General features: G+C 34.3%; 14 protein-coding genes, 2 long non-coding RNA genes and 3 pseudogenes across 19 annotated transcripts in view; 9 read left to right on the forward strand and 10 right to left on the reverse strand.

The window, feature by feature from the left end:
- Positions 1–7,627: 7,627 nt before the first annotated feature.
- Positions 7,628–9,657, reverse strand: LOC110686614. The gene is made up of 2 exons (XM_021863213.1): positions 8,211–9,657; positions 7,628–7,923 (listed from the first exon to the last, which is right to left on the reverse strand). The coding sequence occupies exons 1-2, from the start codon at positions 9,067–9,069 to the stop codon at positions 7,880–7,882; spliced, it is 903 nt and encodes a 300-aa protein (XP_021718905.1). The 5' UTR covers positions 9,070–9,657; the 3' UTR covers positions 7,628–7,879.
- An 11,412-nt stretch (positions 9,658–21,069) lies between these two features.
- Positions 21,070–28,015, forward strand: LOC110686667 (probable alpha,alpha-trehalose-phosphate synthase [UDP-forming] 9). Of its 2 annotated transcripts, none has more exons than XM_021863277.1 (4): positions 21,070–21,408; positions 24,248–26,237; positions 26,583–26,856; positions 27,488–28,015. In XM_021863277.1, exons 2-4 carry the CDS (start codon positions 24,250–24,252, stop codon positions 27,812–27,814), a joined length of 2,589 nt encoding a protein of 862 aa, XP_021718969.1. In that variant the 5' UTR covers positions 21,070–21,408; positions 24,248–24,249; the 3' UTR covers positions 27,815–28,015. The 2 variants fall into 2 exon arrangements, with proteins under 2 accessions (XP_021718969.1, XP_021718967.1); XM_021863275.1 differs by lacking the exon at positions 21,070–21,408 and adding an exon at positions 21,613–22,219.
- A 1,267-nt stretch (positions 28,016–29,282) lies between these two features.
- LOC110686668 (protein NUCLEAR FUSION DEFECTIVE 2-like) lies at positions 29,283–32,026 on the forward strand. The gene is made up of 3 exons (XM_021863278.1): positions 29,283–29,621; positions 29,709–29,794; positions 31,385–32,026. The coding sequence occupies exons 1-3, from the start codon at positions 29,547–29,549 to the stop codon at positions 31,788–31,790; spliced, it is 567 nt and encodes a 188-aa protein (XP_021718970.1). The 5' UTR covers positions 29,283–29,546; the 3' UTR covers positions 31,791–32,026.
- A 3,827-nt stretch (positions 32,027–35,853) lies between these two features.
- LOC110686754 lies at positions 35,854–36,441 on the forward strand. The gene has a single exon (XM_021863359.1). It carries the CDS (start codon positions 35,854–35,856, stop codon positions 36,439–36,441), a length of 588 nt encoding a protein of 195 aa, XP_021719051.1.
- Positions 36,442–38,599: 2,158 nt separating this feature from the next.
- Positions 38,600–39,157, forward strand: LOC110686755. Its single transcript, XM_021863360.1, has one exon. The coding sequence runs from the start codon at positions 38,600–38,602 to the stop codon at positions 39,155–39,157; it is 558 nt and encodes a 185-aa protein (XP_021719052.1).
- An 8,033-nt stretch (positions 39,158–47,190) lies between these two features.
- Positions 47,191–52,942, reverse strand: LOC110686669 (ribosomal RNA-processing protein 15-like). Its single transcript, XM_021863279.1, has 9 exons — positions 52,797–52,942; positions 51,867–52,301; positions 51,684–51,785; positions 51,493–51,574; positions 51,324–51,343; positions 51,155–51,215; positions 49,524–49,603; positions 48,007–48,114; positions 47,191–47,831 (listed from the first exon to the last, which is right to left on the reverse strand). The coding sequence occupies exons 2-9, from the start codon at positions 52,269–52,271 to the stop codon at positions 47,805–47,807; spliced, it is 885 nt and encodes a 294-aa protein (XP_021718971.1). The 5' UTR covers positions 52,272–52,301; positions 52,797–52,942; the 3' UTR covers positions 47,191–47,804.
- A 9,348-nt stretch (positions 52,943–62,290) lies between these two features.
- Positions 62,291–68,858, reverse strand: LOC110686670 (annotated as a pseudogene).
- Positions 68,859–68,965: 107 nt separating this feature from the next.
- Positions 68,966–71,987, reverse strand: LOC110686671 (annotated as a pseudogene).
- A 13,804-nt stretch (positions 71,988–85,791) lies between these two features.
- LOC110686672 (RING-H2 finger protein ATL47-like) lies at positions 85,792–87,846 on the reverse strand. Its single transcript, XM_021863280.1, has one exon. It carries the CDS (start codon positions 87,082–87,084, stop codon positions 85,912–85,914), a length of 1,173 nt encoding a protein of 390 aa, XP_021718972.1. The 5' UTR covers positions 87,085–87,846; the 3' UTR covers positions 85,792–85,911.
- A 9,928-nt stretch (positions 87,847–97,774) lies between these two features.
- On the reverse strand, positions 97,775–104,732 carry LOC110686674 (ubiquitin-conjugating enzyme E2-23 kDa-like). Of its 3 annotated transcripts, none has more exons than XM_021863284.1 (8): positions 104,498–104,732; positions 101,983–102,044; positions 101,768–101,849; positions 101,192–101,271; positions 100,854–100,968; positions 100,692–100,744; positions 100,430–100,558; positions 97,775–98,568 (listed from the first exon to the last, which is right to left on the reverse strand). In XM_021863284.1, exons 3-8 carry the CDS (start codon positions 101,809–101,811, stop codon positions 98,435–98,437), a joined length of 555 nt encoding a protein of 184 aa, XP_021718976.1. In that variant the 5' UTR covers positions 101,812–101,849; positions 101,983–102,044; positions 104,498–104,732; the 3' UTR covers positions 97,775–98,434. The 3 variants fall into 3 exon arrangements, with proteins under 3 accessions (XP_021718976.1, XP_021718975.1, XP_021718974.1); XM_021863283.1 differs by lacking the exon at positions 101,983–102,044 and adding an exon at positions 104,149–104,204; XM_021863282.1 differs by lacking the exon at positions 101,983–102,044 and having other exon boundaries at positions 104,498–104,731.
- A 954-nt stretch (positions 104,733–105,686) lies between these two features.
- LOC110686673 (ubiquitin-conjugating enzyme E2-23 kDa-like) lies at positions 105,687–115,991 on the reverse strand. The gene is made up of 8 exons (XM_021863281.1): positions 115,845–115,991; positions 114,095–114,165; positions 113,605–113,684; positions 113,274–113,388; positions 107,453–107,505; positions 107,127–107,255; positions 106,115–106,303; positions 105,687–106,004 (listed from the first exon to the last, which is right to left on the reverse strand). Exons 2-7 carry the CDS (start codon positions 114,136–114,138, stop codon positions 106,158–106,160), a joined length of 567 nt encoding a protein of 188 aa, XP_021718973.1. The 5' UTR covers positions 114,139–114,165; positions 115,845–115,991; the 3' UTR covers positions 105,687–106,004; positions 106,115–106,157.
- Positions 115,992–116,116: 125 nt separating this feature from the next.
- Positions 116,117–117,871, forward strand: LOC110686676. Its single transcript, XR_002504271.1, has 2 exons — positions 116,117–116,746; positions 117,200–117,871. It is a non-coding gene; the product is annotated as an uncharacterized LOC110686676 (long non-coding RNA).
- Positions 117,872–118,117: 246 nt separating this feature from the next.
- On the reverse strand, positions 118,118–121,105 carry LOC110686675 (RING-H2 finger protein ATL48-like). The gene is made up of 2 exons (XM_021863285.1): positions 120,839–121,105; positions 118,118–118,718 (listed from the first exon to the last, which is right to left on the reverse strand). The coding sequence occupies exons 1-2, from the start codon at positions 120,912–120,914 to the stop codon at positions 118,531–118,533; spliced, it is 264 nt and encodes an 87-aa protein (XP_021718977.1). The 5' UTR covers positions 120,915–121,105; the 3' UTR covers positions 118,118–118,530.
- A 795-nt stretch (positions 121,106–121,900) lies between these two features.
- Positions 121,901–123,103, forward strand: LOC110686757 (putative F-box protein At3g16210). Its single transcript, XM_021863361.1, has one exon. The coding sequence runs from the start codon at positions 121,901–121,903 to the stop codon at positions 123,101–123,103; it is 1,203 nt and encodes a 400-aa protein (XP_021719053.1).
- Positions 123,104–123,687: 584 nt separating this feature from the next.
- LOC110686758 lies at positions 123,688–124,698 on the reverse strand. Its single transcript, XM_021863362.1, has one exon. It carries the CDS (start codon positions 124,696–124,698, stop codon positions 123,688–123,690), a length of 1,011 nt encoding a protein of 336 aa, XP_021719054.1.
- Positions 124,699–131,026: 6,328 nt separating this feature from the next.
- On the forward strand, positions 131,027–133,870 carry LOC110686677 (cytochrome P450 CYP72A219-like). The gene is made up of 5 exons (XM_021863286.1): positions 131,027–131,439; positions 131,876–132,093; positions 132,317–132,561; positions 132,643–133,039; positions 133,142–133,870. The coding sequence occupies exons 1-5, from the start codon at positions 131,157–131,159 to the stop codon at positions 133,565–133,567; spliced, it is 1,569 nt and encodes a 522-aa protein (XP_021718978.1). The 5' UTR covers positions 131,027–131,156; the 3' UTR covers positions 133,568–133,870.
- Positions 133,871–133,966: 96 nt separating this feature from the next.
- Positions 133,967–137,447, forward strand: LOC110686678 (annotated as a pseudogene).
- A 738-nt stretch (positions 137,448–138,185) lies between these two features.
- The window catches only part of LOC110686681, a 16,182-nt gene continuing 10,188 nt past the window's right edge, over positions 138,186–144,179 (reverse strand). The window contains exons 4-5 of the long non-coding RNA XR_002504272.1: positions 144,088–144,179; positions 138,186–139,937 (exon numbers count right to left, since the gene is read on the reverse strand). The exon at positions 144,088–144,179 is cut by the window's right edge and continues 8 nt beyond it. This is a non-coding gene — a long non-coding RNA (uncharacterized LOC110686681). The remainder of the gene's footprint in view (positions 139,938–144,087) is intronic.
- LOC110686679 (cytochrome P450 CYP72A219-like) lies at positions 140,502–143,538 on the forward strand. The gene is made up of 5 exons (XM_021863287.1): positions 140,502–140,943; positions 141,744–141,961; positions 142,054–142,298; positions 142,371–142,764; positions 142,854–143,538. The coding sequence occupies exons 1-5, from the start codon at positions 140,616–140,618 to the stop codon at positions 143,277–143,279; spliced, it is 1,611 nt and encodes a 536-aa protein (XP_021718979.1). The 5' UTR covers positions 140,502–140,615; the 3' UTR covers positions 143,280–143,538.

Genomic DNA, 144,179 nt, shown 5'->3' on the forward strand with positions numbered 1-144,179 from the left:
CGTAGTTATTAAAGATGATTAATCACTTTAGAGAAAATCATTTTATTAATCTTGATGACATATTGGTAAATAAAGTTATATTGTTCCTTATTTTAATAATATAATTGATTAGTTGGACAACCATTTTTCATCAGCTTACATGAAAAGTTGAAAGTGATAGCTATGGTTTACTTGACGGTCGTTTGACGGCAAATTTTGGGAAAAAGTTTAGAGAGAGAAAAGATCCAAATTTTCGAGGCTTTGCATATGCCCAATTCAATCAGGAACTTTTGTTTAAGCATTATTTTGTCCATTTGCATATGCCCAACCCAATCAAGAACTATCCCACTTAGTAGATTATTTAGTAAATTCAATTCACCTGTGGAGTTATGTTCATCGATTCATATTTGTTTTTCAGAGATGCTGTGGCAGCTTCAATGGAGGATTTTGATTGAGGACGACGCCAACCCTGCCCTTAGGGGTTCACCATGCCCTTAATTACACCCTTTTTCATAGGATTTTTGTTTTATTTGGCGGCAAAGCCACTACAGATGGTGGTGTTGGAGGAAGGTGGAGATCGCGAAATGAAAAAGAAGATGCGGGAAGAAGAAGAAATCAGTTTCAATTGAGGAAGAAGAAGCTCTTAGTTTCAATATATGAAGAAGAAGAATAATGCAGCAAACGGCAGTTAACTTGCCAACAATTGAAGTTTGATTTAAAATATATATGTACCCCTAACTTTTAATGTGAAATGGCAAAAATACCCCCAAATAAACCACCTAAGTGTATCAAGGAGATCAACTGGGTGCAGCTCATCATTTTAACCTTAAGTTTGAGAAACTAATGATAATCATTCCAAAGTAGTAGTGCAACCTAAGATTATTTATGTAATTGCGTAATGATATTGTTTATCTACTCGTATATATATGAGTGTAAGTACTCCCTAATTGGATAGAGCCTCCTTCCATAATTCATGCAAAGTAATCAAGAATTAATGGTTCTGATCAACTTTGTCGTTAAGTGCTTATTTGATATTTTGTGTCATGAAGGAGTAAAGAATAGACATCAAATCAAATTTTACAATGCTGATAATTTTATAAGACTTTTAACATAGACTTTTATTAATTGAAATGAAATCTGAATTTTGATTTTCAAATTCACAATAAATGCGAAACTTTTAACTTCTTATATAACTTTGTAATTTGAATGTGCATACTCATGTATTTATAAATGATGCAAATATACAACATAGAGCAACATGCCAACATCAAATTCTCATGAAAACAATTAGTTTTAAACCCGTGCAATGCACGACTGTTTATAACATTGTAATTTTTGTTTATTTAAAATAAATATTAATAAAATAATATTTATTAATTATGGAGTTGTATAAATTGTTTAAAAAGATGCTACACAACATAATTTCAAATGATTTTTTTTATAAAACTTTGAGAGTTTATCTAGAGTTATCCTTTGCTCTATATTGGTGTTTCAAGCATTGACGTAAAGAAATAACAATTGACGGAACATAGAGTAGAAGTGGTCCAGTTTCAACTAACCTTAATAGAATTTGCAGCCCAATTCAATCTCACTTTCACCAATGCTCCAATTTTTTTCCTTCCTGCAAATTTAGGAAAGGTAGAAATATCTAAATTGGGATTTTGATTTTCCAGTACATAATTAATGATTTAAAAAGATTCAAACTGTTTGATCCTATTTAACATATATATCAATTTAAGTTGTGATGTAGTGAACATTTTCTTTTGCCTCAATAAATGTTACCATTACATCTTAAATACCCTAAAGTTTGAACTGAGATAATTACATTAAAGATTACATTTTACCAATTTTCTTGAATACTATACCAATCTTCCACCATATATGCCATTTTAACCATGCAAATAAATTTTAGCTTGTACTCCACGGTAAATATAAGGGCTACAATTTTTTTTTCTTAATTATTGTTCTGCGATATACATTAATTAGAAGAAACGGGCTTACCAAAAAGAATTTGTAGCCTAATTTGAACTTCACTTACTAATGATCCACAATGACCTTTCTGCAAACTAAACATATCAATTCTATTAGATGTGAAAAACACATTTTGATCATACAGAAGCGACACTTTAAATATGAATGCATAGTGAAATAGAAATGGAAAGGAATTTACTATTTTCAATGGTGGGTTTCTGAACAATTAACTTCCCTTGAGAAAAAAATATTGATCTTGGTTTATCATTTCTCTATTTATATTTTTGAAAGAAAATGAACTAACACTATTGTAAATTTGTTAAGGCTATTTTCTATTGACAGAGGAATTATAAAAACCTTTTTAAAATCTATACTTAGCTAATATATTAAAAAAATTATTTTGTTGAATAGGCATGATTAGGGGATTGGGATGAAGAGATGTATGATTTTTTTTTATAATTTTTTTTTATACTTAATAAAAAAATAATTAAAACAGGAAGAGGACAAGTGTTCTTCCAACTTGCTGTTTTAAAATAATAGTATTGATTTTAAATATAAAACTTTTTAGATGAATACTCAATAGTCTATACTCATAATCTAGAAACTTAAGTTGATCTATTTGATCTTTGATTATGAGATTTGAGAGGAGAATAGGAGATAAAGGAAATTTTGTAACCGAGTATTCAACCTGTTACCCGTAAGGGCCGTGAAAATTTTATTGGTATTTTGACAAATGGGCCACACAAGTGTTTCAGGCCCAAGAAGGCCCAAGTAAATAAGCAATATACATAATTCAGGTATTGCTCGGCAATGGTATAATCTTCATATCTTCAATCTTCCAGTGAATTGTTGTTAAACATCCATTCGACCATTCGGTTACAACCTACGGACTACTATATCAGCTATTGGCTTTCACCATTTCTTTTTTTCAAACTTTTTACCAATTTGTAATTCGAGCTAAGATATCTATTTGACATATGCCTCTATTTGATTCAACGTATTTTATTTAGAATTATAATATTTGCACTTATATTGAGTATTATAAATCTTTTAACTAATATGATCTTATTTTGTCTAAATTAATCAAGTCTTATTTTGTTTGAGGCTCTTAGCTCATTCAAGTTTAACCTAAGAGGGAGTCACAAAGGAAAGATAGTATAGATGAAATTTGATCCCAAGGGCACCATCTTGCAATGGTTAGTAGTCCAACAATACTCAAATTTCATATTAACAAAACTCTCTTCATTCCAAAATAAATTGAAATAATTTGACCTTTTCACTATTTATAAAACTTACTTTGACTATAGTGTTTTGCTACCTTCTATTTTTGTTGAAATAATAGTGTTTTACTACCTTATTAAAAACAAGTGTTAGCACGTAAGATGTTAAATAATAGGTATTAATACAAAGTTATATAATACAGAAAAATATAAAATTACTAGTTTTTAATAATGTATATTAATGTTAATATTAATGGTCAAAATATATCTAATTTAATTGTGGAAGTTATTCTAAAATGAATGTGTATTTATGATTTTTACTCAAGTAGAGTAGATGATTATCTCAATTCTCAAGATCTCACATGCAGTTTGTTTTTTAAGTCTGAAAACAAACAGGTTGAACAGAGGCCCATATGAGAAGCATACAAGGCCCATTTCTAAGAAAAAGAAAAAGGACTGGAAACAATTTCAATATCAATATCTGTGTGTACTGTTGTCACATGGTTATGTCACGGTGTTAGTCAGCAATGTTTATGGTTAGGAAAAGTGGATAAGCTTAAAAAGCAGTTCAAACCCTGGAACATTCTATTACCATCACCCTCTTTGTGGTCCCTCAACCTATTCAACCCCACTTTTTTTTTTTTTTTTAACCCTTCTCCAAGGAAAACAATAGTTTTAGGAGTGAGAATTGAAAACCTCCCTGTATCTTACTGTATAAAAAAAAAAAAAAAAAGTTTTAGGAGTAGTAAACACAACTTTGTTTAATTATTGCCACTTTTTTTTTAAAATATAACACCCTTTCAAAGATAAGATTGATGATTTTAATTTTTGATACTTTTATGCACAAGTATAGAATATTACTATAAGATCAATATAATCCTCACTTCATAATTAATAGCTTTTCAAAATGTATAATATAATGTTTTCGTACTCATTTTATAAATTTACTCTAAATTGTCGAGTATAAGTGTATAACATAAAATTTTTGTGAGATAATGTTGTTTTATGTTACTCCGTATTAATTTTGAACGTAGGTCCTACATTCTACATTTATTTTTTTCTAAAGATTAATATTTAAGTGAATATCAACTTCAGTTTTACTATTTAAAATTAAATATAGTCAACATGTAATTCACATACGGTATACCATAATGAAACCCCAATCCCATTTACTAATTTAATGCATGGTACATTAGTACTCCTACTGTACATTATTTTGAAAATATATAGAATGCTTTATTTTAATGGGCTCAAGAAACTTTAGTTATACAAGTGTCAAACATCAACTTAAATATTACATTGTCAAATCAAAATTGGTCCATACACCCTACCCCATTTTTATATTTTGTGAATTCATAAATAAGAATGTAGTTGTATTATTAGTATGAGGCTATGAGCTAATCAAGGATATCAATTTCTAGATGAAAACACGTCACGTTTCACATATGTATGAATGAATACAGCTTTGTACTCCATCATTTTACAATGATCTAAACAATTGTTAAACTTCAATAAAACAATTCGGAGAAAACAGCTTAATGAGCCTTTACTATTAAACACATATATATAGGCTTACAACAGTAACCTAACATGCCAAAAACTCCTAACAAGATATATACAAATATATTCACAAAATATATCTCATAGCATAATTATATCCTAACACTCCCCCTCAAGTCGGAGCATGTAAATCACGAATGCCCAACTTGTTAAGAAGAAAACCAAACTGTCGTTTTCCAAGTGCCTTCGTCAAAATATCTGCTAACTGATGATCGGTAGGAACATACGCAGTAGCTAGATTACCATTCACCAACTCATCACGAACAAAGTGACAATCTGCCTATATATGCTTAGTACGATCATGAAAAACAGGATTTTTAGCAATATGGAGAGCAGATTGACTGTCACAATACAACTTCATAGGCTTAGGATGCAAAATACCAAGAGAGGACAACAAAGATTTCAACCACTTTAATTCGCAAGTTGTAACTGCCATAGCACGATACTCAGCTTCGGCAGAAGAACGAGATACTTTCGGTTGTTTCTTAGTCTTCCACGAGACAGGGGAACGACCAAGAAAAACCATATAACCAGACAAAGAACGACGAGTCAAAGGACACGCTGCCCAATCACTGTCACAGAAAGCCGTCAAACACATGTCCTTCATAGGACGTAACAATATACCCTGACCAGGACTACCTTTGATATAGCGAAGTACCCTGATTGTTGCATCCCAATGTTGCACCTGCGGGTTACTCAAAAACTGTGCAAGAGTATGAACAGAGTAACTCAACTCTGGACGAGTTACAGATAAATAAACAAGTCGCCCAACTAAGCGACGATACTGATCAGGTTGAGAGAATGGCTCCCCTTCGGCATATGCCAAACGATGGTTCTGCTCCATAGGTGTATCAATAGGCTTACAACCTAACATACCTGCCTCAGATAATACATCTAAAGCGTATTTACGCTGAGATAAAAATATACCTTCCGGGCCACGAGCAACTTCAATGCCCAAAAAATACTTCAACACACCAAGATCTTTCATATGAAAGCATGTACTCAAATACGATTTAAAACGAATAATCGCATCATGAGAGGAACCCGCAATAATAAGATCATCAACATAGACAAGTACATGCAGAGAGACTGATCCCTGAATATAACTGAATAATGAATAATCTGCATACGATTGCTTGAAACCATACGATTTCAAATCATTAGAAAATTTAGAAAACCACTGTCGAGGAGCTTGTTTCAGACCATATAGAGACTTACGCAACCTACAAACCTTCCCTGGAGTAGGACAGTTATAACCTGGAGGTAACTGCATATACACCTCCTCCTCCAAATCACCATGAAGAAAATCATTATGAACATCCATTTGATGCAACTCCCAATTTAAAGAAGCAGCAACAGAAAGAAAGAGTCTAACAGTCCCCATTTTTGCCACAGGGGCAAAAGTCTCGTGATAATCAACACCTGCAACCTGTCGATTGCCATACACAACAAGACGACCTTTAAGTCGCTCTACTTCACCTATAGATGTATATTTAATTTTATACACCCAACCACTACCAATAGCCTTCTTACCTGGAGGTAAGTCCACCAATGTCCACGTGCCATTTCGTTCAAGAGCATCAATTTCTTCTTTCATCGCCTTACGCCACCCTACATGTTTCACAGCTTCACTAAACGAGGAAGGTTCTCTACCCTTTGAAACTGATGTCAGAAAACACTTGTGTCTCACAGAAAAATTGTTATAATCAACATAACAAGCTATATCAAATTGTTTACCTGAAGAACTTGATTGAGAGACGGGAGCAGTAGTTGTTGATGGAGTGGGGTCTATTGCCTGTCGAACAACCGTATTAGTCACATAACCACGGAGCTTCGAGGATGGAATTTTTGTACGATGACCACGACCCAAAACCTCAACATTGTTAGGAGTATTACCCCCTGCCACGTCATTGTGAGCACTCGTTCTCCCCCTCAACTCAAGAGAGGCATTAGCAACACCATTTCCAATTGAATCATTATCAAGCACATGCATATTGTTAACATCACCATGCAAAGAATCACTATTACCATGCATATTATTAACCTCCACAGTAGCATGCATATCTTGCAAAGAGGCCACATCAGAAGCACTAACAGTCTCACGAACAGGTGTAGGCGCATGCAAATCATTATCAAAGTCTTCATCATCCCACAATCTAACTTGATTAAAATAATTTTCCCATTGCACTTTCTCCGACTCATTAAATATATCAATAAAAGGAAAAGTATCTTCAACAAATTGCACATCTCGGCTTATTAAAAACTCATTAGTCTCTAAATCATAAAACCTCCATCCTTTTTTTCCATAAGGATAACCAACAAAAATACACCGTCGAGACTTTGAGTCAAATTTGTCCTTAGCACGCGAATTATTCACAACATAACTCAAACAACCAAAAACACGCACTTCATCATAAGAAGGAGGTTTACCAAATAAACATTCATGAGGGGATTTTCCTTGTAAGATGGGAGTCGGAGTCAAATTGATAAGATGAACCGCAGCTAAAACACATTCCCCCCAAAAATACTTAGGTAATTTAGCTTGAAAACGTAAAGCCCGTGCAACATTTAAGATGTGCTTATGTTTTCTCTCAACGCGACCATTTTGTTGTGCAGTATCAACACACGATGTTTGATGCAATATTCCTTTTTTACCGAAAAAGGACCTTAAACTCAAGAACTCTTGCCCATTATCACTTCTCAAAATTTTAATCTTTTTATTAAATTGAGTTTTAACCAAAGAATAAAAATTACGAACCAAAGTTCCCACTTCATGTTTTCCAATCATCAAATATACCCATGTTGTACGAGAATAATCATCCACAATAGTAAGAAAATATCTAGCATTACAACTAGACGATACTCTATTCGGACCCCAAATATCACAATGTATCAAATCAAACAAACCAGATGCTTTATTCATACTCAAAGGAAAAGAGTTTCGGGGTTGTTTACCCATAAAACAAATATGACAATCAAACACACCACACTTTTTATTCATACTACTACTAGCTACTCCAAGTAAAGAAGAAACTACTTTCATAGAAGGATGACCTAAACGCCTATGCCATAACATACTTGCATCTGGAACCACCACAGAATTGACTTGAAAACTACGAGCACGGACCGGCCGGAAGAGATAGACCCCATTATACTGCACCCCCGCTCCAATCAGGTTCTCCAAAGTGCGGTCCTGAATAGTACATAGCTTGTTAGTGAAAAGAACAATATAGTTTTGCTTTTCTAATAATTGAGACACTGACAATAAATTACAATTTAATTTGGGAACAAATAAAACATTGTCTAATATTAAACCATCACTAAATTTTATTTTCCCTTCTTTAGTGGCCGTAGTACTTTTCCCATTAGGCAAACCAACGGGAGATAAAATATCACGTAAATTATAAAACAATTTTAAGTCACCCGACATGTGATTTGATGCTCCAGTATCAATTATCCACTCATCCGAATTATACATACCATGAGAATTATTGTCAGTTGAAGGAGGGGTTTTTACACCCTTAATAGCACTCATAAATTGAACCCACTGTTCATTACTCAAAGTTGGAGCACTTGTACGGTCAACATCATTAATATCATCACCATTATATTGCTTTGAGCTACTGCTCACACTGCCAGCAAACCCACGACCACTAGAACCTTGCGCACGACCACCACGGCCACCTCTACTTGACCCACGACCACCACGCTGACCACCACGCCCACTAGAATTAAAAGATTCGGGCCAGCCATGTAGATCAAAACACTTCTCCTTCACATGACCCTTTTTGCCACAATGATCACATACACGAGATTCACCACTACTCGACCAAGTAGTCCGACCCTGAGCCGTACCAGACGCAGCAAACCCAACAGCACCATCTGGACGATTACCGTGAGCATCCGAGACAGTTTGCTTGCGTTCATCCGACACAACCTTTGCATACGCCACATTGAGAGAAGGAATAGGGTCCATCATGAGGAGAGTAGACACCACACTGCCAAATTTCTTTGGGTCTAAACCAATACAAAATTGATGGAGTAATTCACTCTCAACAATTTTAGCATATTCAGGAGCAGCTGTACACGTACACTTGGAAATTTTGACATAACTAGCCAACTCATCTTGTAATTTACGTAACTCACCAAAATACACCGCCACCGGCCTACCACGTTGCTTGCAATCTACAATTTGAGCCTTTAACTCTAGAATACGAGGGCCATTGCCAAGGGAATATCTATCACGTAGATCATCCCACAAAGACTTGACATGGTCTGAAAATCGAACAGTGGATCGCACAGAAACATCCAATGTATTAACAATCCAAGCAACAAGCATGAATTAACAATGCCCCATTGATCAAAATCAGGAGACTTAGCATCCGGCACCTTAATAGTACCATCAATAAAACCAAGTTTGTTCTTCGCACGGAGGTTATTGCGTAGAGAACGAGACCACTCCTCATAGTTGTCTCCTTTCAACATAATAGGGCTTATCACAGCCCCTGTACCTTCACTCGGATGGAGATAGTAGGCTGAAAACGGTTCGTAGCGAGGGCCCTTAGGAGACAGAACATCATCACCACCAGTCATCACAACTCAAGAAGAACAACAAAGAACACACAAAGCGGAAGCACAAACCAGAAACACATGCAAACAATCTGGAAAAGAAAAACAAAGCTAGGGTTTGTGTTTGGGAAAAAAAAAAAACTGGGAAAAGAACGTAAAAAAATCTCTAATTTAGAGGGCTCTTGATACCATGTTAAACTTCAATAAAACAATTCGGAGAAAACAGCTTAATGAGCCTTTACTATTAAACACATATATATAGGCTTACAACATTAACCTAACATGCCAAAAACTCCTAACAAGATATATACAAATATATTCACAAAATATATCTCATAGCATAATTATATCCTAACACTCCCCCTCAAGTCAGAGCATGTAAATCAACAATTAATGTATCCCTTTGATCCGTTTTATACTTGGGTAATATATAAAATATATTTATTATTTTATCCATTTTTTTTCTGTTCATTGACCATTTTACACATTATTTTTATTTTTGTCAAGATGAAGGATTTTATTTGGCCAAACCCTTTACAAGTCAATTCAGTCCGGGTTAGCAGACTAGACAATTTGAGAGAGATTGAAGAGAAGGTAAGGAAATCTTACTCCCCAAATTATCACCCGTGAAGATTAAACCTTCTCCATCTTATAATTAAAAGGTACTCTCCTTTCCACTTGACTAAAGACCAAGCTTACTGTAAATAATGTGAAATGGAGTTCGTACTTAATGTTGGGATCATTATGAAATGGAATTTGTATAAAGATTAGCAGTGCGATTAAAGTGGATAAGGATGGAATTTGATGGGCCATGGGTCATTGGGTCAATACCTGACAGTGGACCAATTACCCACGCGGCTATCACACGCCAAACTTCACCAGCCATTTGCCACCTCATTCTTCTTTCACATTTTCGTTACAAACCTATTTTTTTTTTTTAAAAAAAAAAAATCAAATTTACCCCACAAAAATAAGGAGAGCCCACAAAATATAGTGTCGGTCCCACATGAATAATAAAATAAAATAAATTTGTAGGACCAAAATCTCCATATAAGTTGGCAAGCAATTGAAATCCCTAGTCCCAATTTTCTGTTGATCCTGTGATTGCTGCTGTTTACATGCAATGCAGCATGAGGGGTGTTACGAGTGTTAGCCTAATTCTGGTCAATTTCATATTGTTTTTTATATTTCTAAAGTATTTATGTGACAATGGATATGCCTGAATGTATATATCACCACCGTTTTGACTATTATTGTTTGTACCTTCTTATCTTTATCTCTTTGATGCGAATCTATTTCAGATTTCTTTGGGGTACCACTTTCATCATGTTATTCATCTATGTTTTGGTCGTTCTACTACTATATATAAATATATGTATGTCAAACTAAATTACTATGAATAATTCTTCTACTTGATAGCTATATCTTAGACAACTAAAATGCATTATATGAAATCAAATTGGAATGAACATATGGTGGATTCCACTTGTTGATTTACAAGTTTGAATCCCTTAGCTATCCCTTTTGCTCAAGGATTTGGAGGATTTGGAATTACCTCAACATTAATAATCTTTGTTCGTCACAATTCACTAGTTAGGCACGCACATTAATGTGTTTGATTAAATACCTAAGCCATGTGAATTGATAAGACCAACGAACCTAACTAAAATCCGTATGTATCTAACAAGTTAAAAAGCACAAGGTTAATCAAATTCTTAAAAATCTACATATTATTATATATAATACCTAACTAATTACATCCATGTACAAGAATAAGATTGGATTGGAAAAAATAAGTTGTGATCATACTTTTTTATTTAACATGCAGTTTTTTACCGCTAAATTCTTTAATTCCGTAATAAAAAAAATAAAAATATGAGAATTACATATTAAATAAAACATTATTAAGAAACAAGACGCTGACTTGCTATAACCTTTTTTTTTTTTTTTTTAAAAAAAAAAATTATAGATTAGCTTACACTATAAGGTCAAAGTTTAGTCAAATTCGAAAAAATAAGTTCATATTAGATAAGATTAGAGAATATAAATTCAAAAAAGATAAAATTAGCAAAAATAAGGTGAATCAAATATAGCCTAAAAAACTACTCTTTCAATAAAAAAATTACAGATTATATCAATGGATGTAAATCATGTTGTTCTTTCTACTTTAAATGTATGTACTCCATGGTTTATATAAAATTTCCATCATAAAATTAATAGTGAATATTCCTTATTAATCTATAATTAATTATGATGCTATATTGCTCGCTAGCTTATAGAAATATTTTCCAAAGAGTCAAAATAGACGATGATTGTAAGATCGTGGGAATATATCACAGTCGTACCCACGCGAACCACAATTTATGCGACAAAGATTAGATTTAGGTGATAACTGATAAGGTAAGGTAAATCAACTACAACATTTTCAACTACAATTTGATGAGGAATATAAATAAGAGAATCAAAGTGCGTAAAATCAACAACACCCAACTTTCAAACACATTCTAATTAACACAATTGAATCATGCTGCTAACAGTGCTATTTTTCTTCCCACTTTGAATTTCTTAATTATTTCTTCAATGCCGTCTTTTATTTTTGTATATTATCTTAGCTTGCTTGCTTAAGTTTCTTGTCTTTGTCAATATGTCTTGAATCATTATGTCAATTCGAGGGATTTAAAGCATGAATAAAACTTACCGACTTCGTGTTTTAGGTTGTGATACAATTTTTTGTTCAAAATAAATAGCTCATTTAATTTATCAAGTCTATTTTGTTTTTGGGAGTAATATATAAACATTTTAATGCTTGATTTTTTTTATTTTTTTTTAGTATTTAGAGAGCCACAAAGGCGGGGGTGAGAATCATCCCAAAATCTCCTGAAATCGGGGGAAGCTCTAACCACTTGAGCCACTCTCTTTTTTATGCTTGATTGTAATAGTCCATTTTCGTGGTCTAAACTACTCAAGATTAATGCTCGCAAAATATTTGCTCTTGTCTACTTAGATGTGAATGTTTTTTTTTTTTTTTGGGTGAAACACATATGTATATATGTGAATTAATTGTTTTATTTTTTTCTTATATATCACCACTTATTATTAACAGATGCAAGAAAGATAAATAAAATCAACAAATTAAATAACACACATAGAATTGCATGGTTCACCAATAACAATGTATTGACTACGTCCATAGGCAAGCAAGATCGAGAAAAAGTTTTGTTGCACTTGAGGAATACAAATTACAGGTGATCAAAATAGATTTAGAACGATCAACAGATTAAATTGAACAATCAATATATTCATAATAATCGCTAGAGACTAGACTCAAATATTACCTTAGATAGTGGATTGTTTCTTCATAACGAACACTAATTGTCTCGGATTGTCAAATGTTATTTATGGGATACGAGAGATACAACATGACGATTAAGAATAAACCAGAGGAAGATATACAGTACGGAGTACTCCCTAAGTAAAACACAAAACATGCTAAGGCCCAAACTAAAAATCATAGCCCGAATTGATTAGTAGTGAGCGCGTGGTCGAGGTGTCACTCATTTTTTCGTGCGCGATAGCGCGTCTTATTCAACTAACCATTGTGCTATAGTGCACTCACCTGCGAGCTATAGTTCCACCTCAGCAATTCTCTAGCAGCCTTCGAACGATAGCTCACTCTTTAGCAAGGCGTATTTCAACAATCATGCTCAATTGTTTCCACGTGTTTCATGACGGGTTTTTTGAATTAAAACAAGATATAATTAAATGGTCTTCCCACAGAAGTAGAGAAGAGCTTGACTTTTATATTAACCAAAGTTATAATTAGACCACTCTCAATGGTGAGAAAAAAAAAATGCCCACCTATTATCTCTGTACCTACTTTCTCTCTCCACAAATCTGTTTTGTCCATGAACAATTTTTTTTCACAATTTCTCTCCCAATGGTGAGCAAAAAAATAGCTTGCCCACTACTCTCTCTCTCTCTCTCTTACTTTTTCAATACCCCACCATTACTTTCTCTCTCCTACACAACACTTCTTTATTTATTAATTTCATTTATATTTTAACAATATTACTCCAAATAAATAAAAACTAGCCTAAATTTGTGTAACTTATTTTTTTTTATTTGTGTCGTTTTTATCGTTAAAATAAAGAATATGGAGGATTTATGGTATTCATGAAATTATACCAAAATGCATGTCTATTTATAGAAAGATTTAATTTTATGACCGTTGGTAATTTTAATTTTTTTTAAAAATAAATATTTATTTAAGAATTTGCATTATAAAATATATAACCATTGCAATTGTGGGGCCCACTAGAGCACTATTCATCTTCAAAAATGCTCAAGTCTTGGGTATTTTTAGAAATACTCATGAGCATTTTTTGGCTTTTTCTCATTTGCTCACCATTGTAATGCATGAGCAAATTTTATGCCCACCCAAAATGCCCATGAGCAAATTTTTAGCTCACCATTGGTATTGCTCTTTAAGAGTATTTTTTAAAAAATAAATAAATAATGCGGATTTGCTTTTATATATTTGCATGAGTGTAACCTACTTTATTTTAAACCAATTTGTTCGCATGGACCCATCTTAAAAATTTGAATTTAGTTTAATTATAGTGTTATAATACGTTGAATATAAAAATATCTAAAATCTACAAAGATATAAATAAATTAATAAAACATCAAAAGTAATTTTATGTCGACTAGAAAATCTCTATTGTAGATTTGTAGTGTAGCACCATAATATTGATTCATACTAGAGAAACCTAAAACCATGGCAACGACGTGATGGCAAACCAAAAACCAAACTAAAATAAATGATATGGAGAAACATGATCCAACGTGGCGAATGGAGAGATAGCTTTAATGACATGACATTTTATTTTAATTTTATTTTATTTTATTTTTGGCTGCCGTACGATGATAAAATAGGGATTTGGATATATGGAAAAAGTAAGTTGATAGGGATATGTGGAGAATAGACCAAGACAAACTCATGAATTCCAGTAAAATTATTTCATTTTACAGATTGGAAAGGTTTTTCCACTTCAATATTTAAAATTCCAATTCTACCCATGAATAATTTACATAATTACAAAATTGCCATGGCGCGTGATGGTAAAGAGAGTGAGAAAATGAAGAAAAGTAAAGAGAAACGTGAAGGGCAATTAGTGAAAAAAAAGGGGAAAGACATAAATGCACCTTATCCGTTTCTTTTATTGGTTGTTTCATTTTTTTTTTTTACAGGTTTTCTAATTGCGTGGTCGAGCAGCCGCATGCTAACTAGTGTCGGTTATTTTTATTTTCTCTCTCCTTAATTTTCCTTTTTTTTCTTTTCTTTTTTACTTTTGAAAAATTGGCTCAAGTATTTCTGGTCTGTCTCTCGAAACGAGGGTTTGAATTGGGGGAAATAAACAGCTATCATTTGTTAGATTACAGCAAAAACAGTGGGTTTTTGTTATCAACTGATTGACTATACGTGTGCTCGTTGCCGCATAATGCTCAGATCAACTATAGTATAGTATTTGTATTGTTATTTTAGTTGCAACAAAGAAATATTTTATGTCTTATAAATAACATATTTTTGTCATAACTACTCCCACCATCTCAAAATATTTGAAATGTTAAACTTTTTTTTTTCCACTATTTATGTAATAGTTTTGATCATAATTTTTAAAAAACATAATAAAAATATATGTTATATGTTATTATAAAATATGTTATTAGATACGGAGTAGGTATTAATATAAAGTTTCATAATATAATTTTAAAAATAATTTTTATTAATATTTATTATATAAAAAATAAAATCAAACTAGTGCATTGACATGTATGCAAAGTTGAATGTGTCAGTTATTTTGGGAGAGAATGAGTAAAAGTTAACGGAGGCAGTACTAATATTAATCGATATGTGGTTTTATTACAAATTTTAATTCAATACAGACCTAATATTGATAATGTACTTCTGCCCTAACTTACTGCATATGCTTTGTGAAGCCTAATATGCATACTCGATCAGGATAGGCACGAGTCGCACGACAGTATCAATAACTTCTCTAATGCTTTTATGGTACCATCGGATGTTAAGTTTACAACAACTCTAATTTGACGCTTCAACTCAATAGTGCATTAGAGCTTATCACTTATCCATAACTTCATTTATATGTATGGAAGTATGGTCTATAACTTCATTTATGTTGGTACATCCGTTTGAATTACTTCATATTACACCATAATTCGATACTCGTATATATCAACTTGTTATGGCATGGCGTATTGCATGCATAAATCTAGCCTTAGGAGTGGTGTATAATTGTAAACTCTTTGTGATTAGCACTAAAATTCTGACATGGTCGTGCAGTTGGTTTGACAAAATCTGATTGATCAAATTTTGTTTGATAATTTTTACGCATTCTTTTCTTTTGTGCTTGACGAATGTTTCAACCAATGATTTTTGTTTTTATCCCATTGTTTTCATATCCCTTGTTGACGTCGTCTCTTCTTCTAGTAATACCCTAATACGTCAAAAAAGTCAATTTAACAACAACCTAATTTATGTTTACAAGAGATTGACATCGAAAACATTTTGTTTCATAATGAAGTACTACTACTAATGTATTTACATTCACTACTTAGCTTATCATTTAGGTCATAGAATAATAAAGATATCACATAACATCATTTTGTTCATAGAGTCATTTTGTTGATGTGATTACACACTGTGAATCTCATATACAAAGTTGGATTGTGAGGTTTAGACAACGGGTTTCATATACAAGACTACGAATGAATCTCAAATAATAGACAATAAATCTCAATTTTGGTGCTAATTAAGTCTCAATGTATGTGTTATCAATGCAAATTGTTTTTACTGTCATGCTAAATCTGTATTGTATCACTTAAATCAGACACACGGTAAATCTATATTGTATCACTTAAAAGTTTTTTTTTTTTTTTTTTTCAAAAAAAAAAAAGGTCCTAACTTCTTAAAAGTCTAGACATTATTAAGCATTTTTTGCTTTTCCAAATGTAAAATCACTGCACACTACAACATATCACTTGTAAAAAGAATATATAATTGGTGAAGATAGAAGATCAACAAGATATTTCTCCACAAAACTACGACATCAGCAACAGTAGTTTCTATCCACAGGATAATATTGAAATTAGATAAGACAAGTAGGAAATCAACTCTAAAAATCTCAATTAATTAAATTATCAAGATCATTAGAACAACATGCTACATGCACCTTAGAGATTGGTACAGAAGTACTAGATTGTATTAGGTTTAAGCTCCACTAGGAATTTGATAATACTTCTTACATGGTAAAATTAAAATACATGGACAACCAATTATTCAAAGACAACAAAAACTACCAAATAAATAAACCACTACATTTGGAGGATGCTACGCATAGCAGTATGTATGTAGCATCAAGTACATACTGTTGTAGGTCAACCAATAATCCAATATGCATTGAGAATGGAACATATATGCCAACCATACTTAGATGTTTGTATTCAATCAAAGAACTAATACCCCTAGTTATCACAAAGTCATTCTTCACCATTTACCACACACGCTGAAAGATGCATGTAGCCATAGCTATGAATCTATGATAATGTTAGGCTAAGTACAACCAGTCATAGATAGATATGTACTCCGTAGTCTTTAATTTATGGACTAATTTGCTCATGTCGTGATGTCGTTAAACAAAATACGATACGGAGTATTATACTACGTATATACATTAAAATTGGATATAAATGTAATTCCTTCGTTTTTTTTTTATAGTTGCAAGTCTTGTAACCGTTTAACTTTTACATTATTCATGTGTTTAACTTTGACTAGCTTCGATAGTTTGTATTTAAGCAAAAATATAGTCATGTGGGATCTTGTTAGATTCGTTTCGATTTTATAAACTATTTTAATATCAAATGTTTATAATTTTTACATATTGGTAATTAAAAATATTACCGATTGAAATCATCTATTGACAATGGTGAAGAAAAGTGTTGCACCTATAAGAAAATAGAGAAAGTATAATATTATTATAAATGTACATTAAACTTGACGTATACTATATTATATTAATAATATTAATGATTAAAGTAATACATTAGAATGTGTAAAAAGTAGAAATGTATAATGAGGAAAAAGTATGTTTATTGACAATGCATTTGCTAGACAATATCGAGTTAATTTTCTTTCAAATTAATTTCCTTTGAAGTATTTTACATTTGCTTTTGTCAAAAAAAAAAAAAAAGACAATGCATTTGTATTTGTATATACTCCGATAGCTTTGATTTATATATCAAATTATATAAGAATATCTGTGGTCATTAAATGACATTATTACACGTCTCAATATAGTGGTAATATAACACACTAAGAAGCAATTATATAGTTACTACTATAGACATTTACTTCAAGTATCATATATATATCACATAGTCACATACTACCCTTCATATGCATGTGATTTTTCTATATCTATAGTAGTACTATAATTGCGGGTAAGGATCATTTCTCTTCCCCCACACACCCAAAAAATGCCTTACTTGTTGAATTGAGTCAAATTGACATGTATACAATATATGATCTATATATAAGACTATTTTTCTTTACTATTTATTAGGTGGATACGTATCTACTTTTTATTACATTTAGCTAATATGTGTTCGTTAATTGTTAATTATCAATTGTAATAATATAACAATTGAAAAAATTAATTAAATTGGATTGAATCATCCCATTATATACACTAGCTTGCATTATCTGATTAGCCAAACAAACATGCTAAATTGTGGTCCATGCATGCAAATACAAGATATAAAACTACTCTTTCCGTCCCATAATACTTAGGACATTAGGGTGGGCACGTAGTTTAAGAAAACTACAAGTAGGTTCATTTAAAATATTTGTTTATTGTATAAACTACTAGCTAAAACAATAAAGTGAGGTGTGAGTGGGGTAGGTGAGGAGAGAGAAAATGTGGTAAAATATTTTTATATTAGTAGTCTCATTCCATTTTTAATAACGTATCAAAATTGTAGAAAAGACGAAAATGAAAACTATGTCAAATATTATGGGCAGAGGGAATATCTAATAAGCACCAAAATCATAAGTCATTTTTGTTAATACATCGATCTATTGATTTAGAATCTTTTAAAGATTGGGACAACCCCCCAAAAAAAAGCTGCATAATCTTGAAAAAGAACAAGAAATGTACGTACCTTTTATAGCAAATTTTTTTAATCCTATTATCTTCTCGTACATATTTATCCATCTAACTATTTGAATTAGTGCATGAAATATATAGTATAATATTGTTACATTATGTATTAATGCATAAATTTAATATTCTAATGGCTAGTAACGACAATTACCTTGTGCATTACAGCAAGGATATCCAAGACATGGTTCAAACTACTTTATACAATAGTGACAACTACTTTAATGTTAAGATATATGGTTCAAAACGACAACCTATTGTATATTAAATGACATCCGTATTCGATATTGCTGCATATATATATAGCTAATTACTTGTCATTGGGGGCATGTAATATATTTATTGGCCAAGAGGTAGTTTATTAAACTTCGTCAAAAAGAAAACTTGAGCTGGTTGATTTAGTATTAATCTTGGGCCTCTTGGCTATTATATTTATTGAATGGACACGACACCCGTTTGAAGCTAAAGTTATACACCAACGGTAGTACGGTACGACTTCTTTGTATAGTGATAATGAAAATGAATTTACTTAATCTGTTCACAATAAAGTAATACGTAGTCTTAATGATGAGTTACGTATATAATTATGGTTAATAAGGAAATCTTATGAAAAAATGCTGTGTAATACCAGTATTTGATAATTTACGTTCATATCCATTCTTATCTATCTTATCGTTGTTTTATGTAAACAGTTGTCATCATATCATTGAATTAGTATTTTAACAATTTGGGCTTTTAAAAAAGACTAGCTAGTTAATTAGTACGAGTAGTTAGAATTCTTAGAAAATTAAGGTGGTTTGGTAAACAAGTAAACCTTATTTTAGCTAGTTTTACGTTGTCGTATTCGTATAAGGCCAACAAATAGAAAATGGACAAATAGGTCAAAAGATTAAAGAAATAAAACGTGGTCAAGTTAAAGTAGTAAGTTTTCAAACAACAAGAATAAAGACAAAACTAGAGTATAACAAGGGCTATGATATAGAATAGCTAAATAGGATAGAATAGGGTTAAGTGGATTGTTAGATGGATAATCTTCTTTATTAGACCAAGACTCATCAAATTATAGTGAATTCGTGTTAAACATACCATTCTCATACTCTTTCAAATGTAAAACTATTGGGTCGTATGAATTTTCAAAGTTCAAATATGATATGACGCTTTCTCATGAATTTGAGCACTTTTCATGCTACTATTTTCGTGTTCTCAATTTATCCTTTCTAAAAATAAAAATAAAAGAAGGAAGTAATAAATTACAGAGTAATAGCCAAAGTACAACAACAATAATAATAAAATATTATTGTAGTAACAAAAGCAACTGAGTAAATGATTCAATTGGAAGTTGACATGAGAATTAAATCCCATAGAAAATTTCATTTTATGGAAAGTTATTTCCCTAATGAAATTCCCAGGAATTTCCTAAATTTGTTTGGTTGACAATGTGGGAATTTAGAAATCCCATGAATTTTGATTGACCTAGAGGGTGCTAGGTAATTTACTTCCCTTATTTTGTGGGAAGTTGAAATTCCCATGAATTTCCACTTCCCTCATTTTTACTTTTTTGTGTCAACCAAACAACTCCTCAATTAATCAAATTTCATGAATTTCCACTTTCCCAATTTTATGTTGTAACCAAATAAGGCCTAAGATAATGTTTGCCAAACTTGTTAAATAATTATGTAAGACTCGAATATCGAAACCAGTTTAAAAAATTATAACTTTTCACAGCAATTTTCTAAATACATGTGAGATTTGAGAGTAGCCAACGTGTCGTCTTATGCAAACTTGCAACTTGTTGAGAACAATCACTTAACATCACCATTCCTCTTCTAAGTTAAAGCTATTTCAATCCTAAATCAAAATGCCATTTTAGGAAAACAAACTAGGACTCTAGGATCATTATCTTTAAAGGGCATTTTCGTAATAAAAGTACAAAGACGAGGACAAATTTTTTTGAAAATCAAAGCATACATTGTAAAAACGAGTAATGGTGGGTACAAGTAGTAGAAGTATTAACTACACATAAAAACGTAAGGGACACAATCTAACTAAAGTGGGACCCATTTAGACCATATAACGCTCTTCCATCTTCTATCCAATCCAATATTCCTTCCAAATAAGACGATTCAACCACATTATTTTCTTTTAAATTAAAATTTTCTGAAAATATGTTTGATTTTATCCTTTTTGACTTTCTCCCTCTCATCCATATCCCATTTTAGCCTTCATTCAATTGAATTTTGTAATTCCAAACGCAACCTTCCCTCTCCTCTATTTCTATTTTTCCAAAAAAAAAAAAAAATCCGTCAATCGCCGAAAACAAGACACGTTATGATCCGAGATATCATCCGAACCAAATTAGAATTTCTAACTTGAAATTTATTTATTATTATTCTAATAGTGTTATACTTCTACTTAAAGAGAACCACAAAACAATAATTTTATTTATTTTTAATTAAAAAATAAAATACCCATTTTCAACCTAACACACTTTCATTATATATACACACACTTATCTCATTACTCTGTTTCTTTTTCTTCAATCTTTATCCATTAAGTTGTTTTTTTTTTCCTTTATTTTATTTTATTTTCTTTATTAGACTAATCCCTAATTATTTTTCTCAGTGGATTTCTGTTCTTCTTATCAAAAAGTAACCAAACCCCATTTAAATTTAAATTTGATCTTTGGTATTCCATTTTTATTTTATATACGGAGTATAAATTGACAAAGATCTTCACTTTCTCTCACCTCCTTTCTCTCTGTCTTCAGCAATCTTCTTAATTTTTAAAATTTTGTGTAGAAATTGATGAAAGGTAATCGCTTGTTTATATTGCTTCAGCTAATTCAAGCTCCATTTTCGGATCATTTTCAGGTAACCCCATTTTTTTAAACTTCTGTTTTTCTTGAAATACCCAGTTATATCATGTCCTTGAATCATTTCTGTTTGCTAAGTTTTTATTTGTTTGCATGATTTTTTGTTTCTTGATTTTTTCTGGGGTAATTTTCTTATGTAAACTGAAAATTAATAAAAATTGTTTGATGTGTTTTCAAGTATATTAGAACTCTTAAATGCACAATGTCATTTTGTTTCTTTATTTGCTGTTGTTTTTTCATATCTAGCTCTTGTCCGTGGTTTCGAAGACCTAAGATCAAATCCCGTCTATGTCTATCTAATGATCCTTTGTGCTCCTGTACAAAAAAGTAAAAAGAAATATCTAGTCCTTAGTAGTCCTTTTTATTTATTTATTTATTTTTTTTTAAAAAATTTATTTAGGGGTGGGGTAGAATTAGGAACTTGAACAAGGTTTGTACTTCTGTATTAGTTTTTTGCAGCAAAAAAGGAAAAAAAAAAAAAAGGAAAAGTTAATTTTATAATGTTTATAACTTTTGGGATTTTTTAGGTAGGAAGAAGATAGAGCTTGACTAAGATCCAACTTTTGGATAATGTACATTATGATAGTAATGCCGACTTTTTTTTAATTTCCTATTGTTATTATTTTCTGTATACTTTTGGTAGAAGTAATAATAAAGATCACCCCTTTATATATGTATCCTGTTTCTATAATTAATAGTAGTAGGTAAGGGTTAGAAAAAGCTAGAATCAGCTTAGTATATCCACAAAATCTTTGTTATTAGATATTTGGATATGGTTGCCAAGAGATCTGTTACTAGTGAGAGAACAGGTAAATAATCTAATGATAATGAAGCTGCCCTTTTGGGTTTTCGAAACCGGTTTCGTTTCATCTGTTGGATTTGTTAAACTAATTCATTTGTTTGAATGCTATGAAAGAGACTAATGTCTTTTATTTATAAGAAATTTAGAAACAATTTTTATTTTTCTATTTAATTATATCATTTTGTTGTGGTGGAAATGGATGGTTTGTCTGGTTGTATGCTGTGTATAGAAATGATTTGTCTATTTGTTAGGAAAAAATGCGGACTTGCTAACAAGTTCTAAGGTGATGCAAGACAAAATCAATGCTATAAGTTGTGCATCGCAGACAGGTGTCTGCCGTGTCTCTATTTATTATAAGTTTCATGTGCACAACTAGTTTACTGACTGCATTTTTGTATGAATATTCCTCAAAGTAGGATAAGGATGAAAGATAGGAGGCCTTCATTATAGTCATTTAACGAAAATGTGTTGTGCAACCTATGCGAGTATAGGTTGACAGCGAGTGAGGATAAGGATGAAAGGAAGATGCTTTAATGATTTTTGATTGGAAAAAATGGCTTTTGTGGCCTGTCTTTGGAGTTAACTAATGAGCTTGGATTGTCAGTTGTGAAGGATAAGAGTTGCACTTATAATACATGTTTTGGGTAGATCAATTGTTGTTTTGGTGATTTTGAGGTATCCCTTTCTGAAATAGGATAATCTTTGTAACCTGAGTTTTCAAGTATCTTCATTTGCAAGTCTGCTACTGTAGTTTGCTTGTTTCCTGTCTGAATTTTAGTAAAGTGCAAAGTACTTTTGTTTGGATAGCCCATGTTCCCCTTGTTCATTTTCTGGTTCTTTTCTGATTGTGATGCTTGAATGGAATAACTTGAAAGGATTCTCTTTTTGTGATATTTGAGTTAGCCCTCAAATCTTCTTCTTCTTCTTCTTCTTTTTTTTATTTTTTTTTATTTTTTTATTTTTTTATTTTTTAATTATTTTTTAATTTTTTAAAATTGTAATTCTTGCTGTTTATCTGATCCTAGTTCAAAAACATTATACCAAATATATAATAAAAATCCATTTGCGGTGCAATTGTGCATTAATTTCTCTTTACTAATTACTTCTTTGATGTTCAACTTGTGATGCTGAAGTTGATGCCGTAGATTTTCTTTATATGTGAAGTAAAGAAAATATAAGCATGTATTGTACTGTGTAAAATTGTTTCAGCCCCGTAATACTTTTCAAAATTACTCTATTTTCATTTATGTTCCTTAGATACATCAGTTCAGTTTTGGTGTATTGATCTGATTGTGCTACTTCACATTTCACTAATAATGTTGGTGCCAATTGCAAGAATCTGTTTTTGATTGGCTCCTCTTAAAAGGTAATAGTAACTAAGTCTTAATCAAATCTAACAAATGTAATTTTGTATAACAAATTGCAGTTTATTGGACTCATTTTGCATGCATAGGTATCTTTTTATTTGTTTCATTCTTTAAATCATATCATGGTACTAAGGATAGGAGGAGTTCTATGCATTCGCATATTTCTGAATATTGGACAATCAAAGAACATGTTTTTCCTGTAATGTCAACAATGATTGCTATGTTTTAACTACCTTTAAAGAAGATCTTTTGGCCTGGATCACTCACTTAATGATTCTTGCTATATCTTTAGCAGTTTCAAAGATTCTTTGTCTCCTTTGAATTGTGCTGTGGGGTGTGACGGAGTCACTCTATCGAGAAAAGCATATAATTGGTAATGTTTGCTTAACTTTGAGGGAATAATGCTTCTGCAGAGATCAATTGATCCGATCTTAGATTTTTAGTCGGCGCACGTGGTTTGTTATGTTGATATTGTTTTAAAAAATGAAGTCTAGTTAGAGTCATAAATTTCTTTGCAACTACATTATTCTTGAGTTCCAGTGTGGCACCTATACTGTCTTTGATACTAATCATAAGCACATGTAATTGTTCATGATCTTTTTTGTAATTATGCTCTTGTAAATTTAGATTTTGTTTTGAACTTATGTTATCTTATTTGCATTTTGTAGTCATGGCATCAAGATCATATGCAAGCTTCCTGGACTTAGCAGCTGGAGGGTATCTGGATTTACCTCCGACTCCCAGAAATCTTCCTAAGGTGATGACGGTCCCTGGTGTTATACCTGATGCAGACTCAAGTAGAAGTAAAGATTCTATTTCAGATGCTTCCACATCGGGATATCGTGACAGAAAAATTGTAGTAGCAAATTTTCTCCCAATAAATGCTCAAAAGGATGCTAAATCTGGTAAATGGAGCTTCAGTTTAGATGAAGATTCACTTTACTTGCATCTGAAAGATGGATTTTCAACTGAAAGTGAAGTATTTTATGTGGGGTCATTGAAAGTGGATGTTGACGTCAGAGAGCAAGAGGAAGTTGCCCAAATTTTGCTTGAAAATTTTCATTGTGTGCCAACATTTCTCCCAGCAGATTTGCAAAAGAAATTCTATCATGGGTTTTGCAAGCAATATCTTTGGCCTCTCTTTCATTACATGCTACCTATGTCCCCTGATCACGGGTCTCGTTTTGATCGGGGGCTATGGCAAGCCTATGTTTCAGCCAACAAGAAATTTGCTGACAAGGTCGTGGAGATACTAAACCCAGAGGATGACCTTGTGTGGGTTCATGACTACCATCTCATATTGCTACCCACATTCTTAAGAAGGCGGTTTTACAGGGTTAAGTTGGGGTTCTTTCTCCATAGTCCATTTCCTTCATCAGAAATTTATCGGACTTTGCCTGTAAGGGATGAAATCTTGAAAGCATTTCTGAACTCAGATTTAGTTGGCTTTCATACGTTTGACTATGCTCGGCATTTTCTCTCATGTTGTAGCAGACTGCTCGGCTTGGACTATGAGTCCAAGCGAGGATATCTTGGGATTGATTATTTTGGCCGAACAGTGTATGTTAAGATTTTACCTGTGGGATTGCAGCTTCGTCGCCTTGAAGTTGCAATGAACCATCCTTCTGCATCTGCTAAAGTCAAAGAGATACAGAAGCAATTTGAAAATAAAAAGATAATTCTCGGTGTTGATGACATGGATATCTTTAAAGGAATCAGTCTCAAATTACTGGCTGCTGAGCACCTATTGCACCAGCATCCTGATTTGCAGGGAAAACTCGTCGTGGTCCAAATAGTGAACCCTGCTAGAAGTACAGGGAAGGATGTTCAAGAAGCAAAGTCAGAGACTTATGAAATAACCAGAAGGATTAACATGAAATATGGTTTTCCAGGATATGAACCTGTCATCTTGATTGATCGACCAATGCCTCTTTATGAAAAAACAGCTTATTATGCAATGGCAGAATGCTGCATTGTGAATGCGGTGAGGGATGGGTTGAACCTAACCCCATATAAATACATCATTTGCAGGCAAGGATCTCCTAAAATTGATGAGGCAATGGGAGTTACCGCAGGAGAAGCTCGTTCAAGTATGCTGGTTGTCTCAGAGTTCGTTGGTTGCTCTCCATCTCTTAGTGGTGCTATCAGGGTCAATCCATGGAACATTGAAGCTGTTGCAGATGCGATGAAAATGGCTATTAGTATGTCTGAGTTAGAAAAGCAGTTGAGACATGAGAAGCATTACCGCTACGTTAGCTCTCATGATGTGGCCTACTGGTCTCGCAGTTTTGTGCAGGATTTGGAGCGGGCGTGTAAGGAGCACTATAACAAACGTTGCTGGGGAATCGGTTTTGGGTTGAGTTTTAGGATTCTTGCTCTCTCTCCGTCCTTCAGAAAGCTCTCAGTTGAATACGTAGTTTCTGCATACAAGAAAACGAAAAGAAGGGCAATTTTTTTGGATTATGATGGAACTGTTGTCTCTGATATGTCCATTGTCAAAACCCCTAGCCCTGAGCTAATATCTATTCTGAACAACCTTTGCGATGACCCAAAAAATACCGTATTCATTGTTAGTGGTAGGGGACGTGGTCCTTTGAGTGAATGGTTATCCCCTTGTGAAAAGTTGGGAATAGCTGCTGAACATGGATACTTCTTAAGGTATGCTAATTGCCTTCTATATTTCATCTTAATTTTGTTGATTCTGTTAAATTGTGATAATCTTTCCTCTTATCGGATTTTACCCTAAAATTATGTTTGATTTTATATAACATGGACTCTTCATTCACCATAGACAAGCTGCTTGATGCATTTGAAAACCTAACCTGGAATAGACAAGCTAATTTTAAATTTGGCCCAAAATGTGCTGTTTCAGTGTAGTATCAGGTCCATGTAATCTATGTTTACTGAACCACATATTACTCCCCAACTGTTGTGTACCTACCAAGGTATTTACACAAGTCAATTGCTATATTTTTTTTCTGATTTCTTCTGATGGTATTGTAGGTGGAACCAAAACTGTGATTGGGAGATAAGCCCGGTTACTGCTGACAATGACTGGAAAAAAATTGCGGAACCTGTGATGCAGCTTTATACAGAGGCTACAGACGGATCTACCATTGAGAGCAAGGAGAGTGCTGTAGTATGGCATCATCAAGACGCAGACCCTGATTTTGGTTCATGTCAGGCCAAAGAATTGTTGGATCATCTAGAAAATGTCCTTGCTAATGAACCTGTTGTTGTTACCAGGGGACACAATATTGTTGAAGTTAAGCCACAGGTATGCACCATCATACCCTATTCTTGTGTGGAAAGTGTATCTGCTAGTCTGTCATTTCATAGACATTACAAATAAATTTCTATAATTTATAGATAAATGAGGTAAAGAGTATGCACATTGTACGTATACATAGAAATAAGGGAATGATACCCTTTAAAAAAAGGAATTGAATTTGTAGTCATTTAAAATATGTTAACATTTGGGGAATGGTAAAGTCCGTTGATAAGTACTCATCAGATAAGGTTAAAAAAAGAATGTATTGTACTTCATAATTGACTTATAAGGGTTATTGCATAGATATTCAATCACTTAGTATTGCATTGGTATTCCTGATATTACAAGTTTTATGGAATAAAAAATCCGAGTCATAAATGAACAGATTATAAACATATAGAGAGAATACGAGCACAGTTTTCTGCCCAGCAATATCTTTACTGTAATGTAACATCAGCCATCCAAGTTTCTTGGGGCTCCTGAAATATGAGTAAATTATTTTGGAAACACGTAAGTTCTGATCTTTCATTGAAGTATTGCTGCTTGAAAACTTTGATCGGTTTAAGTCATAACTTGGGTGTCCTCCATCAAGCTTCAATATTAGCAGCTAACATCAGTTTTCGGTTGAAACTTGCAGGGTGTTAGCAAAGGTTTGGTGGCAGAGAGAGTGCTATCAGAACTGACAAGTGATGGACAGCCACCAGATTTCCTTTTGTGTATAGGCGATGATTTGTCAGATGAAGACATGTTTGAGAGTATATTGAGCAAAGCTTCTTCGCCATCTTTGGGTATTGTGCCTGAGATTTTTGCATGCACCGTTGGTCAAAAACCAAGCAAAGCCAAGTACTATTTGAATGACACAAAGCATGTGATGGGACTGCTTCAAGGTTTGGCATATGCTTCGAATGGGAAGCCGCCTGAGTGCAATCTACAAACCGAAGTCTCTTTCGAGAGCTATGCTTAAGATGTTGCTTGATTTCTGAGTGATAGGAAGGACAGCGAGACACCGAGGACTCCACAAAATGGATATACCACATTGCTTGAATATGGTAGGAATGCGCGAGTTTTTTTGGTTAGGGGTTGGTATGATTTGGGGTGTAGCTGTAGGTTTTGGAGGTTTAGATGTTGATAAAGGGTGTTAGATTACCTTGATAACCCAAAAAAAGGAGGAAAAAAAAAAGTAAATGGTTTGTATATGTTTTCTTTCACGGATTTTTCTCATACAGGGAAACTTCAGTCTTCTGATACAGTAGAGAACATAAACTGTTCCTCATACTGCCCTCATAATCTCTGTCCAGATGGAAACCTTTGTAAATATTCCCCATAGTTATAGATTTTTTCTTAGAATAATTTGTTTCTTTTATTGGTTTTTTGGAGAAATTCTGGGTATAGATGTTTTTTCTTAGTCAACAGGCAATGGGATTCCTGATATAATCTCAAAGTACTCTGTAATAAATACTGTTTATGATATAACCTCAAAATAATACGAGGTAACATATTTCGTATTAAATTTAAGTAAATATTCACTCTAAGCCTTTAATAATAAAGATGACATTTTGAAGAAAAAATAAGGGACATTGGATTTGGTCGGTCCAACATAAAAAAGGAACTACGAGTATTTGATAGGGGACTAGGGGAGTTCATTTTTTTTTTTAAAATCACGATAAGGTTCGACATGACGAACATTATTATAGATAAAACTACAAAGTTAGTAATAAAACTTAGCTTTGGCACACAAGCACAATAAGATTACACGTAAAATGGCAATTCTTTGGGCCACTATTATTTAAAATTTTTGACATTAACTTGACACGTATTTACCAGACTTGACCCAAATACACAAAGTGACATACGGAGTAAAACTCAATCACCCACGACCCACCATCTTTACCTTGTACGTCCTATTCCTAAATACTTCGTAGGTGTAGACTTCTTTCACGGAAAGTGATTTTTTTTTTGGGTTTTTCTATATAGTAATACTTTAAATTTCACTTTTTTACGTTGTGCTCATTTATTTAGAACTTTCCATACTGTAACCCCAAAATACATTTAGTGTCGGTAACTTGTCGTTATCTCGCCGTTAACAAATTCCGTTAGTAGGGCCTACTCTTCACTTATTAATATTTTTTTATCGATTTGCGTGTTAGAAATTGTTCCATTAAAAGTTTTAGGGCTAATTTGGTCCTAAAGATTCCAAATTGAGCTCAGGTTTGGGAAACAAAAACGTAAAATGCCTCGTTTTGCATATTAAAAACGTAAACACGCAAATCAAGACATTTTTTAATACGCAAAACGAGGCGTTTACGTTTTATTCCCAAATCTAAGCTCAATTTGGACCCTTAAGAGACAAAATAGCCCCAAAACCCTTCATGGAACAATTTTTAACACACAAATCGATAAAAAATACTAATAAGTGAAGACTGGGCCCCACTAACGAAACTTGTTAACAGTGGGATAACGGCAAGGTTAACGTATAGATACTAAAAGTAGTTTGGGATTACAATATGAAAAGTTCTAAATGAAGGGGCACAACGTAAAAAATTGAAATTTGAAGGGTTACCATAGAATTTTTTTTTTCTTTTTTTTTTTTTTGGTGGAGCACAAGCGGAAGGTAAAGTTAGAAGCATTAGGTTTTCACTGCACATAAAATTAAAGTCTCTCTGTAAAGAAGTTGGATTCTTCACTCTGATCGGAAAATGGACCGTCGAATAGCAGTTTGTTTTGCAATCCTCACTCTGATTATGATAGTCTCTATTTCCGCTGCTTTCCAGGTTTAATTATCACTTAAACCCCTGAAATATTATGAACTTAATATCTTTAAAGTTAATTACTTTACTTTGTTTAAATTTTAACCGCAGATTGATGAAGTGGTGAGCAAGAAGCATTTAATCACAACAAAATCTCCCTTCTCTACTGCACTTGAAACCCTCCAGAAGCAGATTAAGTACTCTCTCTAACTATCTATTTTAATTTTGACTTTTTAGTGAAGTTATTGAAGAAATTGATTAGGATGAGAAAGAAATGAATATTATTGATTGCTAAAGCATGATTCTTTATATCATTTGCTCAACCATACTTTTAATGTTGATGGGTGATTGTAAAAAATTTGAGGTGTCAAAAATTGACCCGACCAAATATAACTAACCAACTAATTGACCCGCTATGACCGGACATGACTAACCAACTAGTGAAGATGAACAAGAAATTAAAGATAGTTTGATTACTAAAGTACGATTGTTATTGTAATTAGTCCAATTTTTTGCTTGCTGTTGTTTTCAGCAATGCAATTTTTTTTAAAAAATATGTATCTTATAAACAAATAAATATGTTACTTTAGAATAGTTTATTGTTGCTTAAATTTCCATTGATGTTGATGTTAGGGTGGGTGGGATTAAATGTGATGTATGATACTTGCACGACTTGTTTAAATCATATAGCCTCGTATCCGAGCCTTAGATTTGGATTTTCTTGAAAATTTTCTGAAGTCTGAGTAGTATAAAACAAATAAACAATTTGTGTCTTCGCTGTTAATTTTTTAAGTAATGTTCATCTTGTTAAATACTTAACTAAGGAGATTTAAGATTTCTTTTTGTGCAAGTAGAGCTAAGAACTTGATGGACCTTTTGAAATGTTGTCTATCTCTTGAAATGTAGTTGGGCCTTCTGGGAATCCGGTTAAAGGAGAATGAGATTGGTGAATTGCAGTGTTGTATATTCCACAATTTAGCGATGATTTTTTTAGTTTTGTTGCAGGTTTCTTAGTGCCTTAAAACCAAGCAGATATGTAGCTAAATCACTAAGGACATGAACTCAAGTGATCATAACTTATAACCTGTGGTAGCTGTCCAGCTGTCCTTCCTCCTCTGGTCTATTTCTCAGCCTCTTGTTGTTCCTCCATCTCATTTTCTTTGTGGGCTTGTCGCCTTGTCGGGCTCCTGGGGAATTACAATTCATACTTTGGGTGGCTTGAGGATGACCTGAAGCCTGTGTGGTGATTGCATAACCCATTCCCTTGACCCCCATGGTGAGCTATAGACGTGGAAGTTTTGGTTCTATCCATTTTCCATCAAGCTCATCAATGTTTAATTGTTCTTGTTCATCACCTCTCATGGATATATAAAGCCGAACTGGGATCCGTTTTCTCATTTTCTGGTTCAAAGTGTGAAGATATATTATAAAATGATATGATATGATATACTTCCTCCGTTTTTCTTTTATTGTACCATAAAGACTTTTACACTATTCACATTACCTTCTTTGACCATCTTTTGTGATTTATCCGTAAGGAAAAATATAGTCATGGGATTACTCTTGTTTTTTCTAGAAACAATCTGAGCTTGTCAGTGTAAGGTTTCTTGAATTGAGAGGAGAATATGTGATGATTGATAAGAAACTGATGGGATGAACCCTCAATCATCAATAACTGTATGCTAGCTCAAAAACGTGTACTCTGTTGTCATTTGAGTTTTCTTTCTATATTATTAGTTCCATATTGTTCATGGAATAGTTATAGTGGTTGAATTCTTTTATTTCAGCTATACTTTTCATCGCATTGATCTTCTTCGACGTGCAATGACCCATGCTTCATTTTCTGAGGAGAACAACCGAGCACTAAGCATTCTAGGCACGAGCATCATAGAAACATCTGTGTCCTTTAGGTATCTTCTAAATGATATGGATATTTCTTCAAAAACTCTAAATCGTGTGATAGCAGAGGCATGTAATGTGGAGTCCTCATGTGCTGTGGATGGGATGCGGTTGGGATTGCACAAAATAGTCAGAGTCTCTCTCAATACCAATTCTACCACTCCTGCCATAGTCTGTGGTGCTTTCCGTGCAATATTTGCTGCTGTTGCTCTCGACTCTGGAAAGTCTGATGATGCTTCAAAAGTGTTCTGGAATGTCCATACTCGTACAGGTGAAATGGCTGCTGCATTTTAGGTAAGCCTCAGAACTAGTGGTGACTGCATCCTACTATGAACTCATGTTATATGAATCATTTGTTAGGGTGATGGTGTTTATATATCGTATTAACTTTATGTATGCTCTAGAATTAGAATGGCTCAATAACTCTGCTACATATATGTATTGCTCCTAGGGAGGCTAACAGAGTTTATCAATGGTTGTTAATATAAGTATGGTTGTTTTATATGTGGATCCAAGTTTGCGTTTTATTATAGTTTGTAGAAAGCCGATCAATGTCGATGTCAGAATCGTTTGTGATCTTTGAGTGAAAAATTTATTGTGATCATCCTGCATGTCACCTTGAAAGTGACACTTTAGATTCAGAGAACTGCCAAGACGGCCCTTGTTGTCAGTTGTATGTTGAGATCTGTTGGGTTTATCTTAGTCTGTCTCCAGGTTGGTGGTGAACCAGGAAACAGGCCATTCACCATTAGAAAAGTACAATACAGCATTACAGCTCAATGTTGCAAGCTTGCCAAACTTAATTCCTTTAAGCTGAACAAGTCTACTAGTGACTAAATCCTGTTTCTGCCTTTTCATGTCTATGTTCGTGCATGATCAGCACTAAATTTATAATGATTTATCGGGTTTCGATGATTCGCTTGCATCCTGGAAATGATCTAGCTAACTTTAACTAGTATTATAAAATGAAGCTAATCAATCTTACAAGACTTGATTCTCATTTCATGTGACCAAAAGATTCATTATTAATTTAGAGCTATGCTAAGCAACTTTAGTATTATTATCTGTTCCAAGTGGCCTGAATTTCAGGTTTTTAGTACTTTATTCTTGTTTTTTTAGTTACAGAAATGAAAGAAAGATTGTGAAAAATGCGGGTGAGAAATTTGTCTTATTGATAAAGCCACTTGGAAAATGAGGCTTGAGATTTGGTATGAACTGGAAATATCTTTGGCTCGCAAGAAAGACAGACACCCTAAAATCAGCTGTATAATGTACTTGTCCCCCCCACCTTTAGTTTAGCTGCCTAACCCTCTTTCATTTCTTTATGGGAACAAGAGTACAAGACCTTCTCGTTGACTAGTAAATTATGCTACTTGTATTTTGTTACTTTTAGATACTATAACTTAGAGTACTAATTACTCTTAAACTATTATCAACAAGTATAATACTAGATTTGCATGTAAAAGTAATTTCATTATGAGTGTCATTTCACCATAGATTCTATGAGGAATTTGCAGTCAAAGTTCGATCTCAAGATGTCAAATATTTAGAAACGGAGGTAGTAGTAATGAAATTCTTTTTAAAATTTTCTCTCTTGAAATAAACTTGTATAAATGAAAATATAGCTATCCTTGTCTTCCAATGTTACTCCAAAATAGTGGTCTTGTTCAATAGTCTTTTGGTTGCCTAGTGTTCTGAGATATCTGCTAGCTAATTTTTTTAAAGATATTATAATGATGGTCAGTCATCAATATGAGATCATTTAGGTGATTAACATCTTATATTGCGTTGAAGTGTTGCACTATATTATCTGCTTTTATGGCATTGCTAATACTAGTATATTGAATTGAGTACAAGAAGATATGCTATTGAGTGGCCACCTCACTGTCTTATCTTAGGATTAAATGGTGGGGTTTGAATTTTGGTAGGTAGCCGTTAGCCTTAGCCACTACAAATAGAGGGTATGCAAGAGGGCTTATCTAAGTGTTCTTCGGAACCATTATTGGAGCATCACTTCATTCTTCTTGTATTTTTGTTATTATTGAAGAAACCGATAATAATATAAAAATCCAAATAAATTGCTGTTTTATAAAGAAGTATTTTACTTGTATTTATTTATGAATAACAATGGTTACAATTTTGTAATTTTGATTGTTATAGGGGTGTTTATATGATAAGACAACTCGCGAGTAACTTAAACTTAACTCAATTAAAACTCGACTCGAGTGATCTCGAATTGTATTCTAATTTAGCTCGAGATGTTGGCAAGTTGAGTTAAGATACTTGAAATGTGGCAAATGTCCAAATCCATTGTTTATCCTAGTGGTGCTATTGAGCTGGATGTAGTTAAAACCTAATTAAATTAAGCTCAATTCAACTCGAACTCAATCCTAAATATTAGCTAGTTGAGTTATGATACCCCAAACTTGAACTTATCTCACATCTAAGTACCCTAATTGTGGGGTTGTCAAAATACGGAGTAACAACTTATGAATTTGACCTTGAGCTCCAATAAACTACATCCTACTTTTATTGTTAGGAAGGTAATTTAGGTAAGAGTCTTGTCATTGAGCTAATCTAATTAATTACGAAATTGGTTGGTTATAGTTAAAAATTTGGGCATGAGTCACGATTGAGGATAAAAGATCAAAAGTAACTTGACTCTTTGACTAATCTTTAGATCTTCACCTCAATTTTTTTTTTTAATTAGTCTATACCAAATAATAACGGCCATTTGTTCTGTTGCTCTGTATAATAGATTAATAACCAATCATTAGATCTACCTAATGAAGAACAACTTAGGCCACAAAGCTGGCCATTTTTTTTTATTTTTTCTTTTCGGTGGTTCCTTTTTAAATAACTTTATGTATCATGGGAATCATTCGATAGCCTTTATCTCATTTTTATTGACAGTAGCAAACAATTTATCAATCGAAGCATGCCAAGATTCCTAGGCGATCCACCTGATTCTGGTTGATTAAGTTAACAGCTCCACTTACATTATTATTCTTGGTGTTGTAACCTCTGTATAATAAGTCCGATCTGTTTTGTAACTATCTTTTTTTTTTTTTTGGTGTTTCATCCGCTTCATCCTTTGGTGCTGGGTGGTTAGGTTCCATTCCCCTCTCAATTGTTGTTGTGGGGGATCGAACACACGGTCATCCCTACTAAATGTAGCCCCAATCACCACCAACAACCCAATTGGTTGTTTTGTAACATTTTAATTCATGTAGCCGGCCTCATCACCAAAAGGTTTTAATTTGCGTTGTAACGTTCGTAAAATAAGTCTGTCTTTTATATAGTAAATAAATATTTAGGTATCATAATCTGGAGACAAATATTAGAGAAGAGAACTGAGGTTTTGTTAGATTGTTTGTTAATGAGGAAAGTTGCTTAATTGGTAAAGTAATAATGTTCTATTTCTAAACCAATATACTTGTAGTAACTTTTCTTTACTCTCATCTTCTTTAATGTGGATGACTCACATATACATATACAAATGTTGGGTTCAATTCGTAACGGTTGTCCTAGGTTCTTAAATGAGAATTGCGTACATATTCGAGTATTTTAAAAGCTTTATGTACTAAATTGCATATTAAATACTAGACATATATAAATTGGCAACTATAAACTGCATTTATTTAATAAGGCTTCGTCTCAAAAGAGTCAAAACCAATTGGTATAACTGTGCAAGTAGAATGACTCCCTTAACTTACGTAATGTTTATAGACAAATTTTTGGAATTTAATCCTTAAAGTTCTCACACACATAAAAGTAAATACGAATTATGTTACGAATAAAGATTTTTTTTCCAAAAAAAGATGCAAGAGCAATGAAAAAGAAAAATCAATATCAAGCCAGAGTATATCAAGTTCAAGAGAGGATCAAGGAATGGAGGGTGGTTAGTCCCTCCATCCATCTCCCCCGGTCATGACCGGGGTTTGATCCTCACCCCTAGCACCCTTCCTGTGATAGGAGGGGCACCCCGTATCTTACCGTAAAAAAAAAAAAAAAAAAAAAAAAACCAAAAAAAGTTCAACACTTTAACCTAACTATGTTTAAAAAAAAAAACCTAACGAACAAGAGGACTAGTTGGCACATATGTAGAAAATATGATGTGCACTCACTTTCACATCTCGACCTCCCAAAGTCCCAAGCCTAGATAGAATCATAGAAATACTTCCAGCTCCTATCCCACTGTCATCTTTCATTTATAAATAACACAAAATCATCTTTCACATTCCCTCTTCTCTCTCTTCATTCCCTTACACCTCTCTCTCCTTTACCCTACAATCATAGTTGACTCCAAGTTCGAGCAGGAATCGGCAATTTCTATTGTACAACCGAGAGCGACACAATGGACGGAAAAGGAAAAGGGAATCCATATCCGATAGATAAAATGTCAAATAAGACCGAACCCGAAACCGATACACCGGAACTCCCAGTCTCCGTCCAACAACAAGCAATCGACGAAAACGAAGCATTGATTATGGAATCCTTCTCCTCTAACAACAGATGCTGCTCTTTCCTTCCTTGTTTCGGGTCACAGCCCAGCCCGACCCGATTATCCGGGCTTGGCGGGTCATCCTCCTCTCCGTCCATGTGGGAGAGGCTCCAACAGACGGCTGAGATTGAAAGTAAGTGGTGGGCTGGGCCGTTAAAGGGCCTTAAGAAGATCCGGGAGTGGTCCGAGATAATTGCTGGGCCCAAATGGAAGACTTTTATTCGTCGGTTTAATCGAGGTGGGAAGAATGTTACTGGGTCTGGGAAATTCCATTATGACCCTTTGAGTTATGCGCTTAACTTTGATGATGGTCCTGGGCAAAACGGTCATTTGGATGATGATGAATATTTTCCTGATTTTTCTTCTCGTTTTGCTATTATTCCCAACTCTTGTAGATCATCTGTGGATTTGGGCAAGAATGGAAATTCCTCTCTTTCTTAATCTTTTTTCTTTAGCATAGATTATTTTATACAATTAATTGTATTTATTTATTACTACTACCCAAAATTTTGAGTGTTGCAAATTGCAAATATTCACATTGCTGATTAATGATTATATTCATGTCCCACAAAGCCACAAGCCACAAGCCACATAAACATGATAACAATACTGTTTATAAGGGGACGTTACATCGACTTTACCAGCAAAAAATGGTGTTAATGGATGATAACTAATTTAGTTAGATAAATACTAACCTTTGGGTTGATATCAAACACAATCAAATTCCGTTTGCGAGACAAGGAGGGAAAAAACAAGCACGAAAGATAAAAATGTTGTGCTTGAATAGGTATTTAGGTGTTTGTTTATTTTTAACTTTTATAGGAATAGTTACATGAGAATATTGGAGTAGTGCATAATGTGTACCATACACTTGGTTATTTTGATGCAAAAGTAATTTTGTTTTTGCTAAATGTATGATATATATGCGATTGAGCTATTTTGTTTTTGTTTCTGATCAAAGGCTATTACGGAATTATAAGCTTGAGAATGTGTTTTAGCAGGATGTAATTTATATCATGCCGCAATCCAAGAAGAATAAGTAAACTAATTGCATTTTGTCTATTTTGTGAGATATGACTCTCAGAATAAGATGTATGGGGACATGGGGTTTCATTGTTTCCTCAGTCCCCACAATTAACATCAGGCTATTTTGGTCTCTCTCACAATTGATTACACCTAAGCGTAGGTCCACTGTATAACTTAGAAGATGCGTAGACTAGAGGATTTTTTTGGTGTACTTACAAATAAAATTAAAAAATTAAGTACATGATTGGGGTGACGATACTTTCCATCATTTAGATGGAGTACACTATTCTAATTTTATTTTTGATTCACTTGTCTTAAATAAATGAAAATCAACTCATTATATAAGAGGTGAACCTATAGAGCATGCTTGTATATGAGAGTATATGACTAATTAAATTTGCCATGAAATTTGCCGCTTATAATTAGCCTTTTTTTTTTAAATAATGAGAGATAGAATAAGCTTCCGATTGAAGAAGATGTTGCATCTCTTTTTAGAGTTGATAATACAAAGACTAATTCTTTCTTTGTTAATGACAAGGAATTGTATCTTTATATTTCAAATTTCGGAGTGGGAATCGACAAATCTGAAGAGATCTTGCATAGTCTTGTAAAAAAAAAAAACCCAATTTCCCAATCTCTAGCTACCATTTAGATGAAAGAACCATGAAAATTAAGTTTGTGGAGTGAAGGATACGATAGATTTACATCTTATGCTTTATTGCCATCTATCGTATTCGAATCTAAAACAAAACTAAATTGCCACTTTTAGGCTCAACACATGAGAAACAATGCTATCTAGAAAATATAAGCGAGATATTTACTTGATGACAAACTAGTAAAACACGTGGTAAAAACATATCTTATTCATATGTTTAACTCATATTGTAAATAAGATTGATATAATAGTGCTATGTATATAGTTCACCTTATTTTAAGTGCCTACTTGTATTTCGAATAGATTAGAAAAATATATTTCAATAAGGAGAATTAAAGTTTAAACATAATTTATCGTTTTTGTACGATTTTTTATTGTTAATTATTTTAATTTCATAATGGAAAAAATTATAAAAATTACAATCCCACTTGATATATATTTTTCTTCATAGAATTGTTTACACATAAGGTAAAAGTTTGATTAATTTAGACAATCAAATCAATTCATATTAGATTAGAAAAAAGAAGTTCAATTTAAATCAAAAAAACAAATATAAAGTGAAGTAAACCGATCTGAAGTTGAATCCTATAATCGTGGGAGCATTGTGAAGTTTAATAATCCAATATCCAACCCAATAAAACGACTTCTCCTTGCTCTTTTTGTTAAAAAAAAAATTAAAATCTTTCAATTAGTTTCAAACGAGTTCCATCCTTGTTTAAAAATACACACACACCAAACAAAAAAAAAAAAAAAAAAAAAAAAAAAGAGGTTAACCGGTAACTCCGGTAATCCGGAACATTCTTTCCCGTTACAAGTTACAACCATCCTCAAAGTTCACACAATCTCCCTCATTAAACCCCCTTTCACCCCTTCACTCTCTCTCCTCTACTCTCCACCACAAAACCCCCAAATCCAATAATGTCAATCGAAGAGCGAGTAATCATCGAAGACAACGCCGACGATTCCCCTTCCACCACCTTCAACCACCACCAACGCCACCGCTGCTGCTTCCAACTCCCCTGCTTCGGCTCCTCCCCTTCTCCTTCCTCCACCACTCCCCGCCACATCACCCTCGGCTCAAACCCTTCCTCCGACCCCACTTCCTCTTTCTGGGACCGCTTCCGCACCGCCGAAAACGAAAACCGTTGGTGGTCCCGCCCTCTCACCGCCCTCAAGAAGATTCGAGAATGGTCCGAGATTGTCGCCGGTCCTAAGTGGAAGACCTTCATTCGCCGCATCAATCGCCGCCGTCCTAACCACCGTCACCACCACCACCACAACCAGCAATCCGCCGGGAAGTTTCAGTATGACCCCTTGAGTTACGCGCTTAATTTCGATGAAGGACAGAATGGTCATTTTGATGAGGATTTCGCTGGTAACTACCCTGATTTTTCATCCCGATTCGCCGCGTCTTCTGCTTCTGTTACTCCTCTCAAATCTCCGGTGGAGTTTGATAACGGCGCGGCGGCTTGCTGACGGTGATTCTCGCCGGAAAAGGTGTATTCTAGAAGATTGGTTGGTGTTCAATACGTAAAGTGCGCCAGGTTGGCTAACGTGCGCCGGTGGGTGCCGGAAAGTGACATCGAGCAATGGTTGTTGGTTTGACTTTTTTTGGTGAGGGAAAAGGTTCAAGAACACAGCTGGCTTTTTTATTTTTACAATTTTATAATATCTTAGTTTTGATTTTTATATTATTAAAATATGTATGCACCAAAATTACAAGTATAGTGAGACAAATGATAATTTTTGTTTGGAAAGAGTAAAGACAAAAAAGTAGAGGAAAGATGGAAAGGGTGTGGGAATTTGTATAGAAAAAGGGGTGCGTGAAAAGGGTAAGTGATGTAAATGGTGAACAAAGTGTTGGTTTTGATTTTTTTTACTTGTTTGGACTAGATTTCTATGAAAGTGATATAGAATATCTTATAATTGTTAATATTATATTTTTAATTTTTTTTAGTTTGATTTATTATTGTTGATGTTTATTTATGAATTAACAATGGTGCTCGTATTAAGGCATTAATCCATGGAGTATACGTGTACGTGCTAATGTAACAAAATTGTGTATCTTTGCCAAATAAGTCATGCTATATGCACTTCAATATCCTCCAAATTTAATATAGCTTAGAGATTTTTTGTTTATTATACTCCTAATTTGATTGCTTGTTTGGTAGGCGATTTCGACAATGAAAATAAGGTATTTTATCAAAAATGTCCATAATCACCTATTACATCTGAGTAAAAAAGTTAATGGATTGAATTGTAATTCAAAAGGTTTTTCCTTTATAGATACTAGGTTGAATTAGTTTGAATAGTCTATTCCCTATAGAAAAATATGATACCTTGTACACTACAAAAATCAATTCTCTTTTCCCATCTTGTACTGATAGAAAAGAGAATAATATCTTGTTTAGATTAATGTTAAACGGCAAACAGAATTTTGACCATAAGTCAATTATTATGTTACTTCATACTCATTTACTAGAAGTTGGAGAGTCCACCTTAATCAATTTCCTAAAAATTAACCAAGAGTTATACCAATTAAACTTCGTACTTGAAAATATTCCTATTTTTATAACATGCTTTCAATTGCAGACTGCCATTTGTTGCAGATTTCCTATTATTTAATATAAATAGAATAGTACTACAGAGACATAGATGACGAGCTGTAGAATTTGCTTCAAGAAGAAAACAGGGGGCGGTGGGGGCGCCTTTAAAATAACATCTAAGATACCAATCATAATTTTATCTGACTCCCTCATCTTATAATTTTTAATATTATAATTTCAGATATTATATTTTCTCTAATCTTTAATTATCGTAACAGCTTGATTTTTGTTATTATTCACGTATGCTTTGATGTAAAAATATAATCATGTAAGATCTTTTAAAATATAATCCGGTAGAATACGTCCCAGTATGTTGTGAGCTTGTGATGCATGAATCTCAAGTTGCAACGATAATAAAAGAACATAGAAAGGCGAAGTACACTAGATGAATGTTTATGGTCTCCCCCTCCCAATGCCATGAACCACGTCGCAAATATAGGGCAAATGTTACTTTTCATGCAGGCCCATTTCCCATTGATTCTCAAGGTTTACCCAATTAAAACTTTGTCAACAAAGAGTAAAACTAGTCGAGCCAAGCTCAACCCGGCACGGTGGTACAACTTTTGTCCTTTTATCGGCAACCTTTGTCCTTTTGTGATATTATGTTGGGATCAAATGACAATAATAATACTAACAATGACAAATTAAATATTATCAAAACAATATTTAAACTAGTACCGACAATATGATTTTTAGCGTTTAATCAATACGAATTCACTTTTATGGTACTAGCTATCACTACTGTACTACTTATATACCATAATGAATCTTCTTTTCTAGTTTAATGTCCACCATGCTTCGCAATAATAACTGTTTAATAAGAAAGTTTTGACCAATACCTGAACTTAGTTGGCAATGGAACCTCCGGCGTTCTTCGGCTTCTGGCTTTACCAAGGTAGCTAACCCCAACCCTGCCATTCCATAATCCCAAGCTTGGTAATGTATCCAAATGAATGGAGCATCCCGATGAAGTGGATACGGATTAATGCGTAATGATGCCACTTTAGAGTTTGTAGGAAACTCTACTCGTTCTCCCCATAGGGCTTGAACATCAAATAATCGACTGGATCTTGTTACTACCAGCTCGTACCATGTTCTAAAATCATTATCCATTATTTTATTGAGTATTATATTTTGTAAATCAGGAATGAGTTGAAATAACATAATCGTTACTTCAAAAATAAATAGCCTTTGGACTGCTTGATGGCAACCCTTGATTAAACCATCTCGTAATCGTTGTTTTGCTGAAATGATCAAGCCTTGCATTAGGGCCCAATTGGAGGGTGAAATCCGCTCCATTGCTTTCTCTATTTCATTAATGAGATTTTTTTTTCTCTACATCCATCTTTTGAAGTTGGTTGTGCAGGAGGTTTTTGTGTTGCCTTGAGCTTCTTTGACATTGCAAATTCTCTGGTCAAGCTATCTGCCAAAGAATTCTTTGATCCCTGAATATGTTCAATAGTAAACGAAAATTGGTTAAGCCATAATTGCCAACGCAGGAGTCTCCCTTGCACTTGAATATTAGACAAATTCTTTTTAACAAAACCAAGTATGCCTTTGCAATCAGTTCTAATTAGAAATTGCTTTGGGGCTAAGAAGATTAAAAACTTCTGGATCCTTCTAATGACTGCCATGATTTCCTTTTATATTGTAGAATAATTTAACTCAACTTTATTAAAACTTCCGCTATTGTATCTACAAAGTTTTTCTCCTTCTTTGATTTTTAGCACAACACTCCAATGTTCATTACTAGCATCTGTTTCAAGGATTAAATTATCTTTACTAGCAGGAAGTGTTAGCACAAGAAGATCTTTACACATAGTTTGTAAATCTTGAACAATTTTGGAATCACGCACTTTTCTTCCAATTCCAAGTTATTTCTTTCTTGAGTTTTTGTTGTAATGGTTTTCTTAACAGGGCAAGATTTTCTATGAAATCAGCCATCCTAGAAACCTTTCTAGTCGTTTTCTATCTTCAATTTCATTTGAGAATTTTTCAATCTTTTCTAGGATATGTTTTTGTAAGATTATTTGTCCCGCTTTAATTTCTAATCCTAGAAACTCAATTTCTTGTTTAGCAATAGACACATTTATCTTTTCCAAGGGATTATACCATGCTCAACACATTTTTTAGTTACGGCTTTAAGATCATTCTTACGTTTCTCTAAATCTTTTGAGAAGATCAAAATATCATCTATATAGACCAAACAACAATGGTTGAGTTTTCTAAAAATATTATCCATTCTTCTCTGAAATATTTGTGGAGCATTTTTATTACTAGCCACTCGTAGTGTCCTTGAAGGGCACTAAATGCAGTTAATGGAGTGCTTTCTTCTTCCATTTTAATTTGTTAATAACCACTTTTACAATCCATTTTAGAAAACCATGTGCCTCCTTGTATTCTATTCAATAATACTGTTTTATTAGGAATGTAATAGCCATCAAACACAGTATTATCATTTAGCTGTTTATAATTAATGACCATCCTAACTTTACCTCTTTTTTCTTCTGCATGATTTCTTACCATGAATGTTGGACTATTATGAGGACTCTTACTATTCCTAATTAACTTCTTATTCAACAATTCTTTTATTTGCTCATCAAATTCTAATATATCTTGGTAGGTATAAACCATTTGTCTTACTCTGATAATCTTATAAGGATTTGTTAGAGTTATCTTAGCAAACGCTTTATCCTTTTCCCAATGATCTAATGGATTTGTTGAGTATAGTTTTCACATAATTTTTCTTGCTGCTTAATTATCTGATTTATTAATGATGATTTACGCTCAGAAATTCTAAGTGCAACCTCTCGTTGTGTAGGTGTAACCCTATCACCACGCTGGTTGTGCGTAAATTTCATAATCTGATGAGTGTACGCTTTAGTTAGTTTCTGTATAGGAACAGAATGACCATTAATAGTAAAGATAATTTGATCAATGGTTTGAGTGCATGGAGAGTATAATCTTGTAAAGTTATTTCCTATTATCATATCATGACTAGGCTGATCAGTTACCCATAAAATAGGAATAACACATTAAACACCTCCAATTTCTATTAGCAATTCCTCTATTATTTTAGTATGCATCATAACACTGTTATTAGCAATTCTTACTTGCATAGGATTTTAAGCTTTTTTCCACAAGAATTCTGGAAATAATGACCTTTTTCCAAAACATGTAGAACAACCACTATCAACATATGCACATAATTTATATTTATTATATTCTTCAATCCATATATCAATTGGAATATAAATGCTATTAGGATTAGTACTAGATATTTCATTATAGGCTTCCATTTGCATATTAACTTCATCTTCATATAGTGGTTCACTCACAGTTTTTGTCTTATATCCAATTACCTTTTTTTTTTTTTTTTTTAATAGGATTATTTGGATCCTCATTTATCTCTAAATTAGAACATGAATCAATATCAATACTATGTCTCGCTGGTTGTTTTAAGGCTTTCTTAATTTCATATTTTTCATTTAGCTTCTTTATTAAAGTTAATATTTCTTCTTCATCATCTTCTGGCTTTTCATCTGACTTGTTTTTTCATCTTTATTGTAGTTGAATTCTGTCTACTTAGACTTGGTGATCTAAGGCTCATACTTGTCTGTATTTCAGGTTTTGTAGTTATCCCAATATGAAGCAATCCTGATTCATCAATTAACTACTTACTTGACCTATTTTTTTACTGCAGGATTCAAGAAGAATTCTTCCCAAGTTTTTTCAATTTCTATTCCATTAAGATTTACCTTTATAACGACAATCTTCTTCTTAGGACCTCCTCCTTGCTCATATTTCTGAGCATCTACTATTTGTTTCTTGAAAGATGAATCTATAGTGTTAACCAACTTATAGACTACCTTCCATCTTAATTGTATAGGTCGAGTTCCTTTATGCATGTTTAATCCATCAGTTAATAACTTGATTGTTAGAAACTTTGGAGCATATGAATCTTCCAAGCTCACATAATATCTTGGTTCACATATATAACTTACAGTTCCCTGACTTAAGCTACATGTGATACCACTAATAATCTGTTCATAAAACTCTTTATGTCTAACATCACAAACAAAGCTTAAACATTTAACAATCTTACCAAAATCTTGTAAAGGAGTTATGTATACTTGTACTACACCAATACAAATATAATTATAGTTTCCTTTTTCTTTATGGTTCTTAATGCTTTTCCAGTTTATGATATTAATTTCTGCTGCTTTCTTTTCACAATCCTCGATTACTATACTTCCTTCCATTTCTTCACATACATATTTAGTTCTAGTTTTAAAGAAAGAAGTTTTAAATATTTTATCTTTAGTAATTTGAGGGAAATTCCAGTTTTCCTTGTTCATTTAATCTAGGTCTTTATCTTCAATTGAATACTCCACTCTTTTTAGTTGACCTATAGTAATTTTACTCTTATCATCTTCATTATCCGACTCGGAATTTTCTAATACTTCTCATTCCATCATTTTATTTATTTCTTCATAATTTTCATCTTCGAATTCACTGTCTCCAGGTTCTTCATTATACACATTTTCTTTGATATTCCATTCGTTTTTCATTAGGGTCAGGTCTAGGACCAATGAATTCTAACTCAATCTATTGACATAATTGTCTAAACATTCTAGTAGGAGATTCACTAGTTCTTAATTCAGTTTTAACCTCTTCATTAATACCATTATACTAGTCTTCTACACAACCATAGAAGCTATGTTCAATGTATTTCAAGAAATTTTCAAAAGTCCTTTCAGTGTTTAGGTTAAGTACACTACTCATGCTCTTTTTCCACTGATCTAAAACATCTTGTCTATCTCTTACTCCATCTAATTTGAGTTTATAACCAGTTTAGCTATTAGGTTCAAGAGTTACTTCTTCTTGCTTAGGTATTTGAGTAGGCATAACCTTGACACTAAACCGGGTAGTATTCCCTGGTATGTATCTTGGTCGTGTACAACTTCCTTTTCCTTGATACCTAGGTCTTTGGATAACATTGTTTACGTTATTTATTATTTCTTCTCCAACATCATTATTATTCAGAATCCTTTTTCCTAATTTATTATCATTCTTTTGTTGAACAACTTCGATAGGTAAAAAGTCTAAGTCTTCTAGTTTCATTAATCCCATTTGTTGATATAAGTGTTCTTCTAAATTAACATTGTTATTTTCTTCTAATTCATTATCAAGAACAATCCCTTTTTCAGAGATTATTTTCATGATCTCATTTAATTTATCAGGGTCTTCTTCTTTATCAAATAAGGTTTGTAACTCTTCAATCGTTTTCTCTCGAAGATGATGACTCATTTTTAGTCTCTTTGTTCATTTTCTTTTCACTAGTGGTTCTCTTAGGGAGGGATATAAAAAATTCTTATTTTTATCTAAGTTTTGAAAAGGATATTTATATTTATAAGGAACAATCTTTTCCTTATGAGGTGATATTTTTTTGTTAAACTGATGTCTAACTTCGTTTGTTAAAGCAAGTTGTACTTGTTTAACTTGTTCTTAACTCACATAAATTTTTATTAATATCAGATGTTGTTGCAAACAACTTATTTTCTATATTCATGCAACGACAATGTATACTATCAACTTCTACTTTTAGTTCACCAATTTGATCTACTATATAATTAAGGACTGGGCCAAAATTACTAGTATTTTCAGGAATGTGATAGTAGTGTTTAAACTCTGGTTTCTCACACTCAATAGATGGTCGAGAGTTCTCCAGTTTTACTTAGTTAATAACTTACTAATAACTGTATGGTTTAATACCAAATCGACAATCCCAAACAGTTAAAAACATTAATAGACAATATATAATGTTTTAATGACAATATACATAAAATCTTACTATTTACGTAATTCTTAATTTTATCTTTTGACATAACTTGCCGCATAATGACAATATTTTGATACTAATGAGTGACAATAAAATTGTAACCAACGACAGAATACAAAATAGCTAATTCAAGTAACACATACCACATAATATAAGTAATGACAATAAAACTTTTGAAATGACAATGTTTTTAAAGTTTTAAACTTATCCTACTGATAAGAGTTTAGATTTATGTTGTTTCAAAAAAAGAGTTTAGAGTTCTGAAACTTTTTTTATTTATATATTTATTTTTTGCTTGTGCACAGATTAGTAGGCACACCACGTTGCTAGGCTAAGCATTACCCAAAGTAGTCACATGGTTTACTCAAGATACCTATACAGTCAAATACATGTTTTCAATTGGGTATTTAATCTAAATCCCTGAAAAAATTGCCTAATTCTCAGAGACAATTGACTAATTTATATTAACCCATGTGATCCTTAGCTTCTTAATCAAGCAAGATTGGTTAGTTAGGTCACCCAAATGATTGAATAGTTCTATTTAATTTGGGAACATTTCCTAGTTTTAGTTCCTCTGAAAAGTTTGGTGTTTCATGTCTTCTTAAATATCTATGTAATATCAATATCCAAACACAATAATAACAAAAAAAGATTAAATGTAAAGAGTATAACATTATACTATTATAGTATTATAGTAGTAGACCTGACCAAACCTGATAGAAAACCCGACCAATAATATATGGCATACGCAACAAATAACCTAACCCAGCTTTCCAAAGCTCTCTAATTATCTCATCAAATAGCTGGGTCCAAACCAAACTTGCAAGCTGTTACCAATAGTGGTTTGAATTCACAACCATTTCCTACTCACCAGCCTAAATTAGTCCATAGTCGCGATATTTCCAACACTAACCAAAAGGACAGACTTTGTCCCAAAAAAAAATTAAAAAAGTACAGACTCACACCTTCCTCTTAATAGGCTTATAGCTCCAATAGAGTTACTTAATCGTGTTGTGCATACCACATTACTTCTGTATGAAAAGTAAGAAACTCATAACAACTCAGTGTCAAACTTAATATTACCAACTTTCAAAAAATTACAACGGTAATATCTTTCTCAGTTTAATTGACAACAGGAGAACAAATAAAACTCATACATTACTAAAAAATTTCAAAATCAACTTTCGGTCGTTCTCGTTCTCTCTGATGTCAGGGAGCAATGAATACTTAGCTATTCCAACATTTTCAGGTCAAAGAGGCATTTCCATAAATTACAGGAATATATAGTTCGTGAAATGGATACAAAAGAAAATTGAAATTAAATTAATGAACTCTAGAAGCCAATAAAAAACACTAATAGAAGAATACATCCAGGCAAGGGCAGAAAGGAGCTGTACATAGCTATTAGCTACAACTGCATAAAGAGAGTAAATTTTATCTCAGAAAATCTTCAAAATTTTGCTACAGCCTATTTTGGTCTGTATAGGAGGGCCATCTTCAGGAAAAAGGGTGATTTTGATTAGGCAACCAGTTATGAACGTAAATTTCAAAACAGGCATCACTGACCCCTTCAGGTATAATGCTGATGAAACAATTGTTCAAATGACGATGAGAAGCTTTGCAACCAAGCATACATCCTTCAGTTAACCCAAGTTAAGAGCCCCAATTATCTTGGTCAGATGTCCATGTCCTTTTCCTCTTCCTAAATTTCAAACCAACCAATCAGTCAATCAACCGCCAAACCAATACTTGAATATTTCATACCAAGGCTTTTGGGACTCCAATTTGCTTGACAATGAACATATATAATTGCAAACAGATGGAAGCTAAAGCAAATATAAATGCCAAACGGAAAAGTAAAAATCAAAAGCACTTACCACTGCCATCTTATCCCAGTCCTTCAGTTTAGAATTTGTCAACATGTAAGTGTCACGCAATGGTGCCCATGCTGGTTGGCAATTGTCTTCTCCATCTTTAGAAGATCCCTGCATTTTACAAATGTTGGGAGTCAAATCTAACACCAAGCTTAAGTGAAAGCTCAACAAAGAACTCTTAACAACGCTAATGCCTCATTAGAAGGGGGAAGAAGAGAAGTTGGAAAGGGTCACTGCTTTTGGAAGTGGATTTCTAATTTGCATTGTCTCTACATGTGGCCGAAAACCTTGTTCAGAAAAAAAGTTTATACTTAATGTGCTTGTAAAAGGTAAGGTGATTTGAGATTAAATTAAGAAGGGGATGGCAAAGGTTGTGTTAACTACAGATAATAAAAGGTTTTACCAACATTCTAGAGGTGGATCTATTACATTAGGATCATTTTGTGTAAATTGCCCATTTGCTTCATTTTCTCACGAAAATTAAACAGTCATATGGGTCATTATAATAGCACTAGGTAAGGACGATTTGGGAGAATTAGAGTCAAATAGAGTACCTATAATAATATGTAGGAGGATGAAAGCAAACTGCAAGGAACGTAACTAGGCCTCCTATTACAGCTACTTATGCAAGGCGCAAGCGTGGAAATATTTGAAGCAGCGTGGCTATTGCATTTCAGTTTTGTTAAGGGTATTCTGTTATTGTAATAAATTCTGTTATGAGGGCATATTAGTCTTTGTATAAAACAGAATATAATTCTGTTAGGAGGAATGCTTAGGTGTGCTTAGGCAGTTGAGTAATGAGGATAATTAGCTGGCCATCCAGAAAGTGTGTAGCTAATGGGGAGAGCACCTTCCTCTCGAAAGAAGGCCATTGTTGAGTTGTAAGATTACACCGATTTTGCAATACAACCGTTAGCTGCACTAATTCTCTCTCTCTCTTCCTCTCTTTTCCTCCTGTAATTCTGAAATTGATCCAATACCCAGCACAAACAAAATGTTCTGAAAAAGCAAGATAATTGTTTGTGTTTTATGAGAAAGCTGAGCTAGTGGTTGATATTGAGAAAACGGCTATAGCTATAGCTAGAGTGTCATCTTGAGGAGATAATAATGACTAGTAGATTCTACATTTACAATCACAGTGCATTGTTTATCCAGAGGAGGATCCTTTAGGTGCATACTTTCACGTCCTTTATCCAGGACTCTATAAGTTCGGAGTTCCATATTTTCAAGTTATCCCATCCCATATTAATCCAGAAGAAAAGGTATAATACAAAGTTGAGCAGCTCAATAGTAATGAAAACAATAATCAATAACCAAATAAATGCTGCAGTGTAAATTTGAGCCATAGCATACATTGGAAACCAAACCAAATGAATTGTTCAAAACGGTGTATTCCACACTATAATGAGCTAAAGAATTAAGAGGGCCATGGGTGAATTAAATACACAAAGTTTTATGAAGTAGGAAGAGGCATTTCAGACTTTCAACATATTGATAAGAATAAAGTTTAGAAACTCAACCTTAGTTGTTGCATCAGCTGATTGTGCAGAAGCCTTGCTCAATTCTTTCATGAATGCCTCTTTTCTCTGCTTCGTCAAAGCTGGCATAGCAAGGTATAATTTATTGTTCAGAAATAAATAGCTTAAAAAATCATAAGTAAGATGAAATAATAGAGAATTCAAAATATTATAACAAAACTGTCCAAAAAAGTTCACTGTCATACAATTCTAAATCTCTGACAGGAGGGAATGGGGCTTTTAAAATTTAAGCAAAGGGGGCTTCTAGCAAGCAACCATCAAGGTCATAAGGATCACAAGATCAGGATAGGCAATCTAGATCCAAACTCTTATGAAGGAAAGCAATTGACCCTCATGCCTCATTCTTCATACTATGCATCATATATATTTTTGCAGAAGGTACAGAAGGCAGCAAAGGTTGAAAACCTATAATAACAGTCTGACAGCCTGTTCATGGTGGTACAATATTGCAATAATCACATCCCAAGTCTCACTTAGAGCACATCCCCGTCAAATAAGTTTTGCAGCAAAGACTGACTAAACAAAAAGGATTCATCTCTATTCCAACTTCCTTTCTTGCATAAACCATGAATTTCGAAAGATTCACACTCAATTAGGTAGTAAAAGAGTTCCCAATTCAACCATAAACATTGAGGTCTTGATCCTGGTTGTTCTCCTGACTTCACTCAAAATCCATTACATTCTTAACCACTTAATATCAGTGTTTTATTTTATTTTATTTTTATTATATATATTTTTTTTATCAAGTATAAGGATTGTAGACAACAAGGTGAGCTGTGGGTACCACCCAAATACTACAGGTGTGGTACAGACATAAAACCTCATGCCCTCAAGCAATTGTGAAGCAATACCAACCACACAATTTTTTTTTAAATAAAAGAGGTCAAGCGATGCTCATAAGCTCACTTGACTCCATCAATACAAAAAGCCTAATATTTTGGACCTTGAAACTCTAAAGAGGGTAAGTTATACCCTCAAAAATCTGACGCTTTCCTATTTTCCAAGTGCACCATCAATTTCCAATGAAAACATATTCCACATTCCACAACTTTTCCAACCTCCTTTTCAAGCAACAAGAGCTTAATTTACAAAACAAGTTTGAATCCAACTCATCCCAAACAACGCCAATGCTCACAGCCACGAAGAAAATTTCAAAGGACAAAAGCATAAAAGGCTTATCTAATAGGTTCTTCTTACTTGAAACACAAACATCATGGCTTGCTATAATGTAATCACAGCCTCAGACCTCAGTTGATATTTTACTTGATGGCAGGCCAAGTGAAAAATATGGTATAATGTAAGCTTTTGGACCAGCTTTAGTTTCCAAGTATCCGAAGCAGGAAAGAACTTCAACAAAACACTTTGAAGTACGATGGCAAAACTCTTGACACCCTTGAAATGAAATCTAGATCAGTGAATAAGTTCACTTTGGATATGGAAGCTTTGGGTGACAACAGAGTGTTAACAGAAAAATGACAGCTTAAAAACAATAAAATCAGACGGGCTTGAACTAAGTATAAAAATTGGAGTCCTCAGTACAGGACCTAGACAATTATACCTTAAACAGAAGCAAACATATCAAAAAAAAAAAAAATTAAAAGTGAGAACAATACCCTTTGCGTCTTTAAAGCTTGAAGGATTCAACCCTTTCTGAGCATTTTGGGCCTTATTAACCTGGAGACAAGACGTAGAAGTGAAATTAAAATATGAACTTCAATGTGCCAAGTTTGAAGGGGAGAAAATATGTGTTACTAGTAGATAAATTTGTGCAGCAGCACTTACAGCATTGAATAGCTTGACAACTGGAAAATTGTTCAGCACACAAGCATCACGAAGGCACCAATTTCATGGGACAAAAATTGATAAACCAGACATAATGTAAGCTTCAAAATAATATACAAAAACTTAAGGAGTGAGCTTTTGTTTATGGATAATGGATGGGTTATAATACCTCCTTTCGTGGCAACACCTATCAGAACTTTTTCATGCGAATCTAAGAAATTAGCAGGCTTCACATGTCCCTTCTCCTCAATCTAGTTACAATGTCAAAACAATATACTGTAAAAAGAGTGTGCCAGGATAATAAAATATTGAAAAAGATAAATTTTACACAAATTTATATGGAAGGTTAGAGTGACATACCAATTGCTTTTCCTTCTTTGCTTCGCCTTTAACCTTCCGCTCAGTGACCTCTTCTGCAAGCTTTGCCACAACAAGCTTCTTATGTGCTGATAATACGGGACCCTGCAGAGACAAAACCCTTACATATGAGCCACAAACTAACATCTACTTGTAGAAATGGACATCAGAATCTTGTAGAATTACCAGTGCCTCATCATCAGTATGCTTTTTAATGATACTGAGAAATGCCTGCCTAAAAGCATTACAACCTTCAGAAAACCTCGTTATCCCAGTTCGAACTTCATGTTCTTCATCTGAATCTTCACCTCTGTTAGGCCTTGCCTCATTGTCACTGATATCAGAATTATCATCTTTCTCAGCTTCCATGTCTTCACCGTCAATTTCAGCTGCCCGCTCATCATCATCATCATCTGAATTGTAATTCCTAGCCCTTTTACGATATAAATTCTTCATTTCCTTGCTAATCTTAGCCTTCTTACCCATCCCTGGACCAGATTTCATTCTTTTAATACCGGGACGTTTGTTGGGTTTACTATTCCTTCTCTTATGCACCACTGATTGTGGTGGTTGTTGAGTTTCGTCTACCATATTTTCTTTTCCAAATTTCACAGATCAATCCTATACAATATCAAAACCCCCATAAAAAAAAGTTGTCAATTTGTTCATATTTCTCAAGTTAAAATTGTTCTATTCACCCAAATAAAAAATTATGGAACACACTCATCAGAAACAACCAATCAAATCAACAATTATCTATCTTCAATCTATATTAAAATTTTAAAAATCCCATTAATATTCAATAAACTTCCATGAAACAAAAAAGAGGTCTAATTTCATAGTTCAATCCTAACATTAAAGGGTTGTGCAATACATTAGCAACCAAATTTGATTCAATTATCTCATAATTTTAGGTATATATATGATACAGTAATCAAATTAGGATCATAATTTTATTTTCTTTTGGTAATGATGTTTCATAATTTTAGAATTTAGAACCAATAGTTCAGATTTTCGAACCCTACACTTAATGCACTGACACTTAAATTAGATTAGATGAAAGATAAACCCTAGATTGTGAAATTGATATGATGATAACAAAAACAAACAACTTACCTCAGAAGCTGCTACAATGGGGGATACAATTATTAGCTTCAACGGAGAACGTGAACTGCGCTTCAATGGAGAACGTTGAGTGCGCTTCAATAGATAGCTGAGAGAGAGGTAGGGTTGGAGGCCTTGTAGCCCTATTAAAGCCCATGACCCGCCACATTTAAAATGGGTTAGATCCGTCTAATAAATAAATAGACCGAGCTTGTATTAATTGGTATACACTAGACCCTAGTGTAGGTACCCCAACCTACACCCCCTCTAAACGATGTGTTTAGAGTGTTACCCACCCCACTAAGTCACTAACCCACTATTTCTACCCACTAACTGCAGTAAAATAACCCTACCCCACATATATATATATCTACATAAATAAAATTCTATTTCAAATAATTTTCTCTCTTTAAAACCTTCTTCTTCATTTCTCTAGATTTTTTCTCTCATCAAACCCAACAAATTGGAACGAAAACTGCTTCAAACTACAGCAAAATTGCTTCAAAAACTCCGAAATTGCTTCAAAATAGTAGAAATGTCTGACATTCGAGAAGAAATTAAACAATTGCAACAACCTTTACGAAAAGAGTAAGTAGTTTGTTCATTATAGTAAAATTGTTTGTTTAAACCCTAGATTTTATAATTTGTTGATGAAATTTCATGTTCGAAAACATTATATCTAACTTCATTATAATTACTATTATGCATAATTGTGCATTTCTAATTATTTTTGTAGAACCAAAAAAGATGTTTCAGAGAAGAGTACTACAGGAAAAAAGTACTTTGGAGAAAATCATGTTGAAGAAGAAGTGTAAGTTTTATTTCAAATTAATGTAAAATTTCAAGTGTGGGAGGAGTAACTTGAACATTTGTTGATTGATCATTCATGGAATGAGGCCTGAACATTTCTTCATTGAAGTTTGAACAATCCTGAGTTGAAGTTTGAACAATGCCGGAAACTGTAGGTTGAACTTTTGGATTAACTTGAGCATTATTTTTAACACCAGCACCACCTTTATTTATAGGAACATTACATTGAGCTTGAACAGCAGAAACACCAGCAACACTTTTATTTGTAGGAACATTTAAATCCTTCGACTGCAAAAAAAAAAAAAATGCTCATAATAAAATATATAAATGTTCAATTACAAACACTTAAATAAACATATAATTAATTAACAAATAAAATGTTCAATAACAAAACTGCACATGATCAATATGGAAAATTTTGACATATAATATTATCAAGAAAAAATGGTAAAAACAAATAAGCATATATGACATAAAAAATATTAGTAAGTACAAATGATAAAACATAATTGATTAATTTAAAATATAAAAATGATCCAAAAAAATAAAAAAAATTAAAAGCATACAAACAAAATCACGTAATTCTCAAACATAGAGCAATGAAATAAATTGAAGCAACGAAATATTCATAACAAAGTATGAACAATCCAAAAACTTTCATCATAATCATAATCAAAATTTGAAAATTGACAACGAAAAGAATCTTAATATATAAATTAAGTTGAAATAAATAGAGCATTATAACACAACAAAGTATTGATGATAAAAATTACAAAGAGTATAGAAATGACTTAGCAAGATGAAATGACTTAGCAACGCTGATTATACAAAGAGTATACATTTTGAATCATATAGAAACCTTCACAACTAATCCTAATGAGAGTTGGATTGGTGATTTGAAACCAAACAATGTAAGTGTGATAAATGTTCAATAATGTAAGATATATTGTTCATTTATAAAATAGTGTATATAATTAACATTTGTTAATTTATTTTGTTCAACAGGTAAATCAAATTAGGAGCTAAGGATGAAATACATAGCAGGACTGATGTTATTTAAAGAAAACATTTAATCTAGGTTAAATAGAAGAAAAGCAAGAAAGTTTGCAGTGGAGTAGAGTCATATGTTCAATTATGAATGCGTATATGTTCATATCTTATACTTCCTCCGTTACACATTATACCTTGTTGCACGTTTCCCAAGACAAATTTTGTTAATAGGTGATTAATAAAGTAAAGGGTTTGTGATTAAGGGTATGAGAGAGAAAGAGGAAAATTTAATCAACCACCACTACCACCCACAAGCAGCGACATCCACCACGCCCAACGCCCACCACCCACCACGCCCAACACCCAACAGCAGCAACATCCACCACCACTCACATCTACCCACACCCCGAAACCACCACCACCTCATCTCGTAATCACCATATCACCACCACCACCCTATCCCGTCTCATCACCATAACCACCCAAAACCCACTCCTGACAACTCGTATCAACACCGCAACTCGTAACCCAGTCACCACCGCCAAGATCCGAAACCCCAACCCACCCAAATCGCAGCCACAACTAAGATCTGAAACCCCTCCATAACCAACCTCAACAAATTCGCAGCCACAACCTCCATAACCACCGAAAACCAACCTCAATCGATTTTTAGGTTTCAATTTTAAGGATGATCGGTGGCTATAAAAAGGGGGAAAAGAGTCGGCGACAAATTTGACGGGGGAAAAGAAGCCTAGTGACTCGATCGGTGGTGGTTTTCGAAGAAGAATAAAGAAAGAGAAGCGGTTTTTGGGTTCGGTGTGGCTGGTCGGAAATTTTCTAGGAATTTCAGGGCAGCAACGATGGACCCGTTCAAGGTTATGGGTGGTTGGCTGGGTGGGAGATTTCGGCCAGGAGATGGGCTGGGGTTGTGGCAGTGAGAGAAGAGAGTGAAAAGTAGTTGTGGTTGTGGTGGTGATGGTTGCTGTGGTGGTGGTTGTGGTGGAGGTGAGAGAACACTTGGTGATGATGGCAGTGGATAGGTTGTGAGGGAGGAGAGAGATTAAGATTAGGGATTAAATCATAAATAAATTAATTTGGTTTAATATAATAATAACATGTAATCTTAATAATTTAATGTGTGTTATTGAACTTAAGTAAGGGTACATGGGTCATTTTACACAAAAATATTTACCATAAATGAAAATTTTTACTTTGTTGCACATAATGTGTAACATCCGTTTTTGGAAATTGTTGCACATAATGCGTAACGGAGGAAGTATATAGTTTTATAGATAGATGTTTTATTTGAGAGGAAATAGGCTTATAGATATTATTTGTTAAAAAATTATTGTAATTGATATTTCATTTTAATCTTTGTATGAAAAAAATGTATATATACATTTCTGGAATTGGGTTTAAACATTTCTGGAATGAAGTTTGAACAATCCTGAGCTGAAGTTTGAACAATGCTAGGAACTGTGGGTGGAACAAAAGAACCAGCTTGAGATTTTGTAAACGCACTAGTATGAATTGGAACTCTTGGATTCACTTGAGCATTAATTTTAATACTAGCAACACCTTTATTTGTAGAAATGCTAGAACGAGCTTGAACAACAGAACCTTCAACAATATTTAAATCCCTTGCCTGCAAAAAAAAAAGTCAATTGATCAATATAAAATCAATAAATGTTCAGTTACAAATACTTAAATAAACATATCAGAAAAACAAAACCTTAACAAGAGATGAAATATCTAGATCAACACATATGCTGGATTGAAGAGTGCTATCACCAGAAATGATAAAACATAAATACATAAAATGTTCAATAACAAAGCTGCAAATGATCATCATCATAATCAAAATGTATAGTATATATTACAAATGAACATAAACGGTTCCAAAAATGATCAATAATTAATACATAAAATGTTCAATAACAAAACTGCACATGATCAATTTGTAAAATTTTAACACATAATATTATAAAAAAAACAAAAAAGTAAAAACAAATGATCATATATAGCTTGGAAAGTGAACATAAATAAATTAATATGTTGATATGATAAAATATAAATGATTATTTAAGAATATAAAAATGATCAAAACAAAAAAAAAAATTAAAAAAAATTAAAGGTATCGAAACAAAAACACGCAATTCTCAAACACATATTAAAGAAATAAATAAAAAGTATTAGCAATCCAAAAATGTTCATCATCATCAAATCAAAATATGGAATTGAAGCAACAAAAATATATAATACATAAATAGTAGTACACAAAAAACATTGAGTAACAAAATTACATTGAAATAAACAGAGCATTGACGTAACATAGTATTGATAATAAAAATTAAAAAAATTATGATCATAATTACTCACATTGATGAACAAACGAGTCAATCAATCGAATGCAAGAGTGAAACACACTTTTGCAATCTCAATCAAAATGGTAAAGGAAGAAAATCAGGAGAGAGAAAATAAATTGAGCAAAGATAATGTATGTATTAAAAATCAATTGACGTTGATCAATTGAGGAGAGAGAAAATATAAGGTTTAAAATCATATATACAAAGCTAGAATAATAAGAAAGGAAGAAATTAAAAAAGAAAAAACAAGGAAAAAAAATAATCAAGGCAGTTCATGAGTACTACACTACTACCCACAGCAGCTACAAAACGACGCAGTTGTGATGGGGTTGTAGGTAGAACACCCTACATGAGGGTCTAGGGTAAAATTTTCAAGCTTGTATTAATTCTCTGTAAGTTTTTTTGGATTTTATTTTTTATTTTGAAAACGGCTAAAATTACATTAATTAAACTAAGTTTACAACCCTTCAAAAAAAAAAAAACCTTAGTTTACAACAAATGAAATGAGTTTTTTTTTTGGATTTTACTCTGTATTTTTTATTTTGGAAACAGCTAAATTTACATTAATTAATTAAGTTTACAATGCATGAAAATAAAGTAAAGTAACATAAGTTCCTATAGGCATACTAAGCCTTTACACAACACTAACTAAGCCCATTAACGACATTTACCTTTCCGTTATTACAAGAAGTGCGGACAACGCGTATAAGACTTACCAACTTACATTTAAATATGCGATGGGATCATTGGTAGAACGGGGGAAGTTGGTATAAAGTTCAGAAGTCGTTATATTAATTAAAAAAAAAGTCATTATGTTAAAATAAAGGTTATCCCTACCTTATAAAAAGAACAAAATTACTCTTATGAATAGTGTGCTACCAATTATACCTTTTAAAATGTACGTTTACATGTTTACCTGATTATTATGTACAAGTTTTTATTTTGCCTTCATTAACGTTAATTTTTTTATTTTTATTTTGTTTTCCTTCATTATTGTTAATTGTCTTTTTTGAAAACGTATTAACACTAGAGCGAAGACATTTACACTCCTAAAATATTTGTTTACATATTTTATTTCATTAATGTAATCAACAACTGAATACTCCGTATAATGTTATTTGCAGGCGTATAGGTGCACACAAGTTTTTTCCATTAGTCGATGGTATATAAGTCAGTAACTATAGCCTCCAATTCCTTGCCTCCTTTTCCTCTTCCTCTGAGAGGACAAACTGCAAACTGCAAACTGCTATCGAATCGTCGTCGGAGAGGAAAACAAATCTCCTAACCACACCCACACTTTTTGCTTCTGGAATTTCCATGAAGCTAAGTTCCTCGGTATCAAAGTCGATAACCACTATTATTAGGAACCCAATTTGACAGAAAATCCAATTAGTTTGCATTCCTGAAAAACACGTACCTGCGACAATGATCCCGGAATTAGTTTTTATCTCCCAACGGTGATCGCTGAGCGAATAGACGGCAATTTCACTTGTGATGGTACCGATGATGACAAGTCTTCAACTTTAGAAGCTACTACTTTGTAATCATTACAACATAAAGTAATTGGTTGAGTTTGGAAGCAAACTTAAGAGGGCAAGGGGGAAGAAGCAAAGACTTCCCATTCCCAACAGAAGGGTTCCACAGCCTCCATTAGGATGTGTGTGTCTTGTGTTAGGAAAGCTATGTTGATACTTGATAGGTTTTTGTTATAACGTTCTAGAAATCTTGTTATAGCATATAAAGCAAGTTTGGCAACTTATTTATTATTATTATTATTATTTTTTTTTTTTTTTTCCATATGAGCTTAATTTTTTTTGATATGATCTTGTCTTTTACGTACTTAAATTTAAGCTAGTTTATGACGAAAAAAAATCACACATAAAACTATAAAAAAATGTCTTCTTTTTCTAATCTGATACGAAATTAGTGAAAATAAGGTGAACTAAATGGGGTATAATACCCTATATTGACCAAATTTAGAAAACAAAATAGGAAAATCTTATTTACAAATACACTTAGGTAAAATCTTATTTACAAGTTTTGTCCATAATTCATATGCATTAGAGTAAGAGGAAACATGCTCAAATAAACTAAGATCAATATACTTTTCGATTCAAGAGCTCCCATTCTTTGTCACTTTTTCCTTCTGGCTTATTCTCGAAAGTGATTGGCTCGTACAAATCTTTGCAATATAAGTGATCCTCCATCATGGCCTTCCAATAAGAAAATTCTCCGCCGTGAGTTTAAACATGTCACCCTCATAAGTGACGATAGTCACCATCATGAATCACACAAGAAAATAATGTTGTTGAACCTAGCTCTGATACCAGATGATTAGTTTTAGTGGCATTCAAGATGTGGATTGGAATCTAAATTTCACACGGAAGCTGAAATACGATCATGTGCTTTGCTTCAATTATTCTGAAGAAAAATTTCAGGTAAAGCGATTACCGGGTGGAACTAAACTTCATCACAATCTGCTCATTTATGGAAATACAATAGCCGTTTTTGGTCTGTCGAAAACAAAGAGCTCGATGTGAATTTTGAAAAGAAATGGAAGAGGAGAGTGTCACTGGGAAATGTGCTTTAATGGGATTTCTACTTCAAAGTCGTACAGCTTCTTTCGACAATTCGAATTTGTGAGACTTTTTTATGATGAGCGATATGCTGATAAATTTTGGGTCCTAACCAGTAAATGACTCGTTGGAGCGCTATAAGTACATGTTTTGTTATGACACCAAGACTTCTCACCTACAAAAGATTGCAAGTGCTAATGACTATAGGTTAATGTATGCAGATTTACATATTGAAGCCTTGTTCTTTAACAGGGAATTTACCGGTAGAATACTAACTCCATTGAACTGGAGGAACTGAACTAGCCAGGTACAAAATTGTGCCCCTCTGAATCCTTGTTCTCTCGTTTTTTATTTTGTTGCTGTCAGAATGTATTAAACATGATAATTATTATTGCAAAATGATGTGGAGTATGAACCTCCTATCTCTTGGGATATTAATATGAGCATATCATAAAGAGAGCTAGACGACCACTCTAGGATTACAAATGACCATTTAGAATGCCTCTAGTATAAACCTCCTTGCTTGACTTGATTTGATTATTTGCACACGCCTGCTATATGGTGACACTGCTACCAACGTTGCAAGATGCAGCCTGCTAGTTGTGAAATATAGACTTAAAAAGTTTTTAAGTTTTTTTTTTTTTTTTTTTTTATTTTTTTTATTGAAGTCTCATCGAATTCTCTCTGTATTTGCTGATGTATTATGGTATCCCAACAACACAAGTTGTGACAAGACCAATTATAAACGATTTCCAATCATTTGAATTTTCATGAAATCAAGCGCCTTTTTATGCATTCCTGATTGACTGATCTAGGTGCTACCAGCTATCAATTATCCACGGTAGAGTAATATCTTGGATCCCTGAAGATATGACTGCATACTGTAATATTTAAACCATCTCCAACTTGTTCAGGCCCTGGACACATAAGTTCACTGCTTCTAACAACCCTGTAGCCCTTAGATAACCTACTGAAATCAAGCTAGAGATTGCTTCAGTTTCTTTTCCCCCTTATGTTTCCCCTTTGATATAATGTATGAGTAGGTTACGGAAAAAGCAGGGATAGCACTGGCATGACAATGTGACTCTTTGTCTGCTGTTGTCTCTTGTTTTGTTAAAGAAGCGAAGCCATAACTTGAGCAAAATGTTTTGGAATTACCCAAGTACAAACAAATTAAAGTTTCTTCATATTGTATGTATAGGAGTTGTTTGAGCTGGTCTTACCAGAATTGAGTTTTGGCCTTTATATCTAGGCATTACTGATAATACCATCTGGACGATCTGGTTAGGGTGTGATATCTGTAATTGATTATTTCAGAATAGCAATCATATCAGGTTGCGAATTGTATTTATGCTGTTTTGCTGAAAATGAAGCTAGATTGATACGAATTATGTTCCGGAATAATATATTTTAAGTGCTCTTTTATTCATATTTCCCTACATTATGTTAATATATGTAAAATAGCTGCATTACATAACCATGTGATAACCAATTGTCTTTTGTTCTTCTCATTATATGTCTTACATGCTTTTTTCATCTTATGGTTTGTAACTTGGTTGTGCTACAGGCCTACAGCTGCTTTGATGTCAACAATTTACGAGGACAATAAGGATGAAGATGGGTTTCTTTACATGACTTATGTTAGGTTTTCAGTGAATTCAAACTAGAAAACACTTAATAAAAGTCTGGGAACAAAACCTAAAGTTTATAATTACAATAACAATGAAATGTAATTAAAACAAACACAACACAAAGTGTTACAATCAAGTATTAATAAATCTAAGAAATTACAGTAATTTCTAAAGACAACACTAATGTGAAGATTATCAAACTTGCCTTAACTCCAAGCCGATCAAAGCACATATGAACATGAGAATAACAATGTCCCTTGAGACTATGACCTTGAAACACTGTCAAAGGCGTATGAATACTTTCCTAAAGAGATTAATTTCCCCCACACGGTGCTTGGGTTATACCGAAAATGCTCTTTGAAATACAATTGACAGCCCTTTCGTTCTTAGCTCAAAGAATCGAAATAAAGATGAATGATTTACAAAGAAGGCTAAAAATGAAGAGGATTTCTCACAAAAGTTTGCAAGAAGTTTGAGAGAAATTATGGAGAATTCTTGGGGAGAGATAGAGAGGATAATGTTCTGTCTTTTTTCTGATTGAAAACAAGTCTTATAATCATAGACTCAATCGACGCAAAAACCGCTAAAACGGAAAGAAGCGCGGGCGCGAGCGAGGAGGCGCGGGCGCGCCACCCCTGATCTTCCCAAACTTCTGATTTTCCAAAAACCTGGCGCGATTTTGTCGCGACTTAGACGCGGGCCGCGCCTAATAGTGGCGCAGGCGCTCCTCCAAAGTTTTGCCAGATTTCCAGAAACTCAACGCGATTGTGGCGCGGTTTCATCGCGGGTCGCGCCTAGCTAGCGCGAGCGCGATCAATCAGTAGAGTGGGCGCTCCACTCCGGCACTTTAAATTATCAACAACTTACAGCGGGGAGAATGTGTTTGGATTGAGGTGCATTAGTGACAGCTCTGACTGATGTGTTCTAAATCAATACATAAACTAGAAATGTAAATCCTCAGTTGCTTATCGTACTGTTGTTTTCTTAGAAGCACAATTCGTGTTCTTGATAGTCAGGCTTGATTCTGTTGACATTATTAACTACGTATTTTGGAGATTTTTTAGATTAAACAGTTTGCTGGTTTATATGTTCTTTAAGTTTGATGCCTTGTCGCTATTTTATGGCCAAAGCTGTTCATACAAAAAAATATATATTTAGCATATGATCGCATTGAAATTTACATTCAAATGTTACCATTACGCTTTCCTCCAAACAAAAGGAAATTTAAGGTTACTAAGTAAATCATAGATAATTAGTCGACTAAGGTCCACTTAATGTAAAGCAGTAACATGATGAACTAAACAGATAAAGCCCTGCTGTCAGCTATCTACCATTAAAGTTACAAACTTTGTACTAGCATAAGAAGCCTCCAAATTTGATCTTTCACCAAGGTGATGCTAAACTTGATACTGTAAATTAATTAAACCTTCACGAACAAACGAGTTCAGGATTGTTTTTTATTAGCAGATTTTATGGTAAGCAGAACATCACTCACAGTCCATGGAAAACCCAGGCAGTTGGAACTGTCATGGCAATGAAATGGGTGATAAGTAACATGGTACCATGCTGAAGCCATCTTTTGACGATCTTCTTCTTCACAACTACCCTGGAACCATCCTTTTGCTTCATTTCGAAGACTTTTTACAGATTCCAAAATCCTATCTGTCACCTCTCTATACCTCCTATTATCCCTCTGCAAATATGCGGACTTGGCTCTTAGATTACCGGTCAGTATCTCATCCTCACTTGTTGCTCCATAAAACATCAGCAAGACGCTCATCTTATCCCTGTACATCTCCTTGCAGCTTTTTGCAGCATCAATGAAGGCCTCAAAGCCAGGAACTTCTAGTTCAGGATCATAAGCAGCTCGAGCAGTCTCCTCTGACCAACTGAAATCTAATTTTGGAATTGTTGCAGCGACAGTGGCACGGTAGAGTTTGCCTAAAATCCCTTCAGATTTGTAAGTGGGTCTGTCCCACCTCTCCATAAAATCAGGATACTCCTTTGGTTTCAAAACATTAGGCATCTCAGCTGGGGCACCAGTCTTTGCAAAGTCAACTGCCATTGAATGCAGCTCAGCCAGTCGTAGACATTTAGGACTCAGGGCCTTTTCAGGTTCACGGTCAGCAAGGACCAAGTGTGCAGTTGAGATAGTTCCCAGTGTATCGCTGATCATATAATCAACAAAGAAACATTGAATCTCCTGCATAGTTTGACAGTTAGAATGACTTGATAGTCTAATAAAAATCATAAGAACACGGTATGAGCAGCAGCTTATTATATTTTTTTCTTTTCTTTTTTTTTTTTGGTGGGGTGGGGGGGGGGGGGGGGGTGGGAGGGGGAATTGGATTATAGATGAAATGTAACACAAAGAGATGCTTGGTATAGACCTCCATAGTCACGTCATGATCCATAATGCGAGGTCTGCTTGCAGTGTAGTCCATCGGGGCCACAGTTTTCGGAGGAATGAGTTTCTCGTCCCAGCTTATGAAATATAAATCACCATCTAAATCGCCACCTGAACACTCATTTGGATGAGGCCTGCATATGTGATTTTGGTGTCAACATTTAAATGCTATAGTAGAAAATAGACAAGGGAACTAATTACATGCACACCCTTTTTTGAGTGTACTGTTTTCACTGCTGGTCACACAATCACACAGAAGGAAACGAGGGGATGCAAATATATTCTACACGTAGGAATTTCTGATCTCCAGAGTAGGGTTAGGAACAAAATATAGTCCACCTAAGAAAGACAAAACTAAAGAATTGAAGCAGTCACTCATAATACACTATAAACTGACATTTTAGTGGATACACAGCATAGTGAGGCTTCCAACTGATTCTTAAAATGGAGAGACATTAATAATTCAGACATCTACATTGAAACCCAATATTCTGAGAACGAAAAAACCAATAAGCAAGACATTTGATGTAGCCCATTGCAATCCATAATTTTTCATAAAAAATGCATTCAATTGAAGCTATCATCGCATTGAATCTTTTCTTTTAAAAAAAAGGTGTTATCCATACAATTTTCTCTCCATTAAATCATAATTATCAAAAATTTGAATTTTCAAGCCAAATTTCATTTATTAAAAAAAAAAAAAAAAAACCAGTAAAGGACAAAGCAATACAATGATTACCAGAGGCAACTGTATAAGATAAGTTTAATATTGTCTACTGTCAGATATAATGAAATAGACAAGTTCTCTTACAGTCTTACCTTTCTCCTTTCTGTGGGAATATCAGGCAGTCAATTAATCCCTTCTCCTCTAAAGCCACCTCATAAACAGCTTCCAGCACTCTGACATCACCAGGGTGTAAACAAGGATTTTTGGTGACAACCACCTTCCCTTTCAGTATGGCAGTTTTCTCGTCCAATTTTTGGAAGACATTTGGATCCAGATCATCAAGTTCAGTTTTCCTCAGGGTTAAACGGACAAATACCTGGCCATAGTCCAAAATCCCTGTCTCATCCAAGCAACCAAGTAAAACACGGCCCTTTTGGACGTAAATGCGACATCTTCCTCTTAAATCAGACAATTGGCTCTCCAAGTATGCTCGAAGCATCATCAAGAGATAAGGCTCCGCATTTGGTTCAAACCCATGACGCAACATTTTAGAAAGTGTTTTACTATCCCCCATGTCTGTGCTCTCAAGCACAGCCAAAGCTGCATCTCTACTAGTCAACATACTTCCAAGAAGACGCATGTGTTCCTGCAACAATGCTTCAAGATTATTGTCCTCAACTCCCAAGGTGGTCAAAAGAGTAACGATTTCTCTATTCAGATAACATGACTGGGACTTGTTACATTTGGTGACATTAAGCATTCTATTTTTGGATTCAAACTTAAGCATGCTACTGCGCAGAGATAATTTTCGGAAGGAGTTTCGGTCTACAGCTACTACACCTTTATAACCACCATAACGAATCTGAAACGCAGAAGGAGTGTGCTCTTGGCCACATTTTTGTGCAACTTGTCTAGCAAAAGAGAGGGAGATTTTTCCAATACCATCTGAGAAGCAGTAGTCAATGCCATCTGAATTTTGTTCTATATCAGGAATAACTTCCACATCCTGTACAGGAACAACTAATGTCTGCCAAGCAGCACTGAACAATTGACCCATCCTAGCTGCACATTTTGAAACACTACGGATCTTGTTAAAGCTGCCCATCCATTCACGTATATCACCTGCCGTCACTTTATCATTGGAAGCAAACATCCATACAGAATTTGACCGGAGTTGACTTGCTGAGAAAGCCAAGAACTCAAATCTTTTATCTCCAATCACAATCCCTTCTCGAAGAATGGATAATATCCGGTGATATATTTTTGTTCTAAATGGCTTTGAGAATATTCCTTGCTCAGCACTAACTGATACAGTCATCGGTTGTATCCTACCCCAGTCTTCATCTACAAAAGTAACTCTCATGAAATCTGCGGTGTGGGCTGCAAAGTTCTTGACAATATAGTTTGAAGCCTCCAGTTCAGGACCCAAAAGGCATATTTTTGTTGGGGTTATTAATGCCCTATGGCATCTCATTATCCTATCATTTGTCAAGCGGCTTCGTGCAAGTAGACTATAATTCTGTTTGTCATCTAGGGTCTGTACCTGAGTCTTAATAAATGAGAGCGGCTCATAACACGTGGAGCTCAACTTGTGCAATTTTTGGAGAACCGTATGAGCCTTGTCTACGCTCAGAGAACTGAGATAATCAATCAATTCTGTAGTCACATCAGCTAAACTAATTTTGAGGGTGTGGACTAAGGAGTTGATTTGGAAAAGGATCTCATAGTCTAATTTTAAGATGTTTTCACAATTTACAAGAGGTACAAGGCCTGAGGCAGAAGAATAATCGTCATATTCCTCTAAGACGAAATTTTTCAAAGTTTTTTTATAAAAGGGAATGGTGGAAAAAAATTCTAAACCCATCGGTCCCTCTTCAATTTCCCAACAAAATGCAGAAGATAGGCCAAAGGAATTTCTATTTGATATCTCTGTAGTACGAACCCAGATAAACTCAAGATCTTCCTTGCAGATATGATAACGATCAGCACTGAACCTTTTATACAAATTTGGCCCTGAAATCTTCTTGTATATTTTTGGCGCATACTTCACCTGCAACAGACAGCAAAATTACCCCCACAGTTGATAGAATCATGATCACAGAACTGGAGTACATGGTAGAAGGAAATAGAAAAAACAGTCAACAATACGTGATTTCTAATGTGTGAAGGCTAAGTGGCAGAAACATACCAACTATAAACACTAAACAACTCAGTGAACAAGCCAAAAGACAGAGCAGTTAATTTTCTAAATCTCAGAGTAGATAGTTACTCTGCAGAATGCGAAGCTATTAAATAATCCAAGATCACTAAGAGTTTAATGGTCAGGGTTAATACAAAGCAATACTTAGGTTCGAGGCTTCCTTGGAGCAACAGTACTACCTAAACAAGCTAAGAACCACCATGATAATTTTCACTAGGATTTTCTGTCAAAAACTACCAAATAAAGCCCAAATTTTGTGAGAAACTAACTAATAAAAGAAATGTTGTAAGAAAGTACCTAATAAAAAGTAAAATGTTGTAAAATATTACCTCTGCCGGAAATCCATCATTGAACCCCCTCAAAACACCCCCAAAACCACCGCTTTCACCCTAAAACCAACACAACCTATTTGAAATTGCCTCCTTCTCGCCGAAACCACCCTACAACCCCAAAATCACCACCTCTAAGGCCTAACCCCAAAAATCAACATCCCGAATCACGAAACTACCCTCGCCAACTCCAAATATCCTCTAACCACCCCAAAAATAACCTTATCATCTTGAAAACCAACCCCCGTGGTGGTTTTGGGGGTGTTTTGAGGTGGGTCAACGCCATAAAATTAGGTTAACAATGGAAATTCGGCCAAAGTTAGTATCTTATAACATTTTATCATTTATTAGGTAGTTTGTTACCACAATTTTTTTATTAGGTAGTTTCTCGCAAAATTAAGGTTTTATTAGGTAGTTTCTGACAATCAGCCCACAACTTTATAATTCAAATTTAGATCACCTACATACCTCACTCACTGACTAATGGCTAAACTCGCACTACTGATGACATCATATTTCCATAACGAAATTTGCCTCTTTGACTACCCATGAAATTATACATGCACAAGGTGACATGCATGACATTCTTAAAACCGTGATTCAAGAAGTCATGTTAGTTGTCATGGAATGTATATTACCAATGCTTAACTTCATACAAGACAACGCGCTGAGCCAGATTTACCTAATAACTAAAAGCTTCTTACAGAACAACTAGCTAGCAAAGTACTCCGTATCAATTAAAAGACTATATTCAAAAAAAAAAATCAACAAGGAATATCTTTCATCCACTTAAATGTAGAGTAAACAATAATGGCATCCTTTTGAAGAATTCTTTAAAACCTAAAAGAAAGTATCAGAGCACCACAATCCATAGAATCCCTCATAAACTCATCCATCATGATAAGCATTGGCAAAGGACTTTTCTTACAAAGTTGCATATAAATCCAATACACTTACATACAGGCCACTAAAAGCAAGAATTTCATCCAATTATCACACATGCAAAAACAATCACAAAGCATCAAATGACCAAACCCACCAACAAACCCTTAACTATTCATTAATCTAAGACTTTAAGCCAGAAAATTCACAATGTATGTCAGCTAGCTTAGTTTATCAAACATGCACAAATAAGTTCAGTACAAAACATCAAATGATCAAACCCCTAAAGTAACCCTTTAACAATTCATCCATCCAGAAGAAAAAATCCAGAGTGTATGTCTAAGCTGGTGAAGTCTTTTCTTTTTGGGGGTAAAACCCAAGACATAAGATCAAATCCCGACTACATCACTGCCCTTTACGGCTCTCAATACACTAAAAGGAGTAAATTGACATAACAAATCAAGAAGAAAACTGACCTTGAGAAGAATAGCAGGAGATTTTTCATCAAAATAACACCCAAAAGCCTCAAAAATATCATCAAATTGAATCTCTAACTTATAAAAATCCCATCAAAATCAACATGAAACACAACACAATTCCTATCAGGCAAAACCCAGATGTTAACATCCTCCAAAGTATCAATCACACACATCTCATCCTCCTTCTTCATCAACCCCACATACAAATCCCCACGAACACCCCTGCAATTGGGCTCAATGGGCCGAACCACAACATCCTCATGAGAATTGGACAGAGAAAGTGGACACCCTTTGAACAAAAGATCGTTATCAAGCCCAAGTTGCTGGGCCTTGGATTTAGCTTCAAGGGTTTCGAATTGAACCCGACCAAAACCCTTGGATTTCCAATTCTTCTTCTCGGTGAAGATTTCAAGGGCAAAGATTGAACCTTTACCGATTTTTGATTCGAGGAAGTCGAAGATGTCTTGTGCAGTGGCTGTTAGTGGGATGTTTGAGACTTTTACAGTTGGTCTTTCTACTGTTCTTCTGTCTATCGCCATTGTTAATGGTGACTGAGTTTTGGTGAGGAGAGAGAAAGTGGAAAGTGGTGATTCTGCTTTCTGCAGAGAGTGTAAAAGCAGGGGTTATTGGGAATTTGGAATTTTTTATTTAAAAAATTGTTTATTTTCATGGATTCTTTTGTCAAGGTCAATAGTGTTTCTCCTACTAGTGGGCGAATTGTATTTGTTTTCAAGCGCGTGTGAGAAACTGAGAATTGAGATGTGCTCAACTGCTCATTAGCTCATGTGAGTCAAGTTGAAAAAAAAAAAAAAAAAAAAAAAAAAAAAAGTGAAGTGTGTCTGATTATTTAGAAACGGAGTGAATAACTTTCAATATGTATCTTAATAAACTGTAAAATAAATGTAAAATAGAAGTATTATTGTATTAGAGTCTCGTAAAAAAAGTGCTATGGTAATACATTATATATGACATGACTCAATTCGATCTGATCAGTAATGAATAATCAATTAACACTACTACATATTATGGAATTAAACTAGCTATAGTATTTTCATAAGAGGGTATGGGGCGAGTCTCCTATTTTATCCGAGTGCTTCAAGTATGGATCGTTATCATCTCTAATGATTTGAGTAGTATCTATTTTCATTAAATTAGTTTTGTTAAATGTAAAGGTGATATATTAGAGTTATCCTTTTTAAGCTTGTAAGTATTCCTTATTATCAAATATTTATTGAAAATCTATTTTTTTTTTTAATGTGTGCCCATGGACACACGCTTGAAAAACCGTTAATATATTTACACACATTTTGGGCTTATAGTTTTGGGGTTTTTTTTTTGTTTTTTTTTTCTCTCTTTTTGTTGACAGGTTTAGTATATGTTGTTTACTTGTTTGATTAATAAAAATGATGTTTGGAGAGTTTAAATTCATGGGCCACGCATACAGAATAAACTTTAGAATTTTCATTACACTTGTAAAGGTGATGGAAAAAATAAAGCTATCCATGGTCTTGATTTGAAATCTTTATGAAGTGATATTAATTATCCTATAATTTCACCAACTAATAGTAATTATCCTATTTTTTCCATTAAAAAGACATTACACAAAATCATGATAAGTACTTCGTATTTAAAATACATAAGTTATCAATATCATAGACCAAGTTTAACATAATCAAGGCACTTAAAGCCCAAGGAAACCAAGTTCACTTGCTCGCTCCTTTTCAAAGGTCTCAAAATACTGGTAGATAATGGTCACTGCAAGCAAGATTCCAGTTCCTGAGCCAATGGCACCCATGAGATCTGCCAAGATCGTCAATGCACCAATGCACATGCCTCCAAAGGCGGCAGCAGTGGGAATGTAACGGTTGAGTTCCTTCTGCAAGTTTGAATCACGGTGTCCAGGCATAACCATACCTTGATCCTGCAGTCACAAAACTCATATTAATAACACATTGCTGGAAAATGTTAGAATATTGTAAGGTCAATGGATCATCTCACAATCACACGATATACCATGAGATCATCTTTCAACCAACCAGACTGCTTTTAGCAGTCTCCTCCCCAAAGAAACCAAAAAAAAAAAAAAAAAAAAAAAAAAAAAGCGAATCAAGAAACAAATTTCACTGTTATTCTATATGTTACCTTGAGTTGCTTAGCCACATCCCTAGCAGATGATCCAGAAACCTCAATCCATGTCTTTGAGAATAGAGCACATGCGGAAAGCATGAAAATTATATAGAATAGAGCATGGAAAGGATGTGCTGCCATGTCTGCCAAGCTGCAAGTCCAAACATGAATAATGAGAAACATCTAATCAAACAACTGGCAACCATGAAACTAATCAAACTAAACCGAGAGCGATACACACCTGGCTGGGGCAGTAACATAGTAAGCAAGTCCACCAATTGGGATTGATTGACCACCATATTCAGACTCCTTCCACATGCCCAACAAATTTACAAAGAAGTTCCCGCCGTATTTCCTGTACAGCAACTGCTCAAATCCACAAACATTTAAAATCCTGGGAATAAATCATAAGATAACCAGTGAGAACATAATCAATTGCTAACTCCAGTACCTGTGAGCAGAAGTAAAGGTTGGACACAAGAGCAGATAAAAGAATGATGGGCATGTTAGAGGTGTAAAACAACTTGATGGGATATGAGCCCTGTTGGCCACGAGCGCTCTTTGAGCGCACAGGCAAGACAACACGATATCCTTGGATGTAGATGACAATAAGGAAGACCAAGACAGTTGCAAGCAAGTTGGTTACATTGGGAAGGTTCTGCCGAAAAAATGCCTCACGAAGGGCCTTTACTTTGTCAGTTCTGGTAATTAAGAGATGGAACAAAGCAATCAAAGCACCCTCAAACTCAGGTCCACGGCCAGCATTGATGGTGGTTGGGCTGAATGCTTTCCAGATGGTGTTCTCACTACAAATCAAGAAAACAAAATGTTACACCATAATGAGATAGAATACCACGACACAATAAAGATTGAAGCTCACCAGATGTTGGTTGCAATGAAAAGTGAAATCCCAGAACCTAGACCATAACCCTTCTGAAGAAGTTCGTCAAGGCAGATCACAATAATACCAGCAAAGCATAGTTGAAGAATGATAAGAATTGCGTTGCCAACACCAAGTTGTCCAACACTTCCATACATTCCAGAAAGAACATATGCTACAGCCTCACCAACAGCAATCAGAATACCCAACAACTTTTGTGCACCATTCCTAAGATTAAATAGAATATTATGAAGATTAGAAATTTATACAACTCCAACGAAAAAAAAAAAAAAAAAAAAAATTAGACTAAAATACACAACTCATCCAATGTACAATTTCATGCAGCTAAAGCTTATTGTATTCTAACAAAAACTTGAGTCCTGCTGAAGTATACAGTACAACTCAAATAACTGGTAAAAAAAAAAAAAAAAGTCACATAACTGAATACAGCCAGGAGCAGGACACCGTAGCATTGAACAAAAGGATACAAAAGCACAACATGAAACTTACAAAAAGTGCACGGTCCTCTCGGACATTGTTGTCGACTTGAATAATCTTAGAGCCAGCCAAGAGTTGCATGACCAACCCAGACGTGACAATGGGAGTGATACCAAGCTCCATGACGGTTGGAAGCAAGGATGACACGCATCCAATAGAACGGGTCAGCCCCGGTGGTGGAGTGAATTCCATAAAGCGGAAGCTGACTGCACACCAGAAATACAAACAAAGAGATAACAGTGTAGATCACCTTTTCTCTAAAGGCTACCTTCCTGTCCGCTGTTTGCACCTCAGGTAGAAACGAAAGAAACGGTCGCACCATATGCAACACTCTGAATCCTCCTCCCATTCTCAAAACTACTCAATTAAACCACAAATCATATAATTAGCCAACAAAATCACCTTGGTACCACATCAAAATTGAATATGCAACTATTATTACGGCAATCTATTTCAGACGACTAATCTTAAGAATCTGTCACAGCTATACGTCAAAACCTTAATCTCATAAGTGGGTCGGCTACGTGAACCAATCCTAAGAATCTGTCACAGCTATGCGTAATCAAGCCAAAATCACCAGTCTAATTAATCAAACGTTACATGCAGTTCTAATTAAAGGGTTCTGCAACACATTAGCAACCAAATATGATTCAATCATCAAATAACGCTCATAAATAGTTTTAATATTTGATTCAATTATCAAATTATGCTTTAAATTTTCTTTTCTTTCATACAATCTTAGTAATTAGAATCAATAGTTCAAAATTTCGAACCCTAAACTTACGAAATTAAATTAGATGAACGGTAAACCCTGGATTGTGGAATTGACAAGATGATTACGAAAAAAAAACAACAAATTACCTCAGAAACTGCTTCAATGCGGGATGCAAGTATCAGAAGGCAATAGGAGTTACAAAGAAGATTACCTCAGAAACTGCTTCAATGCGTGATGAATTTTTTTTTTATTTTTTTTTATTTTTTTTATTTTGGGAAGGGAAGAAACAGAGGGAAAGCATTAAATTTGGAAGAAGATGATACGTATTACATACAGTATATTGATATGGTAAGATATACGTAGTATTACATACTGTATATTGATATGGTAAGATATACGTATTACAATATTTTATTTTATTTTTCAAATTTTCATGCATATTAATTTATATATCCTATAATATCTAACTTTCAATTTGGCAACTATGTTCTAAGTATATTCTATATGCATTCAATGAAAATATTTTAACATATCTTTCATACATTTTATAATAGGTATTTTCTATAATAAACAACATATACTACGTATATAAGGTAATTTTATTAGAATAATGTACTACTCCCGTACTCCGTATCATTCTATATCGTATTTTTTCCTTTGAAAGTTTGCTCCAACCAAGATTAACACTTTAACTTTTAGTACTACTATATATTTATTGATTTATTTATAATAATAACACTACACTTCAATAACTATAACAATAAAATAAAAATAAAAATTACCTTGATTATTAATTGTCACAAAAAATAAGTCACTTAAATTTGTATAGAACACTTGTGCCAGTCAAAGTATTTTATAAAATATTGTGCCGGTCAAAACATGCCAACAAAATAGGGACATATGGAGTATATAAGTACATTACACGGTTCCTCAGAACAAAGAAAAAAACAAAATACATTACACGGGTTATAAATAACATAAAATTTCATTCTTAATAAAATCCTATAATCATGAAATTTGTGTTTTTTTAAAAATGTTTAATGATCAATACGAATAACTTTTGATATCAATATAACATAAAATTCAAGTTAGTTTTTTTGAAAAGAAATTCAAGTAGTTGTTTCAATTAAAAATATTGATTTTTTAAAAAAATTATTGTTAAACTAACATAGTAATTCATAATTAGGTTAAGTATAAACCGTGTGCTGCACGGGACTTAAAATAGTTATTTATATAATAAAGATAATTTTTTTGAGGACAACATATAATAAAGATAATTTATTATAAACAATTTAGGCAATTAAAAATAAACATTGATGGTTAAATCACTAAATATTGACAAAATCAGAAAGAATTAATTGATGGTAAATCTTGACATATAATTGATTCGTTATCATATCTTGAAAACTAGAAAAATTAAAGATTTGATTATATTATTTATTCTCTTCATATTTAAATTATTATTTTAAAACAAAAAAATACAATCATATACAACTTTCCCTGTTATATTATCAATTAGTTTGATTATCATACAAAATAGAATTTTTTGTTAGAAACTACCTAATAAAACTCAAAATTTCTAAGAAACTACCTAAAAAAAAATATTGTAGGAAACTACATAATAAAAGGAAGACTACGACCCTATTCACTTCACCTTAAAAAAATATTATTTAGTAAAAATAATTTCAATTCAGCAAAAATAAGTTTAGTTCAGCAATAAATAATTTTAGTTCAGTAAAATCAGTAAACTTAAAGAAGAAATATAATAAAAAATTAGTAAAAATAATTTCAGTTAAGTAAAAATATTTTAAGTTCGGCAACAATAATTTCAGTTTAGTAAAAATAATTTCAGTTCAGCAAAAATAAGGTGAAGTGAACGGGGCCTACCTCTAGCCGAATTTCCACCATTGACCAATTTTTTCGGTGTTGACCCACCAAAAAACACCCTCAACTTGAAACAAACAACTAGGGTTTGTTTGAATTGGCATTGTTTTTTATTTACAGTTTTTTTTTTTTTGTAAAAAAAAAAAAAAAAAAAAAAAAAAGAGAGAGAGAGAGACAAGAAATTGATGTTTTCACTTTTTTGTTGTCAGTTTTCAAAATTATCATGACTTTAATAAGTTCGACTAATTTTTGATTCATTATATGTCATATATCATATGATTTTGAAAAACAAAAGCCAAAAAATAGAAAACCACAGCAATACCAAACAAACCCTTACAACAACTAACGACTCCACCATATGAAGATAGGAGAACATCTACACTAAGTGTGTAGATTCATTGAAACCTAAATTACAAAACATAAAAATAAAAAATAAAAAATAAAAAAAAGGTCGAAAATAGTTTAATATTTGAAGAAAATTGGCTATTTATGACTATTTTCGGTCTTAACAACTAAAAATTTAGAAAACCCTAGAAGAGAGGAACAAAGGAGGAGAAGAGAGGAACAAAGTATTTTGATACGAAGCTGTAGGTTTTCTTAATATGAGCTAGAATATTACTTTAATCAAGTAAATAATTGAAACGTAATCAACATATGAAAAAAAAAAAAAAAAAAAAAAACGTAACTATCTATAAGGAATGGAGGGAGAAGTACCTCGCTAGATGCCTATTGATTTGGGTAAAAATTACCCTTGCCAGTGGCCCAATGAGGACCTGGCACGTGTCACCCTCATACAAGCCCCATGGGATCCAATAAAAGGATGCCACGTGACATTGAACCCTCAATGGGGGAGCAGATTCTCATCTGCTATAAATGGAGGAATCATCCTCATTTATGGGTTATTCATAAATACATACACAAACCCCGAGCAATATTAATTGCGGAATCTCCCTGAATCAGAGAGAAACACCCATTTTACTTTCCGCACGCTTACTCATCCGGAATCATACTAACTTGATCTTCGGAGGCGGAACTCCACCCAACCGGAGTTTCGTGGTTTTGCAGGTACAGACGTCAGGAGCACATACTCCATATTGTAACTCTCCCGAGGGACCAAAAACACCCGAAAGCATTGATGTCGTCCTGGACGACAGCCGTCCTGACAGAACAGTCAAGATTGGGACGGTAGCTTTTGAAAAGTTGGGGGCAAGCCTGCTCCAACTTTTGAGAGAATTCAAAGACATTTTTGCCTTTGAAGTGGAAGAGATGTCAGGCATTAGCTCGGATCTAGCTGTCCACAAGTTAGCCGTTGATCCCAAAATAAAGCTGGTTAGGCAAAAGAAAAGGGATCATGGCGAGGAGAGGTCTCAGGCGGCAGCCGCCGAGGTCAAAAAGCTCCTAGATGCTGGGTTCATTCGGAAATGCTATTACCCGAATTGGGTAGAAAATGTTGTTCTTGTCAAGAAGTCGAATGGTATTTGGCGGATGTGTGTAGATTACACAGATCTAAACAAGGCATGTCCGAAGGATAGCTACCCACTTCCTAAGATCGATAGCCTGGTCGACTCTACAGCCGATCATGCCTTGATGAGTTTTATGGATGCCTACTCACGCTTCCACCAGATTCCCCTATGGAAGAAGGATCAGGAAAAGACGGCATTCGTCACTGATCAGGGGTTGTACTGCTACACGGTGATGTCATTTGGGTTGAAGAATGTGCCTGCTACCTTCCAACGAATGATCAACACCGTTTTTATCAACCAAATTGGAAGGAATATAGAGGCGTATATTGATGACATGATAGTCAAATCCAAGCTTCAGGCGAATTACCTAGCTGATCTCCGAGAAACCTTCACCACCCTCAGGCGGCATAAGGTCATGCTTAATCCCAAGAAGTGTGTCTTTGGTGTTGAGTCTGGGAAGTTTCTCAGATTCCCAATTGATCAAAGAGGCATAGAGGCCAATCCAAAAAAGGTACAGGCGGTGATTGACATGAAATCACCGCGCACTGTCAAGGAGGCCCAGAAGCTAACCGGTTGCCTGACGGCATTAGGAAGATTCCTCAACCGGTAAGGTGACAAGTGCCTTCACTTCTTCTAAGCAATCAGGAAGAGGTCTAGATTTGAATGGGGAGAAGAAGCTGAGGCGGCATTTCAGAGGTTAAAGCAACACTTGCATTCTTTGCCAAGGCTAGTGAGCCCCCTGCCTAAGGAGGTTCTCTACATGCACCTAGCCGTCTCAGATCACTCCCTTAGTGTTGTTCTCCTTGCTGAGAGAGACGACAAACAGCTCCCGGTGTGTTTCATCAATCATATACTCAGAAATGCTGAGCTCCGGTATCCGGATGACTTGAGGTTGGAGGTTGTTTGCACGAAAACGCAAGCGGGATCAGGAGCTCTCTTTTTTCTCTCAAACAATCTCTCTCAAGTTTGGCAAAGTGAGGAATAAGAGGAGGGAGTTTCCTATTTATAGGAAATCCCAGAAGGTGAACCGTCACCTTTCCCCCTTCAGTTTCAAATTCAAAAAATGGAGGGAAGGAGACGAACAGTCGGCCTCCCGCATGGTGACAAGTGTCACAGGCGCCATGTGGCAAGCCACGTGACGCCTGTGAGGGGCAATTGATTTGGGTAAAAATTACCCCTGCCACGTGGCCCAATGAGGACCTGACACGTGTTACCCTCATACAGGCCTCATGGGATCCAATAAGAGGATGCCACGTGGCATTGAACCCTCAATGGGGGAGCAATTCTCATCTGCTATAAATAGAGGAATCATCCTCATTTATGGAGTATTCATAAATACATACACAAACCCCGAGCAATATTAATTGCGGAATCTCCCTGAATCAGAGATAAACACCCATTTTACTTTCCGCACGCTTACTCATCCGGAATCATACTAACTTGATCTTCGGAGGTGGAACTCCACCCAACCGGAGTTTCGTGGTTTTGCAGGTACAGACGTCAGGAGCACATACTCCGTATTGTAACTCTCCCGAGGGACCAAAAACACCCGAAACAACTATAGCATGTTGATACACCATAATCCAAGGGAAAATCCAATATCGATTCAGTGCGTGGGTACAATTGAACCCATAATGGATTTCGGAAAATTCAGCAAAGTTTATGGGGGTAAAAATAGTCTGGGTTTTAAGCTATCCCCGTAAGTTGTGCCCCTAAGAATCTTTAGTTTCTCAGATATGCTCATGTTTTTTCTAAGTTGTAAGTTATGCCCTAGCCTTCACCTCAACATGTTTAATTAACAGTAACTTCTAGCAAATTTCGGTGTTCGGTTTGGATTATGGCCCAATTCAAACTGAAACAAACCGAAATAATTCGGTTTTATATTTTTCATAGTGAAATTTAAGATGAGATTGAGAAATAAACTTGAAATCCGATGAGAGGGAAGGATGAAAGGGGAAAAATGAGATTAGATGAGAGAAGGCAGAAGGAAGAAGATGAAAACGAATGAGAGAGAAAGGTGGCTGATGAATACCGAATCCAAACCGAAAAATCAAATTATTATTTTTTTCAAACCGATCCAAATCGAACTTAAAAAAAATTCAAACCGAATTTCTAATTCAGTTCGGTTCGATTTTAATCCGAATTACTTTCACCCCTAGTAACTTCTAACGTTAACCCATTGTTAGTAATTGAATTGACTGATAATTACCCTACTTGGGAGGGAACATTAGCTGCCTAAACTGTTAGGGTTCCTTTGCTTATTAAAAGGGGATTAAACATTTCCCCCCAAATTCTTCTTCTTTCTCGCACAATTAGCCACATTTATGTTAAGCTCTTGGTCTTCAACGATCTCACTCTCACATGAACTTTGTCTGACTAAGAAGCAAAGTTTTTTCAAGAGTATTTCTTAGGGTTTCAATGATCATTATCGAACAAGGTTTTGGTGAAACATGAAACAAAGAGCGAGGAGAGTTTGATCAAAATGGAGGGACATCTGCAAAATTTATTTTTAATATATTTTTGGGGAAAGAAAATCAATATTAATAACGTTATTGAACATTCCATCCCTAACATCTGTTAATTAATGAGGCTGTTAGAGGTTACTGTTGATTAAACACACTGAGGTGGAGGGCACAATTTGTAACTTTGAAAAAGCATGAGCTCACCTTAGAAACTAAAGAACCTAAGGGGTTTATCTTAGAAGAAACCAAATAGTTTAGAGCATCTACACAGGTTGTAATGAACAATCTGCTTGCAAATAATTAAAAGCTAGAGCAGTAAGCTTACTAGTGTGAAGCAACACTAGTTGTAGGCTTGTAGCTTAGTGATATATATGTAGCTCCACAGAGCGGTGTGGTTTCACATATATTAATTTTCCACTTGGCACTTTACACGCATTAACTCTCATAAAATGCGTTGCTAAGTCCAATGTTTGTTGTTTTTCTTTAAATTTTACATGTGGGACCCATTTAAGCTAGAAGAGATTGTTGCTTATCATTGGAGGGTAAAGTAGTTTTTCATAGTTGTAGTTTAGAAAGCCGAGTTGGCATACAAAGCTATAACTAAGCTGTCAAAAGTTGACTCGACCCGAAATACCGACCCAAATTCGATTATTAACCGACCTGTTTGAACCCGAAAAAATGGTGACCCGAACCCGATATGACCCAACCCGAAATCAACCTTAGACCCAAGTTAACCCGAGTATTAGAGACCCGAACCCGAACATGAACCGACCTGAAGATAACCCGACCTGAATATAACCCGTAAATTATTGACTTGAACCGAACCCGACTTGAACTGAGATTGACCCAAACTCGTTGTAACCCATCAAAACCTGAATTTAACCTGGCCTATTACTAACCCGACCCAAATTCAACACGACCTGTTATTAAACCGACCCGAATTTAACCTGACCTGTTACTAACCCGACCCAAATCCGACTTATTACTAACCCGACCCAAAATTCAACCCGATCTATTATTAACCCGACTCGAAATCAATACGACTTGTTATTGACCCGACCCAAATTCAACCCGAATTGTTCCTGACCCATTTCAAACTCAACATAACCTGTTATATATTGACCTGACCCAATTTCAAATTGCCTTAAATTCAATTTAGACCACCTTATTAATATTGATCAAAGTATATTTATATAGTTAAGTTGTCACTTATTATGTATATCTTATCTAAACCTATTTGTACTTATTAGCTCGAATTTAAACTTATTTGAAATTATTTCTCTTACAATAAATGAAGAAATTGATAATGGTTAAAGTGAACATCATTACATGAACGGTTAACAAACCGACCCAAAAAATGTACCTGGACCCGATATGACTCGACCTGAAATCAACATCAACCCAAAACCCAGATTAACCCAATTTGAGATTTGAACCCGAACATGACCCAACTTAACTTGGAAATGACTCGACTTGATTGTAACCCGCAATTTATTGACTTGAACCGAACCCGATTTGAACCCGAGAATGACCCGACCTAATTATAACCCGTAAATTATTGACTTGAACCCGATAATGACCCGACCTGATTATAACCCGCAAATTATTGACTTGAACCGAACCCGTCTCGAACCCAAGAATGACCCTAACTCGTTTTAACCCGTGAAAACCCGAATTAAACCCGACCTATTATTCACCCGACTTGAATGTAACCCAACCTGTTATTGACCCGACCTAAACCCGATTCAAACCCGATAAGATTTATGATCTGACGAGACCCGACTCAAGCATGACCCAACTCAAATCCAACCCGCATAGATTACGACATTAACTCGAATTGACCCGATCTGAGTTCACCCAACTCACACTTACCTGACCCGTTTATCCGAATTGACAGCTCTAACTATAAGACTAATACCTCACCATTGCTCTTTCGAATTGACAGCTCTAAGTATAAGACTTATACCTCACCATTGCTCTTACTGTTATAAGTACTTTTATACACAATAATTATGTTAGAGAATTTTAAATCGCGTAATGGGTTCGATCCTGCATAAGCTTTTTTAATATTTTGTTTTTTTTGTTTTTTACCTCCTCATTATATTTGTTCGCTTTTTATTTTGACATGTTTTGATCGGCACAATATTTTATAGCATATTTTGACCTGCATAAGTGTTTTATACAAATTTAAGTGACTAATTTTTTATGACAATTAATAATCAAGGTTTTTTTTTTTTTTTATAATTTTTATTTTATATTTATAATCATTGAATTGTAGTGTTATTATTATAAATAATTCAACAAATATATAATAAAAGTTAAAGTATTAATCCTGGTTGGAGCAAAAAAACTTTCAAATGGAAAAAAAGGAAAGTAAAAGTGGCGAATTTTTTTTTTTAATCAGAACATGATAAGTGAGATTCGCTTTTAGTATTATGTTATTGATTGATTGATATGTAATATTGATGTTGATGTTCCTTGATGTTGGTGTTCCCTTTAGGACTAAGATATTTTAAAACTCCATAGACCATATGTTATGTTTTCTTCTGAGGTTCTGAAGTTTGATTTTTTGAAGTTTGACTTTTGATTTTTTTGGTTGTTATTATTGATAATCACTTGAGATACTATCAATTTTAAAATTCTACCTCTACCATTTAACCATTATCTTCAGCTCCAATTTTTTTTTTCTTTTTTTTTCTTTTAAAAGTAATTTTCTTTTTCATAAAGTAGCCATAGTTAAATATCTACTGTATTCAAACAAATGACTAACTCAACAAATATGTTAATGTACTATTTTGACTTTAAATATAAAAAGTTTGATATTGCGTAACATTAGAGTAATACGAAGTACTTATTTATGTACATATTTCATGATAAAAAATGTTTTTAGTACATACACTTAAAAAAAAATTATGATCAATGTTGTTAGTACATAACTAAATACAATATAATTAAAAATCAAACATGTCATTTGTTGTGAGACGATGTACGAATTAGAAATTTCGACATCCATATTCTAAAATCGTTTATCCACCATTGCTATAATCTGAATTAGTTTTTCAAAGAATAATACTTGAATATAATATTAAATGTCTCCAATCAAACTCAAAAAAAAAAAAAACTAAAAAAAAGAAATAACACTAAGGGGTCGTTTGGTTCGCACAGGGGTATTGGAATGGAATGCAGAAAGGGGATGGAGGAGAATGGAATGTAACCCTTATAATTAAGCATGTTGTTTGTTTTAAAAAAAAAGTTAGGGAATCACACCACCATAGCACCACCACAACACCCTTCCTTCATTATTTTCCACCTTCTCCAGCCACCCCACCCTACCCCACCGGCCGCACCTCACCCAGACACACACGAACCCAAATCCAAACCCACGCCTCCCCCACGAACTACCACGACCGAAACCCAGCCAAGCAACCCCACGAACCATCCACGACCGAAACCTAGCCACGCTGATGGATATGGCCTTTGGTTCCGGTGGAGGGGAGGGTTTTTTAAGGGTTATGCGTGGGTGGGGAAGGATTTCCGGGTGGGAGGGGGGGGGGCGAAGGGCGGCGAGGGTCGGGGGAGGGCCGGCGAGCATCCGGCGAGGTGCAGCGAAGTCGGTGAGCGTCCGGGCGAGGTGCAGCGAGCAACCGGCTGATGTGGGTATGGTGGTGGTTGAGGAAAGGGAATGGGAAAGGTAGGGGGGGTGGAATGATTTTGGGTGAACCCAAAAATAAGAAAGGGGAAAGGGAATGAAAGATTGTGGCTAATAAACGACAACAAAGGGATTCATTCCCTTTCCCTTTATTTAAACCCCCCAACCAAAGGACCGGGGAAGTCAATCATGATTATTAGTTATTAATAGTACACTGAAAAGAATATTACTATATGTGACAAATAGAATACTTACGGGAAACTTCCGATGCCGATGGTGTACGTCATATAGCTATTATTGTAACTGTTATCGTCCTAATCGTGGTGCAGTTCGTTGATCTCTCCTTCATTGCTCTTCTATTTTTGATTGTCATAACTGTTATAGCTATGATTGTGAATACGATTGAAAATCAAATTTAGCTTATGTAAGTTTTACTGTTCTAATGAATAAAAATTATATACCACGTCTTTTACTTATATGTTGATTATTAATGTTGATTTTTAAGATTATTGCATGGTTGCATGGTATGTATTGACCTAGTAGTTAGAGTTGAAAATAATAATTCAAAACCCTATTTGGAGTTATTGGACTGCTAAATTTTATTACATTACATTTTATTAAAAATTTAAAATGGTTTAAAGAATAAGTAAATACACTTCTTCTGTTTTTTTTTCTTGAATTGTTTCTTTTATCACGTTTGTCAATGCAAAATTATAACGATCAATAACTTTAATTCTCCGTATATAAAAATTATAAAAGTTATATATTATGATAGTACTTATTGAGACGAATTTAAAAGATCCCACATGAATATGTTTTTCCTTACATATTATTCACAAAAAACGGTGAAAGGAGGGATGATGAATAGTGTAAAAGTCAAAGCAGGTCAAGTAAAAAAGAGCGGAGAAAGTATTTCTTAAACTTTATTTTTCTTAAACTATTATAATTGCTGGGTGTTTTCTAAAACATGATAATTTTTGGGTTATTAGCTTATCTTCAATTTTCTCTAGCCCATAAGAGTACTTTCAAGCCCATTCTTCACTTACAACCCAAATCAAAATTTGTAATATTGATCAATGACCACTAAAGAAAAAGGAAAAAGAAAATAAAAACCCATTCACCATCCCCCATTAGCATCATAGAGTCATAGACGTCAGTGGCGGACTTGGGCTTAGACCTGGTGGGTCAAGTGACTCACCAGGCCCAAAAAAAAATTTTAAGTTATTTTTTGAAAAAAAAAAAAAAAAAAACTGACATTTGCTTTCGAAATCCCGAGTTTCTGTCTTCTTCAAACAATCAAACCCTAGCCTTCTTCTCTTCGCGACTTCGCCTCATCTCCATTCTTCAGTTCGCCTCTTCGCTTCGTCCCAGCCAGGCAGCCACCGTTCTCTTCGCCTGGTGGTCGGTCCGTCGGTGGTCGTGGACTCCGTCCTCTTCGTGGCTTCTCGCATAGTCGCATAATCGCATTTCGAAATCGCTACTCGCTAGTTCTCCATCGAAGCGCCTACTGTGCTTTATCTCCTCCATTGAAGTAGTTTCTGATTTTCACTTCAATTTCTTTTTTTGCTCTATTTGTTTATTTTTTTTTTATTATTGAATATCAAATCAATTGGACTGCTTTGCTTTTGCCTTTCAACCATCCTAATGGTGCTAGCATCTGATAGAAATTCATTCTACCCTGATTGAAAGTTTTTCTTCTCACCTATTATAATAATTTCGGTTGAAATTTGTGTTCATTTCTAATCTATCTTGTTCTGCTTCGCTAATTTCTTTGGCCATTTATTTCATTCTAGGTTTATTCTCATACTTTCTTGTTGGATTTTTTTTTTGTTTAATATGACTTTTTGCTTGTATTTTTTTATTTTCTTTGTAACCTAAAAATTTGGCCTAATTTAGTGTCTAAATTGAGCTCTAATATTGTAGCCGATTTTGAATTTTTGCTAACTTTACTCTATATCCTGTCAATCACTGAAGTGTTGGAGTTGGCTGTAAACACAGCACAAAACAAGATTGCAATGATGAATGTGCAAATAAGGCTATTATGCTGGAGTTCCCGGCAAGGATAACAAATTCGAGTGCTTAGAAGTGTCAAAATAATTAATGCTTGAGTCCACTAAAGGGAATGAGCATCAAAGGAAAACGTAGTCTCGCCCAAGGCCAGGTTGGCAACCTCTTGGTTTTCTAAGGGAATGAGTAAGTTGATTTCTAATTTCATCAATTGATTCTTTTTTTTTTTTTGTGAATTTTTGATCAAATTTGCATTACTTGTCTCTTGAACTTATGTGAAATCTGTTTTGTGTAATTGTGTTTTGTGTAATATGTTTATGTGATTATGTCATTATGTGAAATTGCTTGATTTAGTTGGATATTTATTCAAATAATTTTTCTAGGGAATATTGCATGGGAGATCAAATGTTGAATGATTGTTTAATTACTTATTTGGAGAATGATTTGTTTTTGAATGTTAGCATGGAAGATATCATGAATCGATATCAAAACATGAAAACTCGTCGAGAACTATTGTAATAAGTTTGCATTACTATTTAGTTGTCTTTTGTAGTATTATATGAACATTTGGTTGTATTTTGTACTGTTTGAATATTTGGATGTATTTTTTAGTACTATTATTTGGTTGTTTGGTAATTTTTTTTTTTTTTTACATACTTGATTATCGATTGTGACCCACCAGTCGGAAATTCCTGGGTCCGCCACTGATAGACGTTCATCATCACCATCACCATCACCATCATTCATCCATGGAACATTCTTGCTACTTGAGAATTTCTGAGCAGATTCATTCTTTCTAACTCATGCAATAAATAACCATCATCGACCTCCCAAACCACTAATAAAACAAAATAAGTATAGTTATATAGCCTAAAATATTTTACATAATCATGAATCATGATTGATTGTAAGACTAATTGTTATTTAAATGATGGGCAAAGTGTACATTGAATAAGATGAAAATGCTATTTGATATTTATACTCCATACGTAGTACCGAATAATATTTAAAAGGGATATACTCAACGTGTATATAAGTTTCAAACATGAAGGAAGTATCAAGGGTATGCACAATTACGAGAATTCCGACTTGGTTAACCGTGGTATAGAGGAAATACATGGGAGTGTAGCAGGACTTAAGATTAAACCCATTCTATATTACCTCTTATTGCTTACAGCCTTACAAATTATTGTTTTTATTGTGTCATGCGATTGCTAACCATCACTGATAGTCTTGAGACTCTTGACATGTTCTACTGGTAAATAATTTACTTTGTATTAATTATAGATTTTAAACCAAGATAATACAAATTCAATTGTGAATAATGTCGAATTTCTTATTTTTCAGCCAAGATCCGCCACTAATTGGATATCAGTCAATTATGAGATCTTATACACCTTCATATCTTCATTAGGCCATATCAATCATTTGGTACAGACATAATAAATTAATACAAGTACATCTTGGCTGTTAACTGTTAACTCATACCTAATCTCTTACAGCCAGCTAAATTTCACTGCAGAGTACACAGACAGTCCAAACCAAATGTTAGCAGCTCCAACAAAAATGCAATTACTGTTGACTATGGTAACGTGACGCCATCTTACCCTATTTGACTTTTTCAGAGATTTGTCATTTGACATTGGTGGACCTTATGCTTTCTTTGCCTCTTTTTGCATAAAAGTGGGAGAAACATCGAAAGAAAGAAACAGAATGTTTTTACTACCACTATTTTACATTGCTTTTTCCTTTTTCCCCTTTTGGTTGAACAACCAATTTGAAGTTTTCACTTTTACCAAATTCAATCCGAATCGGATTCGAATATAAAAATCAATTTAAAACCGGTAAAACTAACTTCGAGCAGAAATTGGTCACAGATCCGACCTGTTGTCATTCATTAACACGAAGAGCTACGAGCGTGCAACAGATAACAGGAAGTGAAGTGCTATTATAAAGAGTATGACTTCAAATATATCAAACAAAAGTAACAAGGAGAAAGCAACAAAAGTATAAGATCAAAAAAGATTATGGTAAAGTATAGTTTACTCAATTAATGAAGATGGCCAAAAAGAATTATACAAAAAGAAATACAGTAATTGAACAAATTAATGAAGAACATGATCTCTAGTAGACAATGGTAAGACAACATTGAAAGGTGTTGGACCACCATTAACATTAGAATCTTCTGAATGACCTTGAAATTTGCCCTTCTTAGACCAAAGCCATATCTTTGATACAGAGAAACTCTCCCCTTTGCTCCTCTTAGTAATCTTCTTCCCTTCAATATCTCCATCTACCATATGATTATTCCCACATTGGCCCATCAATTTTTCGCTCTTTGTAACACGACTACTAGCACCGACATCAGTCGATAATGCTACTTGCAACTCCGAATCAGCAAGCACATACTGATATGACCCTAATGAGAAACATCTCCTTGCATCAATCTGACTACTAACACTAACATTACCATTACAATTATTGTGATCGCGGTCACCATTACCGCCTTTGGCACTACTCGTCTCACCATTTTCAAACTCCCTAGTACTCCCACCTCGATCATTCGAACTCTTAAACTTCCCTAGCCTTACAGAGAACACTCTCCTTTCATTCGAATTCTCTTCCATGATAGTAGGCTTATAACCATGACTAGTATTAAACGAATTCCCAATACGAAAGCTCGTTTCGCAATCGATTGATCTTCCAAATGACATTGCCCTCCAAAACTCCAAGCTAAACTCCTGATTCTCCAATTCAGACCCCAATAAACTACCCCTACAAAGAGGGCAAGTGGAATTTGACAAAAGCCAAGTATCTATACAACTAATGTGAAAGGCATGACTACATAATGGTAACAACCTTAACTTATCTTGGTCACAAAATTCACATAAACAAACAGCACAATCAAAGGGTTCTTTCGAACCGACGATATCTTTGTAAAAAAATACAGGTAAAGCGTCAATAAGAGGTTGGTCTAACCCAGAATCATGAAGCCGAAAAAGCTGCTGAAGTTGCCTTTGAATTGCGCCGGAATTTGTACTTTCAGGGTTTCTAGAATTAGAAAGTGAATTTGAGGGGTAAAATGAGGGTCTTTTCATAAGATATCTAACTAAAAATTGAAGAATTCCAGCAATAAAGAAGATTATTGCTAAAATTACTATAATTAGAAGGAGAACTGGGCTAATTGTACTGTAATTAGAAGAAATTGGAGGAGATGGAAATGAAGGAAGAGGGGTTGAAGGAGCTGGTGGAATTGAAATGTTACTATTTTTAGACATTATTTTTAGCAATTGGGTTTTTCAAATTCAACCATTTAATTGCTAAAAAATGTACAGAAATTGACCCAGAAAATGAAATTAAAAACCCAGAAAAATTGTGCCAAGAATGTTGAAATTAACAGCAATAATTTGAAGAAAATTTGGGTTAAAAGATTGAATCTTTATTAGGTAAAATAGAAAAAAAAAAATTAGTGAAAGTGGAGATTCAGGTGACCTACCTCATAGATTTAGGGAGCTGAATACCAAAATAAAACAGAGTACGTAGATTGAGAAGTGGGTTAGAGTAATTTAGGTAATAAAAAATGGGATTTGGTTTTGAGTGACTATTGTTTTTGGGCCCTTTTTCTTGGAAATTTGAGGCAAAATTTTGAGTTTTTTCTCTCCTTTTTTTTCTTTTTTTTCCTCTAATTTTTTTGTTTTAAAGTTCATAATGGTTCTTTTTAGATGAAAAGGAAAGCTGGGTAATACATTGCTTTTTTCTTTTTTCACTTCCACTTTGTGGGTTAGAGAGAGAAGGGGAAAAAAAAAAATTCTGAAAAGAAGTAGTTCAGCAAAGGAAGGGGAAGAAGGTCTCATTTGGCTCTCTCTACCGCTCGGCGAAGTAGAAAGGTTTGAAAATATGATGGGCATTATGCTTTCGTGTGTATTACCCGAGTATTAAATTTATGTTAGAAAGTGATGGCTTTTTTTATTGGATTTTATTTGCTTCTTTTGAAGAAATTAATTCTGCCCTTATATTAAACTAATATGGTATTAGCTATGACAGTTTAGTAGACAATTACAGAGCTACTAAAGTCATTTTATATTAGTGTAGTATTACTTGGTACAAATCAGATATTTAAATATTATTAATTTAGAATGGAATGAAAAGATTAATAAGCATAATTTGTATTTTTGTTGATGATTAATTTTGGTAATTGTGCATGATCTATAATCAAATGCGTTGGGAGCAGTAGAAGCCATGAGCTGATTCTCATTGAGTTGTTCCAGATTGGCATCGGCTGGCTGTTAATTTGAATATGATTTTGCCCATATAAGTAATTCTTAGTCTATCTCATAATAGTCCACATATGAATATGACAAACACAATTTGCTCACCATGTAAATTACTCATATTGTCATATATGGTGATGATATACAATTATCGATAATACTTATATTTATATATTATTAGTATGTAATAAATATATGAATGCAATGTAACTTATCTATATAATGTAGAGATAAGAGTTTAAATCTCAATCGTGAATTCAAAATTATGACTCTTCTACCCACAAACACACACATGCTCACATGCACACACTTTAAATTTATCTACAAACTCCTCCTTATATATGAGCTGAGGATAGTTTGATCTCATACAAGTTTAAATCTCAGGGTGAGTGACTTACAACTTTACATAACTTGTACTTTAATATTGAATATCCTCCTTTCTCTTTAATAATTAATCATCTCAATTTACGAGTGAGTTCTCAATAATCTTTAGCATTGTACCCGTCTTCTCCTTCATTTCCTCACCATGATTTGAACTCTTCATAATATGTATCCTCTAGACCTCCACAGTTGAAAGTCCAATTTAGCGTTTCTAACTTCTAAGTATAGTCATATATAGTCACTGCAAAATAAGATAAGGTGCATCTTATGTTGGAAAAACTTTGTGCATTACACAAGGACACAAGGTGAAGAATTAGTTTTGCAATAATATATGATTAGATAAGTTCACTTGAGGCATTGATGTATAACAATTAACAAATCATGAATTTATGAAAACCTCAAAGTGTCAATAAGCCAATAATATATTGTCACATAACCTAAAACAACAAGAGTATATATATCATTTGCTATATTGAGACTTGTAATTATCAAAGTCAAAATTTGAGTTCCAAAATATCTCGAAACGATGTATTTGATTTTATTTCTTTTTTGTTAGTAAGAAGAACAATTCTATTAGTTCGAAATCTTAAATGAGTCTACTCAAATTATATTAGCAGGCTAAAAGCTAAACATAAGAAAGCTAAAGTATAAATGTACAATTTATATCACTAGATTACACTTAACGTGATTAAAACATATCTTGAATTCAAATTGATAGTATATGTAGTGCCTTGAGGTTATATGCTTTAATTTCGAGCTTTACTAAGTTAATCACATTATTTAGTAGTCATCTCGAGCCCCTAAGCAGCACTTGACGTTGACTAAAATTGAATCACCGTACTCTTTCTTCTTAAGAGAATAACACTCGTCAGTTATCGAGTTAATCATTGCTCCGTAATTGACCAAATTATCAGTTATGTCCCTCATGTCTCCACTTAGCAAAGTTAGCATGCCTTTATTAGAAAAAAAATAAAAGAAAAATCAAACAATGCATGCACAATAGCCAAATAATAAAGTGGTTAAATGAGGAGTAAAATGGTTAAATTCAATCATTTTAAACATGAAAATAAGTTATGATTGCATTTATAACTACAAAAATAAATAAAGCAATTCTTTGTAGAAGACTTGTTGATTGTGGGTCTAGAACAATTATCAATTTTGTTTTCAACTTCTCATGGATTTCTACACTTAAGTGGAAATTATTATAACCATCATTGTTTGATAGTGGTTGAGAAATCATGTGATGTTTGTTGGTAGTCCAACCTAATTAGGGTTTTACTAAATTTATGTTATTTTTATTACTCTTGATCTCATTTCTCAAAATTAGCAAAATTAACTATTACACGATTCATACATTATTCAAATGTTAGTGTAAAAATATGTTTTTAGATTAATCACATTTTATATTTTTCAAACATCAATTTTTATTTATTTCGTATAACTTTTACTAATACAAATTTACGGTATATAATTATGATGCAAGTGTTGCATTAGTAAGTGTGATAGGTCAAATTGTTGCAAATATTCATGAAGGGAGTAATGTTTTGATTACAACCCCTTTATTCTATTCAATGGGGACTTTTTTTTTTGGTAGGCTTATACTAATTTCAGAGCTCAAATTTCATTATTTGGTGTTCACACTTTTACATTTGTTTTGTGAATGGTTATAAACATTTATAAGTAGCATTAGTGATAATGTTTATATACTTCGTATATAAAATGATAAATAGAGTTCGTTCCACATCAATATTTATGGCAATAACATTCCATCACCAAATATGTTCATTTTCCATTAAATTTTCATTACCACTTAATGCTACTTTTAGAATGGTAATTAATTTGAGTGATAATATAATTTTATAACGAGTTTTTTAAAAGGGCGGATTATGTTGTGTAAACACTATAGTGAGAGAAAAGTCCCTATTTATATATTATTCTGTAGGATAAAATAATATGAAGTATAGTTATATAACTCGTTTCATATGAAAGAAACAAAGGATTAACAGTTCAACACTGCATAATTATAGACTAGTAGTGCAATGGAAATTCGATTAATAAACTCTATTCCAAATTGTGTTGAATTAATCATTTCTATATCGATAATGGATCTATTAAACTAGTTAAACTTACTTGTACATATTCAAACACTCTTCTTACTTAAACTTGTAGTATAATTGATGTAACAAGATTCGTTAAAGGCCCAAGGGGGGCAATTGGGACTACACTATATAGGCCGCATGTACTTGAAATCTTGAATATATCTAATTATCTACACTCCAAAACAAGAAGCTCACTGTCCTAATTTCTTTTATGAATTGATGTAAAATGACACGGTGATGTAAAATAGTAGTAGTGGGGCTATAATAAACATGTTTTATATTCGTGTAGTGTAATCAGTAGATGATACCACAGTACCGTATAGCAAAGCATATACTATGTGAATGACATTAAATGAATGTCTTAATTTCAAGCAAGCAACGTATAAAATGGGAAAGTAGTCGTTATTTATTATCTCGTGAAAGGGTGCACCGTGTACGTAAACAGTAATCTACAAGGAGATCGTACAAACAAACACTTGTCCGGTTGTCCCATTTAACTTTGGCCATTAAATTTACAAAGTACCAAAATGTTGCATTTGGGAATTTGGGATGTCATCATGTGAATGTATCCATCAACTCATCAATTAAGGACATCAACTCAAATCTTCTACAAGTAGTTAAATTGTTGATGACTATGATGAGGCAAGGCCACCAATAAGGTTTGCATCTCCCAATCAAGAGGTTGTGGATTAAACCCCATTAGAGATATTTTGGGATGGGGATTCTCTTACCCTTACCCTTCCCCCCACTCCCAAAATACATAGTCCGCTAACCTTGGTCGAGAGGACCTGCGAAAGGTTTTGGCCTGGTAGGGCCCTTCTCCTTACCAACCAAAATATAAAATAAAATAATGAGGCATGCATGGCCATGTGTGGTTATATGCCTTTCTGACCGTGGGCAAACCTTGTCATTGTCTATTGTAAACGGTTAAGGTCAGATTTGGATTAGGGCACCTAAAGGTGTTTGGTCGGGTTTGGTTTGAGTCGCGTCAAGTTCAATATTAGTCATATCAAGTCGTTGATCATATTGGGTTTGAGTCACATTTAGGTTGTGCCAATTTCGAATCTAGTTCAAATTTTATTTTTAGTGCTTCTAGGTTGAGTTGGTATACTTTTAAGATCTGTACCTGATAATTAAATTTTTTGATACAACAATCAATTACCATTTTAAAAAGGAAAATGTTATATGTAACCCTAAAGGTTATGTATAAGAAGTTAAAAGAGAAATGTATTAACGAAATATATTCATTAATTACACTAATCTGCGCGTGATTTTGTCATGCATTCCTAAACTTATACCAAAAAAGGAAAGATATTAAATACTTGTTTGTAGTCATAACTCGTAAGGGCTACATATAGCATTACCCTTTTAAAAAAGGATATGGAGTAACATAAATTAGGATAGTCTTCTCTCATGGTTGAAGAAGCTCAATTCATATATATATATATACTTCCTCCGTTCTTGTAATATCGCATCACTTGCCTTTAAGGGAAGTTTCACAAATATTGCATCACTTTCATTTTAGGACAAAAAAATACAATGCATGATCTGTGCACCCCGGGTGCACCATGGTGCACCTGGTTAAATAAAAAAAAAGACGGAAAGAACATTTAGCTGTTTGAAAAAAAATATGTAGGTTTTTGAAAAAGAACATGTTTGTGTTTAGTAAAGAGCATGCATTATTAAAGAACATAAAGACATTACAAAAAAAAAACGTGATAAAAACTTTATTAAAAATTTATGAAAAATTACACATTAACGGAAAAAAACTTTACCAAAGATGTCATTTCCCCAAAAATTGTTTTTTCTCTCTCCAAAAATTAACTTTCCATAATAATTTTAGTTCTCTCTCTAAAATATTTTCAACTAAGAAAAAACAAAGATTTCATTTTCAAATTATATTTCAAAATTCAAAATAACATACATATGTTAAAAGAGCATAAAATATAATGCAAAGAACATATAATTCATATCCGAAGAACACACTGATCAAACTCAAAGAACATACGACAATAAAAAATAATGATATATGATAATTCAAAAAAGAATTTGTGCATCACTCATTACCTCAAAGAAAATATGAGCCAAATTCAAAGAACATACTTTGTATTATTGAAACCCAAAAATGTTTTTAAAATGGAAAATGTCCATTAAAGATAATAATTTAGAACTGAAAGCAGTTTAAAGGGAATAATTCCCTATAATTTCGCCCAGATTTTTTTTTTAGTATTTTCCACTATTTTTTTTTAATTTTTCACTAATTTAATGCTAATTAGTTATGCCACATCACCAGGTGCACTATGAGCATGGTGCACCCTGGTGTATTATACAATTTTTACAAAAAATATCAATATGTTCACATTGCAAATACTCAAGATATCCTTACTTTTCACACTTACTATTTATTTTATCTTTACATTAGATGGACAATTTTGTATTTTTACGTTTCTCTCTCTTACTTTTTCCCATTACCAAATTTTGCCTCAATTTTGCCTCCAAAACCCTTATGATGCAATAAGAAAAGAACGGAGGAATTATATTTTTTTCCTCTCTCCTTCGTCTCTCTTTCGCTTCCCCTGTTCTAATGTTGATATGGAGGCATTAAGCATGGAGCTCGAAATTGACGCCCAACCCCTATTTCATGGTTTTCTCTCTCTTGGTTTGTGCTAGCTCTTACCTCATCCATTTTCCATAAGAATGAGTCAATTGAATCGCACAAAATCAATGATTTCGATTTTCCGATCAACTTGAAAATCGTGGAGCTCAAACATCTTGATGAACGCAACCAAGAAATTTCAAACTCAATAAGCAAAAGAACTCAAGCTAAGGTATGTAGTAGTCGGTGATGGTCTTCGTAAGCAGAAGAACTCAGCTTGTAACAGAGGGTGTGATGGGTTTTTGTACCCGAGTAGTAGTGACAAATTATTTATGAGAGAATAGTTTTAATTGTATTGATGATCTTGGCTAATATTTATAGTCTACATAAGATAACCTACACAATATAAACTCTATCATATAAACTTTCATAAATCTATCTTAGAATATCACTAAGATATATTATTATCCTAAATATAATATTATAAGATATATATGGAAAATATATCACAATAATATATTTTCCTATATTCCCCACAAGTAGCCATTGATGTGACCATTTAAGTGCACTATATTATTAGCAGGAAGTTCATAAATGTATCTTTAACACACTTACAACACAATTATGATGTATTTATATTACAATACTTATGTATGTAAATGCATAAGGCATTGTTGATATTTATTGAGGTATGCATTGGGGAAGAGGAGGGGACGAACAACATGTGGCTTGGGTGCCCTTTATCACCCTTTCATTTTTTTCTGCTGAAATTTAGATGCCAATGAGATTAATGTATTTAAAAGGTAAACATGATGTACCTATAATTATAACTTGATGTATCTACCATAGTAACTTAATGTATCTAACTTCTCACAATTTTCACCATAAGCATGCTTTTCACCAGATCCCAACTTTAGGGCACCATATCCCAACTTTAGGGGAAGACTCTTGTGAGAATTCCTCTTTTGTGTGAGAACTCTTTCATTTGTGAGAAGACTGAGAACACTCTCATGCATGTTATAAATTTTTACTCGTATGTTCTAAATTTTAATCAGATGTTCTAAATTTTAAAATACGTGTTCTAAATCTTAAATGAGTTAAATCAAATGTCTTAAATCATTACTCCCATGTTCTAAATCTTAAATTATTTGTTCTAACTTTTTACTTATATGTTATAAATTTTAAATTGTGTTCTAAGATTTTTAATCATATGTTCTAAAGTATTACTCGTATGTTCCAAACTTTTACTCAGATGTTCTAAATGTTACTTATATGTTCTAAATTTAAAATCTGGTGTTCTTATTTTTTATTCGCATGTTCTAAATCTTAAATCAGATGTTTTAAATTTTATTCAAATTTTCTAAATTTTAAATTTTTAATTGTTATAAATCCAAAATTAAATGTTCTAAATTATTACTCGCGTAGATGTTCTAAATTATTTTTCACGTGTTCTAAATTTGAAAATCATGTGTTCTGAAGTTTAAATCATGTGTATTGAATTTTTAATCATATGTTCTAAATTTTTACTCACGTGTTCTAAAATTAAGATCAGTTCTCATATAAGTATGTTTTCTCACATATGAGTCTATTCTCACCGGATCCCTCCTATATATACATACAAATATATATATATATATATATATATATATATATATATATATATATATATATATATATATATATATATATTTGTTATAACCAAAGCTTCCAATTCCAAAAGACACTTAAAATATGTCGACAATCGGCTTGTTGGGCATGTTGCATGCTGCTTAAGGAATTGATAGGATGATAAAGACCTCCAAAAATGGCAAAATTGTACAAGTATATGCCAAATAAACTCCGTAAACATACCGTGATACTTGTACTTCATTTTAATTTTATTTTATTACCAGGCCAATGGTATACTTTGAGCTTTAGGTAGAAGATACTCCTATTGAATATTGGTAGTTTGTTATTGTCTCATTAACCCTTAAAGTAACACGTGTAATAGAGCTAGTCCCCATTAATATTTTATATTAACATCTCTTGTTAATATAGTGATATTTTGGAGAATAAAAAAACTTCTCTCTCCTCCCCTCCCCCCCACCCCCTTTCTCATGTTGCCGACCGTCCCCTCCCATGGCCACTCAATTTTGTCTCTCCTCCCTCCCATGGCCACTATTCCTTCTCTCTCCTCCCCTCCCATAGCCTTACTGACCATCTGACCACCATCGCGAGTCTAAACCGGCCGGCTGGCTAAACAAAAGACACTTTAATAGGACATATGTAAAGTGGGCCCATACTAACCCTTAAAGGGTGGTTCTTGCGGAGGTGCGATGGTCGTTTAGCGGTACTAATGGCTGTGCAGTGGTCGATTGGTAGTGGTAGTGGTCGTACGGTGGTCGAATGGTCATGCTAGTGGTCGTGCAATGGTCGGATGATGGTGTTAGTGGTGATGCGGTAGTCAGAAGGTGGTGCCAGTGGTGATAGAGGAGAGAGAAAGGGGGTTTCCGCTTAAGAATTTATCAAAAAATCCTTGATATTAACAAGTTCTGTTGGTATTGGATATCAACTTGTATTTTCTCCGTGTAATAAAGTAAATCTATATACAAGATTTAGGTAGTAAGATTAGTAAGTTAAGTTGTAAGGTTGTGACATAAGTGTACAAAGCAACTAGTGAAAAGAAACCAACCAAGATTAAAACTCTGGTTGAACAACTTCCTTTGGCGTACTCAAATGCATGATCATCTGCAATGAGAACATTTTCATCAAATGACTTGTAAATTTAATGCTTTGATGATTATAACGTGGGAGAATTGAGAATTAGATCTTTCACATTAATTATTTTTCATCCATTTACTAATAATTGCAACGTTTTGACTTTTATATTTGCCAATAAATAATTTTAACCTATCATATCTTTAAGGATAGTCCGATTTAAGGATAAAAAAATTAACATTAACATATTTTGTACAATAATAAATCAACAAAGATGGTCAAATTTAAATATGCAAATAGTGCAAATTTTCAAATGTTATAACTAAAGTGGCTGGAGGTTGTACTAATTATTTGTTACACAATTATTTCAATACGTTTTTGTGACTATTTCTCTGTTGTCAAAACAAGCCATCTTATTGTTTTGGGGTATTTAATGACCAAATTCATCTCACCATCCGAGTTCAGTTTCTCCTTATGTTGATCACTTTATCAATTTAATGTTTCATTTATTACATATCTCATAAATGTAGTACGAGCAAGTGTTTGGTTTCAATTTTTTTCAAGTAATAAAGGCATATGTGATGATGCTTTTCTTTTCTTATTATTTTTCATAAATTATACTTCCTTCGTTCTTTTATTATTGCACCATATAGATTGGCACACTTTTTTTGGTAGTGGGAAAAAGGAAGAGAGAGCGGGGTAAAAGTAAAAAAATTATTATTGTGATGTAAAAAAGTATAAGAATGAGAGTGAGTGATATTCTTGTATAAGAGGGATAAGATAGGTAAGATTAAAAAAATAAAGAAATATTGTCAAATGAAGGAAAATGAACAATACATTGAAATAGAGGGAGAAATTGATCTAGCAAAGATGCAAAATGGATTATTAGGTTTTTTTTTTTTTTTTTTTTTTTTTTTTTTTTTTTTTTTTTTAATATATATATTTACTTTTCTTTATAAAGATTTCATATAACGAAACAGAAGTACAATATGAGAGCAAACTAAAGCAAGAAAACACGAAACAACAGAGGAAACTAAAAAAAAGGAAACCAAAACAAATAACAATCAAAACAACTAGAAAAGGAAACGACGTTGACGAGCATGAAAAACCAACCAGTGAGTTGGGAGTAACCCAAAGACGATGAACCTTACAAATCCAACATGAATCAAATTGTAACAGAATATCTCTAATAGCCCCCAATAATCAAACATAAGAAATATCATCCGAACAAGAACGACATAACATAGAAGCCAGAAGTGTGCTATCCGTATAGAGTAATGGACTCAAAAAACCTTTTCGTCTAGCAGCCTGAAGAGCCCATAAGCAAGCCTGTAATTCCGACTGTAAAGCTGACAAAGTCCGACAGGCTCAGGCATACCCACCCAAAACAGTAGGGGAAAACCCCTCTCTGAAAACCCAACCTGCCCTTGCAGTCTGATCACAACTGTTTCAAGCACCATCAAAGACTACAAAAATCTGCAATATTGGAATATGAGCCATGTAAACACCTAGATGTAACAGGAGGAGGACACGGAAACTAACGTAACCGGAAGGATGAAATAGAGCTAGAAAGCGTAGCAGCCTCCAAACTACGCGATACCCATTCTGCAGAAATATGAAGAATGGAAGCAGGAGATCATACTGCCTGTCTAAAAACAATTTAATTACGAGTAAGCCAAATAGCCCACAAAAGAGAGACCAAAGTGGCTAGACTATTCCAATTCCGAGACTTTCCATAAACAAAAATCAAGAGATATTTCCAAATTGTATAGGATATCATTGAGTGGAACAAGATTTTTATTTTTATTTTTATTTTTATTTTTATTTTTTCACTTTCTAATTTCTTTTTATATGAGGAGATCATTGAATGGAAAGTACAGTATAATTGACAAAATGACTAACTTGACAGTTTTTTTTAGGAAAGGAACAACTCAAAGCTTGTCTATTAGTGTTTTCTAATTGCAAATGATGGCTTCTACAAATGCAGTGGACATACAGTATTATTACAGTATTATTTTCCAAGGGCCCTATATTAATCCTTTCCTTACGAATTTCAAAAAGGCCCAGATATCATTCTACAAAATTGTCTATTTTCCAATTCTCTAAGCCCCTCAGCCCCTCATGTATATGTATAACGAATTTCGAAAGACTAAAAATTATAATCCAAAAAATAGGCGTAATAGGTCCGGAGTGACTCCGGACTGAACCAAAAAGAACAGGTCGAGTCTCTAGGTCAAAAAATATAAATTTCTGATCTTCAATACTGTTCGGCGCAAAACTGGTTTTTAGGCAGCAGATCTTTGCCTAATCTCTGTAAGAGGAGAAAAACAATGAAGACAATTCAAATAAATCAATCTATTGTAGCGAAAATCAAATTCACACATTAAATTTCTATTCAGATGATCATGCCCACCAATTTTTATCAAACTGCTTTCTTACTATACTAAAACAAATAAATTAGTAAGCTAAAAAATGACTTGGACATAAATTATCATTGTGATTCTAACTAAAACATGATACAGCCAGCAAATGAACAAAAGGGATAAAGCTAAATTAACTTAGTCCCTGTATGATTAATTCTAATTTATGGGTCTGCATGTCCAGCAATTTCATCATCACTTGATGTGCACTGCCCATTACTGATGTCCTCCTCATCACTTTCATCTTCGGCAGCAGATGCATCAATGTTTTCTTTCTTTGCATAGCGATCACAATATTCTGAATACATCCAAAGAATTATAAGAAAAAAACAGAACATACACCATCACATTTTCAGCACAACCCAGTATAAAGGCGAAGCAGAATGTCCCATATGGGATCTACTATCTAAGACCATCCCCCATCAACATTCACCAATTAAATTAAACAATTTGTAAAAGTTGGCGATGAATCTGAAAGAGGTGGGACACATATCACATAAGATAGGATACAAGTCAGGACATATGTACCACCGCCAGACATTTCAACAGATACTGTTAAAGAGTAAAAGTACGCGTCAAGTCTCAAGTAGAGCTTCATGGTATGCTTTGGCTAGATTTGGCCCCGGGGTGTTTTCAACTATTATTTTCCTCTTCATTTTCTTTAAAATATTTTGTAAAAGACACTGTTGCTAAGAGTATAGAAATATTCAGCAACTCTCACTCTCCAATCAATCAATCAAAGCCTTAATCCCATAAGTGGGGTCGGCTACATGAATCAAATTTGATTATTCCGTGTTATCAACGACAAAGATCCTCCACCTCCATCCCTTACGATCCAATGCCTCATCCTCATGCAAATCCATATACTTCATATCCTTCCTAATTCCTTCCAACTCTCACTCTCCCAACTCCCAAAAATGAAAGTTCAGAACAAAGCACTGATAATAAAGCTTGGGCATCTTCAAAGTAAAACAAATCAAAGAGCCATGGCGCAAAAAAGCTAAGTACCAACCAGTACTCCCCCATGCTAAGGGTAGATTTACCATTGTATAATCCTAATTCCTGGTAGATGCCAGGGCTCATGTTTTGACAAACTAGGGCAGCTTATGCCAAACAATCAATTTGTCCATCAACATCCTAAAACTTCAATCCTATATCTATTTTTTTTTTTATTTATCTTCATTTCTTTTTATTTTAGTATGTTGAAGGTATTAATATGTCAATCCAGAACAGAAATGAAAGACATTTCTAGTATTTTCCAGCTCCTGATCATAGGTCATAATGTAAACCTCTCTGCAACCAAAGAAAGAGACCATATACTGATATGCTATCTATAATCTACCCTTGATAAAAGATTTGGGAAGTTCATCTGGACACGAGGAAGCTAGCCTGATCACACAAATATGAACTGCTAAGTGAATCTTACATTCTTTAATAACATAACAGGTCCTAGACTAAACCAATACAACACCACGACCTTAATCCCAACAGGATGTGACGGCTGCATAGACTGAGATATACCCTCCAGTGGCCGTGCACAAAAATCCTCTTTCTCAATTTACTTCTATCATGTGCTACATGCTCTACAAATCCAATTCCCTAACATTATTTGTAACTCTCCCCATACAAGATCTTTGTTGTTGGTATTACAGTCCCAGTTCCCCACTTCCATTTTGGAGAAATATAAACCTTTTCTACTAGAGGATCAAAAGATATCTTGCGGAGAAGAATTGAAACAAGATTGATTTCCTGAGTGTGTTTTTTAATAATCCAGATGGCTAGGTGTGTGTTTTCCTGTTCTTTTTTTTTTTTTTTTTTTTTTTTTTTTTTTTTTTTTTTTGGGGGGGGGGGGGGGAGGGGGTGTCGCTCAAATTCATAGATCACTTGATAAGACCACTCAATCCTTTACTCTCTCTCCTTTTTTTCTCTACTCCAATAACTCTCATTTGAAACAAGAAGCTAAAACTGAAAGATATTATTTTGTACTATAGTCAAGTCAGCTGGTAGATTTTCACCAATGACTAAGACTCCACTGAGAATCAGCATACACAAACAGGCAAAAATGTTGAAAATAACTGATGTCTGGATATAATGATTAAAAGGTGGATTTTCACGAGTTAAAAACAGAAAGATAAAATGTGGAGTAGGAAAGTTATTACCTTTGACCTTCAGTTCATACTGTTCACGATCCTTCATCATCAGCGAAGCAGCATCACCATTAAGAGGATCAGAAGCATTAGGATACAACAGCAGTTGTGGAAGAAAGACTTCAAACACATTTAACAAATCTGCACCAAACGTCCAAACCAATAACAACAAGAGCCATTCATATTTTGAAGTCGAATAAAAAACAATCACAAAAACAAAAGTTGAAAGCAATCAGGGCCTTAAAATAAATGTAACTAGGAAAGTGATAATTACCAAACATAGGACTCCACGATTGGTTGATAACATCCAAGCACACCGAGCCAGACCTGAAGATTTTACAATTCATTTAAGACATAACTAATACGCATTCACTCAAATCAATAGCAATCAGGGAATACCTTTCCACATGCTCTAGGAATATAGGAGTAAACTCACAGTTCATCAACATTTGGGTGGAATATTTTGTTTATGAACCCAATGGAAGGGGACTTATAAGGATAGCCATCTGGAAGCTCAACATGGACTTTCCACACCCCGCCTTCATAGAGACCTATAGTCACCACAGCAACCATAGATTTAAAAAAATAATAAAAATCATGAACAGCTAACCTAGACCTTAAAATGAAGGTATCAGACAACTTGCACACACATCCAACCTGACATTTTCTTGTGACCATGGAATATAAAAAGAAACAATATAGATAGAGACAAAGGGAAGGAAGGATAGTATAAACTGCACAGAAATAAATAGGTGATAAGCAGCTTCAACATACTATCTTTTGGACCATTGAACATGACATTGAACTCATTAAGCCCATCATTTATCGTCTCCACTGAATAATCACTCATCATCCTGAATACAGTTGTAAGGTTCATTAGATAAAAAAGAGAAAAACATTATGAATAAAGAGTCCATGGCAAAAACTTAAACAATGGTACTGCAAACTGGTCAGAGCACTTTTAGAGGTCAGGATATTATGACAATTAAAGACTCTTTTAGATTACATAAATAAGCCTGCTGCCAACTAAACACCCCTAAACCACCAGCAGGGAGCCTCTTATAGATTTAGAGAAATAATGGATTTTATGTGGTAATATATAGCAAAACCAGTAGGAGAAGCAATATAATTGAGCTACAAATAATGCAGATACTAAGAGCTGACGAATAAAAAAGAGGCAATGCTACTACTCAGGACTCCAGAACTATGTCAGATGAACTCTTAATTCAACTCAATTTTATGTGTTGATACTTGAAGCAAAGACAGGTGGAAGGCCAAACAAAAACCAAACATATACATGGCTCAGTATATAAAAGAAAAATGAAACATTTAAGACAGTGAGGAGCTTACAGCTTCATAACATCCATCTCTCTTCTCTTACTTGGTGAAGACATTGTAACCAATTGAGTTTAGCTTGAACCAAATTGAGACTCTGAGCAGAATATGGCAGAAAAAGAAAATTAAGAAGCAGTATACATGACAATACATTGTCTAGAATTAGCGACAAAGCAAGCTAGAGTTTTTCTTGTTTATTTGTATGTATCAAAAACTATTAGCTAGATTACCCGAAATTGTTTAAAGGATGGATATCCCTAATAAAAACAGCCAAGGAAAGATAAAGAAAACCCTGAGCCAAAAAGGCAGCATATTCAATAACCAGCAGAAAGGCTATAGAAGTATAGAAGTGCTAGAAGTATAGAAGTTGTACATGTGTCAAAGTTGTGAAGATAATGTAATTCGGAGTATGATATTATATGTCACTGCTTCTTTCAATACAAAAGGAAAACGAAAGTCATAGAAAATGACAGCATGGAAATAGACAATTTAAGGTGGTAAATGTACAAGCAAAGTTGGTCACACCAGCTGGTCTCACCCTAGGGTGGTTTGATCATGAATTTTACCTATTCATGGTCTATGACCAAACACCATTCTTCCCTTGCCAAAATTGCTACAGACATACACAGCCACCACATAAATTATTGTCACATTTACTGTTCATTGATCCCACTAAAACAAGTCTCTATAACATGGTATTAATCTAGTTGCCTAACACTACCACAAAAGATGATGACAGTTTCCTTATTAAATAGATGGAAAATTTCACGAACTCGAAAATAGAACTCAGAATTTCCAATGAGTGAAGTCGCTCAAGTTCTGCATATTCATAAGAAAATGGCAGGAAAAAAAAAACAGAGGGTATAGCAAACCATGACAGAATGCTATAGGAAACAAAGAATTCAATAAATCTCTTACATTAAAGGTATTGACAGTGGAAAACCATAATTAGATAGCATTTCTTATTTGGCTAGTTAGACAAAGACGAATGTGCCACTATGTCACATCCATCTCCCTTAAGAAAAATGAAGAGCAGATGGATACTGGATCATCCTCGGTAACCCCAAGTCTTAACCATCTCTCTATATTCCAATCAACTAAAGGTATACAGCCTTACCCTGTATTCCTAAGCAGCAGTAGAGAGGCCAGCAATATTGAGTATGATGTAAACCTTGTATAAGCAACTAAAAGGTTGTTCATGACCAAAAAAGTTCTTGAGCCAATTATTTTTCTTATGTTTTTAGCACTGCAAATGCCTGACCAACTTCTACTCTAGGGAAAAAAAAAACAGCTTTATCATGATTATTCAATTAGCATGCCTTATTGGACGAAATTTAGGGAAATAAACAAGTTCTGAGCATTTAATTCACACCTGAGAGTAATTATAAACATTTGGTCACCATATACTTTGCACCATAAAAATCTAAATGATGACATGGCCCTCGCAAAAAATGGAAAATGATACAGTTCCAACAAACATAGAGAGTCTATACCATCGGATAAGGATGGGAAAGGAAGTGTTTAGCATACAAATATAAAAATCTGAAAATATGACTACTAATATATCTATCAATTCAAAAACTACTTGTGTATAAAGTGATTAATGCATTCCTACGTCCTAACAATTCATCATTCCAGTCTAGATAAAACATTCCTCAGAGTTCATACTTCACACACATGAAGTTTTCTATACTTACACCACCATGTAACAATTCAAAACAATAAAATTGCTACAACACCAAAGACTTCATGGAGGACAACAGTGGACACTGGACAGTATCACTTGAGGGTTGCCATGGAAACTCAAAATTTAATTATCTTCAAATCGTCAACAGTCAAAATACCCCCCTTTTAACCTTTGAAGCTAAGTGGCATAGAAGCACCTATAAATTATCACTTAGGATTCATCTCTCATTCAAGAAACTCACTCCCTTAGCCTGATGATTGTGAATGTAACATTCTTAACCAAAATCCTCCAAAACAATGCTACTCATTAGCAGTACTTCAAGATGAAACCAATATAGGAATTGAAACCTAGGAAGTTCTTCCACATTACACAATGAAAGGAATATAATTAAAGCTGAAACCAAGTGCTGATCATAGTGTTGATGACAATATTGATTGAAATTCACACTCCCCTGCGAAAGCAATTTATCTTTAAAAACCTATATCATTCTGAAAGTGATCACAGTTCATCTATACACCACCTGGAGTGAAGTTGATGAAAACATCAATCAACAATCACATTCCCTCACGCAAAATCATTCCGAAAACAATCAAAGCTCTCCCAAACATTAACCTTACCAAAATTAGATTGTACTAACTACTATATTCAAATACCCTACTCGGTAAAACTGCTTGTTACATCAAATTTACCACAATGACATACCACATACCTATTGCAAATGCACTATATAATTTTAAAATTACTATTCCTGCTATCAGTCTTCTCCTGTAAAAGCCAGCACAGTACAAAGTCAATCACCCAAAAGGCCAAAAAAAAAAAAACAAAAAAAAAACAACATAAATGATGCAAAATGCGGTTAATCAAATACCCAATTATCATCAAAATCCAAATTCATTCTAATTACAAGCAATTAAAAAACAACCAGTAAAAAAAAAAAAAAAAACCCCAACAATTAAATAACCCCAAATAAAGATCGTAATTCATAAACATCACAAGATTGTTAGATTAATCGCTATAAACAGGAATTGCATCAAAATTAAAGGGTATAAAAGACGAACCAAATAAGATGATTGGAAATTGAAGAACACCCAGAATGTCAAAGGGATGATGTAGGCTCAAATTATCAAAGGTGCAAAATTTGATGTTAATATAGAAAAGAAAATTGGGAAAGAGAGAGAAAATAGAGAAGAAAGAAAGAAAAGCGGAAACAAATAAAAAGAGGGTTGATTGGATTTATAAAGTTAATGTCGACATATTGAAGGTGCACGTGGTGATAAGTAGGTTCAGCAACGTATATTTTGGGCCCTATAAAAAGTATCTTACTAACAAGCGTTCCGGGGCACTAGATAAGGAATAATTATATTGGTTAAAATAGTATTAAGTTAGAACAACATGACAAAATCACGCGTTGTTCGGTGTAATTAATATTAGCTTTATTCTAATATTTCCACTTTTAATTCTCTTATCTAACGCCGGGGGGCGCTCATTAGCTTTTGCATTATAAAAATGTGGTACATTTCCTCATTGTTAAGTTTTTTTTCTCCATATTGAGTGGGAATTTCTTCCTCTAGATCTTAAATGTCTTTGTACTTATTATATGTCGATTTATAATAACGTATTAGGGATTAACTCGTTTTGGTTCCAGTGTTAATAGAAGAAGTGGCAAACAGGTCGTTTGAATTGAGTTTGAGTTAAGTCAAGTCGAGCCAAAACATATTAGATTTATTTTCAAGTTGGATTGAGTTTGTTTGGATATGTATTATTCAATGAATTAAACATATCAACATTAAGGTTATTAAGGTTTTTGAATTGGATACTTGTAATACAATTGGTACATAATTGATGGAATCAACCCTTTTATAAGGGATGATGAAACCATTATGTATTTCCACCACTTTGAAGTGTGAAAGACTTGAATTTACAAGTACATGTATATGTTTCACTTCATTATACGAAGTAGTATCAATTGCATTTTGATGCATAATAATGCTTATCTTGATTATGAAAAATGAAACTTTATGAAGCATTATTCATGCCTCCAAGCTTAGAGTTATATAACTCAATTCTTACACTTGAAAGTTGAAACAAAACTAGAGTCAAGGTTTCAATCTTTACAAACTTCAATTTCAATTTTATTATAGCTTAAAATCAACTACAAGTATGAAAACATTATTATTGATTCAGCCCCATATCTACGGAAAGCTCTAATTTGCATTGCAACAACAGGCCAATGATAAGTATAAATGATGATCTGAAGATAGTTATGTACAATTAATTACAACTGAAATTTATCAATCAAATAAATAAAAGAGTCTGATATTTACAAAGCACTTCCTGCCTAATGTCTAATCAGGTTGAGGTTTTTCCACAAAAATATTAAAAACCAAGGCAAGCAAATTCAACCATTGTTGTACAAGAAGCAATCAATTGATCATAAAAAAGAGAGCATGAGGATAGCTCATACAAATTTGCCAAAAAAAAAGGGAAGTATTTGACATTATACACATTTTATTTCTCATCTCCTCTTCATGAGAATCAGAAATCAGCCAATTGCTTTCGAGATTTCTGCAGAATGCATGAAACAGCATCACTTACAGAGGAATGAAACTGATCTCAAGTCAAATAGGCAAATGCTTCATAAACGGAAAGTAGACTTATTTCATTGTGGTACTAACCAAGTAAGATGAGGCAAAAGACAGTCTGATGTATCATCACCTTTCATGGTTCTGCATGCCCCTCACCTGTGCCTGCTGCTTCATTGTCACTTGATGAATCTTCATCCTCACTGACTTCCTCACTACCACTTCCATCTTCAACAGAAGAGCCCAAAATATTCTCCTTCTTGGCATATTGTTCGCAGTATTCTGTACAAATGATAACAAGTTATGATTACCAAAATATATTGCAAGTTTGCAAGTGTGTAAGCACAATTAATGTCTTCGAGACTATGTTAGCTTATTTGGGATTACTGAAAAATAGCTGCACAAAGCTTCTACAATGGATTACTGAAAAATAGTTGCACATGTTTTTGTAGACAAAAGTAGCACAGTTTTTTTTACTATGAGCATGTACCAATTGACATAGATAGATTCATACAACCAGAAGCCAGGCATTGCAGGACATGAAACTTCCAACGTTCTTTTTATAACAGTCCGTAATTCAAAAAATGCTAGCCATAGATTTCAAAACCGGAGATACTTCATACTTACCATGCATGGCCTACCTTGGTGATTGCTTTGATAAGGTTAAACCTGGTCTTGCTAAAATTACTCATACTGCAAAATCTCGTCCAGAAGCATGACTTTTTGCAAATATACTTTTGTCTAAATAGCTCTGACTGTTCACATCTAGAAATAACTAAAATACAGAGTGATATAAATAATCTCTCAAAGCATGTTCGACAGAAGCCAAAGCTTGTACAATAGCGTTCCTTTTCCCAGCTCTCTCTCCCACTACCTTTTTTAACTAGTTGTTTGGTGCACTCACAAAAGGCACAAAGCTTATTAGGTCCAGAGTATTCAATAGAACCGGCACTGGGGGAGGAGGGGGGGGGGGGATACACAGATCAATAGAAGTGTAACAAACTACCAACAGGTCATGCTGTTGTTGAGATAGTACGGCTCTCTAGATATGCACAGAAAAAAAAAAAGAGTGAAATACTGAAATCTAGAATGCACAAAATCATACCTTTAACTTTCTGTTCATATCGCTTTTTGTCCCTCATCATTAGGTAACCAGCTTCAGAATTAAGGGGATGTGAAGGATTTGGGTAGAGCAGAAGCTGGGGAAGAAACATTTCAAACACATTTACAAGATCTACAGAAGAAACAGCACCAATCAATCAACTTATGATGGAAAAAAAACATAGCTAGATTAAGAATCCCTTAAAAAGTAAAGTTTTTTTTTTCAGCTAAGAGATATGTCAGCTTGAAGGAGATAGAGAAAGCAGGGTTAAAAAAAACAATTAATTAATTTGACACAAAATCCAAAGATCATCAATAAAAGAAGATTACCAAACATAGGACTCCATGATTGGTTGATTACATTCAAGCAAACAGAGCCAGAGCTGAAGTGTTGTGCGACAGCGGAAGCAAAGGTCGTAAACAAACAAGAAAACAATAAAGAAATTCAATGCAAACAATAAGAACAACACCAAGAATTTACGTGGTTCACTATCGATGTGATAGCTACGTCCACGGGCACCGAGATCGAATGATTTCACTATAAACTGGCAAAGATTACAAAGATTACAATGAAGAACTTAATCACTCAAAGTATTCTCTCTCTTGTGTTTCTCTCTCCGTTTCCCTAATAATGATAATAGGAAGTTTATATAGTAGTGATTCCTAATTAAGATATACTTAGGTTACAATATCACAATATGATAAATATTAAATTCGTAATCGCTGAAAAAACCCAGATCGCCCGGTCGGGCGAAGGCCCGCCCGATCGGGCGCGAGAACACGTCTTTTCCAACAACCGAAGTACTCCAAAAAACCCCTTCCGCCCGGCCCGATCGGGCAATGTCCGCCCGATCGGGCGAAGGCTCGCCCGGTCGGGCGAAAGCTCGCCCGGTCGGGCGAAAGCTCGCCCGGTCGGGCGCGCGAGAGCAGCTTCTTCAACGAATTTGCCAGGCACCTCTTCTTTTTCCGCCCGGTCAGACCGGGTAATGTCCGCCCGATCGGGCGGACAAAGCAACGAAGTACGAGTCACCTAATACTTATCAACAATCTCCACCTTGACGAGAACTCGTAGTCAGCAAACGACCCCATCAAGACATAGTGAAAAACATCTCAAGCCAAACCCGATGCAAGACTCATGCATAAGCCATACATCCCGATAAGTCTTCAACCAAGACCCATCACATACTCGTCTCCAAGTATAACAACTCATAATGCTCCACCTGCATCACAAGCCCCGGGCAAGCTCCACCTTAAGGCCAACACACCTACACCAGGAGCTCCCCAACTTCGCCCCTCAGGGCCTACTACATCACGTAGTAATCAATATTTAACAAGTCTAAGCAATGTTTAAACTTGCTAAACGGAACAGGCTTAGTGAAGAAATCAGCCGGGTTGTCAGCAGTCCCAATCTTCTTCACCTTAATCCTCTTGTCAGTACGTAAGAAATGATACCTGACATCAATGTGCTTCGTCCGATCATGGTGTACTTGATCTTTAGCTAAGCAAATCGCACTTAGACTATCACAATACACTGTAGCAAAATCCTGTGCAATACCCAGTTCACCTACTAGGCCTTTGAGCCAAATAGACTCCTTAGCTGCAGAAGTTAAAGCCATATACTCAGCTTCAGTAGTTGACAACGTAACTGATGACTGCAATGTAGACTTCCAACTAACCACAGAACCACCCAAAGTGAACACATAACCAGTCACAGACCTCCTGGTATCCACATCAGCTGCATAATCAGAATCACTGTACCCAGTGACCAAGCATTCCTTATCATTCCCGTACACAAGACCAATATCAGCTGTCCCTCTCAGGTAGCGAAAAATCCTTTTCACCCCTTGCCAGTGTTCCCTCCCAGGTCGAGCCATAAACCTGCTTACAACACTAACGGCATGCGCAATATCCGGCCTAGTACAGACCATAGCATACATCAAACAACCAACCGCATTTGCATATGGAACTCTAGACATATAAGACAACTCCTCCTCTGATTGAGGTGACATAGACAAAGACAACTTACAACTAACAGTAGTTGGCGTACTTATAGGCTTCGATTTTTCCATCCCAAAACGAGACAAAATCTTTTCAATGTAGCTTTTCTGAGTCAAGAAAAGCTTACCTCTAGCCCGATCCCTGTAGATCTCCATACCCAAAATCTTCCTAGCTGCACCCAAGTCTTTCATGTCAAACTCCGAGTTAAGCATCTCCTTTAATCTAGCAATATCAGATTTATTCTTTGTGGCAACCAACATGTCATCAACATATAACAAAAGATAAATCATGGAACCATTATCCAGCTTACTATGATACACACAGCAATCATATGAATTCCTGTCAAAACCTTGTGAAACCATAAAAGAATCAAACCTTTTGTACCACTGTCGGGGGGATTGCTTAAGTCCATACAATGACTTTAGCAATCTGCAGGCATAGTGTTCCTTTCCAGGAACTTCGAATCCTTCGGGCTGCTTCATCAGAATCTCCTCCTCCAAATCGCCATGAAGGAAAGCCGTTTTAACATCCAACTGCTCCAGCTCAAGATCAAAATGTGCTACAATTGACAATAACACACGGATAGAAGTATGTCGAACCACAGGTGAGAATATCTCAACAAAATCAACCCCTTCTACCTGACTGAACCCCTTAGCAACTAGCCTAGCCTTAAAACGTATTTGCTCAGTTTCCGACAACCCTTCTTTCTTCTTGTAAATCCATTTACAACCCACAAGCTTCCTCCCTTCCGGTACTTTTACCAGTTCCCACACTCTGTTCTTGTAAAGAGACTGCATCTCTTCACCCATTGCGGCAAGCCATTGCGCAGACTCACTACAACTAATTGCTTGTTTATATGTGGCAGGTTCAAATGACTCTACATCATCAGCTACACTCAATGCATAACCTGTCATCGCATCAACACAGCAATTTCTTCCCTCCATCTCTTCAATCAATCTAACAGGCTTCTTGATAACTCGTTTAGGCATCTCAAGAATGGTGTCAGGTTGACTAGATGACCCCTGATTAGATTGCTCCACCTCATCCCCAGAGTTAGAATGAGTAGGAGTAATCTCAGGTTCAGGAGTACCCGGCACTGGAACATCAGCATCATCATCAATATATTGTACCCGAGGTAAATCAGCAATGGTAGACTGATGTACCTCAAGTACCCCATCTGTCTGTAATAAATTGTCTCCTTCCCTTCTCAAATCTGAAATCTCTGCATTTTTAATTGAATACATGGTGTTTTCATCGAAAGTAACATCCCTACTAAGAATGACCCGACCCTCCGAAGGTGAAAAAATTCTAAACCCCTTCACACCATCCCCGTACCCAACAAAACACCCCTTCTTGGCTCGTGGATCCAGCTTACCCTCAATAACATGATAATAAGCAACACAACCAAAAATCTTCAAATTCGAAAAATTAGGCAACTTACCACTCCAGATCTCAAACGGAATTTTGGAATCAATTCCAGAATGAGGACCCCTATTAATGACATAACAAGCTGTTAACACAGCTTCACTCCAGTACCTCCTCCCAAGCCCTGCATTAGAGAGCATGCATCGGACTCTCTCTAGCAGTGTCTGATTAACCCGTTCTGCTACACCGTTCTGCTGTGGTGTCTTCCTGACAGTATGATGCCGACCTATACCCTCATCTGCACAGAACTGATTAAACTCGTCTTTGCAAAACTCTAGCCCATTGTCCGTTCGTAGCTTCTTGATCTTCCTTCCTTGTCGATTTTCCACCAAAGCTTTCCATTGCTTGAAAACTTTGAAGGCCTCATCCTTTGACTTAAGCAACCTAAGCCATGTGTATCGGGACTTGTCGTCAACAAATGACACAAAATAGTGGTAACCTCCCATACCTTCAACTCTAGATGGACCCCAGCAATCTGAATGGATGTAATCGAGCACTGCACCAGTAATGTGAGCACCCTTGCTGAACTTTGACCTGTGTTTCTTACCAAACACACAATGCTCACAAAATTCAAGGTTGGCAACCTTGACCCCGGATAGAAGACCCCTCTTGGACAATAGCTGCATCCCCTTCTCCCCCATATGACCAAGCCTCATGTGCCAAATCTTAGTCATCTCCTGGTGAGATACAGATGCGCAAACCGCAGAACTAGGCAGTGTAACACCCTCAAAAACATAGAGGGTGTTCCTTTTGATACCCTTAAGTACCAACTCAGAACCTCTGAAAATACACAACTCCCCATCTGAAAACACACCATTGTACCCCAAGTCATCCAGGGTACCCAATGAAATCAGATTCTTTCCTAAAGCAGGAACATGCCGTACATTAGTCAAAGTTAACCTCCGCCCATCAACAGTCCTCAACCTCATGGAACCAATACCTGTGACCTTACATGGAGCATTGTTACCGACTATAACCATGCCCCCATTGCGAGGTTCATATGTATCAAACCAATCTCGACGTGGACACATATGGAACGAACACCCCGAATCTAGAACCCAGTTATCAGATAAATCATCAGACCTAGCAGAACTGACTAATGCTAAATCTTCCTCTGAATTATAGCTCTCATTCGGTTTCTCTTCAACTACAGCAGCCTGGGACTTGTTTTTCCTCACCGGACAATTATTCCTAAAGTGACCCGGTTCTTTACAGTAATAACATGTTTTAGTAGTAGTTTTACTAGATCCATCCTTGCCGTTTCCAGCACCCGACCCAGCATTGTTCCCCTTGTTAAACCCCTTATTCTTTTTAGACTTTCCGGACTTAACAAACAACCCACTACCATTATCCCCATTATCACTCGTAGCTTTCATTCTGAGTTCCCTAGTATGAAGTGCTGCCTTCACTTCTTCTAAGGTTATAGAATCCTTACCAACAACAAAAGACTCTACAAAATTCTCAAAGCTAGACGGTAGAGATACAAGTAAAATCAACGCAGCATCCTCATCATCAATTTTAACATCTAAATTACGTAAATCAAGCAAAATAGAGTTAAGTTTTTCTAGATGTTCCCGTAAGGAAGTACCTGACTGCATCCGGAGGCTAAACAACCGCTGTTTCAGTAATAATTTGTTGGTCAACGACTTAGTCATATACAATGACTCCAGCTTCAGCCACAATCCAGCCGCCGTTTCCTGATCAGCCACCTCCGTGATGATTTGATCATCAAGACTAAGTAATATGGTAGAGTGTGCCTTCTCTTCCATAACTTCTAACTGCGAGTCAGTCGGTCCGTCTCCTGACTCCGAAGTAGTACTCTTTGGAGCCAACGGACGCCATATCTGCTGTTGTTTTAACAGAGCCTTCATCTTAATTTGCCATAGCCCGAAACTATTTTTCCCGGTAAACTTCTCAATTCTTATTGTTGAATCTCCTGCCATTGTTATCTTCAAGAAACTCTCCAAGGATTGAACCTGGCTCTGATACCAATTGTTGTGCGACAGCGGAAGCAAAGGTCGTAAACAAACAAGAAAACAATAAAGAAATTCAATGCAAACAATAAGAACAACACCAAGAATTTACGTGGTTCACTATCGATGTGATAGCTACGTCCACGGGCACCGAGATCGAATGATTTCACTATAAACTGGCAAAGATTACAAAGATTACAATGAAGAACTTAATCACTCAAAGTATTCTCTCTCTTGTGTTTCTCTCTCCGTTTCCCTAATAATGATAATAGGAAGTTTATATAGTAGTGATTCCTAATTAAGATATACTTAGGTTACAATATCACAATATGATAAATATTAAATTCGTAATCGCTGAAAAAACCCAGATCGCCCGGTCGGGCGAAGGCCCGCCCGATCGGGCGCGAGAACACGTCTTTTCCAACAACCGAAGTACTCCAAAAAACCCCTTCCGCCCGGCCCGATCGGGCAATGTCCGCCCGATCGGGCGAAGGCTCGCCCGGTCGGGCGAAAGCTCGCCCGGTCGGGCGCGCGAGAGCAGCTTCTTCAACGAATTTGCCAGGCACCTCTTCTTTTTCCGCCCGGTCAGACCGGGTAATGTCCGCCCGATCGGGCGGACAAAGCAACGAAGTACGAGTCACCTAATACTTATCAACATGAAGTTTCAGAAAATGTATATTGTCTGGTCAGTAAAGTTCTTGATTAGAGTGACTATATATATGCTCTAGATAGATAGTGGACACTGATACACTCACTGCTCATCAATATTTGGATGAAAGATTTTGTTCAAGAATCTAATTGAAGGAGGCTTGAAAGGATAAGAATCCGGAAACTTAACATGGATTTTCCACACCCCGCCATCATAAGGACCTGCAACCACAATCGCATGTGTACTTAGCTTGAGAAGAATAAATAGTCAGATCACCCAAGCTTGGGAAGAATATTATCTGCCTCTCACTTGCCTTTAGAACATGGGATAACACATGCAACTATCATTGTATTTGACAGAGCAAAAAAATAACACAGGCCGATTCCCTGGAGGGAGAAATGCAAGCAGAATTAAGAGACAGATGTAAATTAACATACTTTCTTTTGGACCATGAAACACCACATTGAATTCATTGACTGCATCATTTATCGTCTCCACAGTGAAATCACTCATTAACCTGAGAAGAAAGTACACAATCAAAACTACATTCTGGCAGAAATCAAAATGAAATGTCACTCTGAAAGAAAATCTCAACGAGGGGTCCAACGTGCCCTGATTAGAAGATGAAAATCTATTGAAAAATTGCAGCATCAATCTTAGCCGGACTTTATAGTTGAATGATCAAATTACTCAACTAAACAATGCATTTTACAAAACAAAGATGCATGAGGACCTCAACTGACTATAAACATCATATCATTATGACCCAACAAAGGATTACAAGTCATAGCTGTTGACGTAAAACCAATTATTGTGCAAAAATAACATAGTTTGATTACAAGAGAGGAAGCCAATGAATACAAACAAGATAAATGAGGAAGCTAAGCCAATGAATACAGCCAAGATAAATGTACTAAGGAACTTTACATTCTCATAAAATCCGACTCTAGTCTCTTGCTTGGTGAAGACATGATAAAATCTTGGCACAACGCTTGAACCTACCAAAAAAAAAAAATAAAAAAAAAAAATAAATAAAAGAGGCTTTACAAAATATACCAAACAAATAAAGAATACTCAACAGACGGATCGTGACATATAACTCCAGTATCAGCATAAACAATTTTCCAGAGAAGAAATGCCTACTTGTTTATCAACAGACAAAAACTAGGGTGCAGAAGGTAATCTTACTTCATATATACAGTGTTAATCACTGATTGCTCCAACAAACAAGTACACAGCAGACAATAATTTATGAAGAATTGAACATTTCAATCCCATAATATAGAAACATAACAGCTTCAGCATGCAAGCCAAACATCACATCAAAAGAGCAACATGATACAAGAATTGACAATGTAACTTGTTATCACAAAAAAAAATATTAGCTATCTGCCACCTGAATAATCAGAGAATATGTAGGCAGATCATAGAGGGGGTAACTCATCACAGTAAAATTTGAATAATTTCCACCCAAAAAAGGTATGATAACAATAGCCTGAGGCAGAGCATTCAATGGGCTGAATGGCCCCGATTTATCTTTAATGAACCCAACTATAACTACATTCTGAATTACAAAGGTACTGCCTCAGTGTTCCGTGAGAAGCTTCATAAGATAAGCAGTGTAGTATTGCTGGAAGCAATTGGAATTGGAAATGTCTAAACATTCTTTGTTCACCCAACTATGTTCATTCTATTCACAATACCATCTAGGACCATGTGAAAAGGTAAATAACTTCAACATATTCCAGCGCTGCCTCATATAAGCTACCTAGCCTACTTCAGCATTGTATGCACCGATGATGGAAAAAATTGAAACGACGATTAATGTATGTCACGCAAATCTTCATTTCATCTGTTACCACAAGTCCACAACCCCCTCGTTAGTGCAAATCTATATTACTTAGATTCGGGTACTTGTGTCTAGCAAGAGTATGTGTCCAAGTGTTATGCCCATGTCAGAGTGTCGAGGATTCAGTAGGGAACGTGGGGAAGAGTTCGAATAACATAGATGCTAATAAGTGATGAACGGAATTGTGGTCTGCCACAATACTGATTTTTTCCACCAAGTGTATTTGTATATCAGTAATTCAGTATAGGTTGTAATTTCTAAGAAATTGATTCATTGACCGAGTTTTAAAAAGTCCTTTCTAATATGCCACAGCATTGTGATGCATTACTGCTATAAGATGAACTGTTTCCATTCAAGATTCTGCAACTTCTTCAAATAACTGGAAATTCTGGTTAATCTTCATAACTAAATGTTCCCTCTCAAGATTTATAACTACTGTATATCCTTTTCGAATTTCTTAGTCAGCTTCTTGCATCCTCAAAATGGAAACCCAGAAAAAATAACAGCAATAAATTAAAAAAAACTATAAATTCATGGGACCGAATCACGTCTACATCACTAAACTTGCAATTATAATAAGATGATCATTGACTAACAATGGAATAACCCAGAAAATATTCACAAAACAACCGCTTCTCAAATTGATTATCTTCCCTAATTCTGATATTATCATGATCATTTTGATTTTAAAATCAACTGTAATAACGAAATCAAATCAATGCAAAAAAGAAAAAAAAAAACATATGAAGAGACAAAATTGAAAGGGTAAAATGAAGATAAATATTACGTTGTAAGAAATGAGATAGAAGAAAATGTAGAAGAACTTACCCAAACCCAGAAGATTGCACAATCAGTTAGAGAGAAAAGTAATGAAGAAATGTTATTCAGACAAAATGAGAGAAATATCTTTGACAAATTCTACTACACAAGAAAGTGCCCCGTGGTGACATACTAAATTACTAACGTGTGATCATTACATTCTTGCCTATTCTGCTATTTTATGTTTAACTGATTAAAATATTCGAAGTACTTCGTAAATCGGCTCTGTTCTCCTTATCCTATTGTATTAGTACTCTATAATATACTTCATAATACGGAGTATAAGTGTAACTCTGTTACTAAGATAAGTGAAATTCAAAGAAAAGTACCCATTATGTAGTTAATTTGTCTTAAAATATACTGATAAAAGTATTTTTTTTTATTAATAAAAGTTTTAATGGGATAAATTTGATAATCAACAAAATTAATTAAAAGTAATGGGCCAGAACAGTCTTATATTCTTCAGATGGAAGAGCTTATACTGGGGTCATGGCTTTATATAGGTGTCAGATTTGATTGACTTTGTAGAAATAATAGGCAGTGGCGGACTTGGGCTTAGACCTGGTGGGTCAAGTGACTCACCAGGCCCAAAAAAAAATTTTAAGTTATTTTTTGAAAAAAAAAAAAAAACTGACATTTGCTTTCGAAATCCCGAGTTTCTGTCTTCTTCAAACAATCAAACCCTAGCCTTCTTCTCTTCGCGACTTCGCCTCATCTCCATTCTTCAGTTCGCCTCTTCGCTTCGTCCCAGCCAGGCAGCCACCGTTCTCTTCGCCTGGTGGTTGGTCCGTCGGTGGTCGTGGACTCCGTCCTCTTCGTGGCTTCTCGCATAGTCGCATAATCGCATTTCGAAATCGCTACTCGCTAGTTCTCCATTGAAGCGCCTACTGTGCTTTATCTCCTCCATCGAAGTAGTTTCTGATTTTCACTTCAATTTCTTTTTTTGCTCTATTTGTTTATTTATTTTTTTTTATTTTTTATTATTGAATATCAAATCAATTGGACTGCTTTGCTTTTGCCTTTCAACCATCCTAATGGTGCTAGCATCTGATAGAAATTCATTCTACCCTGATTGAAAGTTTTTCTTCTCACCTATTATAATAATTTCGGTTGAAATTTGTGTTCATTTCTAATCTATCTTGTTCTGCTTCGCTAATTTCTTTGGCCATTTATTTCATTCTAGGTTTATTCTCATACTTTCTTGTTGGATTTTTTTTTTGTTTAATATGACTTTTTGCTTGTATTTTTTTATTTTCTTTGTAACCTAAAAATTTGGCCTAATTTAGTGTCTAAATTGAGCTCTAATATTGTAGCCGATTTTGAATTTTTGCTAACTTTACTCTATATCCTGTCAATCACTGAAGTGTTGGAGTTGGCTGTAAACACAACACAAAACAAGATTGCAATGATGAATGTGCAAATAAGGCTATTATGCTGGAGTTCCCGGCAAGGATAACAAATTCGAGTGCTTAGAAGTGTCAAAATAATTAATGCTTGAGTCCACTAAAGGGAATGAGCATCAAAGGAAAACGTAGTCTCGCCCAAGGCCAGGTTGGCAACCTCTTGGTTTTCTAAGGGAATGAGTAAGTTGATTTCTAATTTCATCAATTGATTCTTTTTTTTTTTTTTTTGTGAATTTTTGATCAAATTTGCATTACTTGTCTCTTCAACTTATGTGAAATCTGTTTTGTGTAATTGTGTTTTGTGTAATATGTTTATGTGATTATGTCATTATGTGAAATTGCTTGATTTAGTTGGATATTTATTCAAATAATTTTTCTGGGGAATATTGCATGGGAGATCAAATGTTGAATGATTGTTTAATTACTTATTTGGAGAATGATTTGTTTTTGAATGTTAGCATGGAAGATATCATGAATCGATATCAAAACATGAAAACTCGTCGAGAACTATTGTAATAAGTTTGCATTACTATTTAGTTGTCTTTTGTAGTATTATATGAACATTTGGTTGTATTTTGTACTGTTTGAATATTTGGATGTATTTTTTAGTACTATTATTTGGTTGTTTGGTAATTTTTTTTTTTTTTTTTACATACTTGATTATCGATTGTAACCCACCAGTCGGAAATTCCTGGGTCCGCCACTGATAATAGGGAGGAGGTTATATCCTCTTGATACGGAGTAAAATATATTCCAAAAAATTAAGAAAATGTGCTCTCATACTCGGGTAAAATTTCTTACATGTAAGTATGTAACAATAGCACAATCACAAAGCGCATGCGCGCGCACACAAAAAAAAAATATTTACTCCATACGAAAGACAGAATGTGAGAATTGTGAGCAGGGAAAAATCATTTCACTACAAAGATTACAAAAAAAGAAATAAAAAACTAATTAATTGTAAGATATGAAGGGTCAAAATTTGCTACCCAATCAGTAGAAATATTTCTCCCTATTTTATTACAAGCCTCTTGAGCAACCTGTGTCTACCATACTTTTACTCCCGGAATCAGGGATAAAATCTATCAGTAATACTATTATTAGTCCTCTTACAATCAAAATTCAAAAGATGCAATGCTGCACACATGTACTTTTCCTTGAGAGCAACTCAGGTATTTGAAGATAGAAGAGCAGCAATTAGGCCTGATAATTGACTGTCCTTGGTATCACCAAATCATTCCAATCAAGGTATCTTTAAATGTCAAGGGCAGAATGCTGCAGTGTCATGTACCTCAAAGGCCGGGGAATTTTGGAAATTTGGGGAAGCTTTCGCCATAATAGCTAGCTGTGCCGACCATAAGAGCAACAGTTGCACCTTGAACTACCACACGGGCTCTCATAAGTTTCTGACCCAATTGTGAATTCCCTTGCCTAAAACTTATTAAGCCAGCTGTAAGAACTCCAGCGGTCAATAATGCACCTGAAAATTCAACCATGAATCAAGTCACTTAAAGTTAAGGCAAACATTAATATCTATACACAACTCCAACATACAATACTGTACCTCCATAATCTACCATCGTTTCAGGGGAAGAAAAGAATTCAAGCCAAAAGGAACACAAAATACAATCCTAAGTAATACTCTCTCCATTTATGAAGCGTTCAAGTCACTATATAATGAGTTTTTCAAATAGGAATTAGAAAGGACCAACACAAGTGACTCTACCCTCCCAATTGGAAGCCTTGGAGTAAGAGATTATTAAACACAATTTCAATCACCAATCCAATGGAGAAAGAACCTCTACAACTTTAAGGTTAGAATTGAACACGTAGGATTGCATATTAATCTATTGGTCCAATGCAAATCTTATTTTTATGTAATTAATATTTTAAATTATTTTTAGCAGGCATGTACTGTTATAAACTTGTAATGGACATTTGAATTAGAAGTTGTAAATCATTATCGATATTTGATTCTTCTATTAGCTGATAAGTACACAAGGAACTAGTAGAGCATAACATATAGGTAAAATCAGAAAGATAAGTTGAAAGAGGGGCATTGACAATGCAATACAACAAGCAATTTTGGTAGTCTAGTCTCACAGCCAAACAGGTGAATATTCAAATCCATTAATAGATTAAATACAAATTTTATACCCCTGGGTTGGAAGGGGGGGTGAAAACCAAACAATAAACAGATAGATCAGCCAGGATTGTTTCAACAAGTAAACACTTGACATAAGAACTGTTGGAGTGCAACTCCGTGATCATCAGCAAATGATGCTCCTCTCCTTGCTCTTCTTTATACCCAACAACTAGTCAAGCTAGAAATTAAGATCGTTTACATGTATTTATAGAACACTACAGTACATACCTAATGTTCAGTGTACCAGTTTTGTCTCAGCCTCTCAGGATAGTTAACACTCTCATCTTCAAGTCATTCTTCCATGCATCTTTGTGGCATATATGGTCGTGAACTCACAAAAGAAGAGCAACTAGATTCAAATTGATGTCAGCATGGCCTATTTCCCATACAATCATAAAAACTGATTTTCTTTCCAATTCACTTTGGCACACTGTTATCTTCCACTTCACACAAGGAGACTAGTATACTAGATCACATGATGAAAGAATTGTACTCCGGATCAGATTAATATTCTAAGCAAACCTTTTTTACCCATTCATCTACCTAATCTTGTATAAACCTAATGAGAAAGGAAATTCCTAGAAGAGCAAATCAAAGGTCAAAAAGAGAACAAACATAAATCAGGAAAGCCATTTATAAAACTTCGCAAATGAATGTATGGCAAATTGGCAAGTGTTGACAGAAAAATGATTTTATCTATACTCCAAATGATTCTACAACACTAGATGAGCCTCACAAGTCACAACCAAACACTACACACCTTCCTTTCTTCCATTAGAAACCTAACGAACCTCATATAGCTATAAACCTATGACATATGATACCCCATTCCACTACATAAATTATAAACATATGAAATATACATACCAACAATTCAAATATCAAACTCCCATCAGTTTCTCCAACCTCAGCAAGTTCATTATTCAAAACCTCGAACCGGCCCAATAATGAATGATCTCCAAACCAAATTCCACCATCATCCTTAGGTGATTCTCAATAACAATTGACCAAGTATTAAGCCGAAAATGAGCAATCCCATTATTTTGATCTTATATTATCGAATTCCCTTCCGAAAATCATCTACAATCAATTACCATCCACCAAAAACCAAGGATAAAACCTTAACAGAATATGTTGTTCAATGCCATTCTTCCTAATTCCTAATTTAAAGACCTAAAAGCTCAATCTCAAACCCCCATTTGCAAAATATCTTCCGATATCATCATAATAAAGCAAAATTAACATTCACACGCACGAATTCCAATCACAAAAGACCTAAATATCAAAATTTTCAATTATTTTATTAAACCAAGTAATTTCAACTGCATAATCAAGGTTATCATTCGCCCAAGAAATTAAGGAAATAAAACTCAAGAAATGAAATTTAATGATACAATATAATCAGCAAAGGTAATCAAACGAAAATATTGAGATTGAAAGATAGAAAATTTTACCAATTGGGACTAAAGGGTTCCTGATTCTCTTCTTGGATTCGAACAAATCGTCGATGTTGGGTTCTGGGGTACCCATTTCTTCTCTCTCAAAAATCCCCAAATTTCTATTAAAAAAAACCCTTTAATTTGATCTTTAATTTGCAAATAGTGAATGAAATTGCATCAATTTCTGCTCTCTCTCTTCCTCTGATTCTTCTGAAGCGTGGCTGGGTTGGCGAAAGCGCGGAGACACCAGCACCATGAATTCGCACCGAGTTCGATATTTTATATTTGGGCCTTTTTCTTTTGGTAAGGCTTCTTAAAATAGGGCCTTACAAAACGGGCTGTTGTATAATTGCGTAATTACGTCAACATTGTCATTGTGCATAGTCCCTGAGAATGAGATATCGAGACTCATTGACTCCAGGAGTTCTTGAATAACCCGAAATTGGATGAGAGATTTGAACATGTGACTAATTTTACACGGATCTCAGTCTAAGTTATTCCGTACTTGGTTAAAGCTATGTACTTGTTGATAATAAATTTGAAAATGATTGGAATATGCCAAGTGACCTCTTACTTCGAAATAACCTAACTCCAAACGGACTAGACCAACTTCCAAACCAAAAGTCTTTTTTTTTTTAATTTTTTTTTTACTAAGTGATTCATCGATCCTTAAGAATACTTTTAGTTTTTTCTATGTTCTTCAGAGTATCTTACCTAAAAATCTAGATGATTGTATTATCTCCTTAATTTATATTATTAAAAGTGATTATAGTAAATTACGTGAATAATGCAAAAATAAGCGTATCAACTAAAAAAAAAAGTTACTATTGGAATGATTGTACGGAGTACATAGTCTAGATACTTTGGAGATAAGGCTATTTTGGTCAGCTAATTCCTTACTTAAAGAACCCAAGTGTTAAAATCTAGCTAGAGGGCAACCGAAAGACGAAGGAAAACTTTATTCTATAATCCTATTCCGTACGCATTAAAACTTGTGTGTATGTACTTCCCTAATCATCCTAGAAAATTGCAATCAATTCTGTAATCTTCCTCCAAGAAAAGAAAAAAAACAAGATAATGTTGCACTCTTTCCCTCAAGAAATATTGGCAGAAGTATTGGCTAGGATTTCAGTAAAAACTCTTTTGATCATTAGGTGTGTTTGTAAAGCTTGGAACTCTATTATCGACTATAATCCGAATACGGCTCAATTACACCTTCATTCTTACAAGAATAATACTGAGAACAAGTTCGTATTGTCGCGTGAATGCAATTCTTGGAAGAAACACATGGTTGTTCGTCATGTAGATACATTTACCAAAATCGCGGACCTTGATGATACCCGCTATTTGAAAGTGGGTTATGTTGATGGGGTGTTGAAGGAACAAGTAGTTGTCCCTAGGACATATGAAGAAATCGCGTACCTAAGCACGGATGATTGTCATTTAATAGGTTATGTTGATGGGGTGTTACTAATACACACACATAATAATCGTGTTAATTGTGGACAAATAAGGATTTTATTGTGGAATCCTTCAATTCGAAAAGTTTTTGAAGTTCCTTTAACTAAAGAGCGATTTTGTACTAGTACAAATTTCGGGTTTGGTTATGATCATGTGAGTAATGATTATAAGGTTGTTGCAGTTGATACGCGGTCCAACTATTCGAAAAGTAAGGTTTATAGACTAAGAGCAGGTTTATGGTCTTCACTGAAGTACAATATTCACAAGAGATCATATCCAACTATTCCTAAGCTTTACTTGAAGAATTTCTCGTCGACAACGAATTTCCAAGGTGCAATTTATTGGTTTGCTAGTGATGATATGAAAAGACGAGCAAGGTATTCACATCTACTGTGTTTTAATGTATCAAGTGAGGCTTTTACTTGTATAAAGTTGCCTGATCTTGAACTCGAAGAAGGCGGGAAGCAGCCACCAAAGAGATGTGCATCAGTTTTGGATACGAAGCTGGCAATTATAGACTTTTCTTTTACATATCAACAGGTTTGTGTATGGGTCAGGGATATTTACGACACAAATGGTCATTATTCTTGGACAAAACGGTTTAGTGTGAATCTTCGCATTCATAAATTCTTGTGCTTGAAGGAGAATGCTGAATTATTGTTCTATGGAAAATCGAGGCAGGTGTTCTCATATGACTTCAAAAACCAACAACTAAAGAACCTTGGAAGACATGATAGGCAGATCATCGAATTTATTGATACTTATAAAGAAAGCTTAGTGTTGCTTGGAGGATATAAACAAGGAAAACTGAATTGGTAGTTGTTAATGTTAATGGGAAGTGTGTTTCAATAGTAGTAGATGACTCTGCATCATTTTCAGTTATCAGTCTTTAGAATAAGGTGTATTAAAGTGTCCAGTTATATGTTGTGTGTTTTTATTGCAAATTGTATTTTCGGATCTTGGTAGAGTTGTTGATTACAAAGAATTCTGTAGTAGCCTCTCCATTTGAGTATTATCGGTATGATTTTGAGATAGTATTATGCTCAGTAACATTTTAATCAAATTTGAGGTAACAATTTGGTTAGTTCTTGTACAATTTCCATTATCCCAACTTAGAGATCACAGAGTTAAATAATTTTCGCCTTGTTGATTAGCATAAGATGGATGAGAAAATCAATCAGTATTGGGTTACATGAATTCAGACTGTAATTGCAAAAGATGGAAAATTTCTACTGTAATTAGCTACTGTACTATGTATGGCAGTTTGTTAACAACAATGAGATAAGTGTGAAGTAAACACAATATATTGAAACAGAAGCTTGCTAATCAACATCAGATTGGAGTATGTATTATTAAACAAGTTAAAAATACTTGCTACATTTAAAAAGCCTAACTGGTATAGCTTACATAAGCACCATTAGACATTTAGACGTTCTTAGATCGACAATCTGATGATTTTTGAGATCATAGGACTTTGTTTTTCCCTCTATCAACATGAAAAACTTGCTAGTCTTCTCAACATAACACAAGTGACTAATATTACAGCCATGATGTTGGAAAAACTCGTACAAACCATGAGATGAATCTGTTGAAAACCACTTAGTCCATGGCTCTTGTGCATCCTTGTTATCTAGCACCCATATGCTGTTTTGCCAAGGCGAAACATCGAAGAGACCTACCGATCCTCCAAGAAGGAAGATAAACCGTAGAGGCTTTTCCCTCTCCCCTGTTCCATCCTCTGGCAATTTAACAAAGGTAAATGCCTCAATACCCAAGTCAAATGACGCGATATGGGTAGGTCTACCACTACCATGTTCGACCCTTTCATCGCGTGCTAGCCAATTCAAAGTCCCTTTGGAGAAAAGTGGGTTTCCCTTAATTAGCCACCGATCTCCCACACCCTCCAATAGCTTAAGATTCCATAGGCCAAGTCTTAGTGAAAAAATTGCAATCGAGTTAGGAACTCGACTAAAAATTAACCTAGGGGAAGTCTTAACAACCACCACTTTAATATCATGTAACAAAGAATCACAACCAAAAGAAGACGACAAACTATGGCTAGAATGTTCATTTCTTAGAAAAGGACATTCAGGAATTGACGCGAACTTGTTAATGCTAGGGTTCCATAATTGAAAAACAAGAGGGGAGTGCAATCTACCCATCAAGAACACCCCATTCGCGTAACCCTTAACCATGATCCCTTCACTTAAGTATATAGTCTTAATAGATATACTCTTAAATGAACTACTTCTCCGGAATCTTATTACCTCCTTAACAATGTTATTCTTTTCGGTTCTTTCCACTGTAAGTAGCTCATTGTTTTGGTTGGTGTTGAAAAGGTTTGACTGCTTTGAAACAAAATCTTTGTTGTTGATGAATAAGATGATAGAGCACCAACACTTGCAAACAAGCATGTATCTTACAAGGGTTTCCGGCTGGAGTCTCATAAGGATATCTGTCCATATTTCCTCTGGTAGACTGGCGGCTTCTGATTTTTTTTTTTTCTTGATCTAGAAAACATCCATTATACCTCTACACTTGATAGCTAAAGTGAAAAGCTTGATTCAATAGCAAGGTCGCAAAAAAGTTAATTTGTATGTAATCCACATGTGGTAAAAACATGAAGTTTGTACCTCTATTTCTTTAATATTTATGTATATTTTGTGACTATTTATTATACGGGATGATAAATCTGTACAAAAGAGTTGGTTGATAAATCGTAAAACCTTCACCTATTTTTGACGCCTTCGTGATGAATATAAGTTATATCTTTCATGTATAGAAATTATATACAGTGGAAAAAGTCGAGAATAAAACATTCCAGATTGGATGGTATGGTTGCTTCCAAAATAAAGTCATGTAGGTATCAGGGCACACTTATGTTTAATTTTTGGCTTCTTTTAAAATAGTTCACTTGTTTTACTATTCTTGATAATATGCGAATTTTAATCTAGTCTCAAAAGGATAGTAAATGCCCTCCACAATGATGAATATTCTCAACTGCGTCATTATATATTTATGTGTCTAATAAATTGTACTACGTAGGAAGCTTTAATGGGATTTTGCGCTATGTTGAAATTATTTCATACATAATCCCAAATTGTTGTTTATACATATAATATGTTATTCACCTAAGAAGTTAGTTTTCATTTTCTAAATACATGACAGGAGTCATGTAAATTCACATGTGATATACGTATCGTGATGTAGGAAATTTTAATTATGAAGAATTATTTTCTCTAAAGTGTTTCACATAAATCATAGGTATTTATAAGTGTGGGTGATGTGTATAGTGAATTATGTGCTACATAAGTTTCATGTATGACCTTGATATGCTGGATTCTGTGAAATTTCTTAAGTATGGTTTTTCGGCTGACATGAAATGTTAGTAACTTGATAAGTTGATATTATTATAAAACGTACTGACATGATCCCAATGTTGAAATATTAATTGATGCGTATTTAAATTTGATTTTATATGATATAATATGCCTACATGAAGCTGGATTACAAGAATGATGCGTAAATTAAACATGATATATTCATACATATGGACCTGAAGTTCGTTTAATTTATGAAGAGTCAGAAAGCCTCAAAAATAATATTATGATACGTATATGACTTAAATATATATATTAGTTTCTAATATAGTATGTTGCTTAAAAAATCTACATTCACATTTCACAATACTAGGAATAGTGTGAATCTATAAACACAATGTCATGAGGAAAGTATATACAAAAGATTTTGATAGTACCTAGACACCGAACCCTGGGTGGGTGTGAAATGGTGATTCATAAATTACTAGATTTACTCACTCCCTAAAGTAAATCAGGATTTGTATGATTGAAACGATAATAAGCATGTTTGAAATGATGTTTTCTTATTTACGATTCATTAAATAAGAATTGCAAAACATGATTATATATTATCTATTCAGCCGAGAAATAATGTTTATGAGTTTAAGAAATTAAACATGACATTGTGAGCACCTTACTCGAAAAATGTATTTATTATGCCCATAGTTTTAAGAATTTGCAATATAAAGATTAATATAATTGGGCAAGAGAAACAAATAAGAGTTTTATAAGAGTAGTTTTACCTTGCTTGATAAATGACATTGTCAAAAGAAATTATGGCTTAAAAAGTGCAAGAGATTAAATTATAAAGGTTGTAGAATTGGTTCTATACCCCCATATGTAAGGATTAGGGGGAGATAACATTTATTTCATTTTTATATCTAATCCTTGCACATGAATAATAAGATACATTGATGATCAGTTTGGTACATACATTAGCTTAAATGTCGATGATTTATTTAATAAGGCGGCCACATAATTATAACTATATTACAAATTTACAATGACACCATTCGGAAGATGAATATGAATAAATGTCATTGACTATATACCAACTGTAAATGCTCTAATTAAAATTGATATCCTAGAAGGATAACAATAGTTTCTAATGATCTTAAAGCACGCCTGAAGCGTAGTAGCCAATTAAGTTCCAAAGATAAGAATTTTCAAACAGCAAAGAACAATTATTGACAATAGCAAATTTGAGAAAGTGATACATTGTGCTAAATCTGTATAAGAGAATATGTTTAGTAAGTTTATTATGTACCATGATTATATAAAATACTCCAGAAGAGTATAAAATGTCCAACAAGATTAGCATTTATCAAGATTATAATAATGCTCCAATAGGGTATGAGCTGAGTTATTATTGGATTAAGTATCAGTTGATTGTCTTGCCAAATGTATAAAGAAACACACATTGGTGTTATAATATCACATCATACTCACGGCAATGCATAAATTATATCTAATAAAGTAAACACTAGTGTTGGAAAAATGACCAGAATTTAAATTTAGATAAATGATTGGATGTGATAATTAAATTAGCCATCCGGGTTCAATAATTACCCGTTATGGAAACCTGAAGTTTCATTTGATAATGTGCTGACACTCTATCAATGTTAGATATATGAAATGAATTGAATGACAAGACATAACATTGAGATTGAGATATATTTGGATTGTAATTTTTAATGATTTGTGTTGAAGAAAATTTCAAGAGATAATATATTCGTTTTGAATAAATTTTCATACGAAAGAGTAATAGGTGACTAGAAGTTCACCAGAATAACTTATATGTTGTCACATGTTGGTGACCAGAAGCTCACCAAATACAAGTTGTATGTGAAAATTCTGAATATTTAATTAGTATCATACTATCTAGGTTTCTAGTGATCCAGAAGATCATCACCTAGTAGAATTACAAGCAAGTTTATATTTGTATAACAATTCTATTGATTAGGGTCATTGTATGTCAGCACATAAGAAATAGGAAAAGAAGGAAATTCAGCTGCACAACATATGTCTCCCCATTGATATTGAATTATTGATCTCCTGAAAAGAACAAATTATGAAAGACTTAATAGTAAATACATATGCGTTATACAATATATAATTAATGAAGAAATGATTTTTCTTTAACATTGCTCTCTAGAAGAGATAAAAGCTTGTTTAATATAATTTTTCTTAGAGATAAATTTTGTTGATTATGATCCTCCCACGAAATGAATTTTATTGCGAATTCGTATACTAAGTTGGTGAAGAATTGTGATGCCCCTATATATGAGATATTTTACCAACTTAGGGGGAGAATTGGAGTAAGTTGGCAAAAAATTAATTAAACTGATGATCCCTATATATATAATGGTAATTTAAAATGTTTTCTAGCCAACTTTCGTCCATATGTTATCAAGATATATTGCACATGTATAATTTGATTTGTATACCGTTATGACCCTTCTAGAAGCATACAGAGGTACATTTTGGTCATATCATGTGTATACATTGAGATAAAGCTTGTCAATTATGTATACTTGAATCACTACACCTGAAGTGTAGATTGTATAATCGGTTCCAAAATAAAGATGTGATATATGGCAAGATAGTGCAGTTGACACTTTTAATATTGTAATAGTATATAAATACCATAGTGTATGAAATACCCCAAAAGTGGTATATATATCTGAATTATTATAATAGATGACCTATGATGTAAGAAAAGTTATGATGGTACCAATGAGAAATGTAGTCAAATATCATTGTAAAATAACATGCAAGTGAAAATTGAATTTCAAATTATATTATGATACCAGTATGTGATGGAACCGATGGTTATTATGCATATGCAGAAGGGGTGGACTTAAAATAAGGGATAAAAAATTATTATCCACCTTGATGTCGACACATTAATAACAATTAAGCTTATCATGGACCAGAAGACCAAGCAAAAATATGGATTTCTAAAATCCACATTGTACAGTGTTTTGCATTTTGAGTCTTTTATGTGCATGTTTGAGTCATAGGTAAATTATCATTTATTGCATGTGTAGGAAGTCATTAGATGCATAATTCATTATGCATATTTTGTTCAATTGCATCATCCATATATGTCAAGAATTATACATTTCATATAACATATTCTAGTTTTCATACAATAATCGTGGTACATGTGAATGTTTGTATAAAATATGGTATGACGAGTTTACAATTATGATGAAGGCTTACAAGAAGAAATTTATACTCAGATGGGCTTATAGTTATGATGAAATTCTATATGATGACGATTTAATAACATGTTATGAATCATGCTTGAGAAGTTCTCGAAGAACTTATATACTATTTATTCAAATATCTAGCCCTTCAGTTTTTATACTTTGAATATCATAGTGTTGAAGTTAATTTCAAACTCCCGAAGAGTATTGATGACTAAATTATTGACATCTCAACCTGAAGTTTAAGTATGTAAAAGTTAATTAGATTTTGTATCCATTAGAGAACACTATTACAAAAGTCTAAAAAATATAAATAACAATGAAATATTTTATGTTACAATCTTATAGTGAGAATAAACTTCTTATGATCCAGAAGAATCATGAGCAAGTTATATGATTACTTACAATACATTATATTACTAATAATTCATAAGATTGTACAATGATGATGATATTATGAGTTGCCATAGATTATGATCAATATTTGATTATCAATATATAGCTACTCTATATGACCTCCAGAAGAAGGCATAAGTTAATGGTTATGGCAACTTGAAATATAAATATCAAATATATAAGATTGGTAAATGGAACACATGTTTGTATTATTTTCACAAGTATGAAGAAATGAAGATGACTTTCACATTGAAGATTTGAAGATTCAAGTTCAATTAGGATCTGCTATTAAGAATCGGAATGTTTGTTATCCTACTACAAGTGCATTGTGCAAGTTACCCGAAGGCGTCAGATGCCTTGGAAGATCTCAAGTTATGTATTCATTAGGGGGAGAAAATACGCGTTGTACTATTTTTTCCTTAACTATGGTTTTTCCCCATATTGGGTTTTCCTGGTAAGGTTTTCAATGAGGCAACATCAAAAGGCGTATCACAAAAGTGTTGTACTCTTTTTCCTTCACTAGGTTTTTATCCCATAGGGTTTTTCCTAGTAAGGTTTTAACGAGGCACACTATTCGATAATGGTCATCCAAAGGGGAGTGTTATATAATATATGTATTTAGTGGATGCCCATTATACCCCTATGATTATTTTAGGATATTCTAGATATTAGATTTATTATTATTTTTTTTTGAAGAAAGATATTAGATTTATTATTCTACAAGGAAACAAATATATATATATATATATATATATGTATGTACTCCCATATCATTCAACAATAAGAATATAGATCTATTATTTCCTCAACTTTCTTCCCTTTCTCTTTAATTTTATAACAAAGTATGCATTATGTTTTTAATTTTAAGTGTAGGATCTAAGGGGCCGTTTGGTTCGCTGTAATGGGGAAAGGGAATGGAAATCATTCCCTTTGTTGTTTTTTTTTTCCATTTCTATCATTCCCTTTCCCCTTTAATTACCCAAAAATCTTTTACTCCCATTCCCCACCCCCTAGCCTTTCTCATTCCCTTTCCCTAACCACCACCGTACCCACATCAGCCACCCTCACCCACTTCTCGCCGGAACGTCGCCGCCCCTCACCGGAATGTTGCCGCCATCCCCCGGCCCTCGCCGCCCCTCACCAGAACCTCGCCGCCCCTCCTCTCACCCGAAAATCATTCCCTCAGCCACACATAACCCTCCCCCTCACTGTTAAATGGCTGGCCGACCCTCCCCCACCCTTGAAACCCTAGGCGCTAGGGTTTCGAGGGTGGGGGAGGGCCGAATGACTGGTTTTACAGGGAGTAAGGGATGTTTTTCGAGGGAGGGATGTTTCTAGGGTTTTTCGGGGCTGAGGGATTTTTTCGAGGGAGGGGAGAGTTGCGTCGCTGCCGACAAGGGGCAGTGGAGGGCCGACAAAGGTTGGCGAGTGGTTAGGGAGGTGTGGCGAGTGGTTTGGTGGATGGATAGTGGCTAGATGATGGCTGAAAAAGGTGGAAAGTGAATTAATTGGTGGTTGTGTGGTGGTGGGATTGTTTCCTTTTGTTTTTAAAACAAACAACATAAAGAATATGAGGCATTTTCATTCCATATTTACAATTCCCTTTGTTCATTCCATTCCGTTTACCCCGTGCGAACCAAATGACCCCTAATTATTGTCTTAAAAAATCCCATTAAAAAAAAATTAAAGAAGATAAATGTAATCTCGTATTGATTTCACCCCGATGTAAAATATTACGCCTATTGTCCTATTACATCATACAATAATTAAAATATGAGAGTTGACTTTTAATCTAAGCAACCTCCTCTGTCTTTCTTTCCCTCATAACAAATGAGGCATATATACTCCTATTTCATTAAATCATGAGATTTCAGAAATTAATCTTACAATTAAAGCAAGAAATTGATGGAAAAAATGACAGCCAGCTCTGCTTTTCTATCAGTAGTATGTATTTTATTTGTGACAGTGTTAATCAAATTGATGAATTGGGTATGGTTGAGGCCTAAGAAGCTGGAGAAATTGCTCAGGCAGCAAGGTCTCTCAGGTACTTCCTACAGATTCTTGTTTGGAGATCTCAAAGATTTTGCCGCGATGCGTGCAGAGGCCTTAAAATACCCCATGGATAGCTTTTCTCATGATTATTTCCCTCGAGTGGAACCTTACCGCCATCAGCTTTCCCCCAAACTGGGTAACCTATCCTCTTCTCTAATTTCTGAATTACATATACTGGATTTCGTAGTTGTTACACTTTGACTTAATATGTCTTAGTTACAGTATATTACTTACTGTGACCATATACTGAGAGCACATAGTGAAGTGGGATCATGTGATATTTTTCTAACCACATCAATTTCCAAAAATAAAAAACATATGAAGTATTGAATTTTTGAAGTTCAAAGTCAAAGCCATTGGAGATTTTAAAGTCAATGTGAAACAATTTAATTACTCCTTTCATTTTTAAATGTTGTTACTAATTTGACAATGATTACCCCCTAAAAAAGTCAAAGGAAAAAAATAACAATTCGAGACATACAGAGTAACATGTAACACAGATTATTACTTGATATCGATTTGTAGTACATTGAGATGAGCTAATTACTAGTACATGATTGGCATCAACGTAGGAGAAGATTTCTTCCTCTGGTTTGGCCCTATACCTATGATACAAATCTCAAAACCACAGTTGATTAGAGAGGCGTTCACCAAAACTCAAGAACTTCAAAAGTTGAAGGTGAACCCCATTTTCGAAAAACTTTTTCCAGGGATTGTCAACCTTGAGGGAGAGAAATGGGCCAAACATCGAAAGCTGATCAACCCTGCTTTCCATGTGGAGAAGTTGAAGGTGTTTCTCATAAACTCTGCAATATTATCTAATATGAATTATTCTCTTTTCGTTTTATGAAATAATATTCATTAGCTACGAAATTTTCATGCCTTTCAACTTTAACAATAGGCGATTCAAGAAATCTCCTCTATATAATTTCCCAGATAGCTAGTAATATACTACTGGTTATACAAGCCATTAAACTACCAGGCTTATAATTTGCTTTGGATGCTTGTTACAGCTTATGTTACCAGCATTCCGTGACAGTTGTGAAGAGATAATCAACAAATGGGAGATGATAATAGCTAAAAGGGGTTCAGGTGAGCTAGATGTGTACCCAGATTTGATGCAACTGAGTTCCGATGTGATCTCTAGAGCAGCATTTGGTAGTAATTATAAGGAGGGACAAAAAATATTCGAACTTCTGAAGCAGCAGACTGATGTAGGTCTTCTTATGTTACAATCAGTTTATATCCCAGGAATGAGGTAAATTATAGCTACCATAGTGTATAATTTTATAAGGAAATTAAGCCTTAATGTAACCCTGCTGCTTGCTACTGGTATTAGATTTATTCCAACATCGAGAAATAGGAGATTTAAGAAGCTGGAAGATCAGATGCGTACTTCATTACGAGCAATCATTAACAAGAGGAAGGAGGAGATTGAGGCTGGAGAAGCATTAAAGGCTGACCTATTGGGTATACTCATGGATTCCAATTCAAAAGAAATCCAACAAGCTGCTGGGAGTTACAAGAATCAGCATATTGGGATGAGCCTTGAAGATGTGATTGATGAGTGTAAACTATTCTACTTGGCTGGACAAGAAACTACATCAACACTGATAGTTTGGACAATGATACTGTTGAGCAAGCATCAAGATTGGCAAGAACGAGCACGAGAAGAAGTGTTGCAAGCATTTGGCAATAATGTGCCTGACATTGAAAGTTTAAATCATTTGAAGACAGTAAGTTTTTTTTCCCCCTTCTCTATGCTCTCATGGTTTCATTTTGATAATGTAATATTTTAATTTGATTAATCTTCTAACAATATGGCTGGTTTGTTTTAGATGACCATGATATTGTATGAGGTACTCAGACTCTATCCACCAGTAATGCAGTTTTCAAGATGGGTTCAAAAGGATACAAATCTAGGTGCATTATCACTTCCTTCAGGTACAATAATCACTTTCTTTATGAATACAATTCACATGGACAAGGAACTTTGGGGTGATGATGCCGAAAAATTCAAGCCAGAGAGGTTTGCTGAAGGGATTTCTAAGGCAACAAATGGGAATAACTCATATTTTCCCTTTGGTTGGGGACCAAGAATATGCATAGGGGAAAAATTTGCAATAACCGAAGTAAAAATGGCAATATGCATGTTTCTTCAACGGTTTTCCTTTGAGCTTTCACCATCCTATGTTCATGCACCAAGGACTATGATCCTTCTACAACCTCAACATGGTGCTCATATAATCTTAAACAAGCTTTGATGGTGTTACAATTGCAGATTTCTTATGCTTACTTGCTCAGTAAGAGTGGGTCTGATTTGTGTCATAAATGATTTTTCAGATTGTTTTATAAGTTTTGCATTGTTCATCTTTTCAAAGGTAAAAATACATCTGAAAAAAAGTTTACGAGTTTATGTTTAAATCATCTTTAAAACTCTGCATTTTCTTCAATAACCAAAAAACAAAATTGGAGACATTTAAAACTCTGTAATGGTTGGATGAACAGAGTTTAGATATGTGAGCTTATAACTGATCTTAAGTTTCAAATTGACATTTTGAACTCAATCCTGTTATGTTAGTTTTAGTAATTTTTGTATCAAAATCCTAGTTTGTTATGTTCCAATTTCGATCAATGAACTGATTAATAGGAAGCAATAAAAAAGGAGAGTTTTTGGAAGCAATGCAACAACGAAAATTAAACAAAAAGAGTAAACCAATAATCCAAATGTGCAAAAGTCTTTCTTCTAAGAATGCAAATAAAGGATACTTGAAGTAAAACAGCAAGTATTATGTCATTAGAAAGAAAGAGGTCCTGATTCACATCTTTACCTCAAATAATATAATGCCCTTTGTTGTTTTGACGTTTACACCAGCCACCAACTTTGACTCCTACAAATATCTGCCAATCACCAATATACACACAAGTGAGAGTCTTCGTCTGACATCAAGAATACAAGAAAATCAAAGAAAGAAAACCAAAAAAACTGTCTCAGATTATTGAGTCATAGTACAAGACTAAACTGCAAGTGTGCATCTAGGAAAACAAATGAACCATCAAAATTTTTAACATTTATATACATCAGATGAAATTGCTTAAAAATTCAGATTGCCGATTGGAAGCTAGACTGTTCGGAGCTAAGGTAGGTAATACAAAGATTGTAAAAAGATAGAAAAATGAACAAAAACTAACTTAAATTTGGTTAGCAATCCCTGCATACAGGTTAGTTCCTATTTTGCAACAATCCGTAGGTGTGTATCAAAGTCTTGCACATGTTCACAAATAAAAGTGTCAGACTTAGAAGTCAAAATGCAGTCTTTCTCAGGCTCCTATGAATCTTCAATATTCCTCGTTAAACATTAAAAAGGAACAATAATCAACAAATAAAGAAATATAAAACAAAATTTCCATGTTACAACAAAGTTTTTTATTTTTAATAAAGAAGTTGATGGGAATAAGACAACCTCATTTGAATGGTCTGACATCATCCCTTGCGTAGTTGCATCCCCTGTTTTTACTTGTCAAAAATATAAACAAAAAGGGGAAAAAAAAAATCTCCTACAAAACAGGAAATCTAGGCATAAAATTTACAAAACCCAAAATAAAAAAAAAAAAAAAAAAAAATATAGAAATGGCACCAACAAGCTCTGTTTTATTAACAGTAGTCTGTGTATTGGTAGTGACAGTGTTAATCAAAGTGGTAAATTGGCTATGGTTGAGGCCCAAGAAGCTAGATAAATTGCTCAGACAGCAAGGATTTTCAGGTAATTCTTACAGACTCTTATTTGGAGACCTCAAAGATTTCGCCTCAATGCGAACTCAGGCCTTGAAAACCCCAATGATCAGCTTCTCTGATGATCATTATTCGCGTGTGGAACCTCTCCGCCATCATCACCTCACTAAATATGGTAATTCATCTAATATTATGGCGTATAACAATTTTTTGATCAGCTGATGGACTTGCTGCTATATATTGCTACTATACTTTTGCTGCTAAGATGTTAAATACTTAAATTTACACCTGTGGCAAATACATGACCAATAAAACAGAACAGATTGATTCAAATTATGGAGTGAGTAGAATTGTTCATGATCCAGCTAAAATTATTGCAAGTACTCCTTTGGTCTGGAATTATAGTCAGATATACTGCTATAGGATCCGGAAATTAGATGTCAGACTTGTCACGTAGTCTCAGATAGTGAATGGTTGGGCTAAGTTTGAGTTAAATTATTACTCTGTATGAGGATATTAAGGATATTTGTTCGAATTTCCTCCGTTTCTATTTAGATGACACGTTCAATTTAGGCACACACTTTAAGACGAGGAGAGTGAATGTTAAAGAAAGTGGGTAGACCATGTGCTTTACTGATATAGATTGATTTGGGTTGGCGTTTACTGCAGGAAAGGATTACTTTCTTTGGTTCGGCCCTGTACTGATGATAAATTTCGAAAGACAAAGGTGAACCCCATTTTGAAACAATTTGTTCCAGGGCTGAGCAACTTAGAAGGAGAAAAATGGGTGAAACATCGCAGACTGATAAACCCTGCTTTCCATATGGAGAAATTAAAGGTCACTCCCTACACTGTTTACTTAATTTTTGTTAGATACGGTATTGAAAAGGAAATTCAAGAGTTCGCAGAATCTAAGACAACTCATCTACTGACCATTTCATCTACAGAAATCAGTCTAACTATACATGAGATACTAACTTATTCAAGTAATATATTAGCAATGAAACTTTTTGGATGATAATAATTAACTTATGATGCTTGTTACAGCTTATGTTACCCGCGTTCCATGATAGTTGTGCAGAGATCATTAACAAATGGGAGATGGTAGTAGCTGAAAAGGGTTCAGGTGAGGTAGATGTGTGGCCAGACCTAATGAAACTCAGTGCTGATGTGATCTCTAGAGCAGCATTTGGTAGCAACTATGAGGAAGGACAAAGGATATTTGAACTTCTCAAAGACCAGGCTGATTTAACTCTTCTTATGACACAATCAGTTTATATCCCAGGAGCGAGGTGATTAATAATAGAATCCTGCAATATTTCTACAGATTAATCATTAGAAGCTGGGTTTAATCCTGCTCCTTACATGCAGCTACATTCCGACAGCTAGGAATAGAAGGTTTAAGGACACTGAAGATAAATTACATGCATCACTGCGTACAATTATCAACAAGAGGAAGGAGGCCATTGAAGCTGGTGAAGAGGCGAAGTCTGACTTGTTGGATATCCTATTGAACTCTAATTATAAAGAAATCCAACAAGCTGTTGGCAATGACAAGTTTCGGCATGTTGGGATGAGTATTCAAGAGGTAATTGACGAGTGTAAGCTCTTCTACTTTGCTGGACAGGAAACCACATCAGCACTACTAGTTTGGACTTTGATATTGCTGAGCAAGCACCAAGATTGGCAAGCCCGAGCACGAGAAGAGGTTTTGCAGATCTTTGGGAATACTGTTCCAGACTTTGATGGTTTAAACCATTTGAAGACAGTAAGTAGTGATATTTTCTTATGATAACGAATGATATCAAAAAGAAAAAAAAAAAACATCATATAATATGTTTCATTTAGGTGACTATGATACTATATGAAGTCCTGAGACTCTATCCACCAGCACAACGAACAACAAGACAGATCGATAAGGATACACATCTAGGGGAGCTATCAATACCCTCAGGCACGTTGATCAGTATCTCAATGCACTCTGTCCACCGAGATCAGGAAATTTGGGGTGATGATGCACAAGAATTCAAACCTGACAGGTTCGCTGAAGGAATATTTAAGGCAACAAATGGAAACAACTCCTTTTTTTCCCTTTGGTTGGGGACCAAGAATATGTATTGAGGAAAGATTTGCAATGAACGAAGCAAAAATGGCATTGTCCATGATTCTACAACGCTTTTCCTTTGAGCTTTCACCATCCTATGTTCACGCACCCACGACTGTTCTGTTTCTACAGCCCCAACATGGTGCTCAAATAATCTTACACCAGCTTTAATTGTATACATTTAAAGTGTATTCATATTATTACATCATATTGTTGTTAATCCTTAAGATATTTCAGCCTCTTATTACTCCAAGCATCGACCTATAAGTTAAGTTTAGAAAATGAAGTTAATTTGAACTTTTGCTAATTTTCAACTATTGCAGAAGTCACAGTTTGTACTAGGCATGTGTTTGGACTTTTTTAAGGTACATCATATCTGTAGTCAGATATGCCCAATCATCTAGCAAACTCTGCATTTTTTTAAAAACAGACAAATTGTTGAAGATTCACTTTCGTATATTGCACCACAGCACACTTACAAGTTACAGCCCATCCATACTCCAACTTTTGATTTTCACCTCAATTTTTTTGACTTAAAATCTTTGCTCTAAACTCAGTCAATGGAACGATCTCTTGTTCCAATAGGTTGCAGATCAAATATGAATGGAGAAAAGAGATCAGTTCACAAACAAAGCCATAAATGCTTGAACATTTAATCTTTCAGTTATTTCACCAGGTACCCTTAAGGTATTACAAAATTCATGTGGTACTCTTGTGGTTTCCAAAATTCACAAAGTACCGTTGAAGTATGATGTTAATGTACGAAATGTCATTAATGACTAACGGCATTAGATGAGCGTTAAGATATAGTTTGTAATGCACGAAAACCCTTAAGGTATATGAAATTGTTTAAATAATGGATAACAGCTTGTGTTTTGAAATGGCCTAAATGTAGCCATCCTCCACAAATTTGATGGCTATTTATTGACCCTATTAAAATTCTCCCCCCCCCCCCCCCCCCCCCCCACCCCTAACACTTGTTCTTTCTTCTTTGATTTCAAAGTTTAAGCAATGAGCTCACAATGTCACACATCATATACAACATTTGAATCTTCCTACGTTTAAGTGGCAAATAAACAAATTGCAAGTAGTGTTGGAAAGTGGTTAAATTTCCGGTTATGTGGTCAATCTCCAATCTAGATTACTTCATTATAACAACCCAATATGAAACTCACTAAAAGCAGAGTTTTCAGGTAAAGTTGCGCTCACTTCTCGTCAAGGTCTGTAATTCATGAACTTCTCATTCCACTTGGCTTTTTTTTTCCTCGTTTTGGCATTTTGGGTAGACAATTGTTTTCTTAACTGTTTAGAAGTCATATACTCTATGTGTTTTTTTTTTTTTTTTTTTTTTTTTTGAAGGAAATATACTATATGTGTTATGAGTAAAGTATATTGTTGCTAGTCCATTGCCGGTATAACTGTATGAGTAATATATGTAGGAAGATTCAAAGGTTGAAAGAAATGTGTGAAATTATGAGCTAACTCACTACTTGAACTTTAAAATTAAAGAAGGAAGAACATATATGAGGAGTTAAAAAGTTGTAATCGGGTCAATAAACAACCATAAAATTTGTGGAGCCCAAAAAAAAACCTATTCGTTATCCATTATTTGAACAATACTCATGTACATTAGGGGTATTTTATTTGTCCATTACAATGTAGCTCTTAACGTCCATCTAACTTAGTCAATCTTTAATGGCATTTCATACATTAACACCATACCTCAAGGGTATCCTCGTGAATTTAGAAACCACGAGGGTACCACGAGAATTATGCAATATCTTAGGGGTACTTGGTGAAAAAACCATTAATCTTTCATAACAGTTACCGAATGATACTATAACTCTATAAGTAACACAACATCAAGTATTGGGTCATAAGAAAGATGATTCAAATCTTAACCTCGAAGAAATTTAATCCGTTTGTGGCTTTGCCAAAGGCACAACCAGAAGATGATCCTTCACCAACCACCAACTTTGATTTCTACTTGCACATTTCACTGCCAACACCAATATAACATATGTTGAAAAATAAAAAATAAAATACGGATGGTAGAAAGAACAAGAAAGGAAAAAGTAGTAATATAAATAACAAGCCAAAGGGAACAAAAAATAAATAAATTAATTAAAGACTATTGCGTAATTCATGCAATCATACAAAGGGAACATTTTACAATGAGACACCCAAATCTGAAAGATAAGGAGGACCATTTTGAAACATAGGTGTACAAAAATTAAGTTAAAAAAAATTTCATGCAATCTATTTGTCTCATTACAAAACTGTTGAGATTATGTTGGCATTCTTATCATATTTTGGGCAGTTTCTTAAATTATAGGATTTGTTTAGATATGACTTTGTTGTGTCAATCTTGCAATTCTACCATAGCTTGAGATTTTATATTATACTATATGGATTAATGAAATTGAGGGTGTGCAACCTTTAAACCCTTTACTCAAAATTCACATGGTATGAAAATTTGATTATGTTGTTTTTCATTTTTTTATTATGATTTGTGAAGGATAGAAAATAACAAATAGCTTTTTAGAACAAACAAAGGTGGAAAAAAAAAATTTAGATTTACTCCAAGGATAACCAAAAAAAAAAAAAAAAGACAATTATTAGCTCTAGGCCACATAATCACAATGATTATAATAATATCTTGATCAAAATCAAGAAGATATGCAAATAGTAATACAGAATTTTCAAGGCCCATGGGTAGGTTGGTGACAGCAAAGTTTGAACCTGCTACTGATATAGTTGTCTGAGGATCCGGACGACCGGTGACGTATAAATAATGCTGTGGATTTAGAAAAATGTATTCAATAGATTAAAAGATATAATTAAATAATTTAACGGAGTGAAACTAAATTATAGCAGGATCAAGGCACCTTGATCAAGTAGCATTCTACCATCTTCCTAAATTAAACAAACTAAATATGTGCTATAATGCTATATATACTTCTGTGCCGATGAAACAATTCTTGGTTAACACTTGTCAATTAACTTCTATCATTAATATTTTTAATCACCAACAAATAAAAATTCATAAAATTTTGATATTCGGAAAATTATAAAACAAATCTAATAAAACTCACATGACTAAGATTTCCCTACAAAAATCAATAGATATAGAGATAATTTAGCATATAGATAGTGTAAATTTCAAGTGTTAAAAAAACGTAAAAAGTATGAAATTTTTTCAGTAGTATTGGTCCTCTTTAAGTTCACAGGGGAACATATTTTTTTGTATCTTTTCAAATTGAACTGGTAGAAAAATTTATTTGTTAATAATTATTAGGTAATAATTACATGAGTTTAGTATTACATTACGACAAAAACCAAAAACAGAGAATAAACAAGCATGTGACATAATGAAACTCCTATGACATCAGTTACATTAGCTTTGTTTAACTCCTCAGTTCTTTTCTCTCATAACAAATCAATCATACTCCTATAATGATATATTTAATTTAACATGATATATTACCAGATTTATGCTATCAAAAATAGCAAAAAATATATGGAAACAATGACAGCAAGCTCTGTTTTTCTATCAATAGTAAGTATTCTAGTAGTGACTCTGTTAATTAAGGTGCTGAATTGGGTATGGTTGAGGCCCAAGAAACTAGAGAGATTACTTAGACAGCAAGGTTTCTCTGGTACTTCTTACAAATTTTTGTTTGGAGACCTCCAAAACTTCGTTGCGAAGCACAATGAGGCCTTAAAAACCCCCATGGATAGCTTCTCTGATGATTATTTCCCGCGCGTGGAGCCTTTCCGCCACCAGCTTGCCTCCAAATTTGGTATGTAATTTAATCTCTTCATTTTTTAAGGTTTGATTTGCTTTTAAGAGGTTTATGTTAAAGTTTGATAATTTATGTTAAAGGATCAACTTAGCCAAAAGCATAAGTTGATGGGTGTAGGATTTCCGCTTGAAGTGAGGATGCGACAGGGCCTCATACCCAACGCTATATATTCCAAATTAGAGGAGGGTTGGACGAGATTTGCACCCGTATTTTTGTGTCATGCTGCCTTTTGATATCATGTTAGACCAACTCAACCAAAAGCTTAAGTTGATGGTTGAAACCCATGATTGATTTATATACTCTATCACGCCCTCTCCCCTAAAAGGATTATTGCTCTGGCCTTTCCAATTAGCTCTAAATTTCTAAGGACACTCATAAGTGAGGGGGAGTATTGAAACCCATTATAATCTCAATTATGAGTTTCCCACATTGGAGAAAGAACAAAGATGGTTGAAGCCCGATTTATATACTCTACCAGCTTAATATCCTTCAATTTAGTATTAGTTGCAAGTTTGCAACAGTTCTACTCTAGAGTCATTGATAGCTTTGACCATATACAAGGAAACACAAAGGAATATGGGATTATTTATGTGATTAGATTATTTTCAAGGCCAATCACATGAATAAGGATGTAATTGATATACGCAATACAAGTATACATTGTGTTTTAACTTTTAAACATTAAAAGTCACAATCAATGCAGATTGCAAAAGTCAAAGTAGACTAAGGATGTACTTGATATAAGCTTAATTTTAGAAAAGAAAAAATAATCGATTTCATGGTTGGACTTGATGAAGGAAAGGACTTCTTCCTCTGGTTTGGCCCTGTACCTATCATACAAATCTCAAAGCCACAATTGATTCGAGAGGCGCTGACAAAAACGCAGGACATAAGAAAGCTGAAGGTAAACCCAATTATTGGAAAGCTATTTCCAGGGGTTATTGGCCATGAAGGAGAAAAATGGGCCAAACATAGGAAGTTGATCAACCCTGCTTTCCATTTGGAAAGGTTGAAGGTCATTCCCTAGAACTCTTCAATTTATCTACTTCCCTTTAAAGTATAGCTGTATAGACTAAGAAAATTATATACCTTTGATGCTTGTTACAGCTCATGTTGCCAGTATTTCGTGATAGTTGTGAAGAGATACTCAGCAAATGGGAGATGTTAGTAGCTGAAAGGGGTTCGGGTGAGCTAGATGTGTTTCCGGATTTGATGCAACTCAGTGCTGATGTGATCTCTAGAGCAGCATTTGGTAGTAGCTATGAGGAAGGACAAAAGATATTCGAACTTTTAAAGGAGCAAACTGATTTAGGTCTTCTTATGCAACAATCAGTTTATTTTCCAGGGAAGAGGTAATCTATAGCATCAACTTATCGATAGTAAGTTGGTAAATAGAGTATTTTAACTGTGCCGCTTGCTTTCAGATTTATTCCAACAACGGAAAATAGGAGATTTAAAATGATAGAAGACCATATACAAAGTTCATTGCGTGAAATTATCAACAAGAGGAAAGAGGAAATTGATGCCGGAAAAGCAGTTAAGGCTGACCTATTGGGTATACTCATGGATTCCAATTCAAAAGAAGTACAAACTGTTGGCAGTAACAAGAAGCGGCGAGTTGGGATGACCCTTGCAGAGGTAGCTGATGAGTGTAAACTATTCTATTTGGCTGGACAAGAAACTACATCTATCCTAATAGTTTGGACATTGATAATGTTGAGCAAGCATCAAGATTGGCAAAAACGAGCACGAGAAGAAGTCTTGCAAACACATGGCAGTAACGTGCCTGACTTCGAGGGTTTAAACCATTTGAAGACAGTAAGTTAAATTATTTGTTTTTTGGTTTTGATGTTGAATCTTTAATGATATACATTTGATCTTCTAACTCCATTATTCGTTTATTTTAGATGACCATGATATTGTATGAGGTACTCAGACTCTATCCACCAGTAATGCAGTTGTTTAGACGGATTCATAAGGATACAAATCTGGGTTCATTATCAATTCCTTCAGGTGTAGAACTAACTTTCTTCCTAAGTACTATTCACCGGGATAAGGAAATTTGGGGTGATGATGCAGAAGAATTCAAACCAGACAGGTTTGCTGAAGGGATTTCCAAGGCAACGAAAGGGAATAACTCATTTTTTCCCTTTGGTTGGGGACCAAGAATATGCGTAGGGGGAAAATTTGCAATAACTGAAGCAAAAATGGCATTATGCATGATTCTACAACGATTTTCCTTTGAGCTATCACCATCCTACATTCATGCGCCCAGGACTAGAATATTTCTAGGACCTCAACATGGTGCTTGTATAATCTTAAACAAGCTTTGATGGTATTGCATGGTGATTGTATAATCTTAGACAAGCTTTGTTGGTATTGCAATCACAACTTTCATATGCATGCTTACTTGCTTAGTAAGAACAGTTGACTAGATTTATGTGGTATACGGGTAAAACAAATGATCATTCAAATTGTTTTTCCTACTATCTTAGACAAATTTTCCTCTTCTTTGTACTTGGATGAGTTTTTTCTGAAATTATAAACTCTGCATTTTCTTTAAACCAGAAAGTCACGGGACATCCACTTCAGTAAATTACACCACAACATTTACTTTAAATTCATCCATAATCATAACAGTTGGATTTTGGTGCAGTGAACATTTTTATATACTTCAGAAATGTGAGCCTAGAAATGAGCATGGGTTTGAAATTAACATTCCAACATATAATCTTGAAGAAACTATGTTTCATAACTATAATATAAACATAAATATGTGATCATTTTAAGGATTATATAATTGTCCATTTGTCTTCAATTCTCTTATGTTAGTATTTTTGTATTAAAACCTTATTTCCAACAGGCTGCACATGAAAAAAGAAGACGAGAAAAGAAGATATCTTACATAAAAGATCAGACAAAAAATAAAGCCAGCTTAAACATACACTAGAACTGTTTTACCATGTACCAGTGCCATAAGAAATATTAACACTTTGTAGGAAACAATGCAACAATCAAAATTAATACGAAAAGAGTATGCAATAAATCTCAATATGTAAAACTCTTACTCTTAAGAATGCAAATCAAATGATAATGTAGCACATCAAATACAGTGTAAGAAAGGGGTATTCACAACTTTACCTCAAGTAAAGTAATGCCCTTTGTTGCTTTGGCAAAGACATAGCCAAAAGAAGATGATCCAACACCAGCCACCATCCTTGATTTTTACTAAT

This window comes from Chenopodium quinoa, unplaced genomic scaffold, assembly GCF_001683475.1.
Source record: "Chenopodium quinoa cultivar QQ74 unplaced genomic scaffold, ASM168347v1, whole genome shotgun sequence".
NCBI classification, from domain to species: Eukaryota; Viridiplantae; Streptophyta; class Magnoliopsida; order Caryophyllales; family Amaranthaceae; genus Chenopodium; species Chenopodium quinoa.

Excerpts from the sequence above, each read along its gene's own strand:
- LOC110686673 (XM_021863281.1), bottom strand. The coding sequence starts at position 114,138 with ATGTCTTCACCAAGCAAGAGACTAGAGTCGGATTTTATGAGAAT. Across the intron at positions 113,685-114,094 it reads GAGTCGGATTTTATGAGAAT|GTTAATGAGTGATTTCACTG; the intron begins GTAAAGTTCCTT and ends CTTTCTTCTCAG. Across the intron at positions 113,389-113,604 it reads GTTTCATGGTCCAAAAGAAA|GTCCTTATGATGGCGGGGTG; the intron begins GTATGTTAATTT and ends TTGTGGTTGCAG.
- LOC110686677 (XM_021863286.1), top strand. The coding sequence starts at position 131,157 with ATGGAAAAAATGACAGCCAGCTCTGCTTTTCTATCAGTAGTATGTATT. Across the intron at positions 132,094-132,316 it reads TCCATGTGGAGAAGTTGAAG|CTTATGTTACCAGCATTCCG; the intron begins GTGTTTCTCATA and ends TGCTTGTTACAG. Across the intron at positions 132,562-132,642 it reads GTTTATATCCCAGGAATGAG|ATTTATTCCAACATCGAGAA; the intron begins GTAAATTATAGC and ends TACTGGTATTAG.
- LOC110686614 (XM_021863213.1), bottom strand. The coding sequence starts at position 9,069 with ATGCTTGTTGCTTGGATTGTTAATACATTGGATGTTTCTGTGCGATCC. Across the intron at positions 7,924-8,210 it reads AACTGACAATAATTCTCATG|GACCGCACTTTGGAGAACCT; the intron begins GTATGTATAATT and ends TGTACTATTCAG.
- LOC110686674 (XM_021863284.1), bottom strand. The coding sequence starts at position 101,811 with ATGTCTTCACCAAGTAAGAGAAGAGAGATGGATGTTATGAAGCT. Across the intron at positions 100,745-100,853 it reads CACCCAAATGTTGATGAACT|GTCTGGCTCGGTGTGCTTGG; the intron begins GTGAGTTTACTC and ends TAAAATCTTCAG. Across the intron at positions 98,569-100,429 it reads GTATGAACTGAAGGTCAAAG|AATATTGTGATCGCTATGCA; the intron begins GTAATAACTTTC and ends GGATGTATTCAG.
- LOC110686758 (XM_021863362.1), bottom strand. The coding sequence starts at position 124,698 with ATGCTTGTTTGCAAGTGTTGGTGCTCTATCATCTTATTCATCAACAAC.
- LOC110686669 (XM_021863279.1), bottom strand. The coding sequence starts at position 52,271 with ATGGTAGACGAAACTCAACAACCACCACAATCAGTGGTGCATAAGAGA. Across the intron at positions 51,216-51,323 it reads TTGTCAAGCTATTCAATGCT|GTTAATAAGGCCCAAAATGC; the intron begins GTAAGTGCTGCT and ends TCTTGTCTCCAG. Across the intron at positions 48,115-49,523 it reads CAGCTGATGCAACAACTAAG|GGATCTTCTAAAGATGGAGA; the intron begins GTTGAGTTTCTA and ends TGTAAAATGCAG.
- LOC110686679 (XM_021863287.1), top strand. The coding sequence starts at position 140,616 with ATGATATATTACCAGATTTATGCTATCAAAAATAGCAAAAAATATATG. Across the intron at positions 141,962-142,053 it reads TCCATTTGGAAAGGTTGAAG|CTCATGTTGCCAGTATTTCG; the intron begins GTCATTCCCTAG and ends TGCTTGTTACAG. Across the intron at positions 142,765-142,853 it reads GTTTAAACCATTTGAAGACA|ATGACCATGATATTGTATGA; the intron begins GTAAGTTAAATT and ends CGTTTATTTTAG.
- LOC110686757 (XM_021863361.1), top strand. The coding sequence starts at position 121,901 with ATGTTGCACTCTTTCCCTCAAGAAATATTGGCAGAAGTATTGGCTAGG.
- LOC110686667 (XM_021863275.1), top strand. The coding sequence starts at position 22,183 with ATGGTTGCCAAGAGATCTGTTACTAGTGAGAGAACAG. Across the intron at positions 22,220-24,247 it reads TGTTACTAGTGAGAGAACAG|TCATGGCATCAAGATCATAT; the intron begins GTAAATAATCTA and ends TGCATTTTGTAG. Across the intron at positions 26,857-27,487 it reads TTGTTGAAGTTAAGCCACAG|GGTGTTAGCAAAGGTTTGGT; the intron begins GTATGCACCATC and ends TGAAACTTGCAG.
- LOC110686675 (XM_021863285.1), bottom strand. The coding sequence starts at position 120,914 with ATGGGTACCCCAGAACCCAACATCGACGATTTGTTCGAATCCAAGAAG. Across the intron at positions 118,719-120,838 it reads GAACCCTTTAGTCCCAATTG|GTGCATTATTGACCGCTGGA; the intron begins GTAAAATTTTCT and ends TTGAATTTTCAG.
- LOC110686754 (XM_021863359.1), top strand. The coding sequence starts at position 35,854 with ATGGACGGAAAAGGAAAAGGGAATCCATATCCGATAGATAAAATGTCA.
- LOC110686672 (XM_021863280.1), bottom strand. The coding sequence starts at position 87,084 with ATGTCTAAAAATAGTAACATTTCAATTCCACCAGCTCCTTCAACCCCT.
- LOC110686668 (XM_021863278.1), top strand. The coding sequence starts at position 29,547 with ATGGACCGTCGAATAGCAGTTTGTTTTGCAATCCTCACTCTGATTATG. Across the intron at positions 29,622-29,708 it reads CTATTTCCGCTGCTTTCCAG|ATTGATGAAGTGGTGAGCAA; the intron begins GTTTAATTATCA and ends TTTTAACCGCAG. Across the intron at positions 29,795-31,384 it reads ACCCTCCAGAAGCAGATTAA|CTATACTTTTCATCGCATTG; the intron begins GTACTCTCTCTA and ends CTTTTATTTCAG.
- LOC110686755 (XM_021863360.1), top strand. The coding sequence starts at position 38,600 with ATGTCAATCGAAGAGCGAGTAATCATCGAAGACAACGCCGACGATTCC.